This window comes from Enhydra lutris, unplaced genomic scaffold (assembly GCF_002288905.1).
Source record: "Enhydra lutris kenyoni isolate GAN:26980312 unplaced genomic scaffold, ASM228890v2 scaffoldscaffold86, whole genome shotgun sequence".
NCBI lineage: Eukaryota > Metazoa > Chordata > Mammalia > Carnivora > Mustelidae > Enhydra > Enhydra lutris.
The window spans coordinates 2,712,654-2,853,429 of NW_019154170.1; the positions used below are offsets into that span (position 1 = coordinate 2,712,654).

Genomic DNA, 140,776 nt, shown 5'->3' on the forward strand with positions numbered 1-140,776 from the left:
TCACGCTTTGCCCACTGGAGGACTCAGGCGTCCCGGGGGAGGGGCGCTCGCCTGAGAGTTTGATACATGAGCTTGGAGAGGACATTTCCTTGGGCCTGGGCTGCTCCAGCCACGTTCACGGCTGCTATCTCAGACGGGGCTCGCGGGGGCGTGTTCTGCCACTCGGGGAAGCTTGGGACCATTCCATGGGGACTGACAACCCCAACTCTGAGAACAAGTTGGGGTTTCTTTTGGAGATTGAGCCTTTGCACAAATGGCTCTGTCTCCAGATGTCTGAGCCTGCAGTGACACAGGATGGTTTTCTTCTCTGGTTGGGGCACGAGGAAGATGATTCACATTATACTCATCTATCGATCTATATATCGGCGGTAGGGAAGAGGCAGAGAGATAATTGTTTTGTTTTGTTTTGTTTTTTGAAGATTGTATTTATCTGAGAGAGAGCGCTCACGAGAGGGGGAGACGCAGAGGGAGAGGGACAAGCAGACTCCACGCGGATCACAGAGCCCAAACGCGGGGCTCGATCCCATGACCCTGAGGTCACGATCAGAGCCAAAATCAAGAGTCCGACGCTTCACTGACTGAGCCACCTAGGAACCCCAGTGTGTATTTTTTTAAAAAAGCATCCCAAGGGGCGCCTGGGTGGCTCAATGGGTTAAAGCCTCTGCCTTCAGCTCAGGTCATGGTCTCAGGGTCCTGGGATCGAGCCCCGCATCGGGCTCTCTGCTCAGCGGGGAACCTGCTTCCTCCTCTCTCTCTGCCTGCCTCTCTGCCTACCTGTGATCTCTCTCTGTCAAATAAATAAATAAAATCTTAAAAATAAAAAAATAAAAAGCATCCCAATGTTCAGCTGACCCAAATTCCCAAATGTGGGATTCTTTGCAAGTCAATGGGACCAAAGTTGGGATGCAGTGTGGCCGCCCCCACTGATGGGAAGGTCCCCCGTTCTAGCTGTGGGGGGCCGGCAAGCAAGAACTCTTTGGCAAGTCGTCACTGTGTTTTCTGGGTCCTAGTCTGAGCTGACACCGGCTGCTCGCCGCTACTCTCACTGCACACTAATTACGGCCAGGTTGTTCTCATTTCACTGAACCAAGTAAGAGAAGAGTCACCCTGGGTGTGGCCCCTGACCCGGGGCTCAGCGAGGGGCGCCAGGCGGGACGGATATAGCATGGCGAGAGACCGAACAGCAAATCAACCCTCTCTCCAACGGGAACGGTCATTGGGGAATTTTTTTTTTTAAATATTTTATTTATTTATTTGACAGAGAGAGATCACAAGTAGACAGAGAGGCAGGCAGAGAGAGAGAGAGAGGGAAGCAGGCTCCCTGCCGAGCAGAGAGCCCGACGCGGAGCTCGATCCCAGGACCCTGAGATCATGACCTGAGCCGAAGGCAGCGGCTTAACCCACTGAGCCACCCGGGCGCCCCATTGGGGAATTTTTTAAATAATATGTTTCAAGACAGTCCTGACAAAAAGCTTTTAATCACGTGAAAGGATGCTCACCCCGACTCATTAGAAGGGGAGGGAATGTTGCAGCTGTGGTCAGATGTCACTTTTCACCTATCCCATAGACCAAGGTCCCCGGCTTGGTCCCTGCTTCCGTCCGGGAGGTCCGGGAAGTGGCATTAACCCGCCGCGCAGCGGGGCCCTCCCAGGGCATGAGGGGGTCACCTGGTTGAAGGAATTCAAAGTAAAATTTCAGATGCCTCCACCCAGCAATCCCTACCCTACACTCTCGGAGGGAACGTGTTCTAGAGAGACACATGAGCACCAAAAATCTGCTTCGGTGGGCGCCTGGGGGGCTCAGTGGGTTAAGCCTCTGCCTTCAGCTCAGGTCATGATCTCAGGGTCCTGGGATCGAGCCCCACATCTTCTCCTTCTCCTTCTGCCCCTCCCTCCCATGCACTTTCTCTCTCAAATAAATAAATAAAATCTTGGAAAAAAACAAAAACAAAACAAAAACCCTGCCTCACTGTAGCATGGGTCCTAGTTGGGAAAAGCCAGAAACACCCTTAGTCCCCACTAATAGAGGATTGACTTAGTACAATCACAGTCCGTCCTTAGAATGGAGTGTTACTTTTCACCAGAGAATTCTGTGTTTGAAGATGCAGAACCCCCCTCCAGCCACACATTCGCTCTTCCTGACCTTTCCAGGGTCAGCACGGACCTCTACACTGCTAACCCGGAAGAATGGTCCCTTCCTGGTTTCCACCTGTTATGCCCCATCATCCCTCCTGCCGGCCAGCGCAGTCTCCTCTATCCCGGACCCCAGGCTCCTACCCTCACCCCCCACAATGCAACCTTCCCTCAGCGGTTACCACACTCACTGAGTAGGGTCCTGCCCTCCTGTGCCCACAGCCCTCCAGGACTCCCACCTCCCTGGGTTGGAGGTAGGAAGCCCAAGGCCTCGCAGGACCTGTCTCAATCCCCCTTCCCGACCCCCCTGCCTTCTTTTCTCCCCTCACTCACTCTGCTCCAGCCACAGGGGTTCCTTGCTGCTCCTCTAACACTCCAGACCCAGTGCTGCCCCAGGACCTTGGCACATGCCATGCACTTTGCCAGGAACACCTTTCCTCCAGATCTCCACCTACTTCACTCCCTCACCTGCTTCTGGTGTTTACTGAAATGTCACCTCCTCAGTGAGGCTTACCTTGCTTCTGTGGCCAAAATAGCCTCTCCTTATCAGTTATCCCTTTCCCTGGCTTCATTTTTCTTAAAGCCATGGTATCCAGTAGGCCCTAAATAAATATTAAATCCATGTGTTTATTGTCCTTCTTGTTCACTCTGTACCAGCTGCTTGGGCCTCCTCGATGTTCCTCCAACACGCCAGGCCCAGTGCTGCCCTGGGGCCTTGGCACTGGCTATGCCCTCCCCGTGGAGCTCTCATCCCCCAGATGTACACTCGATCACTCTCTCACTTCCTTCAGGTCTTTGCTCAAATGTCACATTCTCAGCAAGACCCTGAATGCCCTATATACATTCACTGCCCCGCCCCAGCCCCCATCTGCCTCCCCCGAGAGGCTGTGAGCTCCTGTGGGCAGGGAGGTTTTCTTTCTTTCCTGTCTTCTTCTGCAGGGCAGCCCAAGGCCCTGGAACAGAGCCAGGATGAGAAAGGTGCTCCGTCAGCGTTTGTGGAGTGACTGTCCGCCAGTCACCTGGACAGAAACGCCCTTCCTCTCTTCCCTCCTCCGTTCAGTAATCAGGATCTGCAAGGAAGAGCTATACCTTCTCCTCCCCCTACCCATCTATCCATCCATTCATCTCTAGGAGTTTGGCTATTTAGTTTATTCTGTAGGTTATAATCCAATATCATCCCTGAGTTCATTGTTACAATTATTCTGGCCTCAGCCCCTGCGTGTGGCCTTTCCAGGCGTCCCTGTCCTTTTCCGGTTATTTCCCTGCTCTCTGCCAACACCAGCGAGTCCCAGTTTATCCTGCGTGTTCCCTACCCCAGACACACTGGGGATGATCTCTCCGAGGAGCTCTGGTTCCTCGCACAGTGCGATGGTACTTAGAAGCCAGAGTCCAGGTGCCAAGGGTGCTCACCGCGGCAGGCACCACGCGGCCGCACGTGCACACACCAGTGCTCACTTCCACGCCCGTCCATGATGCCTGGCCATCTGTCCACACCTATAGTCTCTCTGTGTACAAAACCATGAGTTCATCCCAACATGCCTGATGCCACCCAGGACAAGGTCCGTTCTCGGTGCTCCCAGCCCTTGGCTGATTCGTCATTTCTTTCTCTGACAGAGGGAGACCTGGCCCTCATCATGAACCATTAATTTGCCCATTTGTCCAGCCCCTGTATTTACATAAAGCGCCTCCAGAATGGCTAAGCTGTGGGGACATGGTTTTCTAACTAGAGCACAGAGTCCGTGTGTAGGTATCTTTGTGTTTTTAAAACTTTTAAAGATTTTATTTTTTTGAGAGAGAGAGACAGCCCGAGAGTGAGCACAAGCAGGGGGGAGAGGGAGAAGCAGATGCAGGGCTCGATCCCAGGACCCCAGGGTCATGACCTGAGCCAAAGGCAGATGCTTCATGACCAAGCCACCCGGATGCCCGGTATCTTTGTTTTTAGCTGAACAGTATCCAGTCGGAACACTAGTTTCAAAACACTCTTTGTGGCACAGCTGGGTTCATGTGGCTTCCGTCTCGGGATCCCTATTGCATCCTACCGGATTTCAGTCAGCCACCGTGTGTGGTGTGGTGCGAGACACAGGCTATGCTGTCATCTGGGCTGTTCTGGGAGGCATGCCCAGAAGTCGCCCATTCGCCCTGCTACTCTCTCCCGTGCCCCATCTCTTTGGACCCTTTCCCACCTGCCCCTATAGGTGCCCAGCCCCCAAGGCTCTCCAGAGCTCGCCCACCAACACCGGGACTCAAAGATCCACCTGTCCCAGGCCCTGGGTCCAGCATGGTGGGTTCTTACACACATGGGGCTCACGCTCAAGTCGGGGGACGGTCACAGCAGGGACCATCGGGTTCATGGCAGGGAAAGGATGCTGGAGTGGCTTGACTGGGGTGCCCCCAAAAGACAGGCTATGCCCTACTTCCCAGGGCCTCTGAACTTATTCATAAAAAGTATCTTTGCAGGTGTAGTTAGGGGCTTGAGATGAGGGGAGCATCCTGGTTATCCAGGGGGCCCTAAATCCCACGCCCGGTGCCCTTCCAAGAGAAAGGCTGACGGACACAGGAGACGGAGAGCAGGGAAGGCACAGATACACAGGGAGACGGTCACGTGCCGATGAGGCCATACGCCAAGGGATGCTGGGACCCCGAAGTGGGGAGAGGCAGGCAAGGTCCTCCCTGGGAGCCTCTAGGGACAGAGAGGGACAGGAGAGGGCCCCGTGACACCAGGATTTCAGACAACTGGCCTCCAGGACTTCGAGAGAATATGTGTCTGCTGTTCCAAGCCACTCAGTTCACGGTCCTTGGTGACCACGGCCCCAGGAAGCCGATTTGGGGACAACAGAGCTGTGGGGGTCTGGGCCCAGCAGGGGCCGCTCGGAAGGGCCGGTGCCACAGAAACAACTCCAGACACCCCATTTCCCACACACACCTTGGGTTTTGTGTTTCTACAGGCAATGGGCGCTGGGGCTGGTGGTGTGAGCAGGAGAGACCCTCCCTGCCTCTCCCCTGTGCAGGCTGCCGGGAGGGCATCATCTGTCCCTGTCCCTGGCGGGGGGGCCGGGGGGGAAGCGGGGGGGGGGGGGGGGGGGGGCACACCAGGCATCTCACTGTCCCTGGCTCCTGGAGGGGGCAGGGGCTTGGGCAGTGCAGGTGGCCTCACTGGGGGCCTTCGAGAGACGGGGCGGGTCTAGGCTGGGCAGGTAGCCGCCCCCACGGGGGAGCGCTTTTGCGGTGGCCACGGAGGGGACATGCACCCACAGCCTCCCACTTGCTCTAGGTCTGGGGTGAGCACATGTATCTTGGGAGGGGCCAGAAGCTGCCAGTATCTGTCCTTGTGGGCAGGGTGGTCTCTGCCACTGCAGGGCTGGAGGCCCCCAAGATGACACGAAATGAATGGCTGTGTGCCAATAAAACTTTATTTACAGAAAGCAGGTGGAAGGCTGGACTTGGCCCACGGGCTACAGGTCGCCGAGCCCGGCCCTCGGACAGTGTACTCACCACGCTGGGCAACCGTCCGGGGTCTTTCTGACGGGCCATCCCTCAAAGGCCAGATCTTTTAAACATCACCTCCTGGAAGAGTCTTCTGGCCATTGTCCGACAGCCACGGTGGCCACCAGGCCTCACTGCATCTCTGCCTGTTCCGGTCCATGGGGACATGCGTCACAGCCATTCTTGGGGTACCCTGTGCTTTCCTGAACCCCAAACTCCAGAGAAGCAGCAGCTGTCTTTCCCTTGTCCTCGGGCCTCTCTCCAGGGCCCAGCACAGGCCCCGGCACGACCCCCATGGGCTCTGCACGGTCGCACGTCTGAGGGGGAGAGGCCGTGGGCCCTCTGTGGCCATGCCAGGCCACCTGGGTCAGTGGCCCGCTCCCGGGGCGGAGAACAGACGGCACAGTCCGGCCTTCACAACCGCCGCCCACCTCCCCACAGCAGCCGCGAGAGGGCGCCTGTGAGCGGCCCGGTCAGGTCTGCCCTTCCCTGCCCTCTGCCCTTCAGGGCTCCCTCCTCCCTCAAGGTCAAAGCCCAAGTCCTCCGTGGGGTCCCTAAGGCCCTGCACTACCCGTCCCCATCTCCTCTCTGTCCTCCCCTCCTCAGTCTCGCTCTCACCGGCTCTGCTCCAGCCACATGAGCCTCCAGCAGGCCAGGCCCAGAGCTGCCCCAGGGCGTTCACAGACGCCGCCTGCCACACTCCACCATCTCCTTCAGGACAACCCGTGTGAACATAGCACCTTTCTCCCTGTTCTGCTCTTTCTACGTCACCAGAAGAGCCATACCTACTGGCTGCCTCTCCCAGTCCTGCTGGCTCCATAAGGACAGGGATCAGACCCACCTCACCCGTGCCACAGGCCCAGGATTTGTCACTCATGAAGGGAAAGGGCCCCATCGCATCCCAAGCCTGGGAGACCCCACGGTCTAGGCGGGCTCTTGGCTCAGACGCTCCCGGAACTGGGCAGTCAGAAGGGCAGTGGGAGGGTGGCCACTGGCCCCAGACAAGCAGGGACTGACTGTCTTTCAAAGGGGACCCTCTGCGCCGGCCACAGCTGCCCCCAGCCTGCCTGTGAGTGGAGCCCGACAGCTTCCGGCAAGGGGTCGGCGGGAACACGAGCGGAGGGCAGACAGACAGACACGGGCTGGGGAAGGAACGGGCCCCGTCAGGAGGCCACAAGCGGGAGCCGAGACCGCATTCCCACCCTGCATCCCCCAGGGACGGCCTCCCCTGGCTCCGTCTGGGAGCAGGTGGCCCAGGACCACCCCCCTCCCCGCCGCCTGCCGGCCCCCACCCAGAAATGAAGACACCGCCACGACAGCGAGCTGTAATTCGCAGTGCTCACGAGCCTTTAATTCATTATGAACCTAGAGGCAGGGGAAATTAGGCAAAAATACAGCGCATCCTTAATCTCGGGTGGGAGAAAAATCAGAGTGGATGGGTTTTTTGTTTTTCGTTTTTGTACATAGACACGGATATACCTTTGCAGGGAAATGTGCGTCTCCCCTGTTGAGCCGCGGCCTGTCTGCATGTCACCCTAGACCCAGAAAGACCCCCTGGGTCTGGCCCCCCCACCCCCGACCCAGAGGGCCAGCCCGCTTTTTGTTCTCTGTACAATATAAATAGCATTTTCAAACTACATATGAACACAGTGCCGCGTCTGGGCGGGGAAACCCCCACATCCCGGCTGACTCCCCTCCGGGCCTCCCGCCCCCGCCCCGCTCCAGGGCACCTGCCCCCCGCCCCCCCACCAAGCAAATGAAAGGTTCCCGGCTCATTTACATTCTTTCCGTTCTCCTTATAATAGTTCTTTCTGGCCTGGCAACCATCAGAACACTCTTTTTTTTTAATTTTTAATTTTTTTTTTTTACACAAGCAAAATTATGCTGTCGGTCCCTGGGCAGGACAGCAGGGGCCCTCCCACAACGGGAAAGGCTCCCCGGGGCAGGGGGCGGGGGGTTCCCAAGCCCCTCGCAGGCACGCTCTCATAAATCCAACCTCCAGCTCTCCGGAGGCGGGTCTGGTTCTCTCCGGCTGCCCCCCAAGACGCACAAATCCACGCTTCCCAATGGGACACAGGGTGCCACTGGCCCCTCAGGGTCCAAGGTGTGAGCCCCTCTGCACGCGACAGCAGCCAACGCGGGGGGCCAGGGGGGCGCCTGGGTGGCCAGAGCCCGGGGATACAGGCCTTGCCCGCACAGGGAAACAGCCAGACTCAGGCCACCCGGAGGCCTGCATGGCCCCGCGTCATCCCTCCCCAGCAGGCTACAGGCAGCCAGCCACCCACCCGGCGGGAGGAGGGCGACAGGAGGGCCCCCGGGCGGTGCTGGGGACACTCTGTGGGCACCTAGCCCTTCTGCAAACACTGGAGGCCTCAGCCATGCGGTGGGTTCTCACCAGGCGAAGAAGCAAACCAGAGGAGAGAGTGTTTATTCTGTGACGGTGTGCGTGGACTGGAGGGGGACTCCTGGACCCCCACGACCACGGTCGCCTCCAAAGCGCGCGGCCGGCCTCCTCCTGTTGGCACGGAGTCATGGCGCGGGCCGAGGAGGCGGTACCAGCCGCCCAGACCTTGGCCAAGTCATGGGGAGACAAGGGCCAGGCCCGCGACCATGCCGCCCCGTCGCCCTGCCCGGGCCTCCCTGCTGCTTGCGGAGACAAGCGAGGTTTTAAAACAACGACAAACAAACAAACAAACAAAACGAGATGCTTTTATCTCCCTCGGTGTATCTTGGTTCTGAGAAAAAGAACATTTTTGTTTCGTTTTGCTTAATTGTTAAAGCCACAAATCTAGAAAACAACTTTGGGGATTTTTTTCCTTTTCTTCGTTTTCCTTTTTTTCTCAGGTTTTTTTTTTTTAAACAATAGGTATTTCTAGAAAGAGCCTCACAAAGGTGATGTCTGTACACAAGTCACAATCTCAAAGGCTGCTCAGGAGGCAGGCAATGCAGTAGCACCTTTTCGAGAAGAAGAGCTTACATGGTTTACGGATCTGAGTCGTGGGGGGAGGGTGGCAAGTCCCCGGCCGGACCCCCCAGAGCCCGCGTGGCCCTGCTCCCTGAGTCCGGGCCGCGCGCCGGCGTCCTGCTCGCTCCTGTCGCCGTGGAGCGGGGCAGCCGCGCGCGGAGGTAGCCTCTCGGGGCCGGGGGAGGCGAGGACAGGAATTCACAGCAAGCAAACGCCAGGGCCCGCCACCGCCTGCCTTGCTGGGCCGAGGGGTTGCCGGGTGGCTGGCTGTCCTAGAACGGGGCCCCGGGCCGACACTGCGCCTGCAGGAGGCTCTCCATGAATGCCAGGTAGTCCGGGTTCCGCCCTGAGTCCTCGGGGGCCCGCGGGGTGCCCACCCGCGGGCGCTTGGCGGCCTTCACGTCCTCCCCCGAGAAGGCGGTCTCCTGCGGCGCCCCCGTGCTGAGCGACTGCAGGACACCAGACAGCACAGCGGTTAGTGGGCGGCAGGTCGCAGGCCCGAGGTCTGTGTCCCCCCATCATCTGTCCGGGGCTGGGCCCCGAGGTGCCGGCAGCAGGAGGGGGGGGGTCCTTGGCAACGAGGCCAGTGCCCTTAAAGCAAAAGGACCCCCTGGAGCTCTCCCTCTCCCTCTGGCCACGAGAGGACACCAGGAGGAGGCGTCTGTGAATCGGAAGTCATGGTCCCCTGCCACCAACTCTGCCCACGCCTTGACCTCAGACATGCGGCCTTCAGAACCGTGAGAAATGCCGCCTGTACCGTAAGCCCCCAGAAGTGGGGCTTTGTTACAGCAGCCCCGAGAGACTGACCCGGGGGCTCCCTCTCCCAGGGACCTTCTGAGAGTGACACTGGGTGGTGACCAGGGGTGGCTGCTCGGCGCTTCTGCCTCTGCGTGAACCCCCAGTCCTGCGTGTGTGCCTCCCGGCAGGCGGGCAGCCACCAGCCCCAGGGAGAGCGGGCGGCCTGCGCCCGGTTTGTCCCGCCAGATGGTGGCCACGAGGAGCAGCCCGGCCTCGCTGTGTCTGGCAAGCCTCATCCTTCCCCACGGGAACCTCCAGTCGGAGGTCAGCGGTCAGACCCGCACCCGTCCCCGCTCGGACTTGGAGCTCATTCACTGACCGCCACGGCTGCCCGCGCCCCAGAACCTTGCCTTTGGATTACACACTTCAGAAAAACAAGCGCAGAAGGCCTGGGAGAAAAGGCCAGTGACTGTTTCTCAACCCTGGGACTCGCTGTTCCCTTTGAAAAGGGATGAGCTCTGCCGAAGCGTGTGCCTGCGCCGCCAGCGCTGGGCCCGGATCTGTATTCAAGTAGCCACGGCGAGCACAATGGCCTGGGGCTGGGCTCCTGCGGGTCTGCCTCCCGCTGGTGCGGCGGTCACCGGCCCTGGAACCCGTCCTTCCTGCCACTGACCAGGTGCCCTCCCGGGGAGCAGGACGAAGGGGAGGTTGAGGCCTTTCAGAAGGGCTGCTTCCCTGAGGACCACCGAGGGCTTCGGGGGCCACTTACCAGCCGCGACCGGACCCTCTTGGGGAGTTCCTCATCCAGGGTGAAGATGTCCCCACGCTTCACCGTCAGCTGGGACCCGTCCTCAAACTCCACCTGCAAAGGGCAGCAGGCGTCAGGCACCTGCTGCCTCCCGAGGGGCGCCCCCATTGTCGAGGAAGGGCAGGAGGCACGGGGTGTACAGGGGTGCGGTATGAAGAGCTTTGGGGGCTGGCACACACGGAGAGTGCGGACCGGCCGAGGACGAGCGGCCGTCGACTTAGGCGGCTGGAATGCAGGTGACCCTCCTCCAAGACCACCGGCTACTAAGTCATTTCTCTCCCACCATCGTGAGAAGAAACTCGCAACCATCCGGGTTAAAAAAAATAATCAGGGGCACTGAACCTTATGCTTAAAAATGCTTTTTAACACAGTAAATTCACGTTATGTCTGTCATCTCCCACACGCACAACCGAAGACGTCTCTCTGGGGAAAACGGCGGCCAACCGAGACCCCCAGCTCCCAGGTGTAACGAGGCCTGACCATATACGCCGGCCGGGCAGGAACTGGCCAGGGCCCCCCGCCCCCCTCACCGCCCGCAGAGCAGGGCCCCGCTCACCTGGTAGACGTGGCTCGTCACGGAGGAAATGAACCTGGCCTTGTACATGTTGCCGTCTGCCCACCGCAGCTCCACAAACTCCCCCTCGGGCGGGGGTCCCAGCCGGACGCAGTCCCTGCTCTGCAGGGGAAGAAGGTGGTGGGCGGTGAGGCCCCGGGTGCCCTGGCCTGCTGGGGGGGGCAGCCGGCGGCCCCCACACCGCGCTGGGCACGCTCACCCGTCTAAGGGCCGGTGCTGGCAGCGAGGAGTGCGGTGGCGGGCCAGGCCCAAACTCTCATGGTCGCCGTGTGGGCACAGGGGCCCCCAGGCTGAGGGCCTGTCTGGAACTGACCGCCCTCCGCTGTGTGTGTGCAGAACCCACCCTGCAGAGTGGGGGGCCCCCTCCCCTCGCCCGTGCTCCCCTTCCCCGCGCCGCTCACAGTGATGCTCTCCGGGTACAGGTTGTCGCTGTAGGACCCGTCGTCGAAGTTCACCTCATAGAAGGTCTGCGCGCTGGAGCCGATGACCCGGCAGCGGTAGTAGAGCCCGTTGCGGTTCTTGGTGATGACCGTCTGGCCCAAGGACACGGCCCTCAGGAACTGGGCCTGGGGGCGGGGGGGGGACAGGGCTGCATCAGCACGCGGGCGGCGGCTGCCGGGTGGGGGGGGGGCGGGCAGGGCACTCACGGGGTGGCCCCCTGACTTGTGCTTGAAGCAGGTGATGGAGACGACGTAGGGCCAGTCGTCCGGCTCCATGAGGACCCCGGCGGCGTGGGCACAGGTCACGTGGAAGGAGGTGGAGCAGTGCTCGCACGAGCACTGGATGCAGGCGCCCGACACCTTCTTCATCCGCTTCCGGCAGTACACGCACTTCTGGGGGGACAGCAGCAGAGGAAACGGGGCTGGGAGTCTCCCCGGAAAGGCCCTCGGCACCCAGGGCGGCAAGGCAGCGGCCCCCGCGGTGGGCAAGGGGGAGGCACGGAGGGCAAAGCCCGCAGAGCGCCGCGTGGTGGCCGGGGGTCTCGCCCTTGGTGGAGAGTCCCCCAAACCGAGCTGGGGCCTCCCCCGGGAACACTTCTGGAGTCTTTTCCACACGCCCTCTCTGCAGGGCTGCCTGGGACAGGCACTGAGGAGCCAGCCACACACACGTCCCTGAGCCGCCCGAGCGAGGCCCCCACGCGCCGTCCCGGGGACGGACCCCGAGCCCATGACACTCAGGAAGAGAACCAGACGCAGGAGGCCACACGGGGTATGAGTCCATGCACGTGACATGCCCAGACCAGGCTCCTCCACGGATGGGAAGGGGGCTCGTGTAGGCCGGGGGCTGGGGGAGGGGAGGTGACAGCTGATGGGGATGGGACTTCCTCTTGGGTAGATGGAATGTTCTGGAACTAAATACTGGCCATAGTTGCCCAACTCTGGGAACGTATTAAAAAAGCTACTGAACTGTGTACTTGAAAATAAGGAATTCTACCTCAATTTTCAATATAGGGCACCGTGGAGTGGCCTCCTCCACGAGGGAGCTCCTCACCCCCCCCTCACCGGGCACACACTGTGGGACAGCACCCCTGCAACGGTCCCCGCGCCGTCACTCTGAGCATTTACTCAGCAGGCCTTTATTGCTCTGTAAACCATGTTCAAAAGCCAGATAAGCAGCTCAGCAAAGGGCGCCGCAGGAGTGCGCCCAGCACCGATCGATGGCAATGAGATCTCGTTATTAAACTGTCAATACCTAATCCCCGCCAGCCTGCGGGGACACGCGCGGACACCGCAGGCGGGAGCGGCGTTAACCCTCCAGGACTGGGCCTCCTCGCACAGGTGGGAAGGCAAGAAGACATGCGGCAGCCCCAGGGCAGGGAGCGGGGGTCCCGCCACCAAGCCAGTGGGGCCCCGAGCAGCCTTGCTGTGCCCACCGCTGCCTGGCCGGACCCCACCATGGAGAGCCAGAAGAACCCGCGGCCAGGCTGACAGCACAAGGCATTTCAGCCCATGGGTGGCAACTCCTTGCTCTGAGTTTCTGCATCCGTTAGAACAAGGGCCAGGCCCTCCCGCCCCCGCCACCTGGCAGGACCCCCGGTGCTGGGTGGGAAGGGGGTGCAGGGGGGCAGCAGATGTCAGTGGAGAGCAGCGGTGTGGGGGAGCTGCGGGCCACTGTGGGGGGGATGACGCTGGCCAGGGAGGGTGCTCCACCCGCAGACCCCCCGAAAACACACACACCAGGTCCCACGTCCTCAGCCCGCCCCTCATACCCACTCCCCTGCGCCTGCCCAGCGTCCTTGTGTGGACATGAGCCCTCCACCTCAAAGCCGGGCCGGCAAGGGAGCAGAACGGATCCAAAGTGTCTGGCCCCCACCAGCCTGGCCTCTACCACTCTCACAGGCTGATCCTTCCCCCTCGGGAGTCCCCACCGGACTCCAACGTTCCTCCGGGGACCAGCCCAGCCTGGTGATGAGGGCGAGTGTGGGTGACGATCTGGCGAACCCAACAGGTAACGTGCGTTTAGGCCACTCTGCTAGCCAGGACCCCGCAGTGCCCAGGGCTGGAGGCCAGGTAGTCCTGGAGACAGACGGACAGATGGGGACCAGGAGTGGCCGTCCCTGAGCCTGCGGCCAGGGCGGCCGGGCAAGCAGGAGTTAACTGCGGCTTCCTTGCGAGGCTCCGTCAGGCAGCACAAGTGAGCCTCGCGTAAAAGGATTTTTAATGCATCGTTACAAGTGCCGGCAGCGCAGAGGCCGCAAACTGCAGACGTCAGATGATCCACAAAGCGTCTGGGAGGGCGGCCTGCCACGGGCGCCGCGCCGCACCCTCACCCACCTGAATAACGGAGCCTTTTACGCCCGAGCTCCTGCAGGAGCCCCCGCCGGCTGCGGCCTCTTCCTCGTCACCCCTCCGCACCTGGCGGGACCAGAGCTGGCCACCCCTGCTCCACGGCCAAGGCGCCCCGCCCCTCCCACGCGGGCTCCCTCCGGCTGCCCACTTGACCATGCCAGAGGGCCCCACGCCTTTGGGCTCTGAGCACCACACCCCCAAGGGACTCCCTTGGTTGAAGCCCGCTCTACCACGTGCCTGCCCTCGGCCCCAAGGAACAGCTGGGGTGCCCCAGGCTTGGGGAAAACCAGGGGGAAAAGCCGCTGGATGCTGTCGGAGGCCACGAGACACGCCCCTGGGTGTCACGCCCCCGCACACAGTATCACAGCAGAGCTCACCAGGCAGGGCAAGGACAGGCCTGAGAGCAGGAGCTGGGCCGCAGATGGCTTGACCCCGCGCTGGATGGTCAGGCCCAGTTCATGCGAGCCATGAGGAGGCCACACAGGTGGCCACGAGCGGCCCAGTGTACAGACGGGAAGGCCAAGGCCCACAAGGGTCAAGGGATCCGTCCGGCGTCGCGCGGCAGGCCAGTGGTTTGCTCAGTCACGCTCTGCCCAGTCTGGCTACTGCCCCAGGGGGACCACCACTGGCGAGGAGGAGGCGCAAGCCCCTTGAGGCCACACTCCGCCCGAGGCTAGCTGGGTCCTCCTCGTAGAAGGAAGGACCATGTGCATCGGCGGGGCCAGCTATGGAATTCCTACAACTCCACGGCGAAGAAAAGCAACCCCCGAGTTAAAAATTAGCAAAGGACGTAAACCGGAATTTTTCCACAGAAGGCGCACAGACAGGTGGCCAACGGCACATGGAAAGACGCTCACCGTCTCTCACCGCAGGGAAAGCAACCCTAGCCGCACTGAGATGCGGCCTCACCTCCCGCAAGACCAGGACAGCTCAAATCATCCCTACCATCGGCGAAGATGCGGGGGAAGGGGAGCCCTTCCCACCGGTGCTGCGGGTGGGAGCGCAAACGGGTGCAGCCGCGCGGGAAAACAGCGTGGAGAGTCCTCAGGAAGTCACGTACGACCAGCAGGGGCGCCTGGCTGGCTCCGTTGGTAGGACACGCAACTCCCCGTCTCGGGGTTTTGGGTTTGAGCCCCACATGGGTTACAGAGAGGACTTTAAAAAAAAGTTAAAAAAATAGAACCACCACACAATCCAGTAAGTCCACGACAAAGGGACTGACCCAAAGGAAACGAAAACAGCATCTCCAGGAGGCATCTGCCTCCCGGTGCTCACAGCAACCTCATCTGCAGCGGCCGGGACACAGAAACGGCCACACGTCCACCAGTGGAGGAGCGGATCGGGATGCGGCGTGGCCACACGAAGGAGTATCACTCAGCCACAGGAGGCAAACACTGCCATCGGAAGCCGCACAGACAGACCTCGAGGACGTCACACACAGCCACAGGGACGGGCCCCAAAGCACACGTCCTGTGTGACCCCACTCACAGTCAAATTCCTGGACGCACAGAGCAGAAGGGCGGCCACAGGGGCCGGGCGGTGGCGGTTCTGTACGCATCGAGACCGGTCGGCCTGGTGAAAAGGCCGTGCTCCGTTGGCCGCATGACCACTGCTGGGGCACCGGGAGGCAGAGCGCGGAGCTCCTGGTAACCAGACCAGCCTGGGGCGCCAGAAGGCACGAGCTGCGCACGCTGCTTGGCTGGGCCACAGACGTCTCTGCACAGAGACCCCGGAAGCCAGGGACCTGGGGCACCTTCAACCCAGACTCGATGGCATCCGGCTCCCGAGCGGCCGCCCTGCACCCCCGGGTGAGACACGGGGCACCTACCAGCTTCCACCGCTGCTCAGGGATGGCGCTGATGTCCACGGGGTGGCGCTCCATCACGTTCAGGAAGCGCGCTTCAGGGACAGCAATGGCGCAGATCACGTGGATCCACCTGCGGCGGGAGGCTGGGGTCAGGATTCGGGAGGAACCCCGCCCCCGGGACCTGGGACCATCTCACAGCTCCTGCGGGGCTTACAGGACCTTAAGGGGCATTCTGGGCCAGCGGCTCCTCCTGGTCCCCCCTGCATTCCTCGGGGCCCGAGGCCACACACCCAGGGGGGGCCCCTGCCACCCACCTCCGGTCGGTCGTCATCTGCAGGGCTCCTCCCCGCAGGTTGCAGAGACAGCACTCCTGTGGGAACCAGACGATCCCGTGGTGAGGGGCGCAGGGTGCCGCCGCTCTGCCCTGGGGCCCACCGTCCTTCCAGTTCCAACTAGCGGCCGCAGATGGGACGGGGCGGGGGGCTCCACCCCCGCACTGTCCAGGTTGAGGAAACCGAGACCAGGGGAGGCGGCCAGCCTGAGGTCCCCCGGGGCCCGGGCCCAGCTCCCCCCACCCCCAGGCCTCAAGGGCTCCCAGAGCACCACCCAGCTGCGGGGGGCGTTACCGCAGTCCAGGCGTGGGCCGTGCACCGGGAACACGTCCAGCCTTCGTTCACCAGCTCGGGGCGGATGCCGTAGCAGCCTGCAGGACAGGGGAGGGGCCACTGAGGCGGGGCGCACGCGGAGCCCACAGGGCCCGTCTGCAACTCCGCAGCAGCATTTAGGGCAACTGTTCTCCCTGCACTCTCTCCCTGAATCCAGGCCACTGCGCACAGCAGAACGGTCTGGAAACCGCGCGTTTGGAACTCAAGTAGGGCGAGGCGAGCAGGCCCCCTGCTGGGCAGCCCTTGCTGGCTCCAGTCCAGCAGAGGAGGCCCAGGCTCTCCAGGCCAGGGGAGGCCGGCAAGCCGGGGAAGCAGCCACGCAGGCGCGCGCAGTGCAAAGTGGGCCTCACGGTCCTGCGGTTCAGACGGCTGACCTGAGCTGGGTGGGCCCTGTGTTCAGGCAGAGTCACTACGTAGGAAGCCAGAAACTGGAGGCCCTGGGAGACGTGGGTTTGCTTAAGACCTTGGTCCTGGTTTAGAAACGGGCAGAGGGGCGGGGAAGTGGGGGGCAGAGGGTCAAGAGGCCATGCCCTAGGTCACCATCCGACAGTACCCTCGGCCACCTGGGGTCCTGTCACCTGGCAAACAGGGGCTCTGCCGGCTGCAGTGGGCCACGGCCAGAGACAGAGGGCCCCAGGGGGAACACAGGGAGACAGCAGGGCGGCAGAGAGGTAGCCTTCTGCTGTGTGCCCCAGAGGCCCCGAGGGACAGCAAAGTGTGCAAGAGCTGGAGCCCGGCCCTGTTCTGAGCCCTGGGGACACTGAGCCAAGCTCTAGGCCTAGTGGGGGCTGGGCTCCTGGAGGAAGAGGGGTTCCACCTCCCTGCAGGGCCCGGTCGAGACCTCTGCCTTCGGGCCCGTCGCGCCCACACAGCCCTACTCAGGCCCCTCCCGAGGGTGGGCTAGGCCTGGGCCTAACGGTGCAGGAGCACGTCTCACGCCTGCACCCAGCAAGGCAGAGCAAACAGGCTCCCGGCCCGGGGACGATACAAGCTCTGGGCAGGCCTGTGTAGGGGCTGGTGGAGATCTGCAGCCGCCTTCCTCCACGGGGCGGCCCACGGAGCCGGACCGCTCCAGAAGCTTCCTTCCGGTCCTGGGAGCTCGAGCTCGCAGCTGCTACGCCTCACGCCTGAAAAGGGGCAGATGCCCACTTTCTCGTCTCGGGCCAAGTGGGGCCCTCGGGCTCTGGGAGAGGGTGGTCGCCCACAGCAGTGGGAGATCAGAGCCCTGGACCACTCCAAAATTTCAGCTTTCCCATCTGACTCCTGCCCCAAAGTGCACAGTTCGACAATGTCACGGCACTCTGAAATGAGGGAACGGACACCGCATTCCTTCCTGCTGCTGGCCAGAGCCCAGGGCGAGGACAGGCCTCGGTGGAACCGTCAGACTCGGCCAGGCGGAAGGCCACTTCATGACGCGAGGTCCTGTGACAGCCCCCAGACGGCAACCCGGGGAAGGGGTCTGCTGGCTCCGCAGACCCAAGCCAGGGAGGGTGAAGCAGGGGAGCCCCTCGGGGAGGGGCCGCCCCCAGCCACCGGCCCAGCCGCAGCACTCACTGGCGTGGACCTGCAGGTAACACTTGGCGCAGGCGATCAGCAGGCTGGTCCCGTCGTCTCCGATGTAGGAGCTGGCGGGGAGGGGCTCCGTGTTCTCACCGCTGGCCGTAAAGCACATCTCGGGGACCAGCGGCCGCGTCTTCTGGCCGCTTTTGGAAGGCGGAGCAGCCGAGGGACCCTCCCCGAGGGAGGCCTGGGGAGCCTCCTTCTCGGTCTGTAGGGACTGGAGGAGGAAGAGGAGGGAGCTACCTTCAGAGAGGAGTCCATTGGGGTGGGCAGGACAACGGACACAGGCAAAGCAGGCCGGGCACGGTGGCCATCCTTGACTCTGCCCTCTACTCGCCCCAAGCAGCCCTGGCCTGCTTCTCACTCTGCCCTGCAGTTGCCTCATCCCATCCTCCTAGCCCTCAACCCTGACCCTACAGCCCTCAAGAGATCCTCTTCGAACACAGTCAGACCCTGTCCCCCCTCCCCCACTCAAAACCCTCCCACTTAGGGTCACACTCTGGCACATGGCCCTCGATCAAGCTGCTCCAACCACACCAGCCTCCTCGCTCGGCCTCTAACACCCCAGGAGCCAGGCACCATCCCACCCCAGGGCCTTTGCATGTGCCGTTCCCACTGCCAGAACATTCAGAGGTCTGCTCCTGTGTGTTCTACAGCCCAGCCGGCCCACAAGACCAGTGGCCCCCAGCCCGCCCCTCACCCCTGCTCCGTGTGTTCTTGTGATCCTGACCATGACTGACACTGTTTCACCTGTGAATCTATACAGAGGATTCTCTCCAACTCTGATATATGTCCCGTAAAGGCCTCACTAAGCCCCCAGATCCCATCTCATGAAGAGATCATGATGAAAACGTCCTGCCCGCGGCACCCAGGTCCCGCACCCTCCAGGCCCGTCTCGACACCCCCAGAGGAGCAGCTGCACTGCTCCTGAGCCGGGAGGGGAGAGCCCTGCTGGAGGCGCCCTGCCTGGCATCTGGGGTTAAGGGTACGGCTGGTTCCCCATCAGGCAGAATGCCCAGGCACGACGTTTGTCCCCTTCATGGGGCAAGTGAGGCCTGGTCCCTGACTCTGAGAGCTTTGACAGCAGAAACCCACACTGGACTGTGGGCACATGAAACTGAGCCACTGGACTCAAGGAAATTCGTATCTCAGGCCGGAGTCCCCAGCACCCTGACTGCCAGCAGCACTAAAGGGGGTCACGCCTAGAGAAGGCAACTGTTCTGTCCTGTCTGCATGGAGACGGTACCCCACGCAGCGTGAAGCAGCAGGGTCCTTAGGACAAGCACGCTGCCCTCGGCACGGGGCACAGACCTCGGGGTGACTCAGCTAAGTGGGCACTGGGCTAGGAGCCTGGAGACTGAGTCCTGTCCTCCAGGGACTCACAGTCGAGGGGCTTATAAACAGAGAGAATGGGAGCAAGAGCAGAGGTGGGCGGGAGAGCCTGGAGAGGGCGGTGTGCCCGGAGACAGCAGGTCCAGGAAGGCTTCATGGAAGAGGCGACAGCTGAGCAGACTTAAAGAATGAACAGAAATCTGTCTGGCAAGGCAGGGGGCTGAGGGGGTGGGTGGTTGGGACCCTGGGGGTCAGGAGGGAGCACACTGTCACTGTGTGTGGGGGGGTGGGGTTGCGGGGCCAGATCCCAGGGCAGAGGAAGGCCTTGGGGACATACTGATTCTGAGGCCCGTGGTAAGCCTGGTGGAGTTTCCAGCCAGGGACCACATGGCTGGTGTGGCCTCCCGAACATGTGCCCAGGGCTCAGTGGGGCACCAACAGGAAAGTCTCCTGCCAGGGCAGGGGAGGGAGAAAAGAGCTAGAAGACAAGTCATGGGGGGGCGGTGGGGGGCTGCAGGGAGGAACCAGAGGTTAAGGGGGAAGGATCTGGTGGATGACGGCTTGAGACAGAGAGCGGGGAGAGCCCAGGTCCCTGACTTGAGAAACGGGACAGAGTGGGGCCCCGCTGAGAACAAGTACCGGGCTCACCAGAGGTGCCCTGGGGCTCCTGGGTGGTGTTAGGGCGCTTGCCCTGACCCCCCACCCCACCCCCGCTCCGCCTCTCAGCTGGGCCCACCGTGGCCAGCCCCATGCTGCTCCTGGCCGCCCAAGGCCCCACTTCCAGGCCCACTGAGAAGTCCCTTCCTGCTAAAACGCAAGATACCGGGCTCTCCCCACCTGCCTTCAGCTTCATGTGCCCCCAAATGCCCAGGGCTTCCGCCCATTGCCCCCCACACCTCGGCCACCTGTGTTCTCGGTCTCCACCGCCCGCCCCGCAGCTGCCCTGCACCCACCTGGCTGTAGGGGTAGAAGAGGGTGCAGATGGCGCAGAAGGGCTCGGTCAGCGCGGCCGCGGCATTGAACTTCCTCTCGGCCTGGAAACTGGCAGCCTTGTTCCTCCACTGCAGGGAGAGCAAAGGCCTCAAGGCCTCGGGGTCACTCATGTCCTCCTCCCCGGAGAAAGGGAAGGCTTCTAGAGGAAAACAGGAGGGTGGGAGAGGGCGGAGAAAAACCTCGGCATGGCTGGACGCCCAGAGGAACCTTCCTTCCCTGCCCTGCGGCCCGGTCCTGCTGCGAGCATCGGTGGTGACAGGTCCCCGACCTCAACAGAGCCAAGAGAGGAGCACAGCCGGGGGGGGGGGGCAGTGTCACTCCAGCACACGCGGGGACTGCCACAAACAAGACGACCCCCCACCTCGCCTGCTGCTTGCCACCGTGGCTGGTCTCACGTCCCAGCCAGCCATGCCCCAATGTCCTCAAGTCCCGCTGCTGTGTTTCCTGAGGACATGGGGCTGAGCACCCCGAGAAGTGGGGTGCTCACTCCTGAGGCCCCAACCTTCACAGCTGCCGGGCCGGCAAGGCATGGTGGGGAGAAGCCCTGACTCCCGGGTGTGGGAACCAGGACACCCGAGAGGGAGGCGGCGGTCAGCGCAGACCCCTGGGGATGGGCGTGCAGATCTTCTACGCCCCGAGGGGCTGGGCCAGACTCAAGGGCCAAGACTGCTCTGCCGGAGGAGGCCCCACACAGGCCTAGGCCCCCTGCAGGTGACAAGAGCTGCTAGCCTGCCTTCTGTCACCAAAGATCACATGACACACGCTGGGCTCTGGGGCTCCCGGGGGTCTCACAGAGAAGAGCCACGGCTTCACCCAAGGGGCCCACGGAGTGGGGGTGTGGGAGGCCTCAGAGGCACCTTCTGGCACCTTCTGGAAACAACGCCAACAGCCTTTAGCTGCCTGCAGGGCTCCGGCACGTCTGGCCCTCCCGCGAGCCCCCCCTCCTCTTGGGGCTCTGGCCCTGCAGATCCCAGGCGCCTCCCGAACCCCTCTTCACCCTAGCCCTCAAAGCCGATTCAGAATGAAAGGAGCTGTCCAGACGACATGCAAATTCCACAGGCAGCGTACACGGAAAGCAAGCTGGCTTAGCAGGCTTTCTGCAAGAGGCCGTGGCTCGGCTCTCAGCAGCATCCCGGCCCCAGCTCCGCATCGCCTTTGTTCAACCTCCCCCACGGACAGCTAGGACCACCGGGAAGAGCCCAGGCGAGCAGGCGGCCGGGCCCCAGGTCAGGTCATGCGCGGCTCGGGGGGCAGCTGCCCTGCTGCTCCCACACATGGGCCCGGATCGCAGAGCCAGGACGCGTCCGTGGGGCAGTCCTCACACCCACCCAGCCCCGCGATTCTCAAACCCCAAGTCACTTCTCAAAGCCCGATGCAGGGGTGCAACCGGCACGCAGGGCACAGGCACATCCTTCAGCTCCCTTGCTCGCTGGCCCGCTCTGTAGCGCCCCGGGGGCCTCCTCAGCACCCAGCACCCCAGCAGATCCCAAGCCCGTGAGAGAAGGCAGGATCCTCGCCCGCCCAGGGGCCAGCTAGGGACGCAGACGCACAGGGCCCACGGGAGCAGGCGGAGGCCAGCCCAGGCCTGGGGCAGGGGGCTTCCGGCGGGGACGGGAGAGGTTCTCACAGAACATGAGAGCAGGGGCGTGGCCAGAGCACAGGCACGAACAGCTGCGCACGACAACCCGACCTGGCATTCCCGGCACCCGCCGTGGGCTCGCCACCATGAGGCGCGCCTTCCCGGCAGGATGCCTCACAGGACCGGCAGCCCCCATCTTCCAGACAGGGAAACTGAGGCACACAAAGGTAAATGGCACCTGTGGTCTTGGGCTCCGGGCAGCAGGCTGTGGTTTGAGCCCCCAACAGGTCATGGTGTCCATTTCAGGCCGGGGCACCAGAGCAAAGCAAACACCCCAAGGTGGGAAGCGGAGCCCCCAAGATGGGGGTCATGCCCTGGGGTGTCTCTGCAGGGCGGCCGGGGCATGGCTGCAGGAAGCACTGCAGGCCGAGCAGGGGCCACTGGGTCAGGCGTCCTGCAGGGGGAGGGGGTCTGGGGGCCTCACCCTCGTCACTCGAGGCCTCCTGCTTGACCACGGTCAGTGGGGAGCGGGCGGGCGGCTTGCCCAGGGGGTGACGCCGGCTCTTCTTGATCTCCATCTTCAGTTTGGAAAACGTGGACGGGGCCTGGAAGCAGAGGAGGCAGCGTGTGCAGCGGGCCCGGCTGCGAGGCACCGTGGAGCCCGCCCCATCAGGACAAAGCCAGAGGCCTGTGTCCCCGCCCGCAGGGGTGAGGCCCCTGGAAAGGGGATGGCCGGGAGCCGCAGGGGCCATTTCCGATGAGCAGGGCCAGGGTGGGAGCACGGGGCAGAGAGGACCCTCGAGCCCGAGGGCCCCCTGCCGACAGCCCCCCTACCTGTACCTCGCCGGCTCCGCTCTCCTCCTCGGGACCCGTCAGCTCCATGGGGGCCGCCTGTTCCTTCCAGGTGGGGCCCCTCTGGGCAAAGTGCTCAAAGGCCTGCTGGCAGGACACGCGGCCCTTGTCACACGCCGTGCCGGGCCGCGGCACCACATACAGCATGGGGATGATGGGGCGCGGCTTCACCTCTGGCTCTTCGCCAGGTGCCTCGGGGGGCACGACGTTGAGAGGTGGCGGCAGGGGGTTCTCCTCAGCGGGCGCGGGGCCCGGGGCCAGTACCGGGGGCTCCAGCTGGGGCAGCGGCCGGGGCACCTCCTCGGCGGGGAACTGGGTGGGTGGGGGCAGCGGCAGCTGGGGCAAGAGGGGGTGGTGGGGGTGCGGAGGACCATAGCTCTTCTTCTTCCTGTCGCTCCTGGCCTTGGCCGGCCGCAGCCTGCCCCTCCCATCTTCTGTGGAGAGAGAGGAAAGACAGGTCGGAGGTGCAGCCCGCAGCTGCGCACTCTCCTGAGAGCCCCCCACCCCACCGGCCAAAGCAAGAAGTGGCTCTCCCCCCCAAACACACGCTTCCAGCAAGTTCAAACGGCTACCACGTCCCCCTGTGTCCCCCTGCCGGGCGGCTGGAGACCACCCACACCCAAGCCTCAGGGCAGCCCCTGGCCCCCGTCCTGCTTCCGCCAGCTGCTCTGAGGGCCTTCTGGAACAAGGAGTGAGAAGGCAGCCGGGAAGAGCTGCTCTGTGCTTCTGGGCTCCTGACCGGGGTGGGGGGGTGCAGGGCTCACCCCCAGCGTCCTTCCTGGGGAGTGTGGCAAACGGAAGATGGGATCCGGGCTCTGTATGTTTCCAGGGTTCCTGCGTGCAGCCCGCGCCATTTTTAGAAAGTGCCACCTTGACCAGCAAACGTGCAGAAGTGGACACCTGAGCAGAGCGCAGGAGCTGGACGGGCCTGGAGGCCACCGCAGAGGGCCGCCGCTGGGGGGTCCCCGATTGGGCAGGTCAGGGAGGGAGGCGTGGCTGCAGCGGCATCCTAACTCGGGGCCAGGACATCCGGCGCAAGTGAACGTGCTACGGTATGTCGGGCAGAATTTTGGGCCCCAGACAGGCCCCGGTCCCAGCTCCCGACTGCGAAAAGCAGCAGAGACTCTGCAGACGTGGCCGAGGATCTCGGCCCGAGAGGGGGCCCCAATGCGCCCAGTGCACTAAAGGGGATTCGGATCCATAGAAGCCTGGGCTTCTTGCCGGCTGCGGTCAGGGGGAGGGTCACAGTGGTGCCGCAGGCTCTGATGATGGAGAAGGGGCTGCGAGTGGAGGATGCGCCGCCCCCGGAAACTGGAGAAGACGGGAACACAGTCTCCCCTGGAGCCTCGGGCCTGGCCTGCCACACTGGAAAATGGGCACGCTGGCTCAGGCCCTCGCGTGTGTCCCAGCTTCTCAGGGGAGAGACGTCATGGAAGCAGAGACCATCTGGTCTGCCCGGGGCCGAGGGCTTCCTGAGAACCCGGGATAAGTTGGTCAGCCTGCCGAGGCTCTGGGCCAGGCCCCTGGCCCTTCCCGCCTCTCCCCACTGCCCCTCATCTTCCTCCTGTCTTCGGCCAGCACACATCCCGTGTTTCTCAAGAGGTTCCACTGGTCCTAAGTACAAGGGGATGCCCGCCCTGGCCTGGCTCATGCCCCAGGTCCTGAGCATCACAGGGGCCTGCGGCACTCCTTGCCCCACCCATCACCCTGCTCCACCTGGAGGAGGCCCGACTGCTCCCTAGCCCCGGCCGCTGCCACCTGCACCCCAGGAACGGTGATCTGGCTGAGGCAAGCCCCTACCAGACGCTCTGCTCCACAGACAAAACCACTTCTGCCCTCCAGATGCTGGGCTCGGCGGGCCCCTGCAGCGAAAGGTAGCCTGTGGATGTGGGAGAGGGGAGTGCGTGCTGGAGGGGGATGCAGAGGTGGGGAGGAGATGTCGGAGGGAGAGGCATTGGGGGAAAGAGATGGGACCGGGGAAGAGACAGAGCAGGGAGATGTTGGGGAGCTGTTGCACGAGGTCGGGGGAGAGACATGATGTCAGAGGGGGGACGTGGAGGGGAGAGGTGGGGAGGGATGGCGGGGGGCCCCAGGACATCAGCCTCACGGGCCGGTGGCAGTGGCGAGGCACGTCACGTCAGTTGTTCTACTAATTTATGGAAAGGGCAACGGGCCTGCCCTATTGTGTAAATGGTACTTTCTGATCAACAGCTTTGTTCTCTGAGGAAACTCTATACTCCCTCAGCCCTGATCCGGCCGACCTCTCGAATGGAAATCACACTGAGCACTGACCCTGCCTGAGGACAGTGGGACCGACTCACTGTCGGTTCGCTCCCCAGCAAAAGGCTCTGCTGGCAAAAGGGAACATGCCAGGCCCCTGGGCTCTGGCAAACCACGGGGATGCACACCCAGAGCACTGTTTTAGGGGACAAGCCAGCGACCAGGAATGACACCTGGGTGCTTGGCGCTCTGTCCTTGACCTGGGGACCGCCACAGGCCCAGGGCAGGGGCCTCACCCATGGGACTCTCTCGAGCCCCTCACATGCCTGGGCCTCAGGGAACCTTGAAACGGAGCAGGTGACAGCCACATAGATGGGGCTGACGGTCCCAGCCAGGGGTCTCCCCAGCACGTGAGCCTCTCCCCGCCACCAAGAATGGGAGGGACTTCCCCTCCAAGCGGAGGCTCTTCTGGCAGGTTTTTGGAAGAGTGGGCTAAGTCAGAGCCAAGCACCCATCCTCCCAGCTTTAGATCTGAAAGGCCTACTCGGCTGGGGAGCACACCTGTACGGCCCCCAAGTTCACCAACGGGAGTGCACGAGAGCATCTGGAAGGTCCACGCCCCTGAGCTCAATGTCCGCGGGGCTGCTGCCGTGGAAGGAGGGCTGGGGAGCCACCCCGAGTTGCTGCCCACTTCAGAGACCTCCCCCAGCCGGGAGAGCCAGTCCTGATCCCCAGAGTCCCAGCCATTCCCACGGATGCCACCCTCGTCCTGCACAAAGCCCGAGGCAGGCATGCCCATGGTCAACTGAGGCCTGAGGCCTAGCCGAACTATGCTGGGGACATGTGTCCTGTGTGACCGGACAAGTGTGCAAGCGTAACGCAGAGCCCCTCACACACTCGGGCCCAGCCTCCACCCCCTGCCGGCTGGGGCACCCAAACACACATCACGGCGTCAGGCCAGTCCTGACCCCTGCGGCTCCATCACTGTGGGGAGCCCCGGCACTCCCTCCCTGAGCCCTGGGGACTGGGCCAACCTTGAGGCCCTGAGAGGACACGGCCCAGGGTCTAGAGCCCGTCTGGCCCACGGGGTGGGGTCCCTCGTTGCACGCGTGCCCGACCCGGGAGGGACGACAGTGCAGTATGAAACCAGCACTCCCAGGACCCAGCGCTGTCCCCGCTCCGAGAAGGGACCGTGGCTGTACCGAGCCACAGCAGGTGGCTGAGTTCCCCTGAGATGGCCATGACCCTCCAGGAGGAGGGAACCCCAGATGGCCCAGAGAACCAGGACGGCCACGGGCTGCCATTCTGCTCTTGGGTTTGGGACCCCCGAGGTCCACGGTGGGGGTGGGCGGAGTTTGCTGGTCCAGGAGCCGCAGGGCTCTTCCTAGACCACCCGGCCGTGGGAGCAGGGCAGGGACCCCAGCAGCGACCCCAGCCCCAGGCAGCCCTGAGGAAGCTTCCTCCCGGGGACAGTCAGTCCCGGCGCCGTCTGGTACAGAGCAGCAGGCACCTACACGTGGCGCGGAGATGGCATTCACTGCTGTCACTGAGCAAACTCCAAACAAAAGGTCCCACTGCTCGCACAACGTGACCCTCAGCGCTTCGAGCTTTCAGGGACATCAAGCAGGTATTAAAGGAAACCTGGAAAGCACTTTAAAATTTTCCACTCGCCCCGGACTTGTATCTGCTGTCACCCCTGACTGTGAGTACTTGTTTATTCCATGAATTCAGTGACCTCCCCTCCAGTGGCTGGAGGATGGCTCAGAGGACGCTTCTGCCCTTGGCACGGGCTGTGGCCGCCACATCCGACAGCCCAGAAGGAGCGCTTCTGCTCTAAAGGGGCCACATACCCCCAATCCTCCTTCCTCCAGGCCCTGGCGTGGGGCAGGGGTGGCGTGTCTGGAACGGGGGAGTGTGCCAGCCCCGAGCAGACACCACCCCGCCCTCCCTGGGGTACATGTGCCCCGAGGCGCTGACAGGGTCCCAGGGTGAGACTGGTGGGGAGAGGACAGGGAGGGGCTGCAGACGTGGGGAAGATAGTTCCCTGGGAAAGGGGCCTCGACAGGGCAGCTCTCCCTCGGAATCCTGAGACTCGGGGAGACCAGGCCCCTGGCGTCCCCAGGACGGGACTGGGCACAGGCAGCCAGGAGCCGGGGAAGCCCCAGGCGGGGGGAGGGGCTGTGGGTGAGAAGCAGTTATCTTTATTAAAGAGTCAGTGGGTTTGGGTAAAGACTCATTAAGATTACGTGAACAAAAGCAAGCATGACTCCGTGGCTGAGCAGTTGGGTAAGCGCAGGGTGCATGAGCAGGCACCGAGTGTGCTGCTCTCCCGGCCAGCCTCAGGCCAGTCCGCTCAGGAGGGAGCAGAGACGGCACTGGCCGTGAGGTCTCCTTTCCACGCTCCCCAGAAGGGCCCCACGGACACCTTCATCGCTCGTGAACACCTGAACCACTCAGCCGAGGAGTCCCCTTGGGCTCCCAGCTGGGCCCCAGTGAGCTGTTCCTACTCAGGCAAACAGCCATGTCCAGCGAAAACCCAGTTTCCTCCCCCCCCCCAGGCAGCCTGTCCCTCCGCCAGCCTGACTGTATGCCCTGGCATCAGGGAGGAGGTCTCTCATTCGACCCAGCCCACAGTGCCCGCCCAGGCCAGGGCAGGTCACTCACCACTGTGGTCCTCGCCACCTCCGCCGAGTCTCCCAACTCCTCGGGCCAGAGCCCCCCACAGGCCACATCACACGTTCCCCTCTCCCTCTCCCTGTGGCTCCATGGCCTCCAGGGTCAAATGCAAACACCTGATGAGACACCAGGCTCTGGCCCCCGAGCCCAGCTCAGAGAAATTACGATTTGCCCAACACGGCCCAGGCTCCAGCCACCGGCCTCGTCTGTCCGGACAGGTGTCTGATCACGGGGATTCCTTAGGTCTCAGGGCACACAGGACAGGGGTGCAGGGCCTAGAGGCCCATTGCTCGGGAACACCATGTGCCCCCCCCGGACACGTGCCTCCCAGCTGCCCCCCACCCCCACCTGCGGCAGCCAGGCCGGAGGAAGGCACCGCTGGGCTTCCTCCACCGACTTCAGCCCTGCTTTCTCCCTGTGCGCCCCAAATTCCCGTTGTGAGGTCCTAACCCTGGAACTTGGGCTTCTGGCCTCCAGAGCGGGGAGGCCACGAAGTCCTGCAGTGGAGGCCCGCAGCCCGGGGGGCCTTGGGGACGGCTGCCTCCGCGGACTCCAGTGCCCTTGAACCGTGCACCATCCGGCTGGGCGTGTTCTGACTTGAAATAAACGGACGGAGCGGGTGTGCGCGGAGCAGGTGTGCGTGGAGCGGGTGTGCGCGCTGGGCCATTCGAGGCTCCGTCTGAAAGTCGCCGTGCCCGCCCCGCCCCGCCCCGCCCCGCCCCGGGAGAGAATGGGGGTCTCCATCTCTGCTACCTGCTTGACCCCATCCTTCCCGCGCCCCAACAGCCAGTCTGATGTCCAGTCGGGCAGCCTGGCCTCCGCTGATCCCTCTCCTTCAGACCCTTCACCCCCATCTGTACTGAGGTCTGTACGCTGACAGCGGACGGGAACCGTCGCAGCCCTGGGAGGAAGCTGTGTCTCCTATCTGCTGAGCAGCACCTCCTCTGAGCCCCAGACTGTGCCCTGGGACGGAGGATCCCCTTGATGTCGCATCATCTCTGACACCAGCCACGGGGCATGCATATGCACCCGGTGGGATTCCAACGCAAGACTGGCAGAGCCGTGCCGGGCTCACGTGTCCCGACAGCCAGCCAACCGGAGGGAGACTGAGGACGGGGGCAGAACCTTCTGGTGACCTCTGCCTGAGCTGCGGCTGCCAGGGTGATCTGCCATCCAGCCTGCCCCCCTTCTCCCTGGGGAGCACCTACCATGTGCACGCAGGAGAGCAGGCGAAGCTGTCAGCGGGGAACATGAGAACAGCGGTGCCACAGACTGTCGGCATTTCTGAGACCCTGTCCCTCCTGCTCCCCAGAATGCCAGCCAGCCGCCCGCTGATGTGGCCGCAAACAGCAGGGTGCCCCCTCATGGGGACGGGCGTCGCCTCTGTCATGGGCTGAGGGCTGGTGTCCCCCCAGATACAGACGTTGCGAGCTGAAGCCCAGTAGGAGGCGATGGGGGGATGCGGGTGGCACCCCCGGGAGCGGGATAGCGGGGCAGCCCAGCTCGCTCCTCCCCACAGGGAAACAGACGGTGGCTGGCACCGGAGTCCGGGGCTCCCAGCGTCCGGGGTGCACGCCGCTTTCAGTGCCCCCGTCTGGCTCCCGCTCACAGCAGCTGCGGCAGGGACAGGCCGCCTTCAGTTTCTGGGGGAGGAGGGTCTTCTCACAACAACCCCTCAAGTGTATGTTTTTAGGAGACACCCCACCCTGCCGAGGAAGCAACTGCATCGGACCCTTAAGAGCAGGGACCCTGTGGCCACAGAGATGCGGCTCGGGGTCAGGAAGGGGGTCCCCAGCCAGCACCGACCTTCCGTGGCCTCAGCCTCCCGACCCTGCGGCAGTGTCGGCTGGGGCTCCTCCTCCTCCTCCTCGGGGTCCGCCTCCTGCGAGGCCTCCTCCTTCAGGCCGCCAGGCTCCTCCAGGAGGGCGGCCCCAGTGGCCCCTTCCCCTGGCAACTTGGGGTCTTCCGGCTTGGGCTTCTTGGGCTGGCTCCTTTTCCGGTGGGACCTGGAGAGGGACGGCCATCAGATAGGAGGTCAAATGACTGGGAGAAGTCCCTCCTGTGTGCCCCACCACCCAGCCGGCAGAACAGAGCCCCAGAGGGGGCCCCAAAGTCACAGGGCCGGGGCCAGCAGGCTTGGCTCAGGGGTAGGGGAGGTGGAAGAGGGACAGGCACGGGGGCCGTGTGGGGCAGAGCGGGTGCCAATGACTAGGACATGGGATGATGGGGGTGCTGGCTTGGGGGTAGGGGAGCTGGATGGGTGACAGGCCCAAGGGACGCACGCGTAGGGCTGAGCAGGTGCTGATGACCGCGAGGTGGGATGGTGGGGGGTGCTGTCTCGGGGGTAGGGAGGTGGACGGGGACAAGCCCGGGGGCCGCATGGGGTTGAGTGGGTGCCAATGACCAAGAGGTGGGATAATGGGGGGTACTGGCTCGGGGGTAGGAGAGCTGGAGGGGAGACAGGCCCAGAGGCCGCAGGGGGCTGAGTGGGTGCCAATGACTGGGAGGTGGGATGGTGGGATAGTGGGGGGTGCTACCTCGGGGGTAGGGGAGCTGGAGTGGGGACAGGCTCAGGGGCCGCGTAGGGCTGAGCGGGTGCTGATGACCGGGAGGTGGGATGGTGGGGGGTGCTGTCTCGGGGGTAGGGAGGTGGACGGGGACAAGCCCAGGGGCTGCATGGGGTTGAGCGGGTGCCAACGGCCGGCAGGTGGGATGGTGGGGGGTGCAGTCTCGGGGGTAGGGGAGGTCGAGGGGGGACAGGCCCAGGGGCCACATGGGGCTGAGCAGGTGCCGATGACTGGGAGGTGGGATGACGGGGGACGCCGGCTCGGAGCCTCTGTGGGGGTGGAGGCAGGGGGCAGCCGGAGAGGCCTGCGCAGAGGGGCGAGGTGGACTTACGGCGGCCCCGGCCTCCTGGGCTGCTCTTTCTTCCTTTCTAGACTGGCCTTTCTGTCCTCCTCAGTCTTTCTCCAGTGTCTGTTTTCTTTCAGACTAATTTGTCTAGAATGTAAACGTCAGGGAGTTTTTCTCTAGCACTTCTGCTGACTCCCCGGGTGCCTCGTCTAAGGGCCTTGCCTGGGGCACCTGCCCGGACCCGAGGCTCCGTGTCCCTCACTCGCCGGCCGCCGGAGCAGGGCCTGGTCTCGCTCAGGGGTGCAAGCATGTGGGGGCGGCCCTCGGCCTTCAGCCCCAAGAGGGAAGTCACCGGAGGCTCGGCGACGGCTTCTCAGCGCAAACCGGGGAATCGGTAAAAAGGAAGGAAGGAAAGCAGGCAGGCTGGACGGCCCTGCAGAGCCGCGGCCCGGGCCTCCCTGTCCAGCCTCGGGAACTGTCCAAGGAGGGGACAGAGGTGGGGTGTGGAGCAGCCTGCCTCAGACACGTCACCGGCACCCTCCAGGGCTGGGGTGACAGCCCTGTGAAACCCCAGGCTCACGTCTCAAGACCCACAGCCTTTCTCCTCCCTGAGGGTCAATAAAGCCAAGAGGCGCTGCCTGCGGCTTCCCGCCCCCTGGGGGCTCTCCGTGTGGCCCCACTGAGGTCAGTCTGGACATGGAGACGCTATGGGGGTTCCTATGGCAGCTGCACCTCCAAGGACCAAGAGGTCACCAAGCAAAGCAGGGCCTTGTGACTGGGGTCAGGTGGGGGCCTGGGGAGGCCTTGAGGGCTCCCGACGCCAGGACCGCCATCTCCCACCCAGGGGTGCCCACGACAGCCCTGCTGTCCCAGGACACAGGGGCCTGACAGTTGCCTCATCACCTCCCATGTCTGCCCCTGCCGGCTCCTGGCGGGGGGGAGGGATCCCCTAACTGTCCCCTAACGGTAACTGCTGCTGGTCCTTCTCGCTGCTCAGCTGCCTTGCTTGAGGGCCCCCTGGCTTGCCGCTGCTCATCTCCCCTGAGCCCAGGCGAGGCCAGGCTGACAAGCCCCGGGTGATGTTTGCACATGAACCACTCCAATGACAAAAGGCGGAAAGCAGGGAGCATTCCGGGGGAGGGAGTGTCATGGGCAGAAGCATGGCGTCACACACATCATGGCGTGCACAGGTCACTGTGGGGGGGGGGGTGCGGGGCAGGAGAACGCGCGGGCAAGGAGCCAGGCAGGAGGGGGCATGGGAGCCAGGAGGTGGGGAACGCTCTCCAGCACCGCCGAGCCACGGGGGGCTCCACGTGGAGCGACTTTGGGGAACGCGGGCCCCACGTGGTAGCAAGCCCCGGGACAGCAGCAGAGCGCAGCTGGCTTGCGTCACCAGCTGTCTCCCGAGGAGGATCATCTCTCCAGGTCCGGGAACGCTGCAGGGCAGGGTACCCACGAGTGAACCCCCCCCCACCCACTGGCCCCAGGCAGCACTCAGCAGAAAGGCGTCCTCCTACTGCCTACTCACCTGGCCGCGGTTTCCTGCAGCCCCCCCTTCTCTCCCCCCCCCCCCGACCCGGGAACGGGAGGCCACCTCGGATGCTGCCCACCGCGTGCAGGGCTGACCAGGGGCAGTCCTGTCTGTCCCAGAGAGCCCAGACCTGCCTCGGCCCCGAAGCACCACGGGGCTCAGAGCTCTGGGCAGCTCCAGCCGTAGGGCCAGACCCCAAGCCCCGCCAGTCCTGCTACTGTGGAGACCCCCTGAATGGGGCGGAGCCAGGCGGACAGACACAGGTGGAAGGCCACCCCTGCTGCAGAGCAGGGAGAGCAAGACGAATGTCAGCACGCAAAGAAAACACCCGTCTTGGGAAAACACGCGCCGGGAGAATGTGGCTGGTTTGTCGGGGCGGCAGGAAGAGGCGTCCACCATGCACCTCCGGGTCCCGCATCCGGCCAGAGCGGCCCCCTGCAGCGCCCCCGCACCCCGCCGCCGGCCAGCGCACCAGATGGGCCACCTCCCCCACTCATATTTGTTTCTAGGCGTCCCTGCCCCGCCAGCAGCACAGAAAGGAAGGCTGTGACCCCTCCTGCCGCCTCCAGGCTCCCCACTTCTCCCCCCAACTGCTACCACGGTCAGTGCAGTGACACTCAGACTTCCCTTTTCCCGACTCCACAGGTGTCCTTCACCTGTGAGTGACAGAGCTGCTCGCCCACTCCTCCTGGAGCTGAAACTGGCTCGTCTTAGACACTTGGCCTTCCCAGTCATGTCCAAGCTCACAGCCTCTGATGCAGGGCGTCCCGCAGTCCTCGGGGACACCCAGGGGCCTGCCCCCTTGAGACTGCCTTGGACGCCCCTGTGCAGGATCCGGTCCCTCGATAGGACGTCTTTCTCACTTGACGCCCTCGTTTGGCTGGAGCACATTCTCCAGTAGCTTCCTCACAAAGAACGGGAAATCGGAGGCTTTACGCGTCTAGAAAGATCTTCGTCCCTTTGCATGTTTAGCTTGGAATTTGATTAGGTAATTCCTTTTGGGTTATAAATTATTTCTCTTCTGATTTCTGAGCGCCTTTTCCTTTGTGTGTTAGCCTGTAGCCTAAGTCTGATGCCTTTAGGGTCTCCTGTTCTTTATGTGACGTAGCTGTTCCTTCCAGAAGCTTCTGGGACCTTCTGTTTAACCTGAGCTGTGAAACCACATAGTGACACGTGCATTGGCTCATTTTCATCCTCGGCGCCAGACTTTTTAACCCAGAAATGCAGCATTTGGGTCCTAGCCAACGTTCTTTTCTCTCTTCCCAAAACGCCTTGCAGAGGCCGCAGCTGCCCAGGGAGCCTCTATGGCGTGATCTCCCTGTCCTCCGCCCGACCTCTCGGCCCTAGGAGACTCCTCGAGCCGACCCCAGCCCGCCTGTCCGTCCACTTGGAACCCGCTCTCCCCAAACACAGGCTTCTCACCGGCAGGCGCACCCCACCCCAGTGACCCCCGCATGGCCAGGTGTCCGGCGTTTCACCACACAAGCTCCTTCATGGGCCGCGTTCTTCTCTCTGGTTGGAGATGCTGCCTCACACCCCATCTTCTGCTGGAGATGGGGCGGCGGGAACGCTGAGCCCTGCTGTGCCTCATAGTTGGCCTCCAGTCCCCTCTGGTCCCCGGCCCTGGAGGCGCCCAGGCCTTTCCAGAGTCCCCGGCCCGAGCAAGCCTGCTCCTTATCTGCGCACCCTCGGATCCGAGCTTCCTCTCTGTGCTGCAAAGGTGGGGCTCACTTGGCCCCCACCTCCAGTCCAAGTCTGCAGACATGGCTCAGCAGTCGCCGTCCCTCTGCTGTTCTGGGCCACTCCTGCATGGTCGTCATGGTGGGGTTTCAGGAGCGGCTGGAGAAAACCACACACTTTACCCTCCATGCTTGACTACGGCCACGGCCATAAGTTCCTGTGAACCAAAGGCTGGGACTGAGTCCAAGTACCCACGCTCATGTTTTCAGTGTGGAAGCAGGTGTCTTTGGACCTCGGGCAGCAGGAGAGGCAGCATGGGGGGCTCCTCTTGGACCCCTGCCCAGGCGGCAGGCTCCGGGTGGCCCCTAGCCTGCGGGGCCCAGAGCACCCAAGGTGGCAGCTCTCACAGGACCAGCCGCTGCTCAGGTAGCGTCCACAGGGAGCAGCTGGGGCTGCCAAGGCCCCCGGGGCCAGCACAGCCGCTGCATCCAATGAACCCGGTGCCCAAGGCCCTTCTCCCTGCCCAACCCTGCCGGCTCCATGGGACACACTCCCCTTTCCCCTCAGAGGCAAGCAGCTGAGCGGTGAGGAAAGGATTCTACCTTCAAAAACGGTCATGTGTGCTCTCGGAAGAACAATGGAGGACACATTTGGCAGGCCACCATGGGTGGGCAGGCCCTGGTGCCACAGGGCTTATCCTCAGAGACCAGGAGGTATGTCTGTGGGGAAGGGCTTGGGAGCAGGGCCGGGGGGCCCCTGGCAGGAGCAGGCCCAGACATGTGATGATCTCTAGCCTGGCTCAGGGTGTCAGGCACAGGGAGAAGAGGGGAGACAGGACACCTGTGGGTTAGCAGGCACCAGAGGGGTGGGAGGCAGGACCTGGGCTCCCTGTTTCCATTGCGACAAGAGGGTGGTGGGTGGAGAGCGGCCCAGGGGGACAGGTGGGGGTCAAGGTCAGCAGGAGCTGGCAGAGGCTACAGAGGGATGGAGACCTAAGGGTCCCTGAGAGGGAGCACAGCCCCCTCCACCGTCCGGTCTGTGGACAGCCGGGCATGGCCAGCACGGGGCAGCTCGGGCGTATTGTGAGGCTGGTGTGTGGCTGGCAGGTCGCGTACCCGCTGGAACGGGAGGTCGAGGCGGGGCGTTTCTCAAAGCCCTCGTCAGAAGGGACAAGGAGCGGAGAAGAAAAGCCCGTGTGCATCTGGAAAAGGGCTGCTTGTTCAGAACAGGGGGAGGAAGAGCACGGAGATGTTGGCCTGCGCTGGGCACCAGACCCCACAGAGGACTGAGCTGCCCAGGCACGGGTCTGCCAGGTGCTCGGGACCCAAGAAGCCGCACACCAACAAGCGGGAAGTTCACAGCTTTGTGGCCTTTGTCATGGGGCGGGGTCAATTCACACGACCAGATTTTGGCGCGGAAGATTAACCTGCAGGCAGCAATGAGGGTACAGACCGTGTCTCCTGGAGAGGCCGAGTCCTGACTTCTGCTTGAGGCCACGTTGGGGCGGGGGGCGCTGTCAGAAGACTGAACCTTTGGGGGTGGGGACCTGGCCGAGCTGGTCTGAGCAAGGACCGAGGAGAAGCTGCAGGTCCCAGAGAAGGAGAAGGGGCCGCGGGGGGGCTGGAGGTTTGGAGGAGCGCCGCAGGCAGACGAGACGGCCGCCCCAACGCCATGCCCTTGGGATGGGAGATCACACAGTGTCTGGGGACAGCTGCGGGTGTCCCAACTGGGGGTGCTCCTGGCACTGAAGCGGGGGTCAGGGGTGCTTGCTCCTTCACCTCCCACAGAGCCCGGAATGTGCCCTCCCAGAGATGACCTGGCCCTGGAGTCCCCAGGGCTAAGGGGAAAGACAGACCCGGCATCATCCCTCACCCCCGGCCCAAGCCAAGGTGCTCACAGGGAGACACCCCTCCCTGAAAACGAGCCTTCAGAGGCTCAGGGGAGCTGGCACAGCTGGTCAGGGCGGGAGGCCACGTGGCCTGGAGAGTCACATGGGACTTGGGAGAGTCACTGAGCTCTGGCTGAGGGGCAAGGGCAGCTTGGCTTTTTCTGAGAAAGACCCCCAACCCCTAACTTTAAAGAAAAAGAAGGCAAATAGCCATATTTTACATACTAAAGACTTTCCAGAACATGCTATCCCTGGGAAGAAGGCTGATTTATAATCCAGTCCCCCTGGCTGGCTACTACAGCTCCTCTTGTCAGAAAGATAAAGACGGAACGCTCCAGAAAGCACGAGTGTCTGACAAGGGGGCTGTGGCAGCGATGGGGTGGCCGAGGCGGAGGGCATAGAAGGCACTTCCTCTGGCAGAGAAGGTCCTGGGCCAGCCGGCTGGGGTCCCCTTGTCCTCTGGGCAGGCTCTTCAGACCGCCTCCAATGCCATCCGTTTCTGGTGTATGACGCCTGTTTACTGCTCACCCGCTCCGCGGACCGACTCGGCTTGAGCCACAATCAATTTGCCGTCATGCAAATGTGCATCTGGCCTGGGAGTGAGCCTTGCACAAGCTTGCTCGCGCCCTGCTGAAGGCTGGTCTCGCCCAGAAGCTGCTCTCCGCAAGCAGCACCAGGGAGCAGAAAATCAAAAAATCAAAAGGACAGATAACGAAAGCAGAAGAAAAGAGACTCACCTCCATGAGGGCTGTCAGGAGCAGCTGCTTTCAGGAACATTCTTGGAGACAGGGGCCCCAGGGGTGGGGAAATCGTGTGGGGAGGCTGAGACTGGCCAAGATTTGCGGATTCGCAGACACAGGGTAGCAAGAACAGCTCCGTCAGGGGCAGGCTCTGGGCTGTCACGGCCCCTCAGCCAGGATGTTTTTTTCCAGAAATGGGTCCAAGGACGTTTGTCCCTGTAGGGCGTGGGAGTGCCAGCAACGGGGCTTCCCGAAGGAGGGCTCTGTCCCAGCCTCCTGAGACACCGTCCACAGCCAGCGGGGACAAGACAAGGCCGCAAGTGACCGCGTGGCTGCAGGAGGCAGCGCCCACAGGCTAAGGACAGCGACGTTGCTTTTGAAGGTTCACAAAGTGACAAGAACGAGCCTACTCGGTGGCAGGGGAAGAGGATATGAAACTGCACTTCCAGCGTCTGTGAATGAGGTTTTTAGGGACAGCCACGCGCACTGGTTTATGGGACGTCTACTGTCCACAGCAGCTTTCACGCTGTCGAGCAGCTGTGAGCCATCAGGACCCGCACACAAGGCTCCAGCTCACGGCCGGGGGCCTGGCAAGGATGTGCTGAATGTTCTCTGGGCACCAGGAGGGAATCCGGCAGAACGGGGTCTGTGAGCGCTCAGATCCGGAGAGCCTGGGCGTTCCCGCAGAATCCAGTGGACTGATGTTCTGGGTCCCAGGGCACCGCTGGGCACTGCTGCTGGCTGTTTCTCCTTCCTGGCACAAAGCTGATTTCCTCCTCAGCCCAGAACTGTCCCCCACGTCCCCAGAGCCTTGGTGACATGCCAAGAGGGTGCTGTCGCTTTGCCCTCTCCTCCCCCACCCAATGCCAGGCATGCGGCCCAGCGACCGGCAATGGGGGGGCCTGGCGGGGGCCTGGTGGGGTCCACGCTGCAGAGAGGGGCCCTCCGAGCCATGACGGCGGTGTAAAGGACGTCCCTGGGGGACAAGACTCTGCACTCACTGCCATAATCGCGAACCGAAGAACCGGATATTGGAAGCGCCAAATAGTGTCCCCAGCGAAAAAGGACAGGGGTGTGGCCACCACATGGACTCCAGCATGAGACCTGCCATCGCTCGGAGCCAAGAAAGGAAGGACCTGAGCACCCCCCAACGCCGAAACAGGGCTCCTGTGCCCAGGATTGTCACGAGAGTGAGGGGGACCACCTGCATCCTCCCAGAGAGGAAACTGTGTGGCCCAAGGGCCAAAGGGCTGGCCACCCAGGAGTCGGTGATGTCGGAATGGGAAGGGACCCGAGTCCCTGACAACACAGACACCACCTGCTCCCAGGCCCACAGACCATGTTCCAGGAAGTCGGGATCTGAGAAACACATTTGCAAGAGAGACAGAAGGAGAGGAAGAGAGAAAGGAAAGAAAGAGAAAGGAGGAAGGGAGAGGAGGAGAGGGAGGGGGAGGTGGAAGGGAAGAGGAGGGGATGAAGAGGGGAAGAGGAGGGGGAGGATGGGAAGGAGTGGGGAGGGCAGGGAGGAGGAGGGGGGTGGGGCACAGCCCAGAGCCACTAGCCAGGGGGAGCGTGGGAGTGGCTGGGGCAGCAGTCACTCGCGGCACCCCAGAGCCAGGCAACTCACCTGCGCAGGAGCTTGGCCTTGAGCGAGGCCCGGGAGGCGCTCCAGGTGCTCAGCTCCGGGCTGCTCAGGGCCGTGGGCCGGGTGTGGTCGAGCACGGTCAGGTCCTTGCCTTGCTTCCACAGCTCGTAGCGTTCCGGCTGCAGGATACGCACGAACACGTCCATGGAGATCTTGACCATGTCCTTCCGGCACGTGCACTGCGGGGGGCGGTGCAGGGAACATCTGCTAAGCCCGTGACCAGTGAGCCCGACAGAGGCGGGTGAGTCCCACCCTGGCCTCTTCCCTTACTAGAACTTCTACCTCCAGACCGTGGAGACCCAAGTCGAAGCCGTGCCCTCTAGTGGAAGCCTCCGGGCCACCCCCGTGGGGTCACAGCTCCGGCCCGGCATGTAGCCTGGGGAAATGACGGCAGACCCTTTGCGGGGGACTTGGGGGTCGTCAGGCAAAGGGACACAGCTCGGGAGCCCAAGGCCAGGAGGGGTCCGACCTCCAGCTGCCCGTGTGTCGGCTCTAACCAAAATCTGCCATCTGTCCGACACACGTACCCCCGAGTAGGTCAAAATGCACGCAGACCGCTTAACAGCAGTCATTTCAAGGGTCAGGAATGGGGGAGCAGTCAGTCCCCAAAGGCTGAGAGCAAAAAAGGAAACGAGTGATTTCGGGAAGGTGCGGGGCACCCAAGGGTACACACATGCCTGCTCGCGGACGCTGCCTCACAGGTTCAGGGAGAGGAAGCCAGGACCCAGAGGCTCAGCGGCTGGCCCAGGGCGGCCAGAACTCAGACTGAAAGTGGCCCGGTGAGGAAGGGGGTGGCACAGTGCACCGGGGGGACCTGGAGTAAGGCTGTCTTGGACCGGAGGGTCCTCTGCGTTTGGGAGCTTCAAGTATGGGGCAAACAAGCACGGTGAGAACAGACTGAAATGGGGCCCCTCTTGTCCCCACTTCTGCTGTCTAGGCCCATCCCTCTTGTGCCCTGAACAGCTCCCGCAAGCCCACACGTCCTGGAGCCTCTCCTCCAGGCCACTGCACCGCGGTGGCCCCCAGCGCCGGGCACCATGCAGGAGGCACACAGGAGTCCCAGGGACCCTGGAGACACCTTCGGGAAGTTGTGGGTCAGAAAAGCCAGCTAAAGATTCCAGAAGCTGGGCTCCAGTCGGTGAGCCAGCGGTCCATCAGCAGGAAGAACTCAGGCAGCCCTGGTCTCCCGACCTACCCGCAGGATGACACCAGGGACTGGAAAATCATCCTGCTGCAGAAAGGGAGAGAAACTGAGGGGATGCTCGTCTGGGGCAGAGCGGGCATAAAGGGCCAGGCAGGGAGTACTTTTAGCTTTGTGAGCTGCCCGGTCTCATCACAACCTCCCAACTCCGCAGCTGGGGCTCAGAATCCCCACAGATAATACAGGAGCGAATAGTATACCAGTAAAACTTCATGCACAAAAACAGAGGAAGAGTCTGATTCTGCCCAGGGCCTGTTTGCAGACTGGTCTAGACTCTGGAAGATAAAGCACCTGGAAGCAGGTGGCCTTGGGGACCCCAGGAGGTGGTCTTGGCCCCGGGGTGCCCTCCTACCTTTGCCTAAAATGCACAAAGTCCTTGCCTCCTAATGGGGACACGTATCCCCAGGACATGCTGTCCTGTGAGTGCTGCCCAGAGGCCTCTCGGCAGTGACCCTTCAGGGACACGCCCGGGGACACCTGCACTGAGGTCCCCGCAGCTCCAACCTTGAACGCCGGCCTGCTCAGAACATTCTCAGGCCCTCTTTCTGCCTCCCTGTCAAAGAAACAGGCTTAGGAGAAGCCCATTTCCAAAACCATAGCTTAAAACATGTTTCCATTTTAAGCACGCGTCTCACTCTCCTTTACAACTGTGTCGTTGTTACTGTCACTTTCTTAATGGAAACGGCAAGAAGGAAAAGATGTAACTGGACGCCAGCAACTGTGCTCCCTACCCTGACAAGCCTTTCCACGTCTGCCCCATCTGCCCCGGAAACGGGGACCATGGAGGACCCCCGTGTGAGGTGGGTGCGGCAGGGCTGCGGGAGGGGCTCTGAGAAGTGTCCTGAGGAATGTCCCGCGGCCGCAGCTCCCACCCCCACTCCCGGGCTACCCACCCCACGGGAGCTAGAAGGGGAGCTCGGGCTTGGAGACCACGATAACCTGACCATGCCACCGAGCAGGAGGGAATATTTATGGACAAGTGATTCCCAGCAAACGCAATTCATTTAATGAAAAACTGCACAGGAGAGACAGTCTGGCGGGGTAATTTGGCTTCGGAGTGGCAGGAGCACAGATGGTGCCCGGGTTTCAGATTCCTGCCCGGCCGTGGCCTCCCCAGAGTCCCCATTGACAGCGACTTAAGGGATTTGTATGGAGTGGCTGTGCAATTGCTTTTCCTTGAGTAATTAAAAAAAGCACCTGTGTGCACTCTGATGCGGGGGACGCGTGGATGTGCTCGTCGGAGCACTGTAGGGAGGCCTGGAACCTGGCCCGAGCCCTGCTGGCCTTCGGGGACGGAGCCGCTGGGCGGAGCCACACTCCCGGTCCACAGGCTCTGGCTGCAGTGGGGCTAGTGGTCCGGGGGGAGGATTCTGGAGCAGCCCTGGCACCCAGGGAGTAAGCAGTGGGCCCGGGGAGGGGGCGACAGCTGCTGGAGTTCAGGACATGGCAGAGCAGCTGAGCTGGGGTGAGGGGAGGGCAGGAGCCATCGACCTACCGGCTCTGTCTGCTGCCAGCTGGTGGGGTAAGGGTGCTGAGGCCGACAGAAAGACCGAGCTTCTCCTCCCGGGCCCAAGCAGATCCCCAACAGCCCAGCCCTCAGCACCAGCTCCCTGTGACCGGGGCATCAGGCTGCTGTCTCTTGGCGCTGGGCTGGGCCAGCATGAGGAGGCTCCAAGCTGAGGGGGACTGGCCCGGAAGGGGGCTCAGAGCAGGCGGCGGGAGGGGCTCACAGAGGGCTCCTCAGGACAGCCAGCAAGTCGCACTATTTGTTTTCATTCCCCCTGTCATACCAAGCCTGCGGAGACAGGCGTTTTCAAGGATCTGCTGGAGTCACTCGAGCTGATAGTTTCTGCCGCTCTCGCACCAGCTCCCCAAGTTCACAGCCATCCCCCACCCCCGTCAGCACCCGCCACACACAGAGAGAGAACTCTCGAAGGGAGTTGGCTGTGTCCTTAGTTTCTGATGAGAAATGGGCACAAATGTGGGGGAGGAGGTCAGGGGGCCCCCCGAGCCGCCACCAGGGCACGCAGCCCCCAGCTGCCAGAACCGCGTGGGGGGCTCCGTTCTGAGTGAGGCTCAGTCACGAGGGTGCCAAGTGGCACCTGTCCTGCCCCAGCCAGCCAAGGCGGGGCGGCTGGCGGTCCCACTAGTGCCAGGCAGGGCCATGTGGGAACAGAGGAGGAAGTAAAGGCGAGAGGCAGGAAGCTGGTTGGGGGGAGGGGAGGTGGGGAGGGATGCACTGTCAGGAGGGGACACCCCTCCCCCCAGCCTGCCTCCCACCCACAGCACGGGCCCATTACCCACAGCTCCCGGTCCTCAACCCTGGTTCCAGACTCACCCGTCTGGACATGGCCCGGCCCCTGCGGCCCCTTGCCAGTTCCCTGGTACCATTGGCCGCCAGCAGCGAAGCAGCACAGTTGGGGCCAGGACAGGAGGGCTACTGCCCCTCCCCACTTGTGAGCAGAAACTGCTTCCCGGACAACGCTTCTGTCCAGTAGGGCCGATGGCCCTGCAAAATACACCTCAAAGAACCCTTGACAGATGGCCCCAGGAGCTGTCCACGCCAATTTCCTTAGTTGGCACAATGCGTTCGGTGGTGCACCCCTCAATTCAGGAAAAACCTGTACTGCCGGAGTGACAGCAGAGAGGGGAGCAACGGCCCCCCACGGCTGCCCACACAGCCTGGCGAGGCCCCCAGCTGCCAGCCCCGTTGGAGCGGGAGGCGCAGCCACTGGCCCTTCCTGTCACTCGAGGCAAGTGTCTCCTCCCAGGGACCTCACCCGAGGAAGGGATAAGCCCGGACAAAGCCGGCCTCCCTTTCGGTACCGACGAGACCACGCGTGCCCAGGAGGAACCATAAGCAGGCTGTTCGATGGCTGTGGGCAGACCCGCACGATGGCGCCGAGCACTGCTGCTAACCCTCGGTCCTGGACACTGGGGGGATGACAGAAACGTCCTGGGGACGGACCTGTGACCTCAGGAAATACAACACGCATGCTCACAAGTACAGTCAGGCCCTGTCGTGAACAAAAATCTTTAGGAAAAGGCCAAGCCCCTTCATCAGACACCAACCACGGCTCTTTCAACCGTGGGGCCAAACCATTTTTGTGCCCTTTACTTTCCTAAATCTCTTTATTGGGCAGATGTGTCCCTTTAAGTGAAAGACGGCCACGTGACAGAAAGCGGGCCAAATGCAGCCCACCACCCGTCTGTAAATAAGGTTTTATTGGCACGTGGCCACAGCCACTGCAGTGCTGGTGCTACCACAGCTGCCGGAGCAGTTCCACGGACACCACATGGCCTGCACACTCACGAACGTTCACAGAAAGTTTGGTGAGCCTTGGTCAGAGGAGGGGAATGATTTCCACAGGGTGGCCTGAGGCCTAAGGACCTCAGCGGGGTGCATGCCACAGGCCGACCCCGCTGAACGGTATGAGCCCCTATAGACGCTCTGGGGACTGGGCTGTGGCCCCCCACGTCCCCAGGTCAAGGCCCTAACCCCTGAGGTGCCTGCATTTGAAGACGGGAATGTCGGGAGCTAAATACACTGAAACCAAGTCCTCTCCCCGCTCCACGCAAGGACATGGCGGGCAGGCAGCTCTCTGCAACGCGCCAGGGGGCTCGCACCAGAACCCAGCCCCCTGGCACCCACGTCTCAGATGTCCAGCCCCGTAACCGTGGGGGGATGTGCTCCTACTGTTTCCAAGCCACCCAGGTCCTTTGTTGCAGCAGCCTGAGCGCCTGGGACAGGTATCCTTGTGCACACCCCCCACTGTCCTCTTCTTGATTGAGCGGCCACACGCCCCCACCGGCCGCTTCCAGAATCCAGCTCTCATCAAGTGCCAGGAAGCACCTAGAGCTGCTGCACAGAGGCCGGACCCGAGGCCAGCTGTCCTCCGTACCTGCAGCCCGAGCTGGCCGTTCTCCACGAAAAGGTGTTTCCTGGAGCCCCAAAGGACCTCAGGAGGCCTGGGCCACCTGCCCTTTACCACGCTGGGGCCAACACCCAGCCTCAAACGGTACCCGGGGCTGGACAGGACCAACCCCATGCTCTCGGGGGGCTTTGGGTCCCCTCCTACCAGAGACGCCGGCTCCTAGCTCTCAGCCACTGATTTCCCACTCCTTGCTCGGAACCGCCTGGTGTTGCTGATTTTACGAACTCGGGTAGTCACACACGGAGGAGCGCAAGCAGAGGTCTCTGGAATGACACCTATGGAGTGACGGGGTCAGGCCCCGGGGCACCCGGTTTACTCGAAGCCCTGCACCTGCACCTCCAGCAGAAGAGGAAAAGGCAAACGGCCCTGCGTGGTGGGGGGTGTCCTCCTCTCCGCCATGGGGTGGGTGTGTGGCGGCGCCCTCTTCTTCCTGAGTCAGTCCCACGATGCTACACCCACAAGGGGTTACACTCTGTCCACAGCCGAGGAATACGTCCCGGGGGAGTCCCAGGCGCAGCTTCCCTGACCGATGGCCCGCACAGCAGATCCCCGCGCTGTCTGGCCTGGAGGGTGTGCGGGCGGAAAGGGCCCGTGACTTCCTAAGCTTGCGGGTGAGTAAAAGGAAAGGGACTGAGATCAGACTGGGCCCCTATAAAGCCACACAAAACCAGAGCAAAAGGGTCTCAGACTCGGAGCTCCAAGAGGGTCCCCTCTCCCACGTGTATACTATTTTTTTGTGCTCTCCGCTGGCGGGGCTGAATGGAGGCGGTGTCGTTGCACGCTGGGCCTGCCCTGCAGCGGCCCTTGGTGGCATCAGGCTACAAGAGACACATGCAGCCCTCCCCTGCTCCCTCTGGCGCACTCTCCTCATCCTGCTGCCGCTCACGTCCTGCGGCTTTTGACCGGACAGGCAGCTGGGGGCGGGCCAGCGGCAGGACGCCTCCTCACCCACCCAGGAACTCACTCACCAGGCCCTGAGGACTCCGGTGGCAACAGGCCAAGAGGGGAGGGGAGGGAGAGGGTGGGAAGAGGAGAGACAGCGGGGGCAGGAGCCTGCCAGGGCAGAAACCCAGCCAGGCCCAGGCCGTTCCCCAGTTGGGGCACTCCCAACGCCAAGCCTCCTGTCACACCTGCCCAGGCCTCTGTGACCCCCAGTGGCTCACTCCTGTCACAGAACTGCACAAGAGGCCGGGGATCTTGAGAGCGCCAGCCAGAGGCTCAACAAGAAGCACTCATGTCACTTCCAGATGACAAATGACAAGAGCTACGACCGTGGAGTTGAGGGGCGCTGGGCCTAATCTGAGCGCCGACCTGGGAGCAGAGAGCCTGTCACCGCAGATTGGAAGACTGACGTATCAAACAGCCCGACATGCATGCATGTGTCTCCCAGGACCTGCCACTCAGACCGAGGAGAATGAGAAAACAGGGTAGGGTAGAGGTTTGCCTCTGGTTATCAAGAACAGGGGCCCCAAGCAGAGACAAATAGGTTTCTTCTTTCCCAAGCATGAAAAAGTAGAAACTGGGATGTCGTCAGGCTCGGAGCGGCTGGCCCTCAGGGCCCCCGGGGGCAGAGGGCAGGCTCAGAGGGCGCACGGAGTCGGACCAGCACGTGGGCTCCCAGCACTCAGGATACCTGGCAGCAGGGACTCCCAGACCACCAACGCGAGACCCTTACTTCCACAAGGGCCCCCCTGCAGGACGAAGACCGAGGGCTGCCGCTCAACTCAACCTCTCCCTCCCTAGGCTTTAAAGCAAAAAAAAAAACCACGGGCGCCTGGGTGACTCAGAGGGTTAAGCCTCTGCCTTCAGCTCAGGTCATGTTCTCAGGATCCTGGAATCGAGTCCCGCATCGAGCTCTCTGCTCAACAGGGAGGGAGCCTGCTTCCCCCTCCCCGCCTTCCTCTCTGCCTACTTGTGATCTCTATCAAAAAAATAAATAAAATCTTAAAAAAAAAAAAAAGCAAAAAACCCCAAACCAAACAAAAAATTCAAGTTTTTCATAGGAATCAGTATTAACGCCCAATACATCTTGGAGGATCTCCTTGATCAGCTTCCCGTGGCCCTCACTGTGAGAAGCACTGCTCACGGGATGCTCCAACCACACGAGGGCCGCCTCGGGTCCCAGTCAGCAGGGGGCGGGCGGCCACAGATCCGTGGCTCCTCTGAGATTGGGCGCCCCACGAGCCCCCCTGCTCCCCATCACCGCCCAGGACTCATCCAGCCACTGAGCACACTGGCGTCTGTCCCGTGGATCCGGGGTCTCCTCCGCAAGCATTTTTGCTAAATGCAAAGAAAGCTTCAACCCACAGGCTCAGAAATGCGCCCCCCCCATTTTCCTCGGGAGGGTGGCGCCAAGCCTTGCCTACGGGGACAGGGATGGGAGGGGATGTGGGAAGTCATTATGATAAACCTTTCTAGGGGAAGGGGACCAGCCTCATGCTGTCGAGGGTTTTAAATGAGATCATGCAGGCAAAGCTCCCAGCCAGCGGCTGGCAGATCAGTCAGCGTCGGCGCGTTTCCAATCGTAAAACAAGACCCCTGCCTCCTAATTCTCCAGCCCCTCCCCGTGCTGCTCATCCAGCAGGAGACAGGAAGGCAACACAAGTGTTTCTCTGCGTCTGACTGGTAGGTCTGGCGCTTTGTTCTCAACTTCTGAGGAACTACCCTTTCCCAGCCATCACAAGCCCCCACAAAATGACCAAAAACATATAAAACAGGGCACTCTTGTAAAGCAAGATAAAAAACACCGAAAGCCAGACCTTCCTTGAACACCATGCAGCAAAAGGAGAGCCCTCCCAGGCGCTGAGCTCCCCCAGCTGACCCCGCCACTCACACCTCCGTGGCCTGGCCTACCGGACCTCGAGGCCACCATGGCTCCTCGGCTTTGGGAGCCCTGGCCCAGCTGGGGGCAGCGCCCCCCTCTGCCTCCAAGCCTGGATGGCGCTCTGTGGGCTGGACTTCAAACAAGACCTCTCAAGGCTGCTTCCAGGGGCTACGCACCATCAGGCTCAGGGTGGGGGGGTCCATGGGCAGCAAACACACATCTTCCATAGAGCTTGACCTCCCCCAACTGACACGTGGGACCCAAATACCAACAAATTCCAGAACCTGGTGGACCCCGCTGGAGTATGAGAGCTCCCGTCTTGCTAGCAGCTGCTCCCCAGATGCAGGGGGACCCCAAGGCACACACAGACGGAGCTCAGAAGAGACTTCCAGGGCCTACCAACACTTCACGGGGTACAGCCCTGGGAGGACCAGAGGGAGTGCAGGGGCCCATCCAGAGGACCTGCTGCTCCCCCTGCCTGTATCTCCTTCTAGAATGTTCTCCACAAACCAACAAACACAGATGGCCTTTTCCTGTCATGGCCCACAGCCACTGTTTACACCCCGTCTTTTCTCCAGGACACCTTTTCGGGGAATGGCCCACCTGAGAACTCAAGGAGCCGCTCACCCTTTTTCATGGCTGTATAGTATTCCAACATCCAGATGGTTCATCACATGTGTGGGCTCTTAGGTTGTTTTCAATCTTCTATGTGCCCAAGAATCCTCTATACCCTAAAATTAATACCATTATGGCTTGGATGAACCCCTAACTTCACTTCCCTCAGCTGACTCTGCTAACAGCCACAACCTCCATGTTTCTGGAGAACAAGATGGGCTCCTGTTCTTTTTGTTCAGCTCTCTTTACCCCCTGTCATGGGTGCCAGTCCACATTCTTTAAAATGTGGATTGTGATTTTTCAAAAAACCACTCAGCCTTCCCTTAGCAGCCGGCCCCTCCCACCAATTGTTTCCGCTTGTTCACAGGCTCCGCCCCCTGTGTCTTCCCTGCCACGAGAACTGTCAGGGCTCACCTGCAGGGACGGACACCACAGACGATGCCCGGTATCAGTCACCAACCACCCTAGCACAGAACGGCCATTTGGCAGAGGCAATAACTAGAGTCAGGCTACCCTGGCGAGGGCACAAAGCCAGCAGACGCCCCAGCCCCCCAAGCACCCCACTGAGGACAAGACAACTCCATTCTGCTGGAAATCGGGCAGGGGCGGGGGCACGGAGTGAGGGTTCATGGTGCTGCACACACTCCATCCGGCATCTGCTGGGCACGCACTCAGACCTCTGAGGGGCCCCAGGCCGAGATGCCCTACTCTGGGCCCCACTCCCAATGAGCATTCCCGACCGGCCGCTTGTGCTCTATCTGTGCTGGGACACGGAGGGCACGGACACCCTGGAGCCCAAAACCAGTCACAGGGAAGGTGGACACGTCACGGCAAGACCCACAGCCATCTGAGCGCCAGACAGCCCCCGCCGGGAGCTCCAACAGTGGAGCGACTGCTGCAGAGCGCCAGGTCCAAAGCCGCATGCCACCCTCCTCCCAGCAGCACCAGAGCAGACGTCCGGCATGGCCAGCGACCAACGGGCCTCTTCCCAGAACAATCGGACCAGCAGGCACTTGGGCCCATAAAGCGTTAAACACCCCCAACGGGGGCAGAAACCCAGCCGAGGAGCCCACATGCACTTGTGATGGCTCACAGACGCTGCGACCCCCCGTTTCTGCGGTAATTACCAGCGCTGCAGCGAGAGACAGAACAAACCAGTTCATTAGGAAATCCACTGGAAGCTCTCAGAAGTGCTTCATAAACAAAACAATTAGGCGCACGGCTCCCAGGGCTCCCCTCAGCCCTTGACTGCGGGCTGCCCCCACCACCTCCCCCCTGCAGATCCCACAGCCAGCCAGGCGGCCAAGGTCCCTGGCCTTGGACTCAGCCCGATGCAGCCCCCAGGAGGCCCCGGCTCCAGCATCACCCTCCTCCCCTTTCTCCATGAAGGAAGCCTCCTCCACGTGTTGCTGTCCTCTCTGGGGCCCACAGGTGTGACCCTGCCCACCAGGACGGCCCGGATGGTCCTGCCCGTCTGCAGCCCGGGCGCTCCCACCTCCCATCCCGCACAGACGGCAACGGCGAGCGTGATAATATGAAGCCGGCACTAGGTGCTCGGTGGCAGGCGCCTACACGAGCGCTCCCACGACACTTACAAAGGCCAGAGAGGAGGACACCACATGCGGTGGAATCCACGGGAAGGCCGACAGGGCTGGGGGCCCTCCGGAGCTACTGTGTGGCCGTGATGACCCGCCGGCACGGCAAAGGACAGAGCGACAGGCAGCTCCAGGGAAGGAGTGAGGGGCAAACACACTTCACACAGCAATTTGCCGCGAGCCCCAAGCACCTGGCTGCTGAGCACCGTAAATCACAAGCCCGGCGAGGCGCGGGGGCAGGTGCACGGCCGGACCTCCAGCCCGGTTGGGTTGCGGCTCCCCGCCTGCTGCCACCTCCACTTGGGCTCCTGGATCATCGCTTCCCAAAACAGAAGGCACACGATCTGAACAATTCGGTTCCCATTTTACAGGAACAAAGGCCAGTGGGCCTCACCCGATATGCCTGGCATCTGGGGGGCCAAGGGCCCTCTCCCCTCTTCCACACTTGGCAGAAGGCCCCTCCCGGCCAGATGCCTCTGGGGTCGGGGGCGGGGCGCGGTGGTGGTGGTGGTGGTGGTGGTGGTGGTGATAAGTTCCCAGGGAAGCAAAGCTCTCGGCAGGCGGCGGCCCAGACAGCCGGCAGAAAATCAGTTAAGTGCACCCGGGCTCCTGGCCCAGCAAATGGGGCTTTAATTCTCTCTCGCTCTGTTTAATCCGCCGTCAACTTCCGCACCTGCCTTGTGAAGGAGCCTGGGATGTCGGCACCACCTAGATGAGGAAAAGAGCCCCTGGTCCGGCTTTGCCCAGCGCCACCCCCCACAGAAGCAGCTGGGATTGTGCAGAGCTAATCCAACGGAGCGTGTAGCCTTGTAGGGCGACTTCAAGTTCACACCAAGAAAGGGTGGTGCGTGCACGTTTCCTTTCTCTGCGCAAAACTGGCACATCCCTCTGATCTCCCCGATTGTAATCCCACTACAAAGACCACCCGTTTGAGCACAGGAAATTCTGTTCTCGGAAATGGAACACAGGCCTCAGGAGGCAACTCCCACCAGCTCAGTCTAGCCCTGGACCCCCCCGCAGGAGGCGGCTGCCAGCCTGGAGAGACAGCCCCGGGTGGGACTGGGACAGGTATGCTCCAGAACTGTCAACGGGCAGCCGCCTCCCAGCAGGATGAGGGAAACAGGCAGGGTGTGAACGTTCTGGGCCCCTGCCACCATGACCTTGGCGGTTACTTGACCTCTCCTGCCCTCGAGAGGTCACAAAGTTCAGGGTCACCTGGCAGCAGGGAGAGGGAGGGAGGGAGAGACACAGGAAAGGAAAGAGTGTGGGCTCTGAGGAGGGGTGGAGCTGAGGAAAGCCTGTGCTTAGAACAAAGCAGCAGCAGCTCAAGTGACCTGGGGCTACACTGGCCCCACACCTGCTCTGCACCAGGCCCTGTAGCTTCCTAGGGTCCCCGGGCCCCTGCACCCCGCCCCACCTCTCACCCTCTCCCTGTGGGCCCAGCTCACTCCTGGTGCTTCCTATGCACACAGAAGGTGCTCAGCAGCGCTCAGGCGACTGAGTCTGCACGTGACTCCGAGCTCCCCTTGCTCCCCGCGTGGCGGGAGAACGGACGCCGGGCTGGAGTGACCCGGTCTGAGCCTGCTGGCTCATTTGGTTTTTCATTCCTGTTTCTAAAACAAACCAAAAAAACCACCCTACCAATAGCAGCCAGAACCTTCCACCTCAGGGGGGCTACAGGGCATTCACAGAGGAAACCCCCAGCAGGAAGGGCAAGGATGATCACTTCTCCCTCCCCTGAAGAGCTACACTTGCTCGTAAAAAAAAGAAGCTGCATAAAAAAGACAGAAACGTATCGAGAGCGTGTGTTAAGGAACCAAACTGCACCACACGGAGCTAACATCCACCAGCGCACCCCCCACCCCGCACACGTGTCGAGCGAGGTTACATGTGTGTCACTCAAACTGCAGGGCCCCTCTCTCCCCCCTGCTGGGGGGTGACGCTGGCAGGAAGTTCCTCCCCCCGCACCATGTCCCTGTAATCACTGCCCCCTCCTAGGAGTCCCAGCCTTGACCCTTGGGCACTCAGCGGTCTCTGCTCACCCCATCCCCCAGCTGGCTTCTCCCTAATTATGTAACACCCTGGGGGCGATCTCCCTCCATCCATCCCTGCTCCAGATGGAGGCCCAGGGCTGCGCCCAGGAGACTGACAGCTCGGGAAGCAAGGGTTTTCATCTGCTGCTGTGCCCCGGTGACAGGGCTGTGCGATGCAGAAACTGTGGCAGGAGTCTGGGACAAGGAAAGAGGCAGCGTCTTCCTGCCCGTCCCACCTCAGTGCAGGCCTGGGAGGGTCCGGGCAGTGGTGTCACACCGACGGCTCACGAAGGTGAGCGCCAGCGAAGCGGTTCAGAAAGGAGAACCACGGAAGAAAGCAAACACCAGAACACACGTCAGCTCAGCAGGGAAACCAGGGCGGCTCAGCCTTGCACCGGCTGCGAGGGCAGGGGTGCTACGGTGTAAATACTGCCAAGGGAAGGCCAAGCCAGAGAGCAGACCCTGGGTGAGAGGCCCCGAGGAGAGCCCTCTTGAGGGCTCTGGCAAGAGGCTGTAGCCGGGCGGCTTCCTCTGGCCCACAGGGGAGACCGCCACCCGGGGCCTGAGCCCCCTACTCCCGGGTGGGAAGTCTACAGGTGAATGGCAGTGGCACAATGGCCATCTGGCCAGGCCTGCTGATCAACCTCGGCCACCAGCACCCTCACAGGCCCACCCAGAGGCTCTGGAGGCAGCAGCCATGGTGCTGGGCGTGGCGGTCAGGACCGGGGACTATGCTTGAGAGAGCAGACCCTCTGATACCAGAGACCCTGGGGGCTGGGAAGGCATGCTAGAGGCAACCGGTCGGCCCTGACTGGCCTAACCTGAGCCTGCCCATGCCATCGGTCCTCCAGGCCAGCGGCAGCCCACTTTCCCTGCCACGACAAAAACACAACTATGTTCAGTTCTGCAGGCCAGGCGGTCTCTGGAACAGCTACCCAAGTCCGCTGCTGCAGGAGAATGCAAAGACACCTTGTCAATGAACGGGTATGGCCGTGTGCCAATAAAACTTTATTTATGAACAAGAACTCTGAGTTTCATTTTAAGTGACATGTTGCATGTTCTTCTTGGGATTTTTTTGCACAACTCTTTAAAAATATAAAAATCATTCTCAGGGGGCGCCTGGGTGGCTCAGCGGGTTAAAGCCTCTGCCTTTGGCTCAGGTCATGATCTCAAGGTCATGGGATCGAGCCCCGTATCGGACTCTCTGCTCAGCGAGAAGCCTGCTTCTCCCCCTCTCTCTCTGCCTGCCTCTCCGCCTGCTTGTGATCTCTGTCAAATAAATAAATAAAATCTTTATAAAAAAAAATCATTCTCAGATTGTGGACCACACGAAGACAGCCTGTCAAACGTGGCCTGTGGGCCCCCGTTTGCTGACCCTGCTCTAGAAGGACAAAGAACACCTGGAACTCGGAGGCCGGCCAAGTGCAAGAATTTGGCAACAATGGGCCAGCCCAGAGGGAGTGTGACCGGAAAAGGGACAAGGGGCACAGTGAGGCGGGGGGGGGGGGTCTTCCTGAGAGCCTGAAGACGGTGAAGAACCAAGCTGAAAGTCTCTAAGATCTGGAAAGTGGTTGGGGCACCTGGGTGGCTCAGTCGGTTATGCATCTGCATTCGGCTCAGGTCATGATCCTGGGGTCCTGGGATCGAGTCCCATGTTGGGCGCCTGCTTCACCCTCTGACCCTCCCCCATGCTGGTACTCTCTCAAATAAACAAATGTAAAAAATAAATTAAAAAACCTGGAAAGCAGAAACACTCTCCCTGGGTCCTGAGGAAGGTGTGCGGAGGAAGTAGCCCCGGCACAGATGGGGGTGGGCAGCGGGGGCCAGCGGAGAGAAGCCCTTGCTCAGGTAAAGCGTCCTGGGATCCTCTCCAACCCCACTGGCCCTAACACACAGCCAAGGACCCCGCAGGTCCCTGAGAATTACCCGACCTCAACCAACTCCCTGCCCCTCCCAGGGCCTGCCTCTGACACGCCTCAGCTGTCATACGCGAGGCCAGGCACCTTCACTGCGTCTCCGGCCTGGATGGCTTATGAGGCAGCAGTGCTAGCGAGAGGCAGAGATCATAGCCCCGTCCCACCACCGAAAAGCCTGTGGGCTGCCCTCCAGGACTGCACGGACGGATGCCCCATGGCCAACGGTCACTCCGGCTGAACCCCGTGCCTTCCTGCCCCGGGGGTCGGGGCGGCTGGGGTGGCTCTGCGAGGTAGCCCGGCACGGGGCCTGGCCACGGGCCCAGACCCGGCTGGCGCGGAGCACTGCACGCCACTCGCGCTGTAATTTCACGCTACGCCGCCCGGCGATGTAAGCGCGGAGGCCCAATCTAAGGCAGCACTTCCCAAATGTCACTTGTTTGTGAACACATGGCTGAACCCCAAATTGCTTTTACTATCTGGGCAGTCCCTGCCGGCCCCAGTGCAGTTCCGGCGCCGACGGCACCTCCAGGACAAGCCTGCGATCCTGTCCAGAGCTTATGACTCAATCGCAGCTCCCACCGCGGCCGGGGCCCTAGGCGCGCACCCGGGCCCCGTGGAATTCTCTGCACGCTGTCTCACCGTCCCCAGTGCCCCCACGGTCACGTGAACAAAACCACACACTCTGGGATAACCCATCGTTCCTTTAGGTCCAAAGAAAAAGTTCTGGTGTCCCGCCCCTTCTCTTTCAGCGGAGCCTGGCGTCTCTGCCAAAGACGGCCCCCCGGAGAAGAACCCTAGCACTCCCACCCCCGAGTGCCTCTCCAGTCTCTGCCCTGCAAAGCCTGGTTCCTGTTCTGAACTGTGCTGACACAGCGAAGCTGGAGAACTGGGTAGTTAGAAACATAAGAGGTGAGCCCCTCCGTCCAGACCCACGCTGCCCACCAGCGGCAGGACGCAAGCCAGCCGCGTGGGTTTCAGTCCTGTCTCCACGCTCGAAATGAGAAAACAAACAGGAGATGCTCACTTTAATGACATATTTGGTTTAACCCGAACTATGCAAACACATTGGCTACATAACCCGCACGAACCACTTATCTGTGGCGATATTTCATGTCCCTGGTGACGCACCGAGCCTCGGACGTGGCGTGTGTTACACCCACGGCTCAAGGCCATGACCCCACACGTGGCCAGCAGCCTCCGTGCTGAGCCCCATGGGGGTCACCGCTGCTGGGTCTTGCAAGAAACCCTCCGACTGCCCTGGTCCTGGGCGCTGACTCAGAACTGGCCAAACGATTCCTCGGAGGAACCCCCAGGCTCCAACTTGGGAGGCTGGCAGGAAGCACCCCGTTTTCACATCACGCTGGCCCGGCTGGAGGGAGTATTCCTGTTCCACGCGCCCCAGCACCAGAGAGACACCCGTAACTGGACCTATCTGCAGTAGAGAGAGGCCATGGGCTGAAACCCTGGGCCAAAGCCTGAGCCAGTCTGACAGGAGGAGCGCGTCACCTTCTGGGAAGGCTGTGACAGGGGCCCAGGGCTGCAGTGGCAGTAATGGGAGGAAGGCCCCTGGTGCAAGCCTGTTCCCACTGACAACCCCTTCTCACTGCCTCAAAGTGAGGCCCTCTGAGAATAGGAACAACAAATTCCCAGGAAAAGAACCAGAGGAGTCCTCTTGTCCGCCAGTGATCTCCACGGACAAACCAGACACCAGGAAGCCCTCGGGCCCAGAGAGCAGGGTCTGGTGGGGAAGGTCAGTCCCCAGCCGCAGGTCACAGGCTCTGTGCCTCCTCCTGGCTAGTTCCGGGTGAGGAACGTCCTGGGGATGAGTTCACTGAGGATCCCAGAATCAGACGCTGGTGGAGAGACCAGGCCCCCCGCCGGGTCTAAGCAGAGGCCACGCAGGCCCAGGACCGAGGGGCGGGCTGGCAGTGGCCAAGCCCCATAGGGACCCTTCCAGCGGTTCCGCCGGCACTCACCTGAGTGGCCACCTTGCCGTAATCAATCCACCGCAGAGTGGCGAAGTTGGTAGATTCTGCACAGTTGAAGCCGTGATTGAATCCGGCATGGTAGCCGTAGGGAAACGTGATCATGAACTCCCCGGCCTCCTGTGTGATCTGGGGAGGGAAAGGCCAACAGGTGAGCCCGGCCAGCAGGCGAGGGGCGAGGCCCAGAGTCAGGAGCAGAGGCTACCTCGCGGCTCCCCCACTGAGGTCAGAGAGGCCGGAGAAACAGTGCGTTAGCAGGACACAATGTCAAGGCAGGGAGCTCTGCCACGTGAGCTGATGGTTCCGGAGCTGCTCAAGCGGCCTGATTCAGCCTCTGAGACAAGAACCCAAACCAAGGAGCCGGGTGTGAGTGACGGGGGAGAAGGCCCACAAGGACCCCAGAGGGAAGTGTCTATAACCTTCGCCCCAAGGCCTGGAGATAAAGGTGGCGACCCCCCTGGGTCCCCTCCTCCTCCTTTCCCCCCACCCCCTTCCCCCCAGGGTGGCACTGAGCCCATCACCCAAGCACTCCAGAAGACACTGGATCCGAAAGAGGGATGACAATTAACGGTGGTCCCTGTCCCAGAACACAAGAGGTGAGGCCGGAGGTCCGATCCACAGATGCGGAAACCGCAGCTGCTGGCATGGGAGTGACTCTCTTGTTTTCCGGGACTGGGAGTAACCAGTGTCCCGTAGAGGAACAGACCACCGTGGGCAGCCCCCCACCCAGCAATCCCCCCGCCATGAGACAGGCCTCCGTCCCTGAGGAGTTCGTTTCTCGGGTTTCATCGAACGGCTTTGTGCAGACTGTGGTCTTGTGTCTGCCTCTGTCCCTTGGTGCGACTTCCAGGTCCTCTGTCCCTTCTGGTTCCTAAAGGGAACCCCATTGTGCGGGTATGCTGCTGAGCACTTCCCCGTCCTCCTGCCGACAGACCACCGGCTGTTTCTGGAGTGGGGCTGTGGTGAGGGTTCAAGAACGCGGTGGGGCCATTCTCCCCACAGACACGCATGCCTGCGTTCCTGCGGGGCCTCCTGGCAGTGGCTCGTCTGGGTTTCCGAGAACCTGCCCGGTGGTTTTCCACGGTGGCCCCCCATGCAGCCTCCACCCCGGTCGCAGTGGGGAGAACCCATCAACTTTCCTCCTGGCCAGTGTTCGGGGGGTGGGTGGGGTCCCTCCGGGTGGGCTCCGGTATCTCCTCGTGGTCTCGACTGCCCTTCTCTGACGCCTACAGGTGCCTAAAACGTCCTTTCGCCAAGTATCTCCTTTTGCGCCTACTTAATCAAGTTGCTCGTCTTTCTGGCGTAGCTCCGTATGACTTCTCAGGCTCGCTAATCTGTATTTATTTCTCCAGAGAGATGAGCAGCAGCGGCTGGATTCATTTACGTAACCAACAAGAAGTCAGACCCTGTGGGGGTGGGGGGGTGGGAGACATCCCAAAGCCAACCACGGAGTCAAAAATCAATCAAAACTGACACAGCCTGGAGGAAAGCCAGTCCTTAAGAACACGAAGATATTTTTCTTTTCAAGTAATGAATTGCACCAATCAAGGGAAGTCAGTGTGCATTAAGCTATATTTTTAAATTACTGTCCAAGTGACAGGCATGGGGGGGGTGAAGCCCACGCATGGCAGGAGATGGTGAGTGGGGGGTGGGGAGAGAACACTCAGTGTCCCCGAGGCCCCAGCAACGCCCCCGCACACCGCCCTGGGCCCAGCAAGGATTCTCTGGGCCGGCTCCCGCCGTAGGGCTGTATGAAATGAGTGGCTAATACAATTAAAATGTAGGAATTTTTTTTTTCTTTGAAAACATAATTACTGATTTTCTTATCCTTTCTGAGCTGACCTTGGATAGCATCATCTTGCTCTCCCGCCAAGCCGGCCTGCCTGCTCCCCTCCCCACGCAGGGCACAGGCATGAGCAGGGAGCCTCGCAGGCAGGCGTGCCCTACGGGGGTCCCCGCAGGGGCCTCCCTCTCCCGGACGGTCACTCCCTAAACCAAGGCCTAGAAGTAAAGTGCTCAGGAAGGCCGGCAAGATTCGGTCACAAAACCGACACCCTGGTGGCTTCGTCTCGAGTCCCGGTGTCTGTCCTCCGTGTCACCGCCACCAACACGATCCCCGCTGGAAATCAGAAGGCGCTTGGGACGACGGCTAGGCCGCGCAGTGAAGTCAGAAGCAGCGCAGGGACGGCCAGCGGGAGACCCTGGTCACGGAGGAAAGCCTGAGCGCCGCTGCCTCCCCGTGCTCCAGCAGGATAAATGAGGAAGTCCGTGGCAGATTACGGAAATACACACTTTTAATTATTAAAAAGCTCTGCTATTGATCTGCTTTTTCTTCTAGAAGTAAACACCATTACAAAGATTTATAAGGGGAGCGCAGGAGTCACTCCCCGCCCCCGGCCGCCAGGAATTCCGATAAGGGGACCCCTGCGGACCCAGTCTGGACATTCATCTGGAGCCTGACACTGGTCCCTGCTGGGCTGGCCTCGGCCTCCGTCCTGCAGGCCTGTGGACCGTTGGGGGCCGGGCTGGTGGGGGGAGCCCAGCCTCTGAGAGCCAGCTGACCCAGGCCAGGAGGCCACCGCCTTCAAGGGACGTTCAGGCATCTCGTGCACCAAGCGCAGTGCCAGGCAGATGGTGCCGCAGCGGAGGGGAGGGTGCCCGCCCGCCGGCTCCTCGGACGGGCCTCTCTCTCCTGGGAAGCAGCACCCGTGAGAATGTTCTCCACAACCCACAGGAAAGCAAGTACTTTTCACTTCTGGGAGCAATGCTGGGTCTGTCTGTGAGGTTCCTGGTAACTGGTGGTGTTCAAATCAGGGGCCGAGGGGAGGAGAGGGAGGCAGAGAAACCTGCGTTTCTCAGACCACGTGCCGCTCCCTGACAGACGAGCCCAACGGCTAGAGCGAACCCCCAATCTGCACGCTAATGCTGTGGACGATGTGACTGAAATGTCAGAAGCAATTTCCAATCCACTGACACTCCCAGCAAGGGTGGGCGTGAGGGTCTGGTTACAGAACTTGCTCCCGTGCCCAACAAATGCTCCTGTAGGGAGACCTGCGGGAACCAGAGTCCCAGGAAGGGCCTCCTCTCCCGACCTGCCTCCGCTACCCAGACCAGAGTCTGCTCCGGCCTCTCCGGAAGGTTCCGAACAAATCCCTCTGGTCCAGACCAACCTGGGGATGCTGGCCTAGACCTTCCCATCCAGGAGGCTTATCTGTAGGGAAGGGACTGTCTGAAGCGGAGAGTGGGTGAGCCCCACTCCGGGGCAGAGCCTCTGACGAAGGCCCAGGTCTGGGAGCTGGCCTTCCACCGCTGCCCACCTCCCCACCCCAACTCCCCAGCTTCAGGCCTCATTCATCACAGCCTTTGCGGAGGACAAGCGGAGCACCCCCCGGGGCAGTAAACTGAATGAGTTAGCAGTCTTCACACTGCGGGAGGACCACAGATTTCTTTTCCAAACAGGTATTTACTCTCGCAAAGGACATCTGCAGTGGGCCATGGGGTGCGGCCAGAGAGCAGGGCAAAGAGTGGGGGTCACGGGCACTGCCCAGTGGTCCTGTGGCTTCCCAGGAAGTCTGTGGGAGCTGTCCCCCCACTGCAATCCCAGCCCTGTAGGACCCTGCAGGGCAGGCGGCCAGCAGCCGCACTGGGCAGGGGACTGAGTGTGGGAGGGGGTGGGAGTTACGTAAGGCAAGACCCCACCCGACTCTCCCCTCTTCCATCCTCACCCCCCACCACAGCAGAGCTGAAGGCTGACTGCCCAGCCAACGTGCCCTTCCCTGGCTTGCCAGTGTTCTTCTAGAACCTTCTATGGGCTTAAGAAGCCAGGCTTCCGGGACATGGGTGGTCCCCTGAACCGGGGCCCTGGCTGCCCCTACGTACCCGGCTGAACGGGATGCCGTACTTCTTGAGGATGATGGGCGAGATGAGGGTCATCTTGTGCCGCAGGAAAGCATCACAGCCCTGGGAGCTTCCGGGGAAGAACCCTGGAGCAGAAAAGACGGGCATCAGTAGGGTGGGCGCAGCTGAGCAGGCCTACTGTGGGCAGCGTTCGCCTCCCATCAGGCACGGAGCATGGAGCCGTGTGGCCCCCAGGGAACAAAGCACACAGGAGCCTGCCCGAAGCCGTGTGCTCGGCTGGCGGCAGCGACGGCAGCCCTCGGGCCTCCGGTGAGTGAGCCCAGAGCCAGGAGGGGCCGTGGCCATCTGTGCAACCGAGTGTGCCCCCAAGTCACAGATGGGGTGTGGGCCAGGGCACAGCTGCACAGGCCACCCCCTCTGAGCACCCCACACACAACACCCGCCGCACTGCACGTGCCCCGTCGCTCAGCCAACATAACGGTGCAGCAGCGGGAGAAAGGACACCAAGACGGACGCTCTCAACCCGGGAAGCCATGGGCAATGCTCCCCACACAGCCACGGCTGCAACCAAGAGGATGAGAGGCCCCTGTGCAGGCCCCAGAGAGGCAGGCTCCGGCTTTCGGCTGACCCTCCGAGGCCCGCGGCGTGGCGGGAAAGGAGCAGAGCAGCCTGACCCCGGCTGACCGTCTGCGACACACGAGATGCGAGTTCACATCCGGGGATGCTTTCTGTCTCACAGTGCAGACCACACAGCTCGTTTAAATCAAGCTTCGTGAACGTACAGAAGTCAGACCATCGGCTCTATCTGCTCAGAAACTGTGTTTGGCTAACGTAGTTCAGGGACCTTTCCCAGTCGCTTGTTGGCTAAAGCTCCCAACAACGATGTGCAGGTCTCAAGGTTAAAGAAAAGCCCCGCGATTCCACGCAAAGGTGCTGGGCTCCTCACCCGAACCATCACTGAGAGGCAGCCAGGGAGGGCTCCCTTCAGGACCGGGCCCTGGACACAGCCCGCCCGGGGACCCTCCCGGGAGCCGACCCAGACCACGGGCCCCCAGCCTCCGGGCCAGAGCACACTCCCAGGGGCTGGCCAGCTAGAGAGGGCACGTTTGCATGTGTGCGTGTGCTGTGTGTAAGCACAGGGCCCTGCCCACACGCCCGCTGGGGGAGGGGGTGGGGGTTGGGAGGCCCGCCAGCAAGGACACGACTGTGACTGCGAGGTTCTAGAAAGTGCGAGGGATTACTGAATCCAGCAACTTTCCTTGGTGCTAAAAGCGTTTCAATTAGAGTTATGGCCCCTGCCGCCCGGCCCGCGGCCTCTCTGCAGTCCCTCTTTTTAATGCACAGTTTAAGTGGCTCTCATTAAAGCTCTAATAAAGGCGCACATTTTAAGTGATTAGCACCAATCGCACGCCGACACATTAACGCTCTCTCCGTGGGCTCCGCGACTCTCCCCGCGAGCCCATTTGGAGCTTGGCTATTCATTTTCCATATTCATTGCAAACTCAATCCATCCATCTCAATAATGGAGTCTGTGCCGCATGCCCCCCAAAAAGTTTGGAAGGGACACGGAGGAGGGCAGTGACTCACTTGCCCTAGAACCTCTCCCATCCTCCCTCTGAGGAGGGACGCAGGGGAAGCAGGAGGCCAGCCCTCCCGCCAGCACCACAGCTCCCCACCCTCCCCCAGGGCAGACGGCCCCGGCCCCCCTGCCGAGGACTGACTTCAAGAGTCCACGCTGGTCACAAACAGCGATGGGGCGGCCCCCAGGGGCCTCCAGCCCCTGGCTCGTCCTCTCCCAACCCCGGCACTGAGCGCCCTGCTCGTGCCCAGAAAGCAAACCAGGCCAGACCCAGGGGCAGCAGGGCCTCGGCTGCAGGAAGGATGTGGGGAGCAAGCCAAGCTCCAGGGAGAGCGGCCACGGCCCTGAAGGACCTCAGTTCTAGCTTTTCTAGGCGACTCTCGGTCGTCCAAAGGCAACACTTCTTTTCCGGTAGAAAAGGCACAGAGAGGAAGAGTGCGCGAGGCGTGGCTATAGCTGCAAAATCCAGGGGGCGCTAAATGCAGAGAAGCAGGCAAAGGGGGGTGACGCTAGCCCTGGGGTCACCAGAGGGCACCCACATACACCACTCCGTGGCACTTTCTTCTGTGGCTGTGGTGGGGTGGGAAGCTCAACAGTGGCCCCCCCCCAAGATGGCCACGTCCTGCTCCCCAGAACCCGGGACTATGTTCCCTTCCATGCGGCAGGCAGTCCGCAGATGGGATTAAGTGCAGGACCCTGAGATGGGGGCCCCAGCGTCACCACAGGGTCTCCATGGAAGTGAGGCAGCAGAGGCCATGTGACCACAGGACTGGGCCACAGGCTAGAGCCGGTGCCTCTGGAGGGAACAGGTCGAGAAGCCTGAACTAGAGCCTCGGGAGAAGCCAGCCCAGCCCACGCTGGGTTCAGTGGGGCCCCTGACCTCTGGACACGAGGAATGAGCCTGGGGGTTAACCTGGGCTCTTTCAGAGCAATTTCGGGTTCACAGCACGACGGGGAAACTTGTGCCGTTTGGAGCCTCTGACTGGTGATTTGGGATAACAGCAACAGGAAAAGAAAACGACGGGGAAAAATACTTTTCAACTTGTATCTCAAAATTAATATTTGTATTCTAAATTTATATTTTAAAAAATACATCGGGAAAACATTTTAATTTGGTTTTTATTTTAGATCTTAATAAATAAGAGAAATCGCTCTTGGCTAGGACTGTAAGTGGCATTTCTACAGTGAGAAGCATGGTCCTGATATGGGGGTTCAGCCCTGCCTGTGAAGACAGAGCCCGGGTTTCCCACATAACAACACCGCCGGCCTCGAGGCTGGGCGAGCCGGGCCTGGGGCTCTGGCCCCACTCTCTGACAAGCTTCCCTCTGTCCTCATCCTCGGAGAATCAGTGTGTAGCAGGCATGTGGTGAACAGATGGGCAACTAGCATAGGAGCCCCATTTTCCAGAAAGCTCCACCATTTCCATCTCCAAAGTCAACACCAGCAGGGGAAGAGCACAGTGGGCATTCCTTGGGGGAGGCATGAGGAAGGGACAAAGGACGGTGGCAGGTCGTTAGGGAGACTGCACCAATGCTGAGTGATGGCTTCTAGATTTCGTGGCTGCCAGCAGGGAGGGGTCAGGCCGCCTGCCACTGCCACCCAGAGGGTCAGAGTGATCAGACGGCCCCTGCGCTGTCCCGGCAGCTCCCAGACATCAGGGCCAGATCCCCAACTGCCCCGCCTGCCCGGGGGCTTTTGGCCAATGAGGGCCAGACTCTTAGGGCCAGCAGGGTCTCTTCACGTAGCCCCAGGCACTTACAGCCACCTGCCGTCAGAACAGAGCAATGCAGGAACCCCACCAGTCCCTCTGTCAGGATGGTCGGGGGCCTCAGCATCACCCAGTAGGGTGTCTGGCTTGTCTCCAAGGATGCCATGACCTGAGGACCTGCCTTTACCCCAAGTGGTCAGTGCCCCCTCTGCAGACACAGCCCGGGACCCTCTCTGACAAATTCCGTCAGCCCAAGAAGCCCCCAAGGGGCTGGTCTGGAGGGGCTGCTGGAGGGGCCGTCTGCGGAGGAGTCCGGGAGCAGGCGCACGCGCACGAGCAGCCCGCCGGTCACCGCGCAGCTGCGGGGCATGGGCGAGGGGCCCCGCACCAGACTGCTGCTTTTCCAGACCAAACACAGACTGTAAGGCCTAGAGGAGGCTGTGACACAGTGCCAGGCGCCGGGAGCGAGACAGAAGAACGCGGCCACCACCCCGCCCCGGCCTGCTGGAGCCCACAGTCACACCTGGCAGCTCCATGCTCACAACCCGGAAGAAAACGAGTTTAAAGCAATGGCCTCCTGTGCGTCATTCACGAGGTGACCAGCCCCATAGCGGGGGCGGGGGGGGGGGTAGATCTGATGATGAGTGGGAAAGGAAATGGAAAATCACAGTGACAGCTTCCAGCACCCACCACACCCAGAGATGGAAACTCGCACAGAGAGGGCGACCCAGGAGCACAGGGCTGCCACCCCCTGCCCCCACCCCTGCCCGCCTGGGGCCCAGCTCCCCACCCGCCCGGGGGCGCAGACACATACCAATGGCCAGCCGCTCCAGGCGCTTGCCGTGCTCCGGCGGGATGGCGTACCTGCGAGAGAAGGGAGGCCCGTCAGACGCGAGGGCACATGGGGCCGCCGCACATCCGAGGGGCCCCGGGGCGGCGGCCACAGCCTCAGAGCAGAACTGAACCACGGCAGCCATGGGTGCTGTGAGAAGGGGCAAAGGACAGCGAGAGGGTGGCAGGGCAGGAACCCACACAGCCAGCCACAGTCCGCGGCCTCCCTGATGGCCTCCCTGGACACCAGGCTGGACACCATCCCCGTTCAGCAGCGCTAAACCTCTATGAGGCTTAAAAAGGCAAACCTAAAAAAGTGAGCCCAGGATCAGAGCTGCAGGGGAGGGGCTGGAGGGCCCCCCACGCCCCCCCACCCCCTGCACCCCTCGGCAGTCTCCTTGCCTCCCACGCCCCCAGCCCCAGGAGCCTCCCAGGAAGAAGCCTCAGGAGCAAGACACACTTCATTTGTCGCCACTCCCCATGGTTTATTTGTACACATTTTACGTCTGAAAGATTCCTGAGGCCCCATCAGAAATAAGAAAGATGGAAGGTGGATGTTTGCAAACAGATGAAGCCAGAGGGACACCCTGCTGACGGCTGTGTACGGAAGCTGGCGTGCCGGGATGGCGGGGACTCTCTCCCGGAGGGGACAGCCTGGGCAGGCAGGGCCGAGCGGCCCCACCCCAGATGGTGTGCCATCCCGGACTTGGAGGAAGACGGGCAGAACCGGGATGTGGGTCCTTAACGCTGAGCGCAGGCGTCTCTCTGTCCCAAAGAGGAAGGGACACAGTAAAGACTCCATCTCCACAGCTACTGCGGCACCCCAAGCCCCATCGGGGAGAAACTCCAGGGCCACACTTCTCGCCCAGGGGGGATCCTGCCCCCTTGGGACTCAGGGCCGTGTCTGAGGACATCTGTGATTGTCATAACCACAGGACAAGGTGCTTCCAGTGCAGAGGGGGTGGGTCGGGGTGCTGCTCAGCCCCCACAGCGCCCGGGGACAGCCCGCAGACGACCCACCCCACGTCCACGGTGCCGAGGGGAGAGACCCTGCGTCAGCACACCCCATGTTCTAGAACAAGTCCGATGTGGGGGCGCATGGCACAGCACACCCTCCATCCTCCCTCTCGGTGCAGGAGGCAGGATGGGAAGAGCCGGGGACCGGGAAGCCGGCCCAGACTCTGCAGCTGGCTCAGTCCATTCCAATCAAGAGGGTGATTAGTGCTTTTTAATAAAATAAAAGGGGGCAGGAGATAAGGCAGTCTCTAATCTACCAGGATAAAAATAATTAATTTCTGGGCACACCGCAGGGCCCTGGAGGAGACGGCCCAACACCTTCGATTCTGTGCTCACCAGAGAATTTTCCACCGTCTGAACAAAGACGAGGTGACTCTTCTTTAAACAGCCTTTTATCACTGACGTAAGGATGATAAAAGTTAATCCCAATCCCAAGCACCTTTGTGGGATTAACGTCCCCCCAAACAAGGAAATGAAACATTCCGGTCCTTGTGGGAAGATGCCGGAGGACGGAGGATGGGAGGAACTAATTTACGGCTCCAAGGCTGTGATGATTAATGCAATACCCCCAGTCTACAATGCTGCTTTCACTTAATGCTGCTTTCACTTAATTACCGCCTGTAATTGGGAGTTGTAAAGATAAGATTAATTGAATCTGGTGGATGTTAAAAGTTTAATACGTCGGAGCGTGGCTCCTCTGTTATCAGAAAGCACAGGCCGCTGGACGCCGGGCCCGGCGCTCAGAAGAGCGGCCCCTGGAGGGTTACAAAGGAGGCTGGACGCAAAGCCAACAGCCACAGGGACTTCTGGGCTCCCACAGCCGAGGGAAAGCTGCCCTCCCGCCACGCGGAACAACCCAGAGACAGCCTCAGGGTGCCGAGAAGCCCCAGCACCGGCAGCATGCCCCCAGCCCACACCCCGGGGCCTCGACAAGATGCAAGTCTCAGATCTCAGGGGAAGGAGAGCGGAACCAGAGCACAGGCTCTACCGACACACAGCTCCGAGCGAGCCCAGGCCGCCTGCCCAAAGGAGGGGGTCAGTGAAGGTTCCCTCTACGGCTCCTTCCAAAGGCTTCGAGAAACTCCAGCCCTGGGGGCTATAGGTTCTCTCAGAGACCTCTCTCCATGCGGGGCTATAGGTTCTCTCAGAGACCTCTCTCCACGCCACGGCCCTAGGGGCGCCCTGGGAGGCCCCGCACAGTGGGGGCCCAGGTGAGCCTCCCAACAGGGCTAGACATCCGCCCCTGGAGAAAAGTCCCCCCCCCCCAGGCCCCTTGGGACCCCTACAGCAGAGACATGTCTGCCTGGTCACAACCCCATCTTGCGTCCCGCCACGGGCGGAGACGTTCCTGACTCTCCGTCCGGCTCTGGGGGAAAGAAGGACGCGCAGGGCCATGTGGGTGGAGCCTGTCTGCTCGCCAGCCCCCGAGGCGGGAGCTCTGTCTGGCCATTAGCGAGCGAGTTCTTGGGAACATAAAACAGAGTCGGTTTTATTGGTCACCAACGTGGGGGCAATTTATCTCGCTCCCCAGGAACTCTGCCCCATCACAAGGTCAAATATCATGGCCAAACTCACTCCACTCGGCCGGCCGGTGCGCCCCTCTGGACATGCAGCCGCAGTCGCCGGTGACAAAGTGCTCCTGCACGGCGTCCTCGGCCGGCCAGCCTCCCCGGCTGCTCTGGTCCAGTCCATTCTGGCGGCCAGCAGGCAGCTGCCCCGGCCCCTCTCCCCTCCCACTTAGCCCCAGAGCCCTCTCAGAACCTCCCTCCCCTGGTACTCCCCATCCCTCTCTCAGCCGTGTCAGGAAACCCCTCAACCAAGGCTAGCCATCGGCCCTGATGCTGTCCCATTGGTCCAACAGCCCGAGGCCCCCCCCAGGGCCAGCCACATCCCAGCCCGAATTGGCACCAGACAGCTCTTCCCCCAGGCCCGGGCTGCCCCTGGCTGGCCCTCACTTCAGGACAGCCCGAAGGGCCCAGAGGGTCTGCGGCCCAGCACCCAAGTCACGGTGGAACAATCTGGAGAAGCTGGATAAGGACGTGGGCAGAACGATCTCCAGAATGCGGTGAGCATGAGAGGGCGAGCAAACCGGAGGCTTCCGAGAGCAGAACTAGAAATGGGGAGTGCAGGGGCGGGTGGGGAGGGGCAGGGAAGGCCGTAAGAGGAACGGGCACCCGTGAGGGCCGCTCAGACCCCTTGCTTGTGACCGTCTGAGGGAAGCATCGGCTACGATCAGACACACGGTGCGTCCTGGTCCTGAGGTCGGCCAGGCAGGAGTCTGGAACGTTCTCCACAGTGTCCCATTGGGGTCTTTATCTCTGTATTTCACCAGCCCTGCCCTTCGACACGTTCTCTCTGCTTCAGAACGCTTCACACTAAACACGTCCCAGCAACAGTAAACCAGAAAGTTCCAGAAAAGTCGGCACTGTCGGAACGGTAGCCCTGGCCACCTCCAGGTGACCCTGCAGGGCTGCAGCTGGACCCGACAGGCTCCATAACCCCGGGTTTAATGCCGCAGAATTGCCCAGAAGGCCGGGAGAGCCAGATTCAGGCATCATTTGCCAGAAGCCCTTTTCGGAAAGGCAGTTGTCTGCAAGCGTCGGGGTCTCAGGGAGAAAATAAAAACAAGTTTTAGATTAGGAATAAGGTACACGGAGGCAACAGGAGAGACCAGAGTCCCGGGCACCGGGCCCCTCAGGTGAGGACGTGCGGCGCACCGTGGTTCAAAGACCACCACTGTCCAGCCATTTCACAGTTCAAACGACCAGCCAACCGGCAGGAACACACGAGCTGCCAGGCCCACACTCAGGCCCCAAGCTCCTGAAGGAAGCGACACCCAGGTCTGGGGAGGGACCAGATGCACTGCTCCAGGACGGCGGGCATCCCCCCAGCCTTCCCTGCTCCCTCCTTTACACTTCGAGGCACTCGCAGGGCATGCGTCCCCCTCCAATCACGGCCACCCCAAGAAGGCAAAGCTGAAACCCTCAGACGTGCCGCAAGGCCTGGGTCCAGAGCAGTGCGCGATGACATCCGGGCTCTGCGGCCCGACACATGGCAGGGGCTGACCCGTCTATGAGTGCAGCCTGGAGGCTGGGGAGCTGTGCCATCCGGCCGGCCCTGAGCTACACGTCTTAACACTGATGCCAGAGGGCACGCGGTCTCACCAGCCCTGCGGAGGCCAGGCCTGAGTCTAAGCTGGTGGCAGACCCACCTTGGGGACACCGCGTGGCCCCAGAAGAAATGCACGCGTCCCAACAGACTCAGCGGGCCTGATGAAGACACTCCAGGGCTGGTGGCGACCAGGCAGCTTGGGGGGCCGGACAGAGCTAGGTAATTAAAAGGAGAGGCATCCTCTGCGGCCAAGGGACAGGCCGCTTCCATTTTACTGACCCACCGGCCCAGGAAAGTCTTCCTGTCCGCCGCGGAGGATGCTATTAATAGTGTCATTTTCTTGGTGTTTTGTTTATTCCCCTGGAATGGCTTGATGGATGTGAATAATTATCAGACTATAAAAGCCAGCAAATGTGCTATTTTCTATCGCTCTAAATCATCAAACAAATAAAGTGTGAAACAGCATTTTTGAATATAATTTTCCCCTCTAATGGCTTAGAATTATTATCAAGAACAATGAAAATAAATAAGCAAATGCCTTCTGAGTTAAAAATTAAATGAGTGTGTCACGAAGAGGAACACAGACCATCTTGGAGAGCAGGGACCTGCTCTGGAGCCATTAGTTATGAAGACGACGAGCAGCAGGGCTCTGGGCCGTGCAGGCTCCCTCCAGCCAGAGGCATGAGTGCCCGTGGCCGCCTGGCCGGTGTGTGGGGGGGAACAGGATGTCTTGGATGAGGGTGCTGGGGTACCCTGTGAGCCTAGCTGACCCCTGACAGCCGCCCAGGACCCTGCATGTCGTCGCCCAACACAACCCCCATGGGGACAGCCACACGGAACAGCAGAAAGGCTGCTGGGGGGCCGGCCTCTGCCTCGCCTCTCCTGGGCCACAGACTGACGACGCCAGAGGGACTGCTGACTCTCAGAGCAGCATGGACACCCACACTCATGGGACAAAGGACAAACAACGTGAGACTCCGCCAGAAGGAACCCCACCCACCGCACGGAGCCCAGGGGCTGCTCCAGCCGGCCACCCCCATCTCCTCGAACACAATGGCTGCCCCAGGCTGCAGGGGCCCGTTCCAGGTGGACTCCGGGTCCCTTGCCAGGAGGGCAGCATTTCTACAGTATGTTCTCCTGCCTGCTGCCACAGTAACAAGACTTGCTGGGGGCCAAGGCTCTCAAACCCCAACCGCCCTTCTCATGAGGCCCTGCAGCCCCCACTGGGGCCCCCCGTGGAACCGTCTTGCTGGGAGTCAGGATGTGCAGCACTGTCTTTTTTTCTCCCCAAGACTCATGCGACTCTCTGCCGATGACAGTCGCCCAGCCTGACAGCTTCCGCTGTACGAGGCTCCCAGCGACCAGGTGCCGTGGTGAGCAGAGGCTCATCTCCCCGGCCTTCCTCTCTGTTGAGGAACGTGTGCCAAGAGCGGGGGTCCAGCCAGGAGCCCTTTGGAAATGTCAGCTCAGCCTGACGCGTGTTGGAGGGTGAGGAAGTTAATTTCACAGTGTGTGCACAAGGCCTGGGCAGACAGGCCCCTGGCCGTTTAACACGCTGTAATTACGGAAACAGAAACAAGAAGGCAGAGGCTACTGGAAGTGCTGAGACCATGTGTCGAGTCGGAGGCCACCTGGCACGAGCCGGCCACCCGCGCAAGCCCAGGAGGCCACGGCAGCTCCAAATGCCAGCAGTCCTGCCAGGGCCCCCATGTGCCGAGCGTGCAGAAAAGCCGTTACTGCTGCGATCCTCAAATATGAAGCCCCACCTCGGCCCACAGCCCACACCTGCTCTCGCCACACGGTGGCCGGACAGTTCCAGCACACAGAGCCGTGGTCTGGGCGGGCCGAGCAGAATGACCCAGTCACGGAACGGGCCGCCCCACAAGCCTCCTGGCTGCCGGGGCACCATCTCTGAGCCAGTTAGTGGAGCACGAGGGCCCAGAGAAACACAGTCACGAGTGGTCACCCCTCATCTGAGCCACAGCAACACATCAGGTGACTTCTGTGTCCAGCATTTCATGTATGGCGGGTAAGTTAAGCCTCACTAAATCTATTAGCAACACCCCAGCTCCATGGACATGGGAGTGATGAGTTCATCCCTGCCCAAGTTTCTAGGCTCAGGGCCACAGATGCACTTGGCTCTACAGTATCTTCCGGGCCTTGAACCAAGGCATCCATCGGTTAACATGAGCTCTGTCAGAGGAACCAGAAACCTGCAGATAACCCCTCTGGAAAAGGCAGCAGGCCCCGGTGGTTTTACTAAGAGCCCCACAAAACCATCACACTAAAGGGCTGTGCCTGCTTATGCACATTACTAACAGGAAGATCAAATGCTACTGAACTCCTTCTACAAATCTGGCATATTTTTGAATGAATGAATGAATGAACAGGAAACCCTGTCACCAACACAGGACAAAGACACACAAGAAAATGCTAGGCCATCTCTCACAGCTGCCAAGTCCTAAATTAAACCTTGGAAAAATCAGACAGCGAAGTGTATTACAAGACCAAGAAGGACTTGTAACCCTCAGGGTTGCAAAGACAGCCCAACAAACAAAACTCTGTGTAAGGTTCCAAGCCACTCAGTATGAAAGCTCTTAGCCAACTAGGACTGGGAGGGACCTCCCATGATGAGGCAGGAGAGGCATTCCGGGAAGTTGGGAGCAAGGCAAGCTGCCCATTATCACAGCACTCCTCGGCACCATACTGAAGACGCTAGCCGCTGTCACAGGCCAAGGAAAAAAGATAAGAGGACAGTAACGACTAGAAGGGAAGAGACAAACTCTTTCATGAACAACACAATGTTCGACTTGGGAAAGCGAAGAACAAGCTGGTAAATGAAAGACGAAGCATTCCAGTAAGGGAGCAGGACAAACCACCGGCGCCAGGACAGCCTGACGTCCTTTGCCCCAGAAAGACATTCACAGCGGGCCATGAAGCCCTCTAGGGTAGACTCTGCCCTTGTCTGTGGCCCGAAAGCAGGAGATGCTCCCCACCAAGGAGGTCAAACACAAGCCTGGCCGTGGGCCCACCAATGACAGAATCGCAATCTGACCCAGGAGAGCCGATGCACAACTCTGCAAAGCGGGCGTGGCCCGGTAATGTCATCATTCGTCGCCTCTGAGCAGAGCAGGAGACCCACAAACGCGTTTCGGAATGCCCCCTCCCCTGTGACCCAGTCCCTTAGGAAATGAGGTAAGGGGACCAGCTCGTGACCTGACGTGAGGACTGGCTGACTTCAAGACACAGTGTGGTGGGGGTGCTAAGCTGTGTGTGAGCCGGGGGGCCTTATCGTGATGGGTGGAGTGTGAAAAGAGACTAGTAATAGTCACACAGGGTGGCCCAGGTCATCCGGGGCCGATGTCACCCCACACACTGGTCTGGAGAAACAAAAGACGTTAGAAAAACCAGCCGACAAACTGACTTGCCTTTAAACCCCGAGGAAAGGCGTGCACAGATCTGCACAGATGGACAGCCTGGGAGCCCCGCGCCCACAGGGATGGGAGGAAGAGGAGCCATTACCAGCCCAGTCCACCCGGGAGGGGAGAGCGGACCTGGCCTGGGGATGGAGGGGACTCTGGGACCCTGTCCCAGCTACTCCAGACAGAACCCGGAGCGCATTTCCAAGTCCCTCCGGCCCAGGGATAGCCCCACGTGGCCCCTCTTAGTCACCACTGCACCGGGGAGCTCCGCCTGGACTGCAAGCCCCCTCCCGGAGTGGGCGGCTGGAACGTCTGACGGCAAATGGGCGCCTGCCCAATTTCTATTGAGAAATCCCTTTTTTTTGTTGTTTTTTAAAATTTTATTTATTCGACAGAGAAAGAGGCAGTGAGAGTAGGAACACAAGCAGGGGGAGTGGGAGAGGGAAAGCAGGCTTCCTACCAAGCAGGGAGCCCGATGCAGGGCTCGATCCCAGGACCCGGGGATCATGACCGGAGCCAAAGGCAGATGCTTAATGATTGAACCTCCCAGGTGCCCCAGAGAAATCCCATCTTAACTTCCCAGGAACCTCGTTCCACAGAGTCAACCCCCCTCATTTGTCCCGGCGCTGGGGCCCCTTTATGCAATGAACACAAACCCTTGCTGTGGAGATAGGATCGGCAGAGGACCAGGGCGGCTTGTTCCCAGGAAAGAGCCTTACTGAGCCACGGCGGTTTTATCTTTAATGGATCGTTTTACGGGACAATAGGCAATGGAATTCAGTATCTGGCACAAGCAGTGTCAAGGATTTCAAATAATGACATTTTTATTGAAACACGCAGGAAATAAACAGCGGAAACCGGGAGTCTCCGACGGGATGACCGTGGCGAGGATGCCGGACGAACAGGCCTCCTGCACGGAGACAAAGGGATGGCGTGGGCAGGAGGGGAGGCCGAGGCCTCTCACGGGGCCCTGGGCCCCACCTGCCCTGGCACCGGCCCCCGGGAACGGGGGATGCGGGGCGTCCGGGCCCGGCTCACACGTGGCCAGCCCATGTTAACGAAGAGAGACACCTCACAAGGTGAGCCGTGTCAAGCCTGCCATTAAATGTTACCAACTCGGAGGCAGCTGATCCCAAGCCCCAGTTTATTTTAGACCTGGGAATTATTTCTGTTACAGGACGGGGCTGAAAACGCCAAGTCACGTGCGTGCTTGTTTTTGATGTTTTTAAAGCACTGGGAGGGGGTGCCTTTGAGGCTTCCAAAGGCAGGCACCGAGGATGGGGCACCCAGGCCCAGCGGCAAAGGGGGACCCGGAACCCCCAGTCTCCCCCTCAAAGAACTGGCCTGGATTCCCACTCATAAAGCGAGCTGGAGGTGGCCTCCCGTGGCGCCCACACCCCGGGCCCACAGGCCAGCTGCCCTGGCCCCAGAGCTCCTCGGGGCGGCATGTGCTAGAGCGGGGACGCCCCCTGATGCACTGGCGTTGAAACATGTGTGCCGTGTGAACAGGCAGGAACAGGGACACGTCTGGAGAGCATGAGAACTCGGAGGGACACGGCTGAAGACAGCAGTTTGCTGTCGTCCGCAGCTGAGAGGCATTGGACAGGCCAGTGTCAGCCACCCCACGTCGTAGCAGCACGAGCCCAGGTCACAGCTACGAGCCGGGTGGGGCCTGGGAGGGGGGTGGGAGCCCAGCCAGGAGGACATCTTCAACGTCGGGGGAGGCTCGGGTCTGCTAAGTGATTTCCCACGTCCTGGACACGTTGGCGTTCGTCGTCACACACACCCACAGACAGCAAGGCCTACAGACCCTCATGTGGGCACACGCTGACAGGGAGGCCCCGTGCGTCTCTGACGGACCCTCTTAACTACAGGGCTGGCTCCGGGGAGCACACAGCTCACACCAGCCTTACAAACAGGCGCCCGGGGCTCCAGCTTCCCCGTGTCACACTAGGCTGAATCTCAGCATGCCATCCAGGAGGCCAAGGCCACAGGCCACTCGGGGTCACTCCTGGGGTCAGTCCAGGCCCTGGCGCTGGTCAGCCGCGCTCAGCATCAGGCTGGTGAGAGCAGGCAGACTGACCCTCCAGGGGAGGCCCCGAAGGGAGGGCGCCAACAGGTCCCGTCCTGGCGACGCGGCTGGGCGGTGTCCCCCCCCCACCCCGCCGCTCTGTCTAAGGCCATGAGGCCTCCCCGCCTCCTGCTGCTGGGCCAGCCTGAAGGGTGAAGGGGAAGCCCATGCCCAGCCAGGTTTTTAAGCCAAGTTGACAAAGCCTCGCTCTCTCTCCCCTCCCAGCTTTGCAGGCCTTTCCCTTCAGCCGACAGCAACCTCACTAGCAGGAGAGAAATTTGCCATGGAAACCAGACCCTGCACGTAGCCCCCAAATGGCTGATGGCTCGTCTGCGGTACCAGGTGGGGGCGGGGGGAGCGTCTCCTGGCCAGGCTGGCCTCGTCTCGGCAGCGGGAAGAGGGGTCCCCGTCGCCAGCCGCAGACTCAGCCGCTCCCACTCCTGGTCCCGGTCCAAACAGCGCTGCCGGGTGGGAGGATCCCAGGCCGGGAACTCATGCCCAGGGGTGACCTTTCCGACGGAGGAACCAACAACTTCTCAGAGAGCCGGTAAGAGAGAGGATTCGAGCTCCTCGCCTGGCCCTCCGGCCCGGGAGCAGGAGCTCGGGCCGCCCCACAGCCAAAACCCTGCGTCTCTCAATTTACTCCGTGTGTGCATCACCACTCTTGGAACAGAGGACTCCAAGGTTTGGGGCCATGGGCTCCTGCCACACCAGCCGGCGGGGTCTCTGTCTGAGAGCGGCAGGGAGAGAGGAGGACGCCCAGGGGAGAAGGGCACCAGCCTGACCTGCTGGCCCCGGGCCCCTAAATCCCAGCCCGCACCCGCCCTCCCAGCTGACGCCCCTCTTGCTGGAATATGTCTGAGGGGAAGAAACCATCCACCACCAACCTTCTAGTCCCACAGTCCCACACCCCCGGCCTGGCTGCCCTCCCCCTGGGCCCCTCTCCACGGACGGCCCAGCTCCGTCTCCTCCCACAGGCCTCGGTCCCATGGGCTTCCCTGACCTTAGCTGGGGGGTGCCAGCCACTGCGCAGCCTGGGCCTGCTCTGGGGTGCAGACCCACACCATCATCTCCCGTCCTGACAGGGGGCATCAACACCGGCATGGTTCATGCTGGACCCAGAGTGCACACTCCATCGGGACGTGAGCTGAGCCACGAAACCCCCTTTGTTCGGCACCTGCCCCTCCCCACCCCCGACCTGTGGTTGGATAGTGTGTGCCAGGCTCCCGGGCTGTAAGTGTGGCCATGTGACCAGGCACTTGCCACCAAAAGGGCAAGAGAAGCCTGGGTCGTGCCTCCTATGTCTGCCCATCCAAATTTCTGGAACACGTTCACCCATCTTGCCCCATCTGGACACCCAGGGTGACCTCCGCTGAAGCCACACGCTTCAGACAGCAGAGTGTCTGCCAGCCCGGGTCCCCACGTTCCCACCTCTGTCTCATGCAGGAACCCACCAACCTCAGCATTCAGCTTGGCGGGGCTTGACTCAGGGACCATTCTGGGGACCCCGTAAGAAAAGCGTCCTGGCCCTCCCACACCTTCAAGTCCAAGCCACCTGTGCCACCTGGGACAACCCTGCTGCTAAGGCTGACGGGCCACAGTCTCCCAATTCGAGGGGCAGCATGGGGCAGTGGCAGGGAAGGTGGGCCAGACCCCAGACCCACCACCCCCAAGCCCCGTGTTCCTGAAGAGCTGTCCCGCCGGCCTGTGCCTCCCCTGAGCAGGGGGGAGGTGTGGGGCTGCACCAAGCACCCCCACGGCCTCCACCGTCAGGACTCCTCCCTGTGCCCCTGCGTGCAGTAACGGGCCGTGTACACGAGCGTCAGGCAGAGACTCTAAAGCGGCGCGAGCAGCGGGCCCCACGCAGAAAATGCCCGAACGCCCATCGCCCGGGCACGGAGGAACAGATAGAGGCAGAGCCGTACCGCAGAAGACCCTACAGCCACGGAAACAAACGAACTCTGGCCACACGGAACAGGGTGGACCTTCCTCCCCAGCTCCCGGCAGAAACGCAGAGTAAGGATGTGTCTATCTGTATGGCGCTCAGACCCACACACCATCCAGCCTCACGGCCTGGGGCCACAGACACACGCAGGAGAAGGACCCAGAGAAGCAGCGACGCGAGCCCCATCAAGTCAGAAGGAGGAGAGACAGAAGGACGGTTGTTAGCTCTGGGCGGGGAGGAGCCCTCAGTGGGCAGTAGGGGGAAGGGGGTTCGTTTCCCAGCACTGTCGGGGTTACGCGGGGGTGACTATGGTCATCTGATAAATGGTACATAAAGACCTATCTTTGTGGGCTGGACGTGTTTTGTGTGTTCTTTGCACCACACTATAGTTCGCAATGTAGGCGATATGACAGACATGGTTCTCAGATGCCCGAGACGCCTACGCCGAGCCCCTGCTCACAGGGACTCCAGCGTTCCCCTGGGGCTGCTGTGAGGGGGTTTTGCTGTTATAACCAAGTTCCCACCTCAGGAGACCCTGATACAGGGAGACTACCCTGGGTGGGCCTGACCTAAGCAGATAAGGGGCCCTTCTTCATGTCCAAGGTACCAGTGGGAGGGGACCCCAGGCAGGCCTGAGGTTGGAGGAAGACACACGGCAAGCCCTGAGTGACCTCCAGATGCCAACAGGAGCCCAGGGCTGGCAGCCAGCAAGGATGCGGGGCCTTGCTCCTACCACTGAAAGGAACAGCACTCTGCCAACGACCTAAATGATCCCGGGGTGCACCTTCCCCGGGGCCCAGCGGCACCTCAATTCCAGCCTCTGAGAGCTTCAACTGAGGCGCTAGCGGGCCCAGGCCTCAGTTCTGCTCTACAGAACCGAGAGCAAAGAAATACAGCCACGCGCCCGCTGGCAGCTCACGCAGCAGGCAAACACCAACCGCCTCCACGCGAGGTCAGGGGAAAGAAACAGATCAAAAATCCCCACCCGGGGGCACCTGGGTGGCTCGGTGGGTTAAAGCCTCTGCCTTCGGCTCGGGTCATGATCCCGGGGTCCTGGGATCGAGCCCCACGTCGGGCTCTCTGCTCAGCGGGGAGCCTGCTTCCTGCTCTCTCTCTGCCTGCCTCTCCACCTACTGTGATCTCTGTCTGTCAAATAAATAAATAAAATCTTTAAAAAAAAAAAAAATCCCCACCCGCAGGGGCGCCAGGATGCTCCCATCTGCCACCATGGGCACTGGGTGCAGGCTGCTCTATTCGCGGCTCTCTTCCCCTTCCCGATTTGTTTTTTGTTTTTTTCATTTGTTTTTTGTTTTCTTTTCAGCGTACACTTCAAACAGAACAACGTGGAAACTGGGAAGAGTGACTAAGCAGGGGTGACACCTGACGGCCCACTTCAGCCAGGGGACCGAGGCAACGTCTGCAGCGACAAGCTGTCCCCCAAGATAGCGTCAGGAGAAGGACACCTGCCTGGGGGGGGGGGTCTTCCTCCCCAAGCCCATCCCCCCCAGCCCAGCCCTTCCTACCAAACCCCTGCCCTATCCCGCACACCAACATCAAGGGGCGCCAAAAACCAGGGAAGTCTGAGAACCGGTCCCAGCCCGGAGGAGCCCAAGGAGACGTGACGGCTCCGTGGTCACGTGGTAGCCTGGGATAGGGTCCTGGGACAGAAAAGGGATACTGGGGGAAACTGAGGAAATCGGAATAAATCGAGGACTTTGCTTACTGAGAGTGTAGCGACACGGGTCCGTTAACTGCGACAGGGTCCCAGCCCGATGGAAGAGCCCAGCAGGGACTCGGTGGGGGCGAGGGGGAGCGCTTGGACCAGCTCCTCAGCAGTGCGATAAAACTAAAACAGTTCTAAACACCAAAGCCTCTTTTCATGAAAAGAGCGTGCCGCCCAAACAGCGGGTAGAGGGGCCCGGGACAACCACGGGAGGCACGAGGAGAGCGCCCCACAGCCAAGCGTCTGCCTGGGGTGTGAGCGTTTGCCTGGGGTGCGTTGCGACACCCAGACCCCGATTCCCAGACCCACTGCCCTCCCCCAGCGCCCCCCAACCCCCCCGCCGTGGGGCTGCCCACCGTACGGGCTCCTGGCAAGGCGTCAGGCCACCCGCGATGCCAGAAGAAGCCCCACTCCCTCTCCCTGGCTTCTTGAGAAGAGCATATGGCAAGATTTTTCCTTAGCAGAAGGCTGACCTTCCTCTGCTTAGCGTGATGTCAAAATCACTCTGCATTCCCCGAACAGACACCGCCCGCCAGCGGGCCGCGGGAGGCGAGGAGCCAGCCCACAGGCACGGATCCCACCGCCGGCCGCGTGGAGCCCCGGGGGGGGTGCCCCAAAACACGCCAGGTTTCCGGGGTCCTCTGATCCCTGCCAAGTGGCACCCAGCCCATGCTCTCACGTGGCACGCGGTGTTGCCAGAACAGCGCCAGGTGATTAGACTTTCGGGCATGTGACGCCGGAAGAAAGGAAGCAGACACATGGAATGGTCTGAAACGCGCAGTGCAAGGCACCACGCCGGCAGACTTCTCCGGAACGGCCTGTCGTACTCACCACAGTGACTAACGACACCGTCCCACTCTCGCGGTCCGGTGACACCTGATGCCCGGCTTGCGACGCGAAGGTCTCGCCGGCATCAGGAATTCATTTTCCAGGGCTGAAATCAGCTTTCAGTTATTGCTCTACATGCTCCGGACAAGCAGGACGCCTGTGGCTCTGATCCAGACGCTGGGCCGAGGGCTCTGGGAAACCCAGGAGGGGACCCGGGGGGGCTGACCCAGCTATCATTCCCGCAAGCTCCCTGCGCGGCCCCCAACACTTACTCCTGTCCCCTGGAAGGGAACACTGGGCACACAGGTCAGGCACACTGGAACAAAGGACATTCGGCTCTGCAGCTGCGGTCCCTGTCCCAAGAGGAGACTCTGCAAGGGGAACAGAGGAGACACTCCCTGCCCGCCCACGGCCCCAGGCACCCAGCGGGGAAGCCGAGTGCCACAGGGGGTCCCTCCGCAGGCAGCCGAGGTACCGAGCCAGAACCAGGAGGCCGGGCAACTGGGCCTCAGAGGGTCGAGCTCAGCGCTCTGGGGCCTCGCCAGGCCATTTGGGACAGTGGCCATCTTCCTGCAGAAGGGGGCTGGGCCCCACCGGGAAACTCTACCCGTGGCGTGTTTGGGGCGAGACTGGACTCTGGCTGGGGCTGCAGGGCCGGACCACTCTGCAGACTGATGTCACATGCTTCAGAGCGCGGTCACGGGGCCCCGAGAGCAGGACTCCATGACCCGGCACGCTGACTCACACACCGAGGGATCCACCTGGCCACCTTCTCTGTCCCTTTTTAATCGTGGGGTTCTGACACCTCCTGCCTCAGTGAGCGTCTGCTCTCAGGGAGCTTCCTGCTTGGAAACACTCCTGTTGCTGTTTCCGCCGCCTCCGCGCAAGACCTGGGGTTGAGGCGAGCATGGCCCGGCCGGGTTCCCCAGCCTGCTAACAAGGCGCAGACACACAGCTTCCTTTCCGGCAGCCCGGTGGGTCTTTCCCACCCAGCCCCCCTAGGCGCGGCGGTCACACCGAGCCATCATAGGGCTCTGTCCCAGATGCCCAAATGGGGCTTTGGCCCGGGGCGGGGGGAGGAGGGAGAGTGTCGATTTTCCTCCTGCATCTTACGCGGGTGAAAGGACACGGTGCAGGGAAGCTGAGTTATTAAAACCAATCCGTGAAGCTGTCAGGCTCCCACCAGTCTCCATCCATATCCGCCCCCAGCCGAGACCTCCCTGACACCACAGGGCCTCTCCAGTCGCCGGGAGGAGTTACTCTGGTTGCCAGATGATGGGCTCTGCCCGAATCAAAGAATGGGGACCCCTGGTCCCCACTGAGCCAGGCTCAGAAGCCGTGAAGTCCCCAAGCCTTATCCAGGGACAGCCTCCTTCAGGTGCTGGGGCCTTCACCAGGCTCTGTCCACCCCAGGACTCCTCAGTCCCAAGCTCTCTGGGCACTAAGCAGAGGCCCTCAAGGTGGTCCAGCAGCGCCCCCTGCAGTCAGGCCTGGGAAGCGTGCTTTGGACACCAAGGAGAAGGCTGGGAGACAGGCCGAGAGGCAGGGAAGCAAGCCGGAAGGCAGGCAGGGAGGGAGGGAGGGAAGGAGGGAGGCAGGAAAGGAGGGAGGGAGGGAGGCAGGGAGGAAGGCAGGGAGGGAGGCAGGGAGGGAGGCAGGCAGGGAGAGAAGCAGGTGCCTGTCCTCTGGGAAGAAGCCACAGCTGGGAGGTGGGCTGACACAGCCCCAGTCGGGCCTGCAGGGAGGCAGACACACAGCCGAGGGGCAAGGGAGCCGCCCAGCAGCCCCCTCCCCAGAAGAGCCTTGCTCTGCCCACCCCCCCCCCCCCCCCCCCCCCCCCCCAAAGCACCCTCCCCCCCCCCCCCCCCCCCCCCCCAGGCAACAGACCCGCAATCCTGGGCCCAGCGTGTGCAGCCTCTCTCCCACGCTGCAGCCTGAGAGCAGGGAACATGGGAGCCGACCAGTGTCTGTACCCGCAGCACCCTTCCTCCTAGTGCCCCACAGCAGGGAGTACGCGTCCTCAAACGCACACGCGTGCCCACACTCGTGCACACATGCACACGTGCGCGCACACACGTGCACACTCACATACACGCGCGCACACGGGCCCCCAGAGCAGCATGTGCAGAGACGGCTGTGCCCGCTGGGAGTCAAGCTTCCCGGCAACAGAAGAAAGGCCTCCCCGTCCCTCTTCCGTGAAACTCCCCTGAGGGAAAAATCCAGCGAGAAACTCTAGGTGCAGCCACATCAGAAAGAAAAATTCTCAGCGCGCCCCGGTGCCCAGGCTCACTCGGGCTTCTTAAAGGGCAGAGAAGTGAAGCTTCCAGCACCATCGCCCTCGCCGCCACCCTGTCCCTGGACTCTGCTTGCAAGGATCCTTTCCTGGTGCCCAGGACACTGCACGAGCCAGCGGGCAGGGAGGCTCCATGCCCTTTGTGGGAGCAGCTCCCTCCCCAAGGCTCCCCCCAGCCCCCACACGGGACGCCTGCGCGAGTGAGCGCACGTGCACTGCACACGTGGGGCAGACAGGCGTGCGTGCGGGCACACGTGCTGGTCTGAGGACGGGCTCCCTGCCGTGGGGAGCCAGGAGGACCTGAGAGATGTATCCCAGGCCAACAGAAGCAGGCGGGCAGGGAAGGCTGGGGAAGCCTTGAGAGCACAGCCGGAGACAACTCTGGGACCAGGGGATGCTGCTGAGTCACGGGCCTGAAGGCCAGGGTCAGGGCCCAGACGAACGCCCTGCAGGGAACACTGTCTGTCCCCGCCACCACCCCAGGGGCCCTCAGGAGGCCCCTGGGAGGCCTGTCCTCCCCGCACTCTCCCTCCCCCACCCCACCCCCTGCCCCCGCCCCTGCTGGGCACAAGGAAGCCACGGAGAGAACAAGAGGGGACGCTGTCGGGAACACTGTGTTCGGTCTGGACCTGAGCAAGACGCCATGCCAGGTGGGGGTGCCGTTCCCATCATCTTACAGCCCCCCGTGGGACGCTCACAAGGCCTGGGACCCACCATGGCTACAGCGTGCGGGGAAGGACTGGGGTGGCCGTCTGGCGGAGCGGTCCTGGGACGTGCCGTGGGACATTGCCTCCAGCTCAGCAAGCACCAGGGGCTCTGGGAGGGCCTGGGAGGGCCTGGGATGGCGGGTGGTCCACCGCCCCAGCACTTCCCAGAAGGCCCAGCTGTTTGAACCCGGGTGGAATCACGCAGCCCTCCCCACCAGCCTCCGAGGACTGCCCTCCCGGCCTCACTGGCCCCAGGAAGGCCAGGGAGCAGCTGAGTTGCCAGCAGCAGGTCTATTTTAAATCCCCATCTCAAAAGGGATTTTGAAGCACTCAAATGCTTCAGATATTCTTAGCCTTTGCTGCCTGAGAGCACCACCCAATGCCGGCCTTCTGAAGCAATTCCACGCTTTCATCGACGCCCGGCTGTTCACGCCGCTGTGACACACAAATCACGCTCCCAAAGTAGCAACAGACCCAGGAAGGCTCCATAAACCGCTGTAAACCTGAGGACGTCGACACTTAAAAAAAAAGACGATGCTACCGAAATACTCGGAAATGGTTGCAATTAAGCCGCTGCAGACGACGGAGGAACGAGCAATCAGAGAGAAGGGCGGGCGGGCGTGTGAGCACAATCTGCAGGGGGCGGGGGGTGGGGGTGCGCAGGCACCATGGCCCCAGACAAGGGCCAGGAGCCAGGGCGCCACCCAGCGGCCCCCTGAACCACCAGCCCAGGGACCAGAGGGGCCGCACCCACCCCCAGGCTCTGGTGGCGGGGGCACCCAGAGGGGTCTCAGCCCCAAGGACCGGTTCCCACAGACATGGCACTGGCCCTCTAGGACCCAGATAGACACGGAGCCCCCTCTCTGCGCCAGGCCCCTGTTGGGGACTAGGGACCCAGGGTGGGGCAGGGGGAGACTGAGGGCCCTGCCCTCCTAGGGTCCACTATCTGACAAGGAGATACGCCAAGGTCACACATAGCGAGTACAAGCGTGGGGTGCCCTGCCAACATCTGGGGCCCCCACCCGGGTCCTGGGGAGAGAGTGCCTGAGCTGAGCCGCTGGGGTGGGGGGCAAGAAGCCTGCATGGAAGAGCCTCTTCCCACCGGTCACACTCTGTCAGCACGAGGCACCCCGTGTGTGATCCCCTCCCTCTTCAGGACCAGAAACCAAGACCAAGGTCAAGCTGCCTTCCAGAACATTCTTTCCCTCAGATGAACCACTGCCGTGCCCGATGCCAGCCTTGCCGACTGCTGCCCCAGGGCTCTCAGGAGTCAGCGGGAGTGAAGGGGCAGAAGCGGGGGTGGGTAGACAGGAGGGGACAGGGGTGCTGGGGCTGCGGCCTCAACCCCAAGCTGCCAGAGGTCGGAGGCGAGCGAGGAGAAGTCAGTCCTGCCTGTTAGCCGCCCCATCAGCCAGGGGCTGCTACCCTTCATGTTCCTAGTGCCCTCTCCCTTGCCTCCCTGGACTCTCCAGGCCACTTCCCAAGTCACCCTCTCTGTGACCGTCGCTGCCCATCACAAGCTCACACTTCGCCCCAAGCCTCCCGAGGCCACCGCATCCTCAGGCAGGGCCACGGCTAAAGCTGAACCTGCCATCGGCTGGCAGGTGCCAGCATTCAGCTGCGGCTCCTTTCGTGTGTTCTGTTCTGTGTTCTAAAGAAAAGGTGGGTTTTCTCCCTTTCCAATCCCTCTGGCCGGCAGACCCAGGCCAAAACGAGGGCGTCCGCAGTGGGGAGCTGAGTGTTCCCACTACCCACCGGAGCAGTCTTCACTCTCCTCCTGCTGCCGCTCCCAGGGAGCCTCTGGGGCCATCACTGCTGGGGTCCAGGAGTACACAGAAAGGACGGAAGAACGAGGGAAATTTCCAGGGCGCAGGCAGCAGCAGCCAGTGCTAAGGGTGGGGGCGCCATCTAGTGGTGCTCGGGGGAGCCGCACGGGGCTGGGATCGGAACCCGGTGCTGAGAGAAGACAGACACCTCCTGCCCTCCAGCCCCACCCCAGGGGGGTGAGGTGGCGGGGGCAGCACTAGGAACCATCCAGACCAGTAAGCTGGGACCGCAGCACACACGCACTCAGACATCACACACGACTGCACACTTACACATATACACGGCCACACATGCTCAGACATACACACGTGAACTCACGCACCTTCACACACAAGCGCGTATGCACAAACATACAGGGATACGCACACATACACTCTCATGCACACATATGCATGCTCACACATTCGCACATACTCTCACACTCACACACACACACACATACACACACACACTGCACACACCACAGCCTGTGGACCAGAAGGCTCTTTGGCGGTACTCAGCCTGCCCCGGCCCACGGGGAGGACACAAAGTGCTGGGAGCCGGCAAGCAGAGCCCCCAGGGAAGGGGCACAAGCATCTCACCCCTCCAGCTGCACCACCAGGCCCTGCTCACCGCTGCGGGGTCCCGCCGGAGCACAGCCCCTCCCCACGGGCCTGGACTAGGGCCTCACGGTCTTGCAGCCTGACCTGGCCATCAAGACGAGGGGAGGGGACGGGGTAACGGAGCTGTTGTTGGGCCCTGCTGGGCAGCACTGGGGTGACACTCCCTACCAGAACGCACCTCTCCACTCACGCGCTCAGGACCACATGGGGTGTGAGACTCGGGCCTTCCTGCAACAGGCATCACCAACCCCATCGATCTCTCTCCAAATGCCTCCTACAAGGTAAGTACCCCCTAGCCAGAGGCCACAATGACCCAGAGCTGCAGCAAAGCCACAGAGACAAGTGAACTGACAGCGAGAAGCGCTCGGAATCCTACCAGGATCCCAGCACACGCACAAGGTTAACGATACAGTGCAACGCCAAGGTCAGAGGGCCCATGGCCTGCAGGACGGCGGCCCCAAAGATGCCTTCGGCTTCACCACCAGAGTTTGTTAACAATGTCACCTCACGCAGTAAAGGGACTCTGCGGGGGGGATGAAGTCAAGGCCCCCAAGGTGGGGGTGACCCTGGGCCCGGCGTCCTCAAGAGGCCCCCATGAGTGGGAGGCAGAGGGTGGGCGTCCCAGAGATGGGCAGACCCTGCGCTGCTGGAGGTGAGGATGGGCGTGGGGGGGGTGGGAGGGGGGAGACTCAGGCCAGCAAGAGGCGGGAGCCAGGTCTCCCCTGAAGCCTCTGGAAGGAACAGGCCCTGCTCAGGCCTGCATTTAGCCCGGTGCGACCTGAGTCAGACTCCTGACCTCCAGCAACGTCAGGGACGATGCGTGAGTCGTGGTAAGCCTCCAGGTGTGTGGTCATTCATTAGGCAGCCTCTGCCACGTTCACCCCCAATGCTTCCGCAGCCCTCCCTGTCAGACCAGGAGCCCCCTGCAGGACAGCACGGCCAGGATCCCACTGCGGCCACCTCAGAGGGGAGCCAAGGGTGGTCCCATAGCCAACGCCGGGACAGGGAGGCATGGGGCCTCCTTCTGGCTTCTGAGCCCTCTGCTCAGAGGGCCTGCTCCCACCCTCCCTTAGCGAAGGGCTCTAGGAGGTCCCAGTGACTTCCAAGGAGCTGGAAATGGCCTCTCCCCACGCCTGTGGACACAGGCTCTGCCGCGTGATGGGCCAGCCTGGGTCCCCGACTAAGCTGGGGCCTCTCCACCCCCGCCCCCGCCCCCTCCACATGCGGAGGCACTCGGCTGAGCTCCGGAGGCCACGGGCTGCTCCTGGGGCTCCAGCTCCCCCTCCCACTCCCTCTGGGCGGCGATGATCACTGTAACAGAACCTTCTAAGACCGCTGGGAAAAGGCAAGGAGATGTAAAGGACCAGCGGAGACATCTCTGCTGGGAACCGCAGGGAACAGAGGCGGCCCCACACAGAAGGCGGCACACAGCAATCCCGCCAGTGGAAGGCGGATGGGAAGGGGGTGCTCGGCTCCCAGAATCCAGAACACAGATGGCGCCGGATGTTCCACCTGGCCTGCAGGGCCCATCGCTCACAGGGTGGCCTTCCTTCAGGCCGTGCGCCCGCTCTAGCCCTGCCAGCAGGGGGCTACTAACACCCCCCCACCCCCCCCCAAGCTAGAGGCCAGGAGGGTGGGGGAGGGGGAGGTGGTGGGGGGAGGCTCAGGGCTCACAGCCAACCGCTCCCCAGGCCCACGGCCCCAGGGAGCGCCCCCAGCACCACAGACATGCTGCGGATGCCACCCCCACGGAGCAATCCATGAGCTCCGGGGAGGAAGCTCACTTCTGGGGACGCGTGCCCCCTGATCCCCCACTGAGGCCGCCCCTGAAGCCAACAGGGCTGGGCCAACGGGTCACAAGCTGCCGGAGCCCCTAGACTTGGGCCTGCCCAGCCACAGGCCCAAGCCTGTCCCCAGAGGCCCCCAGAAGGTGCCCCCTCACCCGTGCAGCCCCCGGAGCGCACGGGCAGCCCCCTCACCGCGGCCCAGCTGCCGGCCAGCCACTCACCAGGACTTGGGCTCCCCGAAGTGCAGGTAGTTGATACTGTACAGGTCCATGTCCTCCGTGTGCCAGGCGAAGGTGGTCTTCCACATGCCGAAGTACAGGTAGGGGGTGTTGACGCCCTCGATGATGGTGCCACACTCACGCTCCACCATGTCCAGGATGGTCCGCAGGCTCCCGATGTTCCACTGGGCCACGTCCTGCAGGGCAGCGAGCACACGGTTGGTGGCGGGCCATCCCCGAGGGCCCAGCAGGAGCACAGGAAGCCTACAAGGCAGACTGCGCAGAGGGCCCGAGAGGTCGCGGCCAGCCCCAACCCGGCCCACGTCGCAGCCCCACCTGCCCCAGGGTCTGAACCCCACTGGGGATTCCTCCCACCCTGAGACACCAGCCCCTCGGCCTGGGCCACGCAGGGCTTCCTCCGGATGCCACGCCGAGCTAGGCATTCGTCATAGGCAGTGAAGGCCACACTGGGAAGGCTGAGGTTTGGTTGTGAGTAATTAATGTGCCTCAGAGCCAATGACATGGAAGGAGAAAGATGACCGTGGAATGGAGCGAGCTCAGCAAAGGGGCCAGACAGACAGCCCCTCCGGCACTTTCTGCCAGAGGAGACGGATGGCTTTCGGAACCAGGCAAACCAGGCCAGAACCCCTGCCCGCCGGACTCATCTACTCCTAATGCCCAGACAGGTCCCATCTTGCCATGAGAGCTCATAAAATCCACGTCAATCTGTTTCCAGTCCCTGGAGAGCCCCCCAAGCCTGAGGAGACGCTGAGCGAGCGTCCACATTCTCTGCATCCCAAGCCCACCCTGCCCCACATCCCGCTTGGACCCTCCCCGTTACACGTCCTGGAACAAGTGGCTGGTCCTGGCAAGGTGAGCCCCAGGCAGAAGCCGGGAACCCAAACACAGACTCAGAAGCACTCGAGGAAAATAAAAAGAGAAATCCGGTTTCTCCCAATTAAAAACTTCTATGCTTTAAAAAAAAACCACCATCAATAAAGTGAAAAAGAGGGGCTCCTGGGTGGCTCAGTGCGTTAAAGCCTCTGCCTTCAGCTCAGGTCATGATCTCAGGGTCCTGGGATCGAGCCCCCACCGGGCTCTCTGCTCAGGGGGAACCTGCCGCCTCCTCTCTCTCTGCCTGCCTCTCTGCCTACTTGTGATCTCTGTCTCTGTCAAGTAAATAAGATCTTAAAAAAAAAAAGTGAAAAAGAAACCCCATAGAAGGGGAGAAAATACGCATGAGTCACCCATCAGGTCAGAGACTTGTGTCCTCTCCGAAGGTCTCCTAACTACAGTAGAAACACAAATAACCTGATTAAAAAGAAGGCGAAGAGCCACGTGGACGTTTCTCCTCAAAGCAAGAGTACGTGGTTTACCAGCAGGTGCAAAGAGGCTCGACGTCGTTAGCTCACAGGCAGGCTCAGGTCAAAACCCCAGGGTGGACAGCACGTCACACCCGCAAGGACACGCAGGGGCAAAGAGCAAGACCGTGACAAGCGTCGGGGAGGACGTGGAGGAAACTGAGCCCTCGGAGGTGCTCTACTGCTGGGGACAGGAAACAGGATGCGCTCCGGGGGAGGACGCAGGCCGTTCCTTGGAAGGTAAACGTGGACTTAGCACGTGAGGACACAGCTGATGGCCTAGGGACATGCCCGAGAGCAATGAAAACATCCGTCCGCACAGAGACTTGCGTCTGCACGTTCACAGCCATGTGACTTGCCACGGCCAGAGAGTGGAAACGATCCAAGCGAATGGACAGTACACATGTCCACCACACACGAGCAGGTCACTGGGCCACAGACAGGAGTGAGGCGCCCCTGTGTGCTGCCCTGGGGACGGACCCTGAGCCCACGGCACTCAGGGAGGGACCCAGACACAGAAGGCCACACGGGGTGTGAGTCCACATGTGTGATATGCCCAGAACACACTCCTCCACAGACGGGAAAGGGGCTCATGGGTATTGGGAGGGGGGGACAGGGAGGGACTGCTGATGAGAAAGGGCTTCTTTGGGGGCTCATGGAATGTTCTGGAATTGATTGTGGTGATGGCCGTACAACTCAGTGAAATACAGTAGAAAGTACTGAACTGTAAGCTCTACGTGGGGGAACTGGGTGGTGTGTGAATTACATCTCAATTGTGCTTCCTTTAAAAAACACAAAGTAGGTCAGACAACGGACAAAGGAGCAACCAATCCCCGCGAGCACTAACTTTGTTGAACTCCATGGACAAGAACAGCCCTTCAGACAAACAAGCATGTGACTTCCCCACGCGTCCTAACGCAACACAGAAACTTCAGCTCTTCTAACCCAGCAGCTGTTGGGATCGGAATCCCTTCCTAGAAGTCACGATTCAGAGTCCGGGAAGTCGAACTGCAGGCCCTCACGGGGCTGCCCACTGCCGGCCCTCGAGCACCAGAACTTCATCCCAGCTGTGGCCGTGTGAGGATCACCAACGACCGGGACTGTATACCAACAGCGGGATGGGGATGGGGACAAGGCTCCCAGGCACTGAGCCCTGAGGTCTCCCCGAGGCAAGGAGGAGGACGGAAGGTCACAACCATCAAGAACGGGGCTTCCGCAGAGCCCTCGGGAAAATCGTTTTCTTCATGCTCTCACAGAGCAGGGGGCACAGCACCCAGGGACCCCCCCACTGCTGGCCTCCTGCCAGAGCCCTTCAGGGAGGTGCCCTGAGCCCGGCTGGAATGCAGCCGGAGGAAAGGCCTGATCTGGGGCTGCTGCGACCGGTTCCTCTGGTCCTTGGCGGCCTGACATGGGAAAGGGGGCTTGGGCAGCTGGGCCCCTCTTGTGGGGCCGGGAAGCCCTCGAAACCAGCAGAGGATCAGGGAGCAGTGGCAGCGCTGACGTCTGGAGGTGGCAGGCAGGACCAGCAGCCACAGCACGGGTGGATGGACCCAGACGGGCCCCAGAAAGCCCAGGGTCGCAGTCCCACTGTCCCCACTCAGCCTGTCACAGGAATTTCTGCACCTTGAGGAAGGCCCGAGGGCAAGCCGGCTCATGGTGCGAACACGGCTGTAACCACACACAGGGCAACCGCTCACAGTCCTGGAAAGTTCAAGGCCCTGGGGTGAGCTACAAGTCAGCTGAGGTACTCGGGGGCAGCGTGAGAGACTGGGCTGCACCCCCTCGCGTTAGATGTGTCTGCGCTGACAAGGCCCCTAGGCCCCTGTCCTGCTGTCCTTGCCACACCCAAGGCGTGCATGTGGCAGGATGCCACGTGACCTCACAAGCTTGCCAATGCTGTGGGGTCAAGGCCAAGTGGTTGAGCTCAGGGTCCCAGGGAGAAACCAAACCTCCTGGTCCAAGACACCCTTGCTGGGGGACAGCCACATACCATCTGTATCCCTTCTTGTGGATGGGGAAACCAAGGTCCAAGGAAGGGGAAACCAAGGTCCAAGGAAGGGGAAACCACGGCCACGAGTCAGCTTAGTCCCTGACCTCCCAGGGCGAGGGCGTCTCCCTTGGGTTCTTAAGGGTGAGCTCCCTGAGCCTGACATGCCTGCCCTTGGTGCCCGGCTCAGAGGAATAAACCTGCCCCCACCACGAACTGGGACCCCCTAGTTGGAAGGCCAGTGGGCCACAGGTCAGACAGGCTCCCCAAGCGGGGCGAACCGCTGGGACCCACGCGATAGTCATGTCCTTCCAACACCTTTCGGGAAACACGTTTCACCGCTTGTCCTAATGCGTTCAGGAGGGTCCTGATCCTTCTGAGGGGGCCTCGTTCCCACCCACGCCAGCACCCCCCAAGCCCAGAACGCAGGAGGCGCCCCCAGCTACTCTCATGAGGAGCATGGATGAATGGATAGAGCCATCCAGCAACAGATACCTTCGGAGTGAGGACTCGGAACAGGGCGGCAGGGAGGGCAGCTGGGGACCACCCCACCAGGGAGAGCCCCAGGGCAGAACACACGCAGGAGAGAGGCAGGCTTAAGAGCTTAGAAATCAATGGGTCTTGGTAGAGCCATCCCAGGATTATCAGATGCCCCGAAAGTATTAATAAACGGTCCCTTAAAAAAGTGGGGGTCCCACTCAAAGCCCCGTCCTGCCGAACAGCGGCACCTCTGCAGGGCCTCCACATCGCATCCCCACCAGGGTCTGGTCTGCGCCCCTGGACAGGCCCAGGCCAGCATGAGGCCCCTCCGTTGCCCCAGGTACCCCCAGGGCCCTTGCAGCCCAGCCCAGGGGCTAGAACTCAGGGCCCTGGAGGCCCCCAGAAACAGAGTGATAGCAACTGGAGAAGAAAGTACCAGACTAACTGAGAATTAGGATGCCCCTGGGAGGTCAGCTACAGGCTGCCTGAGCTCAGATCAGGGTGGGGGGGGACGACAGTCTCGCAGGACAGACTCTGCAAATCAGAAACACACCCGGATTCCTTCTTTCTTCACCTTGAGACTCAGCACGTGGTTGTCACCAGGGCCCAGACAGAATACCCAGTGAAGCTGGCCACGGCACTGGGCTGGCACTGGGCCGCAAGATTAAGTCCTATTCCCACGCCTCCCCCTCCACCACCTCCCAGGGAACGGCATCCCTCGGTCCCCCAGCGCGTGGCGGGAGCCCTGGGCACTCACGTCGTCATACAGAGAGCCGCTGATGTCTGCCCCATAGATGGGGGACACGAAGGTCAGGTTCTTCCAGTACTTGCGCTCCAGGTCATCGAAGTCCTGGTGCCGCGGGGTACAGTACCTGGAGGACGAACAACACAGCGACCATGGCCGCGGGGCCCACCCTCCGGGGCCCAGCTGGAGACGTGCTCTCCGCCCCCACCTTGGAGCCCAGCCACGAGAACGCGGATATGGCCCTGGGAGAGCATTTATCGGGGACTGAGGGGGTACGGATGGGTGGTAGGCCCCCGCCCTGCCCCGGAGCAATACCCACTCGTCGCATCTCTCCGGCCACCAGGCCTGGGGCACCCGAGTGGGAACACACCCCGGGGACCACTGGAGCAGGTGAGGGACGCGGGCGCTGAGGGTTGCCCTCCGCCCTCTGCTCTGCAAATACCAGACCAGAAGCCAGGCCCGGTCTCGGGGGCCAGGACGGCAGTCCCCACTGTGTCCCACTCTCTCTGTACCCCCAGAGCCTGGAGCCGCCAAGGGCTCCACTTCAGGGTGCCTAGAGGCCCTCAAGGTGTGGTTCCACCTCAGAGACGGGGTCCTCGGGGCCCCCCTGGACACCCGCCCCTCCCCGCCCCCCAGCCCAGCCACATACTTCTCGCTGTTGGCCAGGCGGCGGTACTCCCCGACGGTCATGGCCTTTTTCTGGATATTGTACTGTGTGAAGAGGCCCGACTGGCCCGTGACCACCTGCTGGATGGGTGCTGGGATGACCACATCATCGATGTCATCATACGTCTGCCTGGGCTTCCACTCCTTTGGGGGGATGATCTGCGAGGTGAGAGGGGAGTCAGCGGCATCTGCAGATGGAAGACCACACTGCCTTCCCCCAGGAGACCGACGGCGGCTCCCCAGGCACGCATCCGGGCCCCATACCTCGGAGGCACCAGGAACCATCTCCACCCTTCCTCAGACTCCCAGCTGACCTGTGCGGGGCCACGGGCACTACCTGCCGGAGCACAGCTGTGCTGGCCTCCCGACGCTGCCCGCTGGGCCCTCTACAGCTCAGCCTGGGCTCCAGGAGCTGGGAGTGGACCCCGCAGACCCCAGGGGCAGGCCCCCATGCATAAATGTGCAATCACAAAGCGAGCAAGCAGGTGGGGGGACCCAGGGCTCCCACACTCTCACCCAGTCAGGCGCTCTGTGGCCACACCGCCGGCTGTGGAAGTCAGCACCGCAAGCCGGGCTCTGACCGCCCCCCACCCGGGACACCTCCAAGGGGCAAACACAGCTCTGGCTGCCAGAGGGACACTGGACAACAAAGATCGGTGAGGGCCTTCCATCATGGGACGGAGCAGATGAGGAGACACCATAAAGGACAAAGGAGAGGGGACAAGTCCTAAGTGCAAAGACCAGAGAAGAGCTGGTGAGACACCAGAGTGATAACGCCACAAACCCTAGGAGACAAGACCCAAGAAGGTCCCTCCAAGGAACAGCACAGCTATTTCACAGTGGCGGCAGGGCCCGCAGGCGACCACTCCCCACCCCAGGAGAGCCCCCAGAGGCCTGCAGGAAGGGCTTCCGGGAAGGGCTGCCCAGAGTGGGGTCACCGGGTATGCACTGAGCTCACCCGACTCGCCTCTTTGCCCTCCTGCTTCCCCTCCTCTGCTGGGCGAGGCCTCAGGGCCAGGCGGGGGCCTCCTGGGTACCCAGCTGGCTTCTGCGAAGGCCCCTGGGGCCAAGGGCTGGTCTCTCCCAGCCCTGGGAAGGTGTTTGCAAACAACAACTCTCCTTCCAAGATGTCCAGTGGGTCACCCAGCAGCTTTGGGAAAAGGAACTAGACTGACCTGTTTTCTGTGCAGCAGCCAAGAACTCAGGAGGCCGAGGCCTCTGGCAGCTCAAGGCCAGCAAGGCAAGAACACCACGTCAATGGCCACGGCGGCCGGCAGCTTTCAGAACAGCTGAAGTTCATTTGCCGTCCCCAAGGAGTCCCCGATAGACATCATGAAAACACTCATTCCCCAGCTGCCAGTTAACAACGGAAAGGTGCCACCTCCTCCGTCAGCACTCGGGGATTTACTCCTGGAGCACAAGTAAGTAAAGCCAGGAAGCGGAAGTCAGAGGCTCCCACCCAGACTGACCCTGCCACCAGAGGACACTGGGCCACATCTGGGGACATCTGTGACTGTCACGACAGGGGGCTGCTCCCCATGGCGCCCAGGATGCCCCCAAAGGAATGACCCGCCTCAATGTCAGCAGAGCCGAGGCTGGGAACCCTGATTTAAGGTAAATGGGGACACGGCCGGTCCGTCAAGGCTGTCTGGGGCCGTGCCCTCTCCCTGCGCCGCGGGCCCGCTGCAATACGCCACACGGGGTCCCTGTGCGGCAGGAGGCCGCGTAACAACGGGTGCTAGGGTCGGCCTCCAAGCGACGACTTTCTTAGATTTTCTTTTTAAAGATTTTATTTATTTGACAGAGATCACAAGTAGGCAGAAAGGCAGGCAGAGAGAGAGGGGGAAGCAGGCTCCCCGCTGAGCAGAGTGCCCGATGCGGGGCTCGATCCCAGGACCCTGAGATCATGACCTGAGCCGAAGGCAGAGGCTTAACCCGCTGAGCCACCCAGGCGCCCCAACAATTTTCTCAGATTTTGAGGGAGAACTCTCAAGAGTCAGGTGGCCAGCTCACACACCCGAGACCGGAAACGCAGCAAACACGAACAGAGGGCCGGTGGCTCTGGCGTGGGAGATGCTCTCCCGGAGGAACGGGTTCTGGGCCAAAGGGCTGGGAGTCTGGGTGGCTCCTGAGACACATGGGTGGCGCCCCCTCTTCAGAGAAGCCCGTGGTGTTTCCTCCAGCTCCCCACCATGCGTGTTCGCCCCCCCAGTTCCATTAGGCAAAAGCTGGCCAGAAACCAAGGTTGCAAAATGAAGCAAACACGTCATCCCCAAACTGTCCGCCCCTCCTGGGAGCCTCGGGCTCCCCGGCCCGTCTCCCCTGTCGCTCACGGGCGCTGCTGTGTAGACAGCTGAGAACCCAAGGGGGCAGGGACGTGCACAGAGCAGCCAAGGAACAAGACAGGGGCACTCCAAGAGCCCCAGAGTGGGGCTCCCCATACCCTCAGAGCCTCTTCTGACTCCGGACCCTGTCTCTCCCTATACCAGCTGAATAGCCCCCAAACCCAATTCCACCGGGCCCCACGGAGCTTTTGTGGGGGGCTGGGGAACACAGCTGTGATGAAACTGAAAACCCCTGGCGCTACCCAGATGAACGCACAAAGAAGGGCGGTCAAGACCACTGAGACCAGGGCGAGGGGATGTCAGCACCTGCAGAGCTGGCTCAGGCCAGCAGGACACCACATCCCTTCTCCAAAGAGGCCAGGACCCCTGAAAGCCTAGGGCCCCCATCCAAAAGAACGGGGGTTACCCAAGGCCCTGGGCACGTGCCTGCCAAGCCCCACCTGTCCCCCCGGAGTGGCAGGGAGGCTGCCGGGGGACTCCAGGGTGCAGACACGCAGTCCTGGCCATGTGAGAGAAGGGGAGTGTGTGTGTGTGTGTGTGTGTGTGCACGTGTGTGTGTGTGTGCGTGCGTGCGCGCGCGCCAGGAAACTCCTGCCTCAGGAAACATCCAGTCCACTTTCCTTCGATCCAAATAAATTAGTCAAAAATGACTCCACTTGGATTAGAACTTAAAGCAGGAACCCTGGGGCTCAAAGGAGCAGCACAGATGAAGCGGGAAGGGGCAAAGGCAGGCAGAGGTGCATTCTGGATAGTTCTGGGAGACTGGGTTGCAGGGGACATGGAGCCCGCAGCCACCACAGCACCGTGAATGGAAAACTCGAGAAACGGCCAGAGCCAGTGGACCAGCCGGGAGAGAGGAGCCCCAGACAGTGAGACAGAAGAGACGAGCTGGGATGAGAGCCACGAGGGTCTCACAGTGCCCCGGACAGAGCCATGTGGGACAGCGACTCGCGACACCTCCCACGAGGGACTTGAACCAGAAAAAGAAGGGCTCCTGCAACCCGGGAAAACTAGAAGCAGGCCAACAACAGGAGGCAAGGCACAGGAGGCCCCCTCCACAAACTCACACGCCACACCAGGGGCCCTCGACAGGGTAGAGCAGGTGGGAAACTGTCCCCTGACAATGGCCCGTTGGCCAGCCGGGCAGAAAACCCCCAAACCCGCCAGAACCCAGGACCCAGGGTTTCCAGTGGACAGAGTCTAAAGGGAGGAGCAAAACTAACACAGCAGTAGGGGCTCTGGTCCCCAACTGTCAGGACCACGGAACGCCGTCTCCATGCTGGTGTGCGGGGTGGGAAGCCTGCCGCGTCTCCCTGGGCTGAGATTAGAAACATAACCATAACAACGAGGGCTTGATACCCATTAAAAAACCACCCAAAACAGGTAGGGGCAGGAAGTGGGGGACACACTCCTCCCCATCCCTAGCAGGGCTGCTTTTGTATGGCCCCGTGAGCCAAGAATGTGGAGTGTTGTTTCTTTCCATTTCAAACAGAGAAAAAAAACAACAAAACAAGAATGTTTGGGGACCAGTGAAAGCCCCGTGAAATTCACATTCCGGTGCACGTAAGTAAGTGCAGACTGAGTGGCACACAGCCCCGCCTACCGGCTCCCAGGTCTCCTCAGTGTCAGGGCTGAGTGGGGGCACAGAGACGGCCCCGCGCACGAGGCTCTTTGTGGAAAAATTCCTTGACCGCTCGCTCTTCTCTTAAGAACAGAGAACGAGGCCCCTCGGAGGAAGAGCTAGGCACACAGGCAGCCGCCAGACCACACGACAAGCAGGTTACAAACGCTCCAAATGATCGGGCGAGCAGTGCCACACTCACAGCTTCCTGTGAAGCGTTCACAGTAAAAAGCAACATGGGCTACGCTTGTCTGTGTGCTCGCACACCATGCGCAGGCACGGACAGGCGCACAAGCGACATGCCACGGGAAGAGACGCGGTTCTTGGGGACCGGTCTCCCTGGAAGCCTTCCCCGACTCCCGACACCCTCCTGTTGCCACCCGCCATGGGGTGAGCCGCGCTGTGTGGCACCACCACGAGGCCCTAGGGGTCCATTTCCCCCAGGGGCTGGCCCCGGCCATCAGCCCCCCACGGGGACAGGGGCTGCGGGGTTCATGTCTGCATGCCAGGCCTACGAGAGCGCCTGGCACATGGGAGGAACTCCATAACGTCCGTTGACGAGATAAGAGCGGCTTGGTGACCACTGGCACGGCCATGCCAGGCCTGGGGACGCAGGGTTCCACGCAGAGCCGAGCCGGTGGAAGGTGGCGCTGGGCCTGGGGCGTCACCCACCTTGGCCAGGCCTGCCCGGTGGGCTCCCTGGGACTCGATGTAGGCCACGTATTTGTTGAAGTCCTTAAATTCCTCCATGGTTGGACGAAACGTCATGATTTTACAGCTCGGGTTCTGGGCCCCATGATCCTCAGACCCCATGACTGCCGCGGAGAAGCTGTCACACCTGCGAGGAGAGGACAAGAGAGTGTGAGCGCACCAGTGCCGCCACCCGTCCGGTCCTGCTAAAAATACCAGCGGCCTCGGGAAGACAAAGGCAGGGGCCGCGCCGCGAGGAGGCTGGGAGCCGACTCCATCTCTCCGCGCTGGCACAGAAAACCGAGAGGGCTGCAGCTAATTGAAAACAGAGGCGCCCTAGCTCTCCGAGCCAACGCAACCCTGGAAGCCGGAGCGCTGATTTCAAGCCGGGGCCCCGAGAAAGACAAGCTTTCCTGGTCGGGGCCTTTTCGTCCAGGTGTGCCGGCGGCAGCTTCAAATCAGCGCGTGCACCTGGGGGCCGGGTGCCCGCGCTGACAGCAGCCCCTGTGACGGTCCCTCGGAGGGAATGAGGCTGGGCGCCGGACTGTCACCCTCAGCTGCGACCGCACCTGGAAGTTTCTACGTAGGAGCTGAGAGCTGGGCTGAGATGCTGGCCCCGAGATTCACTACAGGAGCCCGCAGAGAGGCTGGCGACAAGCTCCTCTCGGGGAGGAGGGCACACACACTATGGCGGCTCCCTCCTGTTCCAGGAGTTAAGGGGACCCAGCGAGGCAGTCGGGGACCCATCCCAAGCAGGGAGAGCTTGGGGACTGACTCTGGGGAAGGGTCCCCTGGAAAAGGTCAGAACCCAAGAGCAGACAGACCCGAGAGCGCCGAAGACAATTAGCCAAACCCAATTTCCTGTGACACTCCCCCACCCCACCCCAGTAAGCGGGCAAAGGGCAGGAAGTCCACTGGCCCTGGAAGGGGGCTCCAGTGTCTCCAAGATGCGGCCGCAGCCTCCCTGAGGCACTCCCCCTCGCAGGCACTAGAGGGCAGCATGAGCCCAGAAAGTGCAGCTAGGACCCGTGGTATCTGCTGGGTAGGTTCTGGGGGCCCCAGGCACCCCTTCCAGGCCCTGCCCTCAACACCCCATCCCCCCCCTGCAGTGACAGCGCTGGAATCCAGAGGACAGCACTAAGGCCCTGGTCCAATGATAGACTGCCTGCCACTAAGGGCTCCTGAGGGTCCTGACACAGGGGGCCACCGCTGTCCTGGGCTGGGACCCCACCACAGGCCTCTGCCTCGTGTACAAAGCAAGTCCCCAGGCTTCTCCCTGAGGGGCAGCCACCAAGCAAGAGTGTGCGTGACACTGTGTGACAACAGTTCTGGGTGGAATCACAGGAAACCCCCATGGAAACAGCGCTGTAAAGGGAAAGGGGTTGTCACCAGCGTCCCTCCAGAGCAGCGGGCATCACAGGACCCAGGCCACAGCCAGGCTGCCCAGCAAGGAGACGGCCCCACGGGAACCCTGACAGCCCTGGGACTGACCACCATGCCATCCCAACCCAGCCCCTTGCCTGCAGCCGGGGCCCGGCACCTGCGTCCCCACCCAAGCCCCCAAACCACCCGGCCTCTCCCCTCCAGCCCAGATGCCACCCTGTGGGGCTCGCTTACGGCCTCCGCAGCAGCACACAGCATGTCTGTCCCGGGGGAGCTCACGGCCTGGGGAATGCCCTTGACTCTGACACTCTTGGGAGCATCAGCATGGCCTGAGCCGGGCTGTCAGCTGTGCAGGGAGCCACAGGAGGGAGGGGTGGTGGCAAGACCTCCCCAGGCAGGGGCCTCAGGTGACACATGGGACACCGGCTCGAACTCGAGGCCAAACTGCAGCTACCGCTCATCGGCCTTCCTCGGCCCACGGCCCACGGGCCGCCCACGCCCGCCACCCCCACACCCCGCCACCACACAGCGCAGCGAGCCCCCGGGGGACCCCACCGACCACCCAACCTGTGCGGGTGAGCAACCCCGCCTCTGGCTGGATATGGTCGCCCTGGTCGCTGCCCCTGGTCCTGAGCCCTCAGCCTGCCGCAGACAGTGCCCAGGCTGGCGGGCAGCGGGCATATGAGCACGGAACAGTTCCCAGCCCTGTTGTACATGACGGATATGGGCAACTCATCCCCTCCACACAAGCAGCTCGTTTCACACAGCTCACAGAGGCCACCGGGGAAATCACGTGTCCAGGCCACACACAGGCAGGTGGTACAGCCCGAGTCCCCAGCCCAACAGCTTCCAGATCTGGTCCGGCCGGTCCTGGCCAGCTGGCTGCTTCTCCCAGGCTAGCTCACGTGTGGCCTACAGGGGAGGGGGCGCACAGGCTCCTCTGAGCGCCTGGGGACAAGCAGTGTCACCTCCAGTGGGGGCTGCCCCTGGGCCCGTCGGCCACCTGGCACGGTGGGGTGGCGTGGGGGGCAGAGGGTGCTGTGCGGTACACCCACCATGTCCCCAGGACCAGCTCCTCCCAGGCGGCGCCGGGGCAGCCCGGGGTCCTGCCCACACGAGCTCCCTCGCACATCGCAAGTCACGACGCAGAGATGAGTTTCCGCCTCGGAGGTGGAGAGAGCAGACAAGAAGACAGCAGGTGGGGCTTCTGCACATGCGCAGTAGCGAGACACGCTTCACTCCGACCCCGGCATCGCCCAGATGCAGCTCAGTGGCGGATTATGTGTGGTTTTTTCCTCTGCCTTATTTGTGCCTTTGGAAATGAAGGTTTTGAGTAGGTAAATATAAAGAAGAAAATTAAAATGGTTTTACAATCTTCACACTCCATACCCGTCACACGTTTTTTGAAGGCAGGCAAATAAAAATCATACGTGTACGTACTTAAGAAATAAGAACGGAATCTCGACAAACAACAGCCCCGGGCCAACCTCCCGGTGCACTGGAAGCACCGTGGGGGCAGAGGACCAAGTGAGCGACGCCCTGACGGACCGTGGAGGCCACTCCGGAAAGACCACTGAGCTCTCCACAGGTTGGTGACACGCTGGAGAGCAGGCGCATTCCCAACGGGATGAGAAAAAGACGAACGGCCCGGTTAATGTCTCTGATGGAAATACGTGCGTGGCTAACCGGCGCGCAGAATGACCATCTACAGGATTAGCCTTCAAGGCCACGCAAACCCAGACCGCCAGGGCAGATGCTTCGTCCCCACCGGGATGGCCGTAATCAAAATAACAAAAACAAAACAAAATACAAAAAAAAAACATACAACAACTAGTGCTGGGGAGGATGTGGAGAAATCAGAACCCTGACACACAGCTGGGGCAGCAGGGGAGATGGGGCGGCCACAGAGGAAAACAGCCTGATGGTCCCCAGAAAGTCACACCGAGAATTACCAGATGACCAAGCAATCCTATGCATCGACCTATGCATCGAAAAGGGCCCAAGAGAAATAAAAATGTGCGTCCACACAAAAACATGTGCAGCCGTGTTCCCAGCAGCACTGGCCACGACGGCCAAAAGGCAGAAACAACCCAAGTGTCCACTGACGGATGAATGGATGCCCATGGCGTGTCCCCACCACAGGTAAGCCACACGGCCACGAACAGGACTAAGGCGCTGACACGCTGCCCTGGGGGACAGATGCTGAGCCATGCGCTCAGGAAAGGAAGCAGACACAGAAGGCTAAGGTCTGGGGTTCCTTTGTGGGGTGATGGAAATGTTCTGAAACTGACCGTGTGGGTGGTCACACGATGCTGGGAACACACTAGAGACCACGGAATTGTACGCGTCAAGTGGGCGAACTCTACCTGTGAATTAGAGCTCCGTAAGCCTGCTGCAGAAAGAGGGGGAGGTGGGTGGAGGGCGGCAGGAAAGAAAGAGGAGGAACGTTCTGCCCTTGGAGAAACAAGAGCGGGTTCCCCTCCACTACCCTCCCCTAGAAACATGAGCGCCCCGTGCGTGGAAGCAGCACGCCCCACGGAGACATGCAGGGATTGGGGGGGGGTCTGGACAAGGGCGGGCCGCCGGGTGACAGTAGGAGGCGGTGGTTTGTGTTTCAGACGTCGCTGTTACTTCGAGGTGCGGCTGTGACGCCTGTAATGCACTTGGAGATGCTTGGTTAAAATACACGCATGTGAGCGCGCCTGGGGGGCTCAGTCGGTGAAGCCTCTGCCTTCGGCTCAGGTTGTGATCCCAGGGTCCTGGGATCCAGCCCCGCATCGGGCTCCCTGCTCAGCAGGAAGCCTGCTTCTCCCTCTCCTCCCCACTCATGCTGTCGCTCTCAAATAAATAAAATCTTTTTTTAAAAATAAAATAAAACACCCGCACGTGTGTAAGTACAACTAAAGCGAGCACGGCAGACGCGAACACCGCTGCCCGCCAGGCCTTGCGCCCCCGCCCCGCTGGCCCCCTGGGCTGCGGCCAGGCGCATCCTCCACTGGGGACCCCTTTCTCTCAGTCTCCCATGCTGGGAAGAAAAAGACCGTCCTCTGGGGTGAAAGGATGCACAGTTCAGAGGGGAGCAAGGAGGGGATTTTACTTCCAAACATCTCTGGATCTGTTTCCATCCCACGCTGACACAATCACAGGAAACTCCTCCATGCTCAGCGGCCCAGAAGGCGCGAAGCCAGCGTGTCTCCCCTCTCTGCACTGGCCCTCGCACACCTGGCACAGGGCCCCTGAGGAGCTGGGGATCCTCCTGGGCTGAGCCCACACCACGACCGACCAGGGAACAAGAGGTCTTAAGCTCTGGGTCCAGAAGCGGCCAAGCTGGGACCGACAGCGTCCCAGAATGTCAAAGACAGATAAGGCAGTGTGAAGTCACGTGACACCTCGATCCTGGCTGCTCCCCTAGACCCCAGCGCGCTGGGCAGCAGGGGTGTGCTTGGCCCAAATTTAACATCGAAAGCGAAGGGGGCACAGGTCACACAGAGGTCTGGAGCGAGATGAAATTCCAGGCAGAGGGAAGTGCTTTGGCGGTGGCCGGGAAGGGAGGAGAGGACCGCAGGGTGCAGTGGGGGCCAGCCGACCAAGCAGGCCGCGTGGGGGAGCGTGTGCTGCGGTGGGCTGACTGGGAAGCTACTGGTGGTCCAGAGCAAGGGCACACATCCCATTTACATCCTCAGAAAGCCCCCTGTGGCTGTGGGCAAGAGACTACAGGCAGGGCCGGCCCTGCGGGCGCAAGACCTCAGTGGCCAGTCCCAGCCTGAGTTTAACGCTTGGCTGTCGCCCTCCTGAATTTCTCCCGTCTTAGAATGAGGAGCACTGGGGCTGCCCCTTGCCCTGGGCCCTGCAGGCTCTGCCGTCCGGCCTGTCTGCTCAGGACCAGCACGGAAGCTGGCAGACAGGGGCAAAGCTAGGGACAACAGTGGTGAGGAGGGGATTGGATGCATTTCAATGACAGAAGCAACAAAACTCGCCAAGGACGAGGAAGGAGGAGCCAAGTGCAGGGAAGGGGGAGACGAAGGGTGCGGTGGGTGGGGGAAGCTGTTTTGGATAAGACTGTGGTGGGACTTTGCAGATGAGGTGACTTAAGGACCCTGAGAGGGGGATGAGCCTGGACCATCAAAAGAGGGAGAGAGGAGAGACGTGATGGGGGAGCAGAGGCTGGACTGACCCGAGGAAGGGGCCCCAAGCCAGAGAGAGCAGGCAGTCCTCTGAAGCTGAAAAAAATCACAAAAATTCTGAGTTCTGCCCGAACATCTCTGGAAGAAGCAGCCCCGCCCATGCCTTGACTTTAGCCTATAGGACTCACTCACACTCACCGCCTCCCAGAAGTGGATAAAGTCACCAGGTTCACGGCCATTGGTTACAGCAGCCAAGGAAGCTCACGAGCCAGTAGGCGAGCGTGCTTCTGGAAAGCTCTTCGCGATTTCCATGCCTGTGACCTCCCCACCCCCAGGCCCGTGAGACTCCCTCAGCTGTACCAGCCTAGGCCTCCTCACACGACAGGGACCCTTGGAGCCCGCATCTCCCCAGCCCATTCAATCCGAGTGTCGCTCGACTTCCAGACACACGCTCGGCAGGCAGGAGCCACAGGACTAGGCCCGGCTGGGGGCTCCCGCCTCCACCCTCACTGCTCGCCCATACCCAAGCCAGGCCCCACCACCTGTGCAGAAACGGGGCGGCATCCTGAAGCCAGAGCAGCCCGGGTGTGCACCGGGCGTACCCTTAACAGGAAGGGCGGCCTCTCGGTGGGTTCCCTAGTGACAACGTGCCTGAACCAGACCCCAAAACCTCGGGCAGGATTAGGAAGCCTCCCCATCTCTGCTCCTCACTCTGAGGCTAAGAGCAGGGATCCGTGCGCACAGCAACCACCGACGGACACCCTCCAAATGGCTAAACTGCAGGCACGTGACTTCATCTCAGTAAAGCTCTTCATTTTTTTAAGGTCGTTTGTTTCTTGATCTGATGCCCCCCTGGCCACCTGCAGCCCCACCTGGAACCAATTCGACTACAGCGCGTCCCAGCTGTCCTGGGCAGTCTTGGGTCACCCCTCCCCACCCTGGAAGAGAAACAAGCATCGTCAGCCCAGGGATGTGTCCCAAGAGCAGAGACTCTGGGCCGGACTGACCGGGGCTACCTGCTGCCGTCTGGGTCATTCTCTGGGTCACGGTCACCTAGGCCCAGGGAAGCCGTCCTGTGCTACCAGACCACACACGCTGGCACCTGACCCAGGATCGTCTTCAAAGGCAGAGACTCACGAGCTGGGGACGGGCCACCCTGGCCACCCTGAGGAGTCCTCCACCACCACGGGCACCGCACTGCCTGGCTGGGTGGCCGTCCTTCCCACCCCCAACCCCACGGCTGCCACCCCCTCGGGTGCAGAAGGCTCTCCCTGTATCTGGACTTCAACCATGGGGCAGAAGCCCAGCAGATCCTGACAGGGGGGTGCACCAAGCCGCAAGAGCCGCCCCCAGGGGCGGGTGAGAAATGCCTGAGGGATGGGCCCTCCCCTGCCAGGGGACAGACCCTCAACCAGCACACGCTCTGTCCATCCCTATGGGAACCAGAGTCGGGGATGAGAGGGCTGCCCTGCCCCGGAATCAGCCTGGCTCTCTGACAGATGGGCTCAGAGACTGACCCCAAGGGATGATGGGGCCCAGCAGCAGACATTTTCCAGAAACTGAATGGGTAGAACCCGCAGCTTTGAAGTTTTGACATTCAATGTGCTGGAAAGCACGTCCTCGGAGCAAATGTAAGCTTACGAGGAAGGTTAACCATGAGGGAAGGATAACCTTGAGAGATATTTAAATCCACTTATCCTGAAAACTATTACGGGCCCCATGACATGAGGTCTGAAAGTTCCCTGGGGACCCCAGTCCTTCTCGGCGAGGCCCATCCCCTGCCCCGAGGGGGCATCTCTCCCCTAGCTCTCTATCCCGGGCCCTCGCCTCCGCCTGCCCCACCAGTCCCCGTGCCAGGTGGTCTGGCCATCAGATGAAGCTCAAAGCTCCCAGCCCGGCCACGGGCTCCCTGGCCCACCTCCACATGGCTTCTGCCAGCAAAGCACGGCTCCCGACAGGGGACAACAGCAGAGGTGCCCCAGAGCAGGAATGGGTCCCAGGAGGGGCCTCCACTCCTTCATCAGGGATCGACCTAGAACCTACTGCAGAGGTGACACAAGGCCCCCCCAACCCCCATCGCCCCACCAGCTACGCAGACCGTGACCCACGAGCAGCTCTGCATGGGGTCGGGGCACAGCGGGAGAGACAGAGTACGACGCCCTCTGTGTCCTCCTCCTCCACCAGGAGCACCTGGCACACCCCAGGTTCTCCACAAGGCACGGGCACAATCCCTGACTCACGCAGACCGCACGGCAGGGTGGGGGGGACACCACCTGCTGACCCCAGTGTCACGAAGCCTCTGCTTCATGGAGCTTCCTCTTCGTGGAGCCTCTGCTTCCGCTCTCTGGCCCGTGGAGCCCCAGCTGGGGGAGCTTTGGGTGCCAACCCTCTGAGCAGCAGAGAAATGAGCCGGTGGGAGCAGGGGGCCCAGGAGGACAGCCCACGAGAGCAGGCCGTGGGCGGAAGGACTGGGCACAGCCCGGGGAGGACGCCAGACTTGCTCGGGCGTGCTCCCACCGACTCGGCCAGCCTGAGATGGTCACAGAGACAGAAGGGGACAGAGCAGGCAGAGCGTCTCCCAGAGGCAGGAACACAGGCAGCCAGGGCCAAGTAAGAAAGGCAAGGTCTAGAGCTGCGAGGAAGGCAACATCGCTGGACCAGGTTCTCGTGGCACCGAACAGACGGGGAGCCGCGGGCAACAGGCCGAGGACTAGCCTCATGCTGATGTGAGAGCTACACAAAGTCCAAAAAGCCAAAGGAAGAGTCGCCCATCACCCGTGCGCTCAGAGCTGTGGTCGGCAGTGACAAACCATGACACACTAATGGCTTCAAACCTCCGAACTTTAGTAACTTGTCCTCTAGAGGCCAGAGTCTGCCCCGGATCGCATGTGAGCTGCGCTCTTTCTGAGCTTCCCCGCCTTTTCCCGCTGCCAGAGGCCCCGCGTCCCTGGCCCGCACCCACCCCAGCCCCAGCATCCTCACCGCCCACAGAGCAGGGTCCGCCCATCTCTCGGACTCCCACCCTCCGCCTCCCTGTCGTACAGACCCTTGTGTCGACATCTGGGCCCCAGATGATCCAGTAACATCTCCCATCTTGGGGGCCTTCATGTAATCCCAGTTGCCAAGACCTTTTTACAGTGCGAGGGAATGCAGTCCCAGGTCCCCGGGAGTGGGCTGCGGGCCCCTCCAGGGACACGGTTCAGTCTGCTGCAGGTGCCGTGGGAAAAACCCATCACGCAGAGAAAGAAGGAACGGTCGTCACATCGCCCCAACCCGGAGACTGCTGCTGAGGGGTCCACCTCGGGGATATGAGCCCAGCTGCCCATGCTCGCTCAGACAGAAGCACTTTCTAGAAAATCGGAAACAGGATGGAGCATAAACAGGCCCGCAACCCCTGGTGTCCCTGCAGTCTACAGATGCGGACAGTTCCCTGGGCCACCAAGAGGGAAGAGCGCCCTCCTCAGGCCGCAGTGTTAGATCCGCTGGCGGGGGTGGGGAGCCAGAGGCAGGGACAGGGTCAACAGGAGCTGTGCCCACACGTGTGACCCCCGCAGACAACCTCGCCCTGCAACTCCACGTGGACACTGGGAGAACGGGACCCGGGACAGCCGCTGCAGAAGCAGGGCGCCAGTAACTCAGAAGGTGACGCAGAGAGGGACCCCATGACCCAGCAACTCCACGCGAGGCATCCCCCCAAGAAAACCAAACCATACGTCCGCACAGAAACTTGTGCGTGAATGTCCACTGCAACCTCAGAGTCCACTGACGGATGAACAGCTACACAGAGCATGTCCCCCCCACACGCACACGTCCCGCGGCCGCAAACAAGGCGCTCGCACGCATAGCCCCGGGGACAGACCCCAAGTCCACAACTCAGACACAGACACGGAAGGCCACAGGGGGTGTGAGTGCACGTGTGTGACACGCCCACAACAGGCTCCTCCAAGGACAAGATGGGGGCTCATGGGGGGGCCCGGGGGCTGGGGATGGGGGAGGGGTGATGGCTTCCTATACCTCACACATTACAAGATGCAAAGTTTCTTGGGGTGATAAAATATTCTGGAATTAGGCGGTGGTGATGATGGTTGCAGATCTGTGCAAACAGACTAAAAATCACTGAACTGTATACTTTAAAGGGTGACTTTTTTTTTTTAAGATTTTATTTATTTATTTGACAGAGAGAGATCACAAGTAGGCAGAGAGGCAGGCAGAGAGAGAGGAGGAAGCAGCAGAGAGCCCGATGCGGGGCTCGATCCCAGGACCCTGGGATCGTGACCTGAGCCAAAGGCAGAGGCTTTAACCCACTGAGCGACCCAGGAGCCTCCATAAAGGGTGACCATTATGATTATGCGAATTACATCTGCATAAGAATGAATTTTTTTTTACAGAGTCCACAGCAGCCTACTGGGGACCTGCCAGGCAGCAGTGGACCGGTCCGGTTTGTCTCAAGGACTCCGATCTCCTCGAAGGCCCCAGGCCTTTTGGAGAAGGAGTCAGTAGCTTCATTCATGTCTCCCCTGCTCTGCCAGAGAACCTTCTCACACCTTCCAGTCGTGGCGCCCAGTTTCTTCAGCTGTAGAAAGGACCGACTGCGGGAGAGGACAGGTCAGGATGAACGCAGCAAGGGACCACTAAAGGTTAATCTAGCCACGTGGGGAAGCTATGCTCACAGAACGTGTCCCACTGATCTGGGTGCAAAAAGGACAGGCAAGTTCTAGAGATCTGGCTGCCTTACAACAAAGCACAACTTTTTTTTTTTTTTTTTTTAAGATTTTTTATTTATTTATTCGACAGACGGAGATCACGAGTAGGCAGAGAGGCAGGCAGAGAGAGAGGGGGAAGCAGGCTCCCCGCTGAGCAGAGAGCCCGATGCGGGGCTCGATCCCAGGACCCTGGATCATGACCTGAGCTGAAGGCAGAGGCTTTAACCCACTGAGCCACCCACGCACCCCACAATGAAGCACAACTTTGAAGGGTAAAAGCAATCAATATCTTAGAGACACAGAAGAAACCATTTCCAAATCACCCAGCCCCAGCGAACAACAAGAGAGCCCAGGTTAAGGACGGTGCACCTTTTCTCGACAGGACCGCATGGTAAACACTCTTGCCTTGGCAGGTCACACTGTCTCTGTCACAACTGCTCATTCCATTCTACCATTGTGAGGAAGAAGCTGACAGAGACGACTTGTCAATGAACGCTGTATGCTGATAAAACTTTATTTACAAAAACAAGCAGTGGGCCAGATTGGTCTGTAGACCAGTTTGCTGACCCCAGAACCAGACGCCCAAAGTTTACCCTTTAAGAAACAAAACCTCTATTTCACCCCTTCTAAAAGGGCACCTGAGTCCCACCGCCCATTTCCCCGAATTCCAAAATCATAGCGAAACAGAGAAAGCCACGATCCGGCCCATGCTTAGTCCTATCGGCCTTGTGGCCTTGGAGAACAACCCCGAACACGATACTCAGACCATCAGGAACAGCCGACGTGAAATGGCCGGGGAGCACACAGGACCGTTCATCCCACATTAACCAATCCTCCATGCAGGTCACTGCCACGCCCTCAACCCTGCTCCATGGATGTGAGCTGGGAGGTGATTAGGCCATGCCCTGTCTTCTTAGGAGCAACAGCCCTGAACCACCATCAGAGGCCACCTCCTTAAAACCCTCTGTCCCCCTATTTATTAGGAAAGTACGGGGAGCGGGGGCACCTGGGAGACTCAGTCGGCTAAGTGTCTGCCTTCAGCTCGGGTCATGATCCCAGGGTCCTGGGATCAAGTCCCACATCAGGGTCCCTGCTCAGTGGGGAGCCTGCTTCCCCCTCTGCCTGCCGCTCCCCCCGCCTGTGTGTATGCACGCACTCTCTCTGACAAATAAAAGAAAATATTTTAAAAAACAAAAAAAGGGGCACCTGGGTGGCTCAGTGGGTTAAAGCCTCTGCCTTCGGCTCAGGTCGTGATCCCAGGGTCCTGGGATCGAGCCCTGCATCGGGCTCTCTGCTCAGCAGGGAGCCTGCTTCCTCTCCCTCTGTCTGCCTCTCTGCCTACTTGTGATCTCTGTCTGTCAAATAAATAAATAAAATCTTTTAAATAAATAAATTAATTAATTAAAATTAAAATTAAAAAAAAAAGAAAAGTACTGGAGGAAGTAGAAAGCTTTAAAGCCCAGAGCCTCTGGGCAACAGGATTCTTTCAAAGATATTTCAAAAACAATTCTCCATTCTTTTTTTTCTTTTTTCTTTTTTTTTAAGATTTTATGTATCAGAGAGGGAGTGAGCGAACGGACACAAGCAGGGGAAGCAGGCTCCCCACCCAGCGAGGAGCCTGACGCAGGGCTCGATCCCAGGACCCTGAGATCATGACCTGAGCTGAAGGCTGACACTTAGCCACCTGAGCCACCCAGGCGCCCCATAATTCTCCATTCCTAAAGCTCCCGGTCACCACTCCACTGTGACAGGTCACCATTTCCTGTAGGGCATGGGGATGGGGTGACTGTGTCCTTCGATGAGCCCAGAAGCACTGTCCCACCTGTTCTGCGTGACACAGATGAGGCCGCTCAAGCCGGGTGATCCCAGCATCCCCCAAAATGCACAACGTCAAGTGTGGCCCAGGCATCAGATGCTGAAGGACCGGAGCACAAACGTGAACACGTGGACTGGAGAAGAAACAGCCGCAGAACAAACCCCGGATGGGCTTCTAGGCTCCTCAGCCTGGACCCCGGACACCCGTAAACTCGGGACCAAACAGGAGCCACCGTCTCCCAGCAGGGCGTGGGCAGGCCTGGGAGGGGCTGCGGCCGGCAGCGCCCTGCTCTCCTGCGGCTACCTGGGCCCAGGGGCCCAAGAACTTACTTCGGAGACTGGTTGTAGCCAAGGCCGTGAGGAGAGGTGCCCCGGGAACTGGCACGGGTTCCTTATCAGGTCCCAGCAATGGTGACAGTTCCTAAAATGCAAAATAAAAGCGTGATTAACTAAACGCACTTTTAAACCTTAAGTCCAGATTCCACTCCCAACAGCTGCGCGTAGCCCAAGGACGTCGCCTTTACTGAGACGTTTCCAATTCTTTGCCGATTTGCAAGAACACTAAAATCCATAGCTATAAGCACTTTCCCCATTAAAGTCCTCCCGTGATTGCCCATTTTAAGCTCAGCTCCTAAAAATCAGTAGCAGAAGAAGTGAGAGGCTCCTCGAAACAATCAAATTAAACCAAAGAAGCTTCTGGAAACCTTAAAGTACGGGCAGCCTCTGAGAGGTTTATGAGAAGTTCTGCCTCCTCCAAAGCCCCACAGCCAGAAAGGCAACCCTCCAAGGAGGAGAGTCACAGGGACAACACCAATGCCCAGCGGCCACCACCCGTGCCCCCAGCAGAGAGCACGCGGAGAGAGCAGAGCAGGGGCAGCACAGAGCCAAGATCCATCCCATGGGGGGCAGGGTCCCAACCACTGACTTTGCAGCTGGGCATAGAGACCCCCAACACTGATTGAACAGATGCAGGACAAGACTCCCGACTTTGTGTGTAACCCCAAGACCCTTGACGGTCTAGGCTGTGGCCACTACCTTGACTCTCCCACCCTCCCTGCCCCCACCTCTCCTCAGCCCCAGCCCCACCCCCATTCTGTGCCTTCACGAGCCTGCCATCTAGGACACCAGTGTCCCCCACGGCCCGTCTCCCTGGGCAGGGCAGCTCCCCCAGCGGGCTGTGGATTCATTAAATGCAGTTTCGCACACTTTCTCCACATAACACAAGCTTCACCCACACCCCTCACGGCGTGCGATGTAGGCTGGAATTTTCTCTTATTTTTCTCTGGTTTTTAAAATTCCTGGGCATGACCCCATTAAACAGATCTCACTGGCTTTTAAAAGGTCAGGCCCTGGTTTGCACAACAGCAAGCTGTGGGATTGCTGGACTTCCGGCTGCACACACCTTCTGGGCGGGGTGAACCGCTGGGGGCTCTCCCGATGGCTCCTGGGCCAAGATCTCCCACCTGTGCCGCTGAGCCTTCCCCGCTCCACAGCCAGGCGGGCACCTGCCATCGGTAAGGCTGAAGTCTTAGGATGTGAGGACTGGGGAAGCTTCCAGGAGCTGTGGCTGGCACTCACTGCCCCCAAGATGTCCAGGTCCTAAGCCCATCTGTGGCCACACCCCCTTTCCACGATGAAAGGGACTCTGCTGGGGGTATTAAGTGAAGGACCTGGAGATGGGAAGAGGATCCCGGATTATCTGGGGGACCCCAAGTCCCCAAAAGAGTGGAGCAGGAGGCTCAGAGTCAGAGAAAGAGACACGACACCAGCAGAGGTCACACGGACACACCGCGCTGAGGGAGGAAGAGGCCATCAGGCAGGGAATGGGACGCCACCCGGAGCCTCCAGGGGGAGCCCGCCCTGCCCAGCCCCTGACGGTAGCAGCCCAGGGAGACCCAGGTCCGGCTTCTGGCCTCCAGATCCGAGATCATCACTGGGCGCTGTTTTAAGTCACTAAGTCTACGGTTCCAACAGCGCAGGGAGACTAACGCGGCAGCTTCGAGGTGCGTTTCCTGGATTTCAGGGGGGCTGAGGGGTACTTCCAGGTACCCTGGACAGCACAGGCTCCAGCGAACTGTAGGCCTCCATCTTTCGCTCCTGTGTTGATGGGATCCTGGGTCTCCCTCATCATTTGGACTGTCCCTGTGGGGGCTGTTTCCATGCCGGGCATGGGCCTCCCCTACCAGTGCATGATGGGAAAGACAGAGAGACCACCAGGGCCTGGGCTTCTCAGCTGGACAGACCTCAGTCTGTTGCTCCCCAGGACTGCCAGGCCACCAATGCCGTGGGTCCTTCGGCCCTCACACTCTGGGGGCCAAGAGCACTGACCCCAATTCCTGGGCCAGAGCCCGAAGTGAGGCCTCCATCCCCTCTGACCTACGTCCACAGTGGACAAGAGGCTAGGTTCACCCGCCTCCACGGCTGGCTGCCACCCACCCAGGCGGCTCTGGGATGCCAGGGCCTGGCCTCAAACACGGCCACAGGCCCACTGGGCACAAAGCAGTCTGGCACTGAGGGATCAAAGGGCCCCGACGTGTGGGCCAGGCACGGTGACTTTCCCCCAAATAGAACGCCATGGAAACTGGGAAGAATGACTTCGCAGGGGTGACACCTGACTGCCCACCTCAGCCAGGGGACCAAAGCTAACGTCTGCAGTGACAAGCCATCCCCTGAGATGGCGTCAGGAGAAGGACACTTGACTCGGGGGTCTTCCTCCCCAAACCCATCCCCCCCCAGGTCTCACCGTGAGAAAAGCCCCAGACGAATCCAGGGAAGGGGCTTCCTACCAAACCCCTGCCCCGTCCCCCGCACCACCGTCAAGGGACACCAAAAACCAAGGAAGTCAGAAACAGTTCCAGCCCCGAGGAGCTCAAGGAGACGTGACGACTCTGTCACATGGAAGCCTGGGACAGGGTCCTGAGACGGAAAAGGGACACTGGGGGAAACTGAGAAAATCGGAATAAATTGTGGAGTTTGCTTACTGAGAGTGTATCGACACCGGTCCGTTAACTGCGACAGGGTCCCAGCCTGATGGAAGAGCCCAGCAGAGATTCAGTGGGGCCGGGGGGGGGTGGGGGATAACACTCTCAATTTCTTTGCAAATCCAAAATGGTTTTTCTTTCTTTTTTTTTTTTTTTAAATAAAGTCTCAGTAATTTTTTAAAAGAAAACAAAAGAGAAAGGCCCAGGCAGGCTGGGTTTGATGCCTCCCATTGCCCAGGCTGGCCCGGCCCAGCCGCTGACCTCACTGTGGGTCCCGGGAAATCTGGGGCACTAAGAATAGAACCCGGGAGGGGAGTCCGGTTGCAGCAAGGTGAGAGCCTCCAGTGACGGCCTGAGACATCAGACATCGAGGCCCCTAAAAGGCACAGTCTGACCACTTTCTCTCTAGAAGAGGCTCAATCTGGCATTAGAAGATGTAGTTGCTCCAACGTGCCCGCTGCGAGCAGCCAGGCGCTGAAGCGCGCAAAGCGGCCTCTGCAAAGGGCAGGCAGGTAGGGCCAGGAAGCAGCAGCAGCAGGAAACAGGGGATGAGCCCGCTGTACCTAAAGGCCGCGGCTTTAGGAACTGCCACCAGCTGGTGGCATCTCCAGGGACCCCGCAGGCTTGGCCTCCCCACCCTGGGTGAGGTAGTCCAGTCCCCTGGCCCTATCAGCTCTCAGCTCCCCAGGGCTGACCTCGGGGTGGGTTCGGAGGGCTGGCCCCCACTAGACCACACTGCCCACTCTGGCCCTGGAGCTGCACGTGGGGTTCTGAGCGGCAGAGAGCTGAGCGGGCAGCCTCTGGGCCAGACAGGAAAGGAGCCCTCACCCTACTCACACAGCGACCTGACCCAGAAGGGCTTACTGTCTGCCTGCTCTTCTGCAGCCACGAGCCCCAAGGGGCAACCCTTCCCAGAGGATGCGATCATGAAAGAAGGACACAGGACCCCCCAAGAAGGCATGCCCGATGACCAAAGCAAGGACAATTCAGGAAACAGAATAAATCGTGATTGTACTAGACTATAAGCCCCAGGATATAACAAATACACGTAAGTATTCACCGACGCAAAATGAAAAACACACCATAAACGAGGGAGAAAGGACTGCCCTCTTCCACAAAGGAATCCTAATCAGAATATGGAGAAGCAGCGAGGCTGCCAGAGTGTTGCGGTGTGAACATTGCAGTAACAACTATGGCAGGGAAGACCCACAGACGGGCACTGCAAGGGACAGGCAGAAGCCTGAGAGGAAACAAGGTATTTGCACATCCCCAAAGGGAAAATTTATAACTTTCCAGTGGAGGCTCCTGGCCGGCTCCTCCATAACCATGGGATCGAGCCTGACATCACCAGCACAGACACACCCCAACATCCTGCACGGAGAAGGCAGCTGGCCCCAAACTGCGTCACCTTCCTCTGATCCCAAGAAAACACCGGACAGAGCCAAGTGGAGGGACATTCCTCAAAATCCCTGACCTCTGCTCTCCAAAAGCGTCAAGGTCACAAACGATCAGGAAAGACCGAGAAACAGTCCCAGCCCGAAGGAGCCAGGGGAGACTTGAAACTAAATGCATGACAGGGTCCCGGACGGGGCTCTGGGGCAGAAAAGGGCCATGCGTGTGACCAGTAGGGGAATCCGAAGAAATGCTAAATACTATTCCTCCATGCTCTTGTTTACTTTGGGTCACTCTTCTCCAGTTACGCTAGATGCTAACACAGGGAAGTAGCTGAAAAGGACCCGAGAACTCTCTGTACTGTCTTTGTAACATTTCAATAAGTTTAAAATTATTTCAAAATAAAAACTCAAAAAAAAAAAAAAAAAGCAGCAGCAGAAGAAGAAAAAGCCAACCTTTACCTCTGTCCTGTGAAGCTCACTGCACAGCAGGGTTTAGCTGAAAGAGGAGAGAGGCTGTAAAAAGATCCAAACTGATAAGAGAAGAAAAAGCAAGCGGACACCACACTACCATCAAGTTTCGGACCCGATAAAGACCAACCTGCCAAACACAAGTTTCAGATCCTTCCTGCTTGAAAGCGAAGAAAAAGCGACATATTTCCTCAATCTCTGCATACTGGCAAAAGAGCCTCTTATTTACAAATAGCTCACCAAATCCCCATATCCTCACGGACGCCGCAATCCCACTGTAGAAGTCGCGAGGGCTCCGCGAGGGAAGTGGCAGGCACTCCAGGCTGTCTGGATCCCAACTAAGAAGGGTCTGGTCTCGCTGTATGGTAAGAACCACATCATTTTCCTCAACGCCCACCCCCAAGACCAGATCTAACTCGGGGTGAGAGAACCACAGTAAGTAAGACAGTGTGGAACCAGCATAAATATGGACACGGAAATTAGTGCAAGAGAGCTGACATCAGCCCAGAAATAAACCCACCCTTTGAAGCCAAGTGATTTTCAAGGAGGCTGCCCAGACCATTCCACGGGGAAAGAACAGTCTTTTCAACAACGGGATACCCACGGTAAAATGAAATGAAGCCGGACCCCTACCTCACACCACATGCAACTCAGCTCAAAAGGATCACACACCTAAACCCAGGAGCTAAAACTTTAAAACTCGCAGAGGAGATAACACACGAATGCAGCCGGCTGACCGTGGATCAGGCAATGGTTTCTCGATGCCGCACCAACAGCACAAGCAAAAAAGAAAGAACAGAGAAATTAGACTGTGTGCTTCGAAGGACACGGTCAAGAAAGGGAAGACCACCCAGGGAATGGGTGACGGTATCTGCGGATCTTCTATCGCCTCAGGGACTTGTATCCAGAACATATAAAGAACTCTTAAGGATCAACGACAGAAAGACAACCAGATCTGCAAACAGATGAAAGATGTGAAGGGACGTTTCTCCAAAGAAGATGAACAACCGACCGGCACATGAGAAGATGCTCGGACACCACAGCGACAGAGCACGGGAGGAAAAAAAGAACCCAAAATTCCAGGGAAAGTGATGACAGGGCAGTCGGGGCCTGTCGCTGAGGTGACAGAGCCATATCACTGTGAGAATTACACTTGTCACAGCAATGTCACGTCCCTCTATATTCTCTCAGGCTTTCTCCCTGGAGAGCATGGAGGGGTCAGGGTGACAAGCCCGGGCTCCAGAGACTTGGGCCCAGCTCCAGCCTTGCAACCTGGGCCAAGTTCCTACTTTCTGGGCCTCGGTTTCCTCATTTGTAAAGTGGGGTCACCATGTTAGTGCCCTACTCGTGTGAACGTGGGGGGCTAAATGAGGCAAGCGACAGAGGGGCTTAAAGGACTCCCTGGCGCACCATAAGCCCAATGGCAGGTGTTCGGAGCCCGGTCATCAAAGTGGTTCATGCAGGCAAAGGAGGCCAATCTGAAGACACAGGGGGTGGTGAAGTGCCCTCACCATGCGCCCAGCGGCCATGCAGAATGGCCTGGAAGGGCAATCTGGCAACACCTCTTTTACAGAAGACACCCACCTCCTTCCAGCCAGCAGCCCTTCGGCCTTATGTCTGGGACACACAACCCACCCATCCACCCAGACTCCTCTGCAGGACCTTCCTCTGCAGGAGCTGGAGCCCCGAAGGCTGCCAACAATTTGGCGCCTGGCAGAGGAGGAGGAGGGTGCGGGGTAAATAAAGACTTCAGAGGGAGCCCCAGGCCTGGTGACGGTCCCACCTAGGTGTTGTGAACCATGAGATGCCTCGAGGCGAGGTGCCTGGGTCTGCAGGCCACACAGCCCACACTTCTCATGTTGGAAAGGAAGGAGCAGGCAAGTCTTTCTCAATGGTGACCTCCTCCAAGAGGCTGGGGGCCACAGATCAGGGAGGGAGGGAGACAAGTGTGGCACCTCACAGCACTGAACAAGGATGGGCTTTCAACCCACAGCGCTGGGACAAGCGGGCAACAATCTGGGAAAAGACAGTCGGACCCCTACCTCACACTACCAGCAAGAATGAGCTCCAAATGGAGGAGGGGTCTGCCTGGAAAGCATGTGACCATAGGAGTACTGGAAAAAAACATGGTGAATTCCCCTCCAATTCAGCATACGAAAAGTTTTTCCAATTAGCACTCCGAATCCAGAGGCAGTAAGAAAAGAAAGATCTGTAAACTTGACTATATCAAAAATTATTTTAAAACACACATTTTTTCGGGCAAAAACAAACATAAACCCACCCCCCCGGGGGGGAAAATAAATTAAAATATCCAATGCAGGGGCACCTGGGTGGCTCAGTCGGTTAAGCCGCTGACTCCTGATTTCAGGTCAGGTCATGATCTCAGGGCTGTGAGCTTTAGCCTGGCCGAGGGCTCGGCACTCAGTGCGGAGTCTGCTTGAGATTCTCTCTCCCTCTGGCTCTCCCTGTGCTCATGTGCTCTCTCAATCCCTCTCTCTAAAATAAATCAATAAATCTTTTTTAAAGAGTCAAAATGCAACTGGGAAACTCCGAGCAAATATTTACAAACAGACCACCAAGGGCTCATCTCCCTAATGTACATTAAAGTTTTAAAGGTGGGGGGGGGGCGCGCCTGGGTGGCTCAGTGGGTTAAGCCTCTGCCTCCAGCTCAGGTCATGAACCCAGGGTCCTGGGACTGAGTCCCAAATTGGGCTCCCTGCTCATCAGAGACCCTGCTTCTCTGTCTCCCTCTGCTGCTCCCCCTGCTTGTGCTCTCACTCTGTCTCTGTCAAATAAATAAATAAAGTCTTTCAAATAAAATAAATAAAGTTGGGGGGGGTGAGTAAATCCAGTTGAAAAAAGGGTGAAAAGTATGAACAGGCAGTTCACAGAAAAGATATAAAAATGGCCCCAGACATGTTAAACATGGTTCAGCCTCACTCCTCATTCCAGAAATGCTAATTAAAAACCACATTGAGGGGCACCTGGGTGGCTCAGTGGGTTGGGGCCTCTGCCTTCGGCTCGGGTCATGATCTCAGGGTCCTGGGATCGAGCCCTGCACTGGGCTCTCTGCTCAGCGGGGAGCTTGCTTCCCCCTCTCTCTGCCTGCCTCTCTGCCTATAAATAAATAAAATCTTTAAAAAAAAACAACAACAACACACTGAGACCCCACTTCTCACATCTCTCAGACTGGCAGATAATTTTAAATACAACAGCACATCCTGCTGGTTGAGGCTGTGGGGACCAGACCTGTCATCCCACAGGGCCGACAGGAGTAAACCCACACCACCTCTCGGAGGGGACTGGGCAGAAGCTGACAAAACACACTGACACTTAACTTTTGACCCAGCAATCTCACTGCTAGAAATCCACCCTGAAGACTTTCTTCCAAGAATACGAAAACACCTAATACACAAGGGCATTCGCTGCAGCACCGTTTACACCTGCAAGACCCTGGAAACAACCTCAATGTCCCTGCACAGCGGAAGCTGGGTTAGCTGCTGGGCCCCACTGCGGACACCGTGAAGAAGAGGACATGGCCAGGGTCAGGTGAGCTGGCTTCCGGGATGCGTCCTTCAGGGAAAAGAGTAAATTTCAAGAGCGATCCCCACGATGCCGCCCTTCATGTGAAAAAAGTGGAGCCATAAGAAAAGCAGCCGAGGACTCGCGAGCTCGTTCCCTGCAGGGAGGAGCGAGGACACTTTTCTCCAGACACCTCTGTGCACTTGCACTTGGAACCATGCTAACATCCCACCTACTGAATGAATGAACAAAATCAATGAGAGCTTATGGGGGGAGGGGAATTCAACAACAAATACAGAACAAAGATCATTAAAATAGACCATATTCCAGGTAATAATAGAACCACAGTAAAGAAGAAAAGGAAGAACTAACCCAGCCCGCTTTGAAACACGATTTTGGAACCAATTGCCCCGGAAATAAAGATACAACAAAATATTAACTTCTCCTCCGCAGCCTTCTTCTACTCTTGGTGATGAGGTGGATTCTGCTGACAGAGAGGGAGTTATAAACAAGGAATGGGGAAGATGGCACGAAGCCCGTGTGGGAGACTGGGACTGGGAAGTAGCAGTGTGAACTCATGGGTGGCAGTGCATATACGCGGATGACCAGATGCAGAAACGTCTGAGTGTGTGTATATGTGTGTGTGTGTGTGTGTGTGTGTGTGAGAGAGAGAGAGAGAGAGAGAGATACACACACAAGCACACAGGAATGTTAAATATATGCACGTGTGGGTTTACTCCCAGCTGTAACCAACAAAAGGACCCAGAAGCAAAGACACCCCAGTGGCAATGAGCACAGTGAACACCGAGATCTTGGTTTCTAAATGCCACTGTCGGGGCACCTGGGTGGCTCAGTGGGTTAAGGCCTCTGCCTTCAGCTCAGGTCATGATCCCAGGGTCATGGGATCGAGCCCCGCATCAGGTTCCCTGCTCAGGCGGGGAGCCTGCTTCCCCCCCTGCCCGCCTGCCTCTCTGCCTACTTATGATCTCTGTCTGTCAAATAAATAAATAAAATCTTAAATAAATAAATAAATAAATAAATGCCATTGTCCATAAGAACCAAGGCTCTCTGGAGAAGTGGTCAACCCAGAGCAAGGGGCAGGAAGAGTACAGGAGAGGCCTGGAACACTCGCTGTGTTTCAAAGTTAGGAAACACCCTGGGAATGGCGAGGACGTGTCGAAAGACACAAGGAGCCAGCATGACAGGGGTCTCCATCTGGTTACATTTGGGACCACTGGAGCAAACAAACACAAAATGTTGGCACTAAATTATAACCTACTGTCAGGTAAGAATCCACAAGTCCACATGGATATAAATAAGCAAACAGGATGGGGCGTCTGGGTGGCTCAGTGGGTTAAAGCCTCAGCCTCCGGGCTCAGGTCATGGTCTCAGGGTCCTAGGATCGAGCCTCACATCGGGCTGTCTGCTTAGGAGGGAGCCCGCTTCCCCCTCTCTCTCTGCCTGCCTCTCTGCCTACTTGTGATCTCTGTCTGTCAAATAAATAAATAAAATCTTAAAAAAAAAAAAATTACTTTTAAAAATATATGTAATCTATTTTCACATCAAAAAAAAAAAAAAAATTAGGGAAGAAGAGACAGCCAGCTGGTCCTTACAGCAGAACACCGATTAACAAATGCAAAAGAAGGGGCGCCTGAGTGGCTCAGTCCATTAGGCATCTGCCTTCAGCTCAGGTCGTGATGCCGGAGTCCCAGGATTGAGTCCCGATCAAGCTCGAGTCCCGCATCGGGCTCCATGGGGCGTCTGCTTCTCCCTCTGACCTTCTCCCCTCTTGTACTCTCTCTCACTCTCTCTCAAATAAATAAATAAAATCTTAAGAAAAAAACAAAACAAAACACCGGACGCTGGAGGAACGTCCCGCCCACGTGGTCTCAGGCTACTTCCCCGCCAGAGTCTACTTAATAAATACAAATCAGACAACAGTCCCTACCACTTTAGGGTAGAGAAACCTTAACCAAGTGACGGAGGTTAATGTCACCAGAAGTGGAGCAAACTGACACCAGGAGCCTCCGGATACTATATGCTAAGAAGGATGCAAGGTCACTTCCAGGATGTTCCTGCCAAAAGTGTGTAATGGCGTGAAGCCATCAGACAAGCCCACACTGAGGGACACCCTGCAGAATCACCAGCCTGTCCTCTCCCAAACGTCAAAGTCATGAACTCCGAACACAGCCTCGGGAACTGTTCCAGATTGAAATAAATGAAAGCAGCCAGACAACTGAATACGCGGTGCGATCCTGGACTCTCTCTTGAGAATTCTGAGAATTAATTTCCTGATTTGACTCATTTGCTAAGAGCATCCCTTGTCTGGAAGAACCAAACCCTGAAGCATTTGGAGGGGAAGGGGCAGATCTCTCAAACAGTTCAGGAAAAATGCAGAGAGCAGGCAAAGGAGGGGAGCAGAAGAGCAAACCGTCAGCGCTCAAGCAAGCAGGAGAAGCACACCCCGAAACCGGCCTCGCAACTTCTCTATAGATCTGAAGTTAGGTCTCCAAACACCTGAAGTACAAACGATGAAAAGGAAGCACCTGGATTGGGGAAGTAAAAATAGGAGGGACTGTTTGGACGGAAGGCCAGGGAGCCCAGGAGGGCCGTGGGCACGGCTGCCAGCGCCTGCTCTGGAGCGTCAGGGACAAGCCAGCCCACCTCCATCTTCACTTGGCTCCACAGGGTCAGGGAAGCAGCATGGGCAAAGGCCACCTGTCCCCCTGGCCCACAGCCACGAGCAAGGGGCTGAAACCACACCAGACGGGGGCGGATCCCCAGCCACGCTCCCTGCGAAAAGCCAGGGGCCGGGCAGATGCGCAAATTCCATTCTTTATCCAGATGTACAGGTCTTAGATGTGCCATAATTTGGCATTCAGAACTATGGTAGGTAACAAAATGGCCTTCCTGTGTCTCTGCCCGTGTCCCCTACAATCCGCGCAGGCTCTGGGAGGGGCCAGGGCCGGGCAGCACAGAGGAATGCAGGTTACGCGCTCAGAGACGAACCGCTCCTCCCTCATGGCCCCGGTGAGTCCCCCGATGAGTCCCCTGGTGAGTCTCCCGGCGAGTCTGCGCAGCTTTACTGGCCTCCCTGAACGCCGCCCTCCCTCTAGAGTCCGCTCTGGGCCCTCCCGCAGAGCTCGTGCTCGGCGGGGGTAAACCCACATGCGGACACAGCTCTAAACGCCTGGAATGTCCGATCAGCCCCAGGAAGCAGGCACTGTCGTCAGAGCCCGTTTCACAGATGAGGAAACTGAGGCACGGGGGGGGTAGGGTGACTTGTCTGAGACCACAGAGCCAGCCACGGGGCAGACGCGCTCTATGCGGATCAGCAGCCCACGCGGACCGGCGGGGAGACGCGTGGAAAACACACAGCTCTCCTCCCGCCCACAGCTTCTAGATGGCAGCCTTTACGAACGCCCTAAGAGTACAAGCAGGCCAACGTTTTTATAATCTTGGCGGGGCAGGGGGAGGTGGAGGAGAGCTCTCCAAGGAGGTCACAAGACCAGGAGCTTTAAAGACAAATTTGGCAATAAACTTGAAAACATTCTATGTACCAACACATCGAAAATAAAGCTGAAAGGTAAATGAGAAACTGAGGAAAAAAAAAAAAAAAATGTGACACAAAGGGTGCTAACAGCCCTAATGCAGGAAAGGATGTTCCAAAACACTGCTTCTCAGCCAGAGCGATCCGGCCCCCAAGGCACAATGGACAATGTCTGGGACGTCTGTGGCTGTCATACAGGGGGTGGCGGGCTCCTGACATCGTGGGTGGGCACCAAGGATACCACTCAGCCCCCACGGCGCCTTGGACCCCTCCCCCCACCCCAGAGAATGGCCTGGTTCAAACACAGCAAATAGTTTGAGAAATCCCGTTGTAAGTCAAGAGAAAATATAAACCCCCAGTTTAATGGATGGGCCAAGGCTATTGAACTGGCAATTCAAAAAAAAAAAAAAAAAGAGAGAGAGACAACAAGGAGGTGACAGTTAAAGAACAGACAGAAGCTGGGGCTGTGCCCCATATGATGGGAGCCGCCAGCCACCGTGGGAGCCTCCACCCAACCACCTGCCATGGACAACCAAGTGATGTGACTCAAGACAGAAACGGCGTCCATGCACCAAGCGTCTGCGCTCACACAATCTCCCCTCAAAGGACCGGCAGTGGGGATGTTCACCGCAGCGTGGTTTTAAAGAGAAAAAGATACACGTTACCCAAAGAGAAAAGCATCCACATCCCTACAAAAATGGAGGCGTACACAGCCCATGACCAGGAGAGCCTTGGCCAAGACACCAGGGATGGTTATCTCTGGGGGCTGGGGACACTGGTCATTCACACAGACTTCTCTTTAGTGATAAGACTCATTCCGATGTCATAACAATAAACTAGAGCCCACCTCGAGAGTGGGGCATGACACCCAGAGGTCCTGTCCCCCGGCAGCCCAACCGGCTGGTCCCTCCGTGTAGAAAGGAACCAGTCTCAGGGGAAAGAGGCAAAGCACCCTGAGACGACACCATCACCAGCAGGATTACAATAGCCACGAGCCACCTAATTCAAATTTAAAATGCCTAGCCCAACTGGCGCCTTCAGGTACCACCCGTGGGACTGCAAAGACCATGCAGCCACGTTGGGGAACAGCCTGGCAGTTTCTTCGAGTGTTACACGGAGTCTCCCTATGAGCAGCAGTTCCACTCCAAGGCATCCACCGAAGAGAGATGAAGACAAGCGGGCACACGAAACCCGCCTCATGAGCTCTGGAATCTGCATTACAGGCATTAGTCACAGTGGCCAAACAGTGGAAAGCATCCAAGTGCGCATCGGTGGGTGAGCGGACACACAAAACGTGGTCCATGCTCCCACGCGCACATCCCCGGCTGCCAGCAGGAGTGAGGCCCCCACGTGCTGCCCCGGGGACGGACCCCGAGCCCACGACGCTCAGGGAGGGAACCGGACACAGATGGCCACGTGGGGTGTGAGTCCACGCATGTGACAGGGAAACAGGGCAGGACTATTTGAAAGGTACGGGGTGCACACCATCCTTGTCGGGTGGCAGAGAAGTTCTGGAACCACACAGTGGTGATCAGTACACCCCCTGGAGATGTACTAACGACCACAGAACAGTACACTCTAAAAGGGGGAAATGTATGGCATGGGAATTCTACTTCATAAAGCTTCTACTAAAAAGGAAAAAAAAAAGGTACCAAGCCAGAAAATGAACGTATCAGAGCTCCCCGAAGATTGATAGTGGCTTTGATGCTGTTCTGAAGCTTCCACGGAATCCATCCAGAGCGCAGAGGCCTCCCCGCGTCGGCCGCCCCTGGTCCCCTGCCCGGTGTTATCCTGACACGGCTGTGCAGGCTGCCCCCCAGGCTCCCACAAAAGGGATCGGTTAACGAGCAGGTCACAAGCCCCCCCATCCCCTTGCCGGCCTTCCCAGATCGGTCGCTATGCTGAGTACCAGGCAGCCTTAAAGACCGAGGATCTGCCCGCCTGCAAGTGGGTGTGACCCGATGACCCAGATCCGGAATCCGGGGACAGGATCAGAGCCACAGACCAGTCAGCTGAGATGGGACAAGGGAGAAGAGGCCAAAACACACGCGGGGTGATGACAGAGAGTCACGGCCCTCCTAAGCCCGAGCCTGAGACAAACACCTACAGGCACAGCAACCCTAAGACTGTGCCGCACTCATCTCACCAAGCAGGGCGTCTGGGTGAGAGCCAGGCCCCACGAACACAGCCCGATGCGTAAGCGTCCTTGAAAAACCCAAGCTCTGTCACTGATCGCACGACCTTAATCCCCAGCAACCTTAGTTCAACAGCAATCAGCATAGATGTGCCTCCAATAATACTGGAAATTCTGATAAGTTAAGAAGCATGTAAGACCTGGAGTAGACACTGGAAGATACTTAAAAAAATGCAGTGGAAAAATCATTAAAGGCATTAAAATGTTACACTAGAAAATACGCACTTAATGCAAAAGGCAGCAGCAAAGGAGAGGAACCAAAGACAGGAGGCAAAAAAACAATAGGAAAATCACAGCTGTAAATCCAACTATATCAATAATGACATTCCATGCGGACAGAGGAGCCCCTGGGGGGCTCAGTCATTAAGCATCTGCCTTGGGCTCAGGTCATGATCCTGGGGTCCTGGGATCGAGCCCTGCATGGGGCTCTCTGCTCAGTGGGGACTCTGCTTTTCCCTCTCCCTCTCCTTCAGCCCCTCCCCACCACTCATTCTCTCTTTCTCTCAAATGAATAAACCCTTTTTTAAAAACTTTTTATTTTTATTTTTTTTTTAAGATTTTATTTATTTGACAGACAGAGATCACAGTAGGCAGAGAGGCAGGCAGAGAGAGATAGAGGAGGAAGCAGGCTCCCTGCTGAGCATAGAACCCGATGTGGGGCTCGATCCCAGGACTCTGGGATCATGACCAGAGTTGAAGGCAGAGGCTTTAACCCACTGAGCCACCCAGGCGCCCCTAAAAACTTTTTAAAAAGGAAACTCAAAAGACTCCACCAAAAAGTTGCTAGAACTGATACATGAATTCAGTACAGCTGCAAATACAAAAATCAAGGTACAGAAATCTGTTGCGTTTCTATCCGCCAACAATGAAGCAGCAGCAGAAAGAGAAATTAGGGAATCAATCCATTTACAACTGCATGCAAAATAATAAGATACCTGGAAATAAACCTAACCAAAGAGGTAAAATACTTGTACTCTGAAAACTACAGAACACTTACGAAAGAAATTGAAGATGACACAAACAGAAAGACATTCCATGCTCCTGGACTGGAGAACACACACTGTTAAAATGTTTATAGTACCCAAAGCAATCTACACATTTAATGCCATCCTGATCAAAATACCAACACCCAAAAAAATGAATAATCGAATTCCAAACTTGGCAGAAGCCAACCACAGATGTTTTTCCAAAGACAACATCCTGATGGCCAAGAGACACAGGAAAAGATGCTTATCGCCACTTACCATCAGGGAGATGCAAATCAAAAACTACAACGAGCTACCACCACACACCTGTCAGGAGAGCTCAAACCAGCAATGCAGAAAACAACAGTGTTGGCGAGGAGCGGAGAAAGGGGAGCCTCTCGCACTGCGGGCGGGAACGCAAACGGCGGTAGCCACTCTGGGAAACGGTATGGAGGTGCCCTTGGAAGTTGAAAACAGAACTAGGTATTTACCCAATGAATACAAACGTACTGATCTGCAGGGATACGTGAACCCCGATGTTAACAGCAGCATGATCAACAACAGCAAAACCACGGGAACAGCCCATGCGTCCATCCACTGATGAACAGATAAAGAAGAGGTGGTCTATCACTACAGTGGAGTATTATTCAGCTACGAGAAAGAATGAAATGCTGCCGTTGCAACAACATGGACACCGTCAGAGTGTATTCTGCTAAGTGAAATAAGTCAGAGGACAAATACCACACGCTTTCACCCATACGTGCGATTTAAGAAACAAAACGAGTGAGCAAAGGGAAAAGGGAGAAAGGCAAACCAAGAAACAAACTTATTAAGATTTTATTTATTTCCTTGAAGGAGCACGAGCAGGGGGAGGGGCAGAGGGAGAAGCAGACTCCCCAGTGAGCAGGGAGCCCGATGCGGGGCTTGATCCCAGGACTCCGGATCATGACCCGAGCTGAAGGCACACGCTTAACCGACTGAGCCACCCAGGCGCCCCCAAGAAACAGACTCTTCACTACAGAGAACACACTGACGGGTTAGCAGCAGGGATATGGGCAGGGGCTTGGCTGAAATAGGGGATGGAGGTTAAAAAATGTACTTGTGACCAAACTGGGTGCATATGCAAGTGTCGAATCATGAAATTCTAACCCGAAACTAACATTATACTGCATGTTAAAAAACTGGAATTTATTTTTTATTTTTTTATTATGATTTTTTGAAGATTTTATTTATTTGAGAGAAAGAGAGACAGAGAGAGAGAGAGGGAGAGCACAACAGGGGGAGAAGGTCAGAGGGAGAAGCAGACTCCCTGTGGAAATGGGAGCCCGATGCGGGGCTCCATCCGGGGACTCCGGCATCAAGACCCGAGCCAAAGGCAGACACTTAACCCACTGAGCCACCCAGACGCCCCAAACTGGAATTTAAATAAAAACTTTATAAAACGAGCGGCGCCTGGGTGGCTCAGCGGGTTAAGCCTCTGCCTTCGGCTCAGGTCATGATCTCAGGGTCCTGGGATCGAGCCCCACATCGGGCTCTCTGCTCAGCAGGGAACCTGCTTCCCCCTCTTTCTCTGCCTGCCTCTCTGCCGACTTGCGACCTCTCTCTCTGTCGAATAAATAAATAAAAAATCTAAAAAAAAAAAAAAAAAAGAAAGAAAGAAATGAAGGGAGAAACAGACAACTCAAGAAAAATGGTTGGAGACCACAATACCCCACTTTCGACAATGGGTCAAACAGCCAGGCAGGAACAACAAAGAAAGAGACGCGTTGAGCAGCACTACACCAACAGCCATGTGCCGAGAACCCCACTAAGAGCTGCAAAATATACTTTCTTCTTAGTACAGATGAAACGTTCTCCAGACAGACCATATGTTAGATGATAAAACAAGCCTCATTTAAATTAACAAGAATTCAAATCATAGAAAGTAGCTTCTCTGACCACACCAAAAACTATAAATCAGTAACAAAAATATATTTGCGGATTTACAAATGTGTGGAAATTTTAAAAACACACTCTTCTTTTTCTTAAGATTTATTTATTTGAGAGAGAAAGCACACGTGTGTGCAGCAAAGAGAGGGGGAGAGAGAGCCAGGCCGACTCCCTGCTGACCTCGGAGCCCGCCGAGGGGTTTGATCCCACAACCCTGAGATCATGACCTGAGCTGAAACCAAGAGTCGGAGGCTTAAGTGACTGCGCCACCCAGACGCTCCCCACCCCTGCCAAAAAATACTCTTAAATAACCGATGGGTAAAAGAAGAAATCACAAGAACGATTAGAGAACACTTCGAGGTAAATGAATATGAAGACAAACTAAACCAAAACTTACCAGGACACAGCGAAGCAGTGCTTCGGGGGAAAGTCACAGCTGCCGGTAGCAACAGAAGAGACCTCGCAAATCAACAATCCAAACTTGGACCTTACACCAGAAGAAGAGTAAACCAAACCCAAAGCAATCAGTAAGAAGGAAATAATAAAGACCAGAGCAGAAACAAACAGAATAAGAGAAAACCAACTAATGCAAGAGTCAGTTCCATGAAAAGATCAACAAAATTAATGAAACTTTAGGCAGATTGAGCAAGGAAGAAAAGATTCCAGTGGCTCAAATCGGGAATGAAAGATGAGACTCTGTCAACACCGCTCACCTCACAGAAATACAGAGGACTATAAAATAAAATCGGCATGGAAAGCCTAGCGATAAAAAGCAATGGACTACTGATGCAGGCAACAACTTGGATCCCCGAAGGTGACACATGATGTATGATCCCGTAACGTTCTCGAAATGACTAGATTATAGACAAGAACAGACCAATGACCGCTGGGACCCGGGGCGGGGGGGACACGGAAGTGGGGAGTAACTCTGAAGGGGAAGCACAAGCAAGCTCGTTCGTGTGCACGGGGCAGCTCTGTATCTCAAGTGTGAAGGGGGTTACACAAATCCTGCGGCTGATGTCACTCAGACATACAAAAAAGTGAGTACACGATAAAAACTGGTAGAATCCCAGTCAGGCCCGGGATATATTATGCTGATGTCAATTTCCTAGTCTTGACAATGGACTGTAGTTATAATAAATTGTCACCACTGAGGGAAGATGGGTGAAAAGTATATGGGATCTCTTTATACCATCCTTTTTTTTTTTTTAAATTTTTTTTTTTTTTTTTGACAGAGAGAGAGATAACAAAAGGGGGGAGGGAAAGGGGGGGGGGGGGGGGGCAGCAGGCTCCCCGCTGCGCAGAGAGCCCGAGGCGGGGCTCAATCCCAGGACCCTGAGGGCATGACCTGAGCCGAAGGCAGAAGATTTAACCCACTGAGCCACCCAGGTGCCCCGTACCATTTTTTTTTTTTTAAGATTTTTTTTATTTATTTAACAGAGAGAGAGAGACAGCGAGAGAGGGAACATAAGCAGGGGGAGTGGGAGAAGGAGAAGCAGGCTTCCCACCAAACAGGGAGCCCGATGCAGAGCTCGATCCCAGGACCCCAGGGATCATGACCTGAGCCAAACTCAGAGGCTTCACTAAGCCACCCAGGAGCCCCTCTTTGTACCATTTTTGCAACTTCTTGGGATTCTAACTCTTGAAAAATATAAAGTTCAAAAGAACATTTAAGATATTTCATATGGATGGCGTGATGGAAGGGCAGACTGTCATATGGGCTGATGGTTTGGGGCTGGGTGATAGGGACAAGTGGGTTCTTCACCCTATTCTGTCTACCCCTGTATGTGTTCCAAGTCTCCATAATAAAAAGCTTAAAATATAAAATACATGGAACCAACACAGTGACAGCCACCAACAAGGGCCTTCTCCATCCAGACTTACAAACACCCTTCAAACCGCACCGTCATCAAGACTGCCCCCCTTTTGCCTGATATGCTCCCCAAACAGCAGCCAGAGAGGCCACCAGAGCTGCCCGAGTGTTTTCACAACACAGACCCCGAAGAGACGCAGGATGGTCTGAATGCCGCCTTGAATAATGTATTCCAAGCAGCGTGTGAGATCTGCCTTGTACGCCGGATCTCTAAAATGAGCTCTGCCCCACCAGGCTCTCACGTCCCACACTGCATCTATCCTTCAGCCGAAGCAACCAATCCTGCCAGGACCCACCCACCCCCAAGCCCGCATTCCAGAGCAGAACCCTGAACTACTCATGGGTAGGGAATTTCTGCGAAGCTTTTGGAGTCCTGCCTTCTGCGGGAGGTTTCTCCTTTTCAGAGCCCCCATTTCCAGGTGAAAAACGATCTGCTCTCACACCAAGGTCTCAAATCTTTCTCAACAAGAAAATGTAGGGCGCCTGTGGGGCCCAGTCAGTTGAGCGTCTGCCTTCAGCTCAGGTCATGATCCCAGGGCCCTGGGATCGATCGAACCCCGAGTCAGGCTCCCTGCTCAGCGGGGAGCCTGCTTCTCCATCCCCCACTCCCCATGGTCTGTGCTCTCTCACTCGCTCACTCTCTCAAAGAAATAAATTAAAAAGATTTAAAAGGGAGAACAATAAAGCTAGGGAAGACTGGTTGACACAACCAACGGGATGAGCTCATATGGCCCAACCTTGCCCGGTCATCCTGGGAGCACGAAGAACCAGTGCCCACCCCCGTGCCTTCCATTCTGGGCCCAGCATCCACACGGAGACAGGCCCACACCTGGAGCACTGTGCCAATTGGTCCCCATCTACAAACTCCTCCAATCACAACTCAGGTAGGCACCTTTTTATTATGTATCACCAGTAAGGAAGATGAGGCCCAGAGAGGTTAAGTGACTTGCCCAAGATCACACAGCTGGGAGAAAGGATGGAGCCAGGGTTGAAATCAGCTGTTCCAACCTCAGAGTCAGCACTGATTCCTTTTCCCCCACACATCCAATCCTCTCCTGAGGCCTCACTAGTCTGCTGCCTCCATATCCACCTCCCCCACAATCCAGTCCTCCTTCCCCTCAGACCAGACCACCTTCTTCAGAGCCACTGTCACGGCTCCTGGGGTCAGGACCCTGGGACCCTGGGATCAGGACCCTGGATGACTGCTGGAGTTCCCTGCCTTTTACTCCCAACAGCCACCAGAGGGGTGTCTGAAAACACATAAATCTCTGCCTTCATCATCCCCTCCCCAGGCTTCTCCCTGCCTTTAATGGGGTCTGGCTCCCTGTAGCCTGAGGGGCAGAGCCACTTGGCCTGGCCTCTCTGAACCTCAGGGCCTACTGCTCTCCTGCCAGCTCATCGTGTTCCAGCTACATGGGACTCCTTCCAATCCTCAAACATGCCAAGCTCATTTCTGCCTCAGGACCTTTGCATGTATTATTTGTTCTTCCATGTGGAACTTCCTGTTCCTCAAGGTTGGCACCTCCTAGTCATTCAGCTCTCTGCCCGAATGTCCCCTCCTGGGAGCAGATTCTTGTCCACCCAGTTAAAGCACCATCACCCCTTGTCCCTCCCAGTCAAACCACTCCCTTGCTTCAGCATCCAGGGGCCATCTCTTCCTTGCTGGCTACTTAGCACCCAGCCTGCACAGTAAAGCATGGAGACGTCTGGCAGGCCACCAGGGTTGCAGTGTGCCTCTGTTATCTCCTACAAAGTTGGGGCTGGAGGAGTCAGCTCGTCCTAAGCACTGAAGCTCCCACTGAAAGCCCCCCCCGCTGAATGCTCCTTACCGTACCTCACCCCATTTACCTCTAATGAGGAGAGTATGTGCGGGTGCCAGCCAAGGCCCAGAAAGGCAGCACCATTCGCCCCAGATCAGGGGCAGAGCAGTTTGGGAGCTAGGGTCCCATTCTCAGCACTGACTCGAGACCCCAACCAAGTCTGGAGGAAGAGATGCTGGTCTGCCCCAAAATCCCCGGGACGAGGTCTTCCTGAGCACCTGGACTGTTAGGGATTCCTGGACACGGTGGGGGAGGCTACGGGACCCCCCAACCAGGCCACTCTCCAGGTCCCACAGCCACCAGGGCTCTGGGCCAGCCTCACGCGGGAGCCAGCAAGGGGGGGGTGTGCGCCTCAGCGTGCAAGGCCGGTATTCAGGGGCCTGATCAGAGCTGGGGAGGCCCTCTCTTATGCCGTGGGGCTGTTCCACACCCAGGGTGGAAATCCCAAACGCAGACATAACGGAGGCCAAGGGCGGAGAGTTCTGGCGGTTGCCGGAGAAGCCCCACCAGGCCCCTCCTCCACAGGCCCAGTCCGAGTCCCCAGGGACAGCTCTGGCCTGGGGACTGGATGCTCTCACCAGCCCGGTTCACCTGAGCACTAGCGGTATCTCAGGGACCAGGCACCCCTACCCACCACCGGGAGGACGCTGGCCTCCCCAGCTACCACCTCAGGGCAAGCAGGATGTCCCATCAGCCCCAAACCGACCACCGGACCCTGGGAGCACAGAGGGTTCTCCCGAAGTCCACCGGGACAGGCGCACATGTCAGATGCTCCCAGGGACTAGAGAACGCCTCGTCTCTTTGGGTTTTGTCTCAATGGCACTGCTGAGCTTTCTACCATGGAGACAAGTCACGTTTGTAATAGAAGACCCCTCCGGCAGGCTTGTTAGGAACACGGCCATGGGACTTGGCGGACCCCAACGTTCCCAGGACTTCTTTTGGTTAAAGGCCAAGTTAATTAATACAGGGAGACCTGGGGCTTCAAGGAGCAGGTGCTGGAACCCCAAGGCGGCAGCTCCCGGTGCCCCATGTCGTGGGGGCCGCGCCAAGGACACGTGGCAGCTGAGGGACACAAAGCCTCACCAAGATGCCAACCCCCAGGGCTGCTCTGCGAAATCCACGTGCTCGCCCTGAGCCCTCAGACTGGCCCGGGCAGCACCACTCGGCCCAGGACGCTGGTTTTCCAGGCTGGCGGCTCCAAGCTCATTTTTATGGCAGCCCCAAGTTCACTGGAGGGGAAAATCCAATGAGGCATGTGGAACAGGCCACAGGACTCCGAGTTCTGGCCTGGCTGCCTCTGGCCCCGCGTCCCCGGGGAACAGGGAGGGCCCTTGCTTCCTGGTCCATGAATCCTCGACCAAACCCTCCCACCTGCCCCATTAAAATAAAGAAGCTCCAGAGGAAGAAAAAACAAACTTATTTTCAAGGCACCTTCTAATACCCTTGACTGCTCCTGAGCTCCCTTCCCAGCAGAACTACGGAAGAGCGGTGGGAAAACCACGGGCGACTCTGGAATGGGAAGTGGTTTTAGAAACTCTGGTGGCGATACCTCGATTCGCGGGTGAGGAGAGACAGACGTGCAGGGGAAGCCGTTACTGTGATCGCCTGAAGGCTCACGGGGCCGGGCTCACGGGGCCGGGCCTGTGGGGCCGTCCTGGGCACCGTGGGGGCCAGAGCGGCAACCCCCGACTCGTGTCGACCACAGATGTCACCAGGCGCCACCCAGCGTCCCCTGGGAGCACAGCCCTGGGGTAGGAACCATTCCATGAAAGGATCTGCAGGTGCCCACTCAAGTCAGCGGAGACCTTCGCCCTGGGCCCCGTCTTGGAGATAAGGACACAGACCCAGGGCGGCAGGGGGGACGGGAGGGTGGCCATGTGGGTACACGTTCTGGCTGCTCACCCCTTCGGCCATCCTGCCTTGAGACCTCAGGCCATTTAAGACCGGCGGTAGCCGGGAGGTGCAATTTCCCAGCGCCGCTTCTACACGAGTCTCTCTCCTGGGAGAACCCACGGCCAACGCGGCATTCCAGGCTCCTGCGAGGCCTTACCAGAAGCAGCTCGAGCGCTAAGCGCCCAGCTCCCCGGCACAGCCCACATCCCTGCCACACAGGCCCGGCCCTGGGCTCAGCCACGGGGACTCATCGGCCTTCACAGCAGGGACCAAGTTCTCTGTCCCTGTAAAACATGAGAGGCGGCCTTGCAGGGCCGCACAGGAAGGGTCGGGACCATGGCCATGGGGCCCAACCGCCCAGAGGGAGAGGTGGCACTGCAGCCTGGCTCAGCCATGGCCCTCAAAGAGCCCAGACTCCGGCTGTTTCCACTTCCCTACTACAGACCCCTCGAGGGCTCAGCCCCTGCCCTCCCCAAGGCAGGCCGTCCTGACCTCTGGGTCGGGCCCACAGCCTCTTCCTCCTCCAAATGCTGGCTTGATTTCTACCTCCTCCATGAAAGGCTCAGGGCCTCCCGTGGGCCCCCACAAAGGGCTTTCCCTGGGCCACACCGCCCTGCAGTGGTCACCACCCTGCCCTCGCACACCTCAGCGGCCACAGCCGGTTTCTGTCGGCTCTATCTTGTCTCTCCAGCTAGAGGCCCAGAGCTCCAGAAACTCTGACCAACCAGGAAGGTGGGCAGAAACAGGAGGCGGGTGGAAGGGCCCAGTCTCCACTAAGTGCCAGGCACCCCCATGGCCAGCGTCCCCAACCCCATCCCGGTGCTCAGCTCATCCAGGGACAGAGGGGGGCCCCCCAAAGAACTGGCCCAGCGGGGGGCCAGCACTGAGTGAGAAAGACAGCCGCCGCTGAAGACTCAGTACCAACACAACACAGAGGAGCATAAAACAACCCCATGACTATTTTCACAGTGATCACATGTTAAAACGAGAACATTTTAGGTACACAGGATTCAATAAAAATACATTAATCAAATTAATTTCGTCTGTTTCCTTTTGCCTTCCGACATAACTGCTGTAAAAACTGCACTTTGCCTCCTTACTGGACGGCGCTGCCTTGGGAAAACATGTCTTTTCACGTCTCACATTCAGGTCGCTGAGCCTTCTGGAGTTTTTGTACATGGCGTGAGGCGCGGGACCAACTTTGTCACCTGACATTCAGGGAGTGTTCACATGGGCCTGGGACCCCCGGGGCTCACAGGTGTCCTCTGCTGGGGGGAACAGAAGGGCACACACACGCAGGTGGGCGGCACTGCCCTCACAGGGAAGGCACGCAGGAGGGGACGCAGCCGTCCGGCTGTGTGCTGCTGCAAATCCACGCCCCTCGAGGCCCTCACCCCTCCCCGGTGAGCCCAGCTGCATTTCGGGATCTCCCAGGGTGGTGAGGCCACTCCCCGTGGAGGGCAAGGGGGCACCCACTGACCCCTTTAACTCAGAGGGGTGGGGGAACACCTGGGCAGGAACGGAGGCCCACTTGCAACTCTCGGGCTAGTGCGCTTCATGGGGTCCTGCAAGGCCTATGGGGACACTTAGCTACCCAGTCGCTGCCTTTGAAGAGATAATTCACACCCCTGGGAAGGCTGGGGCCATCCAGACCAAGAAAGGAAAAGGGCCCAAAGGAGGCAGCTCACTTTAAAAGCTACTGGCAAGACTGCAGGGGTAGGGGGTGGGGGGCGTCTCAGAAAGGAGGGCACGGATGGGGCTTCTCCCGAGCCACATGAAGCTCTCAGGGAGGCCCACTCAGGCTTGGACAATGAACGACCAACCAGGCCAGCAGGAACCAGGGCACCTCTTTCTGGGCCAAGCCCTGGCAGACGCCAGGCAGGGAGGCCCCAGGCCTACCGACCAGGAGGTGAACCTACAGGACCCAGGAAGTGGATAAGCCAGAGCCACACGGCAGGACCGCGCTGCTCCAGGCAACAGACACTCGGAGGCCCTGCTCTGCCGGAGAGGTCCCGCAGGGGAGCCACTGGGCCAGCCCGGACTGGAGCAAGAGGAGGGCAGGCAGGTGAGGACCCAGCACTGAACACAGGAGTCCAGAACTGGGCACGCAAAAGGCTGCCTGAGCACCCCCGCAGCGAGCTGGCTCATCGTGCCTGACCCTGATCTTCAGAACCCGTCCCGCACCCTGAGGCCCAGCCTCCCCGCACAGATGCCCAGCGAGGGAACAAGACACAGAAGGCCACACGGGGTGTAAGTCCATTTCTGTAGAATGTCTAGAACAGGCTCATACACAGATGGGAGGGGGGTTTGTGGGTGCTGGGGGCTGGGGGGCAGGGGAGAGTGACTAATAGGTATGGTGTTTCCTTCTGAGGTTCTGGAATGTTCTGAGATCTGATAGTTGTGATGGCTGCACGGCTCTATAAATATTCTAAAAAACATTGAATTTGTCCGCTGAAAAGGGTGAATGTTCTGATATGTGAACATCTCAATAAAAATATGAGGGGCGCCTGGGTGGCTCAGCCGGTTAAACGTCTGCCTTCGGCTCAGGTCATGACCCCGGGGTCCTGGGTTCGAGCCCCACATGGGGTTCCTTGCTCAGCAGGGAGCCTGCTTCTCCCTCTCCCTCTGCCCTTCCCCCTGCTTGTGCGCTCTCTCTCGCTAGCTCTGTCAAATAAACAATACCTTATATATATCAGACAGATTTTTTTTAAGGGGCACCTGGCTGGCTCAGTCCGTAGAATATGCAATTCTTGGTCTTGGGGTCACGAGTTTGAGCCCCATGCTGGGCACAGGATTTACTTTGAAAATATATACACAAAATGACGAGGACAGGGCAGGAGGACTTTACGAGGGACAGCTCTAGAAGATTCAGGGTCCGGTCATCCTCCCAGAGCCAATCGATGGGCAGCTATCCTGTGGCTCTCCCCGGCGACCTGAACAGCTCTGGTCTTAGACTCTGGGATCCTCGAGGGCCCCCCTCCCCTAAACCCCTCGGAGCCTGGTGTGGGGAGCTGGGGGAAGGAAAGACACCCAAGAGACAGGCGGGCTTCCCTGCCTCCCCCCGTGGTCTTCACACAGGTCCCCGAGGCCACGGCCCCAAACACCCCCTCCAAGATCCCCCCGCTTCCGCCACCTGCCAGTCCATCAGCGCCCACAATGACAAGGCTCGGCTCAAGTGGTGACTCTTCCGTCACCTTCCTGGCCACCACCCAAGCCAGCAGACGCCACCCTTGCCCGGTGCTTCCACCGGCCTGGTTTCTATGCATCTTGTGAGCTCTGCTCCCCTGGTCCCCTCTGCGCCCCGAAGCTGCTCTGCCTTCCGCCACGAGCCATGACCCCTGTGGGCCGGAGACACTGCTCACCCGGCCGCCACCGGCACCTGGCCAGACACAGGCAGGGCTGACAACAACTGTCACGCTCCACATGCTGGCAGGTGCCCTCAGATGGCGCCAGGGCTCCCACGGCCGCGCTTCTGCTAGGAAGCCACGGCCCGGCCCCGGTCACGGAGAGGAGCCACGGGTCAGCAAGCCGAGAGCCACATGTGAGGAGCCTTCTGGGACTCCTGATTTTGCACTTTGCCTTGAGGCTGGCGGTCCACGCAGCTGGGGTGTCTGCAGAGGCCGCTGCACCCCCGCTCCACGTGAGGGTCCACCGGCACCGGCCACGCCCCCCTGCCGCAGGGCTTAGCGGCCAGCGAGCTCCCCGCCACCATCTGTCTGACCACCGGCCTTCCTTCTGTGGGGCCCAGCGAGAGACGCTCCATGCACAGAGCGGCCGGGTCCTCGCCCAGCGACACTGCCCAGGAGCCAAGGCTCTGCCCCACCTTTGGTGCCGGCGCGGGACGCGAGGACGCAAGCACAGCCCAGACCATGCTGTGGCTTCCACGCGCTGCAACCCGGGAAGAGAGGGCGACAGGACGCCTTCGCTTCCAGAACGGGGGTGTCACTGACCGAGCTTTCTCTCCCGACCCCCTACTCTTCCTCGGGGACACTGAGCTGGAATAACACAGTGAATCAAGAGTTTAAATTCCAGGGGCTTTGCTCACGCGAGCTAGACGCGGGCAGCCGCTCGACTCGTGACCGGGATAATCAGATCCATGCGGCCCGCCGACCTGAGCTGGGAGGCCCGCCGCACCAGGGGCCGGCTCTTCCTGCCAGACGGGGTTTTAAAGGAGACAGCAGGGGAACCGTGGGCATTTGAAGGGGCCAAAAGCAAGATGACAGACTCTCCCAGTCCGGATGCCCAGCCAGCCAGGGTCCCCCTCACTCATTTGGGGTGACTGAGAGGAGACCGCCCCAGCCAGCTCCCAGGCTGCTGTCCGGGCTGCCCAGAAATGCCAGGGCGTGCGGCCCACTCCCACCCCACGTGAGGTCCAGGGATCCCCACACACCCCTGTCATCAGGCCATCCCTGAGCCTGCTGCTGGCTTCGGGCTGGCCCTTGGTCAGAGAGGCCTCGGGGACCCACACCCCGGCTTCTTCTGCGTGAAGCCCAACTCCAGATGCACCGCCAGCCGCCGCCGTACCCAAACCATCTCTCCCACGTTCCCTCCCAGGAGCCCGGAGCGAGCAGCCGCGAAACCAGGCAGCCGGGCCCACCTCTGCCCAGAGCTGTCCCGAACGTGCCATCATCTGGGGGCAAATCTGGAGCGCCCCAGCTAGAGATCACCCCTTCGCAGCTCGCCGTCCAGCTCATCTGAGAAATGTAACTGATCACGGGTCACCAAACAGTGCCAAATCCGACGCAGTTACCGCCCTGATCCGTACCTGCAGACCCAGGCGGAGAGCGTGGCGGCCCTCGGCAACCTGCTTCCTACCTACTCACTCTCTGTCCACCGCACAGACCCACTCAAGGCCTCCAGCCCTGACCCATAGCGACTGGACAGTTCTGCGCTTGACGGCTGCCGAAAGCACGGCCAGCTCCAAACACACGATCCAACGATGCCGCCCGCGCCCACCCGTGCCTGCCTACACACGCTCACTGGGACCACGGAGGGGAGGCGAGAAGCGAGGGGAGGGCAGGAAAGGAGGGAGAGAGAGATGGAGCGGCACAGAAAGACAGAGAGAGGCCAAAAAGGACAGGCACCTTTGGAACCCTCTCCAGATTGTTTCTTTCCATCAACTAAAGAAGGCGTGAGCGCAAATCATGCTTCTCTGACGAGTCAGAACGTTCCTGGGACGGTACCAAATCCAAGTCGCTGAAGATGTCCTTGGCTCGGAAACCCAGCCAGCCGCTGTCCTCCCATTGCGGTCGTGCTGGAGGAGCAAGAGGGAGCCAGTGCCGCCGCCAGGCGCACTCCTGGGCCCACCACATGCCATCCGACAGTCACCTTGTCACCCGCCCACCGCACACGGCTCAGTGTTCACGCCCACGAAGCCACCTCTTCCAAGTGTCCCCAGTGACTTGGAGCAGCCGGTGATTATGAAAACCACCCCACAAGGGGCGTCTGGGTGGCTCAGTGGGTTAAGCCTCTCCCTTCGGCTCATGTCATGGTCTCAGGGTCCTGGGATCGAGCCCCACATCGGGCTCTCTGTTCAGCAGGGAGCCTGCTTCCTCCTCTCTCTCTGCCTGCCTCTCTGCCTACTTGTGATTTCTGTCTGTCAAATAAATAAATAAAGTCTTTAAAAAAAATAAAAAGAAAACAAAACCACCCCACAGGACTCCGCCACCCCCTCTGACCAGGGCACAGGTATTGGTCAAGAGGACGGGTCAGATGCTTACAAAATGAAATGGTTGGGAAACTCGTCTTCCTCTTAAGCCCTCACCCTCTGCCAGGCCAAAACTAAACTCCTTACGCCAAGAAGCCTCCTTCCCCATCTTTTGCGAACATTTCTTCCCAATCTTCTGGGGTGCGGTATGCAAGGTTGGCAGGGGTCTCGGGCACTGCACATAGCAAAATATTTCCTCCTGTTCACAGCTACTTTTTTTCCTCCTTCATTTTGGGGTTGTTTGGGTGGGCCGAGCCATAACATTTTCTTATATTTCCCCTGAAACAACCTGGAACCCATTTTTTTTCTAATATAGAATAGGACTCTGTTTTGATGAAAGGAAGACGGCAATTCATTCATCCAGCAAAGGAGGGTTGACTGAACTCGCACTGTGGAACAGGAACCACCCTAGGTGCTGGGGAGACACGCAGCAGCCAGTAGAAACGTCATTCCTCCAGCAAGGACCTCGCAGCCCGGCGGCAGTGGTTCCCAGACTACAGCCCTCCTCCTGCTTCTATACAGCCTCAGAGCTAAGAATGGTTTTGACCTTTTTTTAATGTTTGGGTGAGAAAAAAAAAAATCAAAGGAAGAGAAACCGTTCATCACGGGTGAAATTCCCAATTCCGTGACCACGAATAAAGCTTTATTGGAAAACAGGCATATTCATTCATTCCCATAGTTCTGGGCCACAGCGGCAGAGCAGTGTAGTTGGGACAGACCGACCTGCAAAGCCAAAACTACTGACTCTCTGACCCTTTACAGAAAGAGCTTCTGTTCTCCTGGATGAGACAGACAATAAATATATAAACAGATTAACTTGTGTGTTTACGGCAGTGCTGAACACGAAGAAGAAAAGGCAGGATGGGGAGAGACAGAGGCTGGAAAGGTGAGTTTAGGCAGTGCGGCCAGGAATGGCCTCTGAGCTGAGACGGGAAGAGACAAGGAGTCAGCTGATGAGAAGAGTGAGGGGAAAGCCAATGCAAAGGCCCTGAGGCAGGGCAGGGAAGAGCAGGCAGGGAAACTGGTTATGACTGAGGCACAGGATGGGGGGAACAGTAGGGCAAGGAGAAAGGACAGGCAACAGAGGACAGAGCAGGGAGCCCATGGGAAGGGGTCTCCCGATTTTCTCCAGGAACATGAGGAAGCTACTGGAGCATTCTGAGTAGAAGCTGACCACTTTTAGAGCTTCTAAAAGCTCCTTGAGAAAGCAGGAGTGAAAAATGACAGACCCGTGGCAACACCTTCCCTAACCAGCAAGCTGCTCCCAGAACAGGCCAAGTCAAAGTGGAGGAGGAAACTCAAAAACCAACTCATCCAACAACAAAATCAATTCATCAACCCACTCGGGCCTTCCTACTGCGGTGACACAAACCTGTTTTTTTAATATCAGAGTTAAATCCATTTCACTGGATCAAAGGGTCGGCAACCAGCGTATGAACGGAGCCACAACTTCATGGACATTACTGCTTGGGAGAAGGCAAGATTAAAGAAGTAAGTCATCTCAAAGTCAACGTCAAGAGAACTGTTAAGCAAAGTGACAGGAAGGGGTATGGTGGGGGCTGGGGGGGGGGAGTATGGTGACAGGTGGAAGCCAGCCTCAGCATGGCACCTGGGCAGGCTTGGGGTGAGGCCACGCCCGCCAGGCGGCACGGGCAAGTCCGTGGGTGCCCTCCTCTCCTGAAGGGGAAGCTGCAGGCTGGGAAGGGCCCCAGAGAGGCAGAGTGACAGCTCAGCCCGGAAGGACTAAGGACTGGGACTAAGGAGTGGGACAGCCAGGCTGAGTTTGGCCAGACACTGTTTGCAAATACAAGCCCCTCCCTATTCAAGGACAGAGGGGAGGAAGGGGACAAGGGACACCAGAACTTGAGGGAGAGCAGGGTCACAGCCAAACATCAGGCTGCTGCAGGATTAAAGGTTAAGTGACAGGATCTCCTTCGGGGGCAACTGTGCAATGTCTGAGGACATTTGTGGTTGTCACACTGGGGGTGTGGGTGTGCTCCTGAGATCAAGTGGGTGGGGCCAGGGATGCTGCTCAGTGTCCTACAGTGCCCAGGGCGGTCTCAGGGAGGACAAGCTGATCGAATGTGGACAGGCAGAGGGAGCCGCTGACAGGAGCTGATGCCACACACCAGTAATCAACCATGTCCAGCTCCCAGCTTCCGGGGCCACACAAAGCATTCAGTGCTTCTCATCCCCTTTGATCCCCCACAACCACCCAGCATACGTTCTCACTGCACCCATTTTACAGGTGAGGAATCTGAGGCCCAGGGAAGGGACGTGATGTGGTCTGGGGAGGGATGTGAACCCGGGTCCCTCACACTTGGAAGCCTGTATGGGAAACGGAGTGGGGGACAGGAATCCAGGGACACGGCCAAGAACAGCAGGTCAGAATGGAGTCCAGGTTCAGCCCTGGCGTCTGCTGCCCAGCATCCTCACCAGGGCGGGGCAGGAAAGAGCTGGGGCACAGAGGCCCCTGGGGGCAGCCCCCGGAGCAAATCTCTGGAGCAGAGCCAAGAACCCTGGCGTCCGAGGCTGTGGGTGAGGCACGGTGGTAACCAAGCAGGTCTGTGCAGCCCTCCACAGTCATGCCCTTTGCAAGCAGGTCATTCGCTCTTCACCCTGCCCTCCAACTTGGGAAGGCTTCATGACCCCCCTAACTTTGTTCCTGAGCAAGTGACTGGCCCAAGGTCACAGAGCTCTGAACCCCACACCATGCTTCCACAGCCCAGGAAGGAGGCCACTTAAAAGGCTCATCTGCCAGGGTCTCAGTCCAGCACCACCCACCCATCCCCTGAACCAGACCCCCACGGATGGTGGGATTCACACCCTAGGACCCTCACCTCTCCCTTCCCCCCATGAGAACAGAGGCCCCCTCAAGTTAGCAATTCTCTATAACCTGTCCCAGCGCTCCATCGCTCCCCCCCACCCCCGCCTTCTCACAGGTGTCACATAGAAGCCAGAACAGATGGCTGAGCCCCTCCAGGGGAAGGGGGTGGGGCAGGGGAGGGCAGAGGCAGCAGCACCGGGATCAAGCACAGACAGAGTGGCAGGGGTGGGAGGAGGGGAGGGGAGGGGAGGGGGCTGACCACCCCAGAGGGCTCCTGCAGGATGGCACAGGGACTGAGGAAAAGTACAACAAAGGCCGGGCGGGGTCCTAAATGACCAATCAGCACTACCTTTCGGCACCAGCAGGGCACAATCTCCTTAGCAGGCCACCCCCAACGAGGAAAGGATCCAAAAATGGGAGAAAATCAATTGTTCCAAGACCTGCAGGTATTTCGAGTCTCAAAAGCTACACACTCCCATGAGTGTGCACACACACGCACAGGCGGCAACTGACACCGGACGTGCATGCAAGCATGGCCACACCTGGGTGCCCCTGGGCCACCCCCCTCCATGGAGCCACCCCCTGTGCTCCCCAGCAGTGACGTCCCCCAGGGCAGGGCAGCCTGACCGGCGTGGTGTCCCCCGCGCAAACGGAGGAACACTGAGATTCACCCAGCATCCAATCAGAAACCCGGAAACAGGGCCAGCGAGTTTCAGAAACCCTCGACTCCCATAATCACAAGTTGACTCCTCGACTTTCACACTCTGTCCTTCAGGGTTCCACACACCAGGCTGCAAAGACAGGAGAGGCCGTCCGCAGCTCTTGCAGAGGCGGCGAGAAAAGGCTGACCAGCGAGTTGACAAACCCTCCCGCAGCCCCATAAGGAAGCTATTATTTGAGAATTAGGGGAGTCATTAGCTCTCGGATGGCGGCGATAGAAGCCCATAGAGTCATCTAATGAACCCGTTTTAGGGGCTTTCTCCAGCCTGGGGACAAACACACAAATGGCTGTTGAGGCAGAGGGGTGGGGCAGGGCCCCCAAGCCTTGAATGCATCCCACTATCTTCCCACCCCAAGACAGAGCCAGCACCCCGTGGGGCCCCAAGGAACTTGCTGAATAAAAGCAGCTGACAGAGACACACCGACCAGAACACACTCTTCACAGGCAGGATCACCGGATTCCAACCAACAGAACCACCTTCTCACTAGTTTCATAACTCGGGAAACAGTTCCCCAGATGCACCTGAATTATTAACACAAAAGCATCCTCCCCCCGCCCCAAAACAGATGGGACACACAGAAGCGCAGTCCACGCCTCCCCCGCCCCCAGGGGGTAGGACAATCGCCGGCAAAACCTTCCACGGCGCTCAGGTGGACACGCACCCCATTCCACCTGGTGTCACGGTGCCCCCTGGGCGCGGACTCGGGCCCCCGCACGCTGAGGGGCAGGTCCCTTGCAGAATGAATCCGTCCCCCAGCTCCCACCGGGGTCGCGGCGGGAGCGACTCCACAACCGATTGCTCCAGAGAAGGGGGTCTCTGGGATGGCGATAGGGCTCCAAGGGGGAGGCACTGAGGGGACGCGTCTGGAAGCTGCGAGGTGCCTACCAAGTGGACACGTATTTTAATAATAATTTTAAAAATCCAGACTGCACGCTTATTGTAGGGGGCTGGGAGATAGGAAGCGAGCTGGGAAGCCACGACGGCGCGGGGGGCTGTCTTGGGGCGGGGGGTGGGGTGCAGCGACGGCCGCGTCGGGGGCCGCGGCCGGCCAGCGCCCCGGTGACCCCGCCGGGAGCCGAAGGGGCGGAAACGCAGGCAGGGGCCAGCCGGGGCCTGGGATCGCCAGCTCCCTAGCGCTCACGAGCTCTCGGTCTCTGCCTCGTTCTTCTTTTTTTTTTTTTTTTTTTTAATTATCAGGATTGTTGTGAATAATAAAAGAGAAGGGCCCAGCCGGGCAGGGCCAGCCGGGCCGGGCCACCCACGCTGTCATCTTTTGTGCAGGGCCGGCGGGGACGCCCCGGCCCAGCCCCCGCGCGCGCCCCCGGCCCCGGGCCGGACGCCCCCGCCTCCCGCCCCCGGCCCCGCCATTGTCCGGCCGCGCCGCCCCCGCCCGAGGCCCGGCTGGCGCCCACGGGCCGGGCGGTTAACGCCCCCAACCGCCTCGCGGGCCGGGACAAAGCGCGGCGGCCGCGGCCCTAACAGGCCGCGCCCGAGGCCTGGGCCTCGCGTCCCGGGCGCCCGCCCGCAGCCCGGGGCGCGGCGCGGGGGCGGCGGCGGCGGCGGCGGCGGCGGCGGCGGCGGCGGTGGCGGCGGCGGTGGCGGGGCGGCGGCGGCGGCAGGGCCCGAGCTCGGACGCGGCGGCCGCCTCCCCGCGGGCTCACCTGAGGCGGCGCGCGCGGCCCGGTCCGGAGCAGCGGCGCGCGCTCCCCCGCCCTCGGCGTCGCACCCCCAGGCCCCGCTCGGGCCGGGCCCCGCTCGGTCGCTGGCGGCCGAGCCCTCCGCGAGCGCCCCGGGCGGGGCTTATGAGGCCGCGCGCCAGCTCCGCCCTGGCTCCCATTGGGCCCCGAGCCCACGCCCGCGCGCCCATTGGCTGCCGCTGACAGCTCCGCCCCTCCCCTCCGCCGGGCCCATCAACATCGCACGGCCCGCCCCCCGCGCGTCTCGATTGGGCGGGCGCCGGCGCAGGCCTAACGTCCCCATTGGCTGAGCGACCGGGACACGCCGGCGCCCACCCACGTGCCCGCTGACCGGCTCCGTTTTCATTGGAAGCGGCGCACGCCAGCCAAGACAGCCGCTACCAACCCGACGGCGGCTGGGCCTTGGATTGACAAGGGCGCCTCGGGGACCGCCCAACGACCGCACGGGAGCGAGTGAGCATTGGCTTACGGGGTGAGCCCGAGGCGCGGACTGGCTGAGGCGAATGCCAATCAGGGCTTGGGCCCCGCCCCGGTTATCAGGCTGCAACTGAGTACGTGAGACCTAGCACAACATCAGCACCCGGCCCGGGAGGCACGGGGAAGGAGTTCGAGACCCGTGGCCGGAACTTGGACGCAGAGCGCCCCAGTTCTTTTAAGTCCTGACATGGGAAGCAGCTCCCGTGCAACCCGTTTTGCAAAACAGGAGAACGAAGAGCTGGAGAAATAAAAAGTCACGCGGCAAGCGTCCCTCCTCTGCCCCCCAAAAAGCCAAATTTATTTCCATCGCGATCAACCAAAATTTGCAAAGCGGCAAGGCCCACCGGGTAGTTAGGTGCGCTCCCCCGAGTTCCCTAACACCAAGGTTCCAAGCTCACCTGGGCCCCACACCTCACTGGAACCTGGCTGGGCCTCAGTTTCCCCCGTGAAGTGGGTGTAATGGTAACACACGGGCACACGCTCAGCCCACCCCGCCGGCCCCTCCCCAAGAGATGTTTCGAGAATGAGTTGGACGCCGCACACACAGGGCTCACTGCTTGTGCAGTAGCCAACAGTGGGGTGCGTCGCGGGTAACTTGCGGGCAGTCGTGTGAATTGGCAGCGGGGCGTTTCCCAGTGACATCTATGTCACCCACACTGTAACCCCCCTCAGGAGGTCAGGCACCCTGAACCCCCCCCCCCCCCCCCGCCGGAGCTCACGTCTTCAGCGCCCAAGGTGTCCCTGTCCACATGCATCTACATGGAAATTTGGGGCACTGGGCACTCCGCAGCACTTCCAACTGTGGAGCAGTTTAACAAGAGGGCGGTCTCCATGCAGTGCCCTGGAATGATCCCCTACACACTTTCGTGAGCAAGCTGCAGCATGGTCCAGAATTCGGTGTCCACTAACCTACCTTAGGGAGAAGACACACCGGGTCCCAGGTCGTGTGGTCTCCAAGAGCTCGCATCTAGGACAATGCACAGAGAAAGGTCACCCTGGCAGAGAGAAAAGGAAATCTTTGGAGAGAGGAGAGAGCCACACCAGGAGAAAACGTAGTCAGTGGGGACTTGAATCTGCTCAGGGAGATTGTCTGCTCTCATGGGACCATATTCATAGACTTCTCCTATAGTTAAAATTTAACTTCAAAAATGGGAAGGAGCATCTGCCCCCAAGGAACTCCCTAACCAGTGGGAAAGACAAATGTCCTTTGATCACGGTAACACAGTATCTGAGGTACAACAATGGAGGGTCCCCCTCCACCCCAAAAACACACACAGGCTTTTTGCTCTCCTGTAAGATGGTCAGTTCCAGGTGTTTGGAGAAGACAGACTCAAAAAAAAAAAAAATTTTTTTTTTTAATTGGAGCACCTAAATAGGTATCAACTTTCTTATTTTCTCTGGGGAGACTTCTTTTTTTTTTTTTTTTTTAATGCCATCTCTTATGTAAAAATTGAACATTAACAATTGTAGAATCCAGACAGTGGCTGTTTATTTCAATTCAACTTTTCTGTTTGAAAGTTTGCATGATAGAATGTTAGGGAAGGGGTACCTGGGTGGCTCAGTAGGTTGAAGCCTCTGCTTTTAACTCCAGTCATGATCCCGGCGTCCTGGGATCAAGCCCCTCATCGAGTTCTCTGCTCAGTGGGGAGACTGCTTCCCTCTCTTCCTCTGCTTGCCTCTCTGCCTACTTGTGATC

At 59.8% G+C, this 140,776-nt stretch overlaps 1 protein-coding gene across 2 annotated transcripts; it reads right to left on the reverse strand.

Annotated features, from left to right (window-relative positions):
• Window positions 1–6,937: 6,937 nt before the first annotated feature.
• LOC111161727 (lysine demethylase 4B) lies at window positions 6,938–105,382 on the reverse strand. 2 transcript variants are annotated; one of them, XM_022525606.1, is made up of 23 exons: window positions 105,069–105,382; window positions 93,019–93,184; window positions 88,364–88,539; window positions 87,727–87,841; window positions 83,145–83,338; window positions 61,574–61,623; window positions 57,494–57,597; window positions 53,606–53,743; window positions 37,493–37,689; window positions 30,072–30,173; window positions 28,980–29,179; window positions 22,230–22,711; window positions 21,910–22,030; window positions 19,807–19,985; window positions 17,516–17,738; window positions 15,923–15,999; window positions 15,611–15,666; window positions 15,318–15,426; window positions 11,348–11,533; window positions 11,102–11,266; window positions 10,683–10,802; window positions 10,088–10,180; window positions 6,938–9,029 (listed from the first exon to the last, which is right to left on the reverse strand). In XM_022525606.1, exons 1-23 carry the CDS (start codon window positions 105,116–105,118, stop codon window positions 8,853–8,855), a joined length of 3,480 nt encoding a protein of 1,159 aa, XP_022381314.1. In that variant the 5' UTR covers window positions 105,119–105,382; the 3' UTR covers window positions 6,938–8,852. The 2 variants fall into 2 exon arrangements, with proteins under 2 accessions (XP_022381314.1, XP_022381315.1); XM_022525607.1 differs by lacking the exon at window positions 105,069–105,382 and having other exon boundaries at window positions 22,260–22,711.
• Between the last annotated feature and the right edge of the window lie 35,394 nt (window positions 105,383–140,776).

Excerpts from the sequence above, each read along its gene's own strand:
- LOC111161727 (XM_022525606.1), bottom strand. The coding sequence starts at position 105,118 with ATGCTGGGATCACCCGGCTTGAGCGGCCTCATCTGTGTCACGCAGAAC. Across the intron at positions 83,339-87,726 it reads GCGGCTCTCTGTATGACGAC|GACGTGGCCCAGTGGAACAT; the intron begins GTGAGTGCCCAG and ends GCTGCCCTGCAG. Across the intron at positions 15,427-15,610 it reads CAGATGACGACCGACCGGAG|GTGGATCCACGTGATCTGCG; the intron begins GTGGGTGGCAGG and ends CTCCCGCCGCAG.